The sequence below is a fragment of the Pinus tabuliformis genome, chromosome 5_2, assembly GCF_031772625.1.
Source record: "Pinus tabuliformis cultivar Carrire ecotype Pingquan chromosome 5_2, CPIR1, whole genome shotgun sequence".
In the NCBI taxonomy this organism is placed as follows: domain Eukaryota; kingdom Viridiplantae; phylum Streptophyta; class Pinopsida; order Pinales; family Pinaceae; genus Pinus; species Pinus tabuliformis.
The window spans coordinates 601,572,147-601,716,325 of record NC_142306.1 but is presented as its reverse complement, the minus strand read 5'-3'; positions in this window follow the sequence as shown (position 1 = coordinate 601,716,325).

Here is a 144,179-nt window from a genome sequence, read left to right as displayed (position 1 = left end):
TGCCATCTGACTCGTAACCCTCCCTCGCCTAGGGGGCATGGGGGCAACGCCTTATATGAGTTCTACTCTATTATTTGGCTGAGTCGATGCTTACTTGTCATGAAAACGGTAAAACTTCGGTGTTCATCTGTGTTGATTGATTACCCGAGTCCCAGCATGGACTCTCTCAAGAAGTACTATGCTTAGGTCATCTTGCATGGTTACTTGTGTACATTAGTGTGTCATTCATTTTTTGTACAATGTGGTTTGGTGTGTTAGTTTTCAAACAATTTTCCTGTTTACTATGCTTTTCTTGCTTTTCAGATGTCTGCGACTCCTCACATTGGTTTCGCTGATGGTGCTTGCCATAGTACCCGGAACCTGTCATCCACGGCATGGGCTATTTATGACCCTAACGGTGAGTTGATTGACCTTCAAGGTATATGTTTAGGTCGTACAACTAACAACATTGTTGAATATAGTCTGGTCATTGAACTGTTGTCAGAAGTCATTACTCTTGACATTAGAGAGTTGGTTGTCAGCCTGGCTTCACAGCTTGTCGTCCTTCAACTCAACGGGCAATATTCCGTTAGAAACCCTCAAATATTGAGAATGTATCTCCGTATTCATCTACTGGAAAGATATTTGGAGTAGATTACATATCATCATATTCCTAGGCGCATGAATACATTGACAGATGTATTAGTTAATTATGTGTTGGATAGACATTTACGAAACATGTGAAAAGATAAAACAAACCATTTGTACCATAGTAAGCAAGAAAATACAACATATATATATATATATATATATATATATATATATATATATATATATATATATATATATATATATATATATATATATATATATATATATATATATATATATGGTGATAATGGTTGATACATCAGAACCCAAAAAAATAATATGTGTGTCCAAAATAACATCGGCGGCTTGCAGGCCTCATATATCTGTGGCACACAGGCCTCAAAAAATGTAAGTGTTGGACCTAGGAACTAATAAGCATGGTGATCATGGTAGCATGATATAGCTCGTGCAACACAAGTCAGCAATCAACAGATCCGATCTGAGACTCCCAGTGTGTGTCTTTAGTACTGGCGAGGAATGTCTCCTACCTGAGCATACTTCGGGATACCACGAGTCAACCACTCAAGGTTCCTCGCGATCTCCTCCTCTTTGTCACTCCCCTCCTGATAAGGAGCGACAACATCAATTGGACAGGGAATGCGGCTGGCTATTGTGGACATCCCAACAGGCCACCCTAGTCCAAAGTCTACATTAACAAGAGAAATGTTATAAGCACATATATGCCAAAAACAATTAAAAAATCTCAAAATAAAAAAATTGATTTTTTACCTTCATCGTCAAAATCCTCTCCATCTAGTAAGGGCATATCCGGATCTCCATGGAAGTTAGTGCTACTGTACGGCCAATCCTCCATGATGATTTTCTGTCGTTGTAGTCATGAAAATAATGCAAGTATGTACGACATGTGCTGACCCCCAATGATCCTGGGCATCAAACGACTCCAGCGGGCCATCCGCAGATCGTGTGGCATGGGAGGATCCACCTCAGTCAGTTGATACTGGAACAGTGGCACCCATTCCAAGAAAAAGGTCACGAGCATAGATCCGAAGCAAAATTTCTTCATATTCCCTGCCTTAGATTTGGTTAGCTGGCACTTTATGTTGATCTTCATGGCCTCTACCCAATTGAAGATCATAGGTGTTGTATAGTCGATAGCATACAGGAACTTCGACTTGTTGGTCTCATGTACAGCTTGGGACCTCGCCACTTTGTTGATGGTCAACAGAAGCACTCTCAGTGTTAGATCCTGAACAGTGGAAATCTCAATCTTCCCACTCCTGGATTTCAGGGCCTCAGGGAAGTGTTCACCAAGCAATGAGGATATGCCTGCCCTAATCGGTCGTGACCTATACAAGTTGACAGGTTCCCCTCTGTTATGAAACCAGCTCACAAAAAGATAGAAAAGAGAGATCCACGCCTTAGAATTCAGCCTCTTCGAGGGGGCAACCTCCTTTACATTACATAAATGAACAATTCTTGGATGATACAAATGACAAAACCTCCTTTCTATATATAGGAGTCTAAGGAGTCACAATATAATCCAGCCGACCTAACAATAATAATATAAAGCCACAAAAATAACAATAGAGGGATTCTATGGGGCACAGAAATAACAATATGGGGGTAATAGGGGCACAACAATATAAATAAGGGGTATAACTACAATAGTAATGGGGTAATCACTAGTATTATAGGGACCCAACATGCCCCTCTCCTTCAAAAAAGTGTTGTCCTCAACGCTTGAGTAGTTCTGGATACTTCTGCATAAAATTCTCATCCTCCCATGTGGAATCTTCAGCGGATAAGTTCTTCCACTTGATAAGATACTCTGAAATTGATCGATTTCGTAGCTGTCGAGTTCTTGTTTCTGTGACTGCTTCCGGTTCCAATATAATTTTTCCTTCCTCGTCAAGTTCTGGCAATATTGTTTGAATTGGGAGCTTGTCACCTATAACCTTCTTTAAACATGAAACATGGAAAACTGGGTGCAATCGAGAAGCTGCAGGAAGCTCCAATTTGTATGCCATAGTACCAATCTTTTGCAACACCTTGTACGGACCATAATACTTTGGTGATAATTTATTATCCTTCTTAGCTTGCTTTAGGGACATTTGCTTATATGGTTGTAGCCGTAGGAATACCCAATCACCTACATCAAAACTTCTTTCACTGCGATGTTGATCTGCCTGTTGTTTCATTCTATTTTGTGCCAACACGAGGTTATCCTTTAAGAGTTGGAGGACTTGTTGTTGATGTTCGATGTGATGTTCCACTGCCTGAACCTTAGAATTTTCTCTTAAATATGATGTGATGGATGGTGGTTGATACCCATAAAGTGCCATAAATGGGGTCATTTTTGTTGCTGTATGGAAGGAAGTGTTATACCACCATTCAGCCAGAGGCAACCATTTGACCCATTGTGTCTGTTTATCAGATACAAAGCAACGAAGATATCCTTCCAAACATTTGTTTACTATCTCAGTTTGCCCATCAGATTGAGGATGATAAGATGAGCTATGAGCTAACTGAGTACCAAGACAAGAAAATAATTCTGTCCAAAAATTTCCAGTGAAAATGGGATCTCTGTCACTTACAATAATCTTTGGGTTTCCATGTAGCTTTTGAACTGTTTCCATAAATGCAGTAGAAACTGTACTGGCTTTAAATGGATGTGATAATGCACAAAAGTGTGCATACTTGGTAAGTCTGTCAACTACCACCATGATGACACTCTTTCCCTCAGACTTGGGTAAACCTGTGATAAAATCCATTGAAACCTCCTCCCAACGTTGGCTTGGAATGGATAAAGGTTGTAATAGACCCGGTGTCTTAATTGTTTCAACTTTATTTTGCTGGCAAACCAAACATTCCGCCACAAACTTTTGAATATCTGATTTAAGGCCATCCCAAAAAAATTCCTTCTTAACCCTGTGGTAAGTTTTTAAAAATCCTGAGTGCCCTCCTAAGGGAGAAGTGTGCAATTCCATAAGAATCTTTTGTTTTAGCTGGGAATTCTTACAGAGGTATAAGCGATCTTTGTACCATAACGAATCATTTTTCCAGCTAAATGTATCAGAAGTACTGGAATCTTGTTGTAGCTTTCGAATAAGTGCCCACACTTCTTCGTCATTCTTCCATTCCTCCCTTGCTTCGTTTATCCAATCTGGTTGGATAATAGAAATGGCACACAACAATGCTTCCACATCCTCATCCTTTCTTGAGAGTGCATCTGCCACCACATTTTGCTTCCCTTTTTTGTAGATGATTTCAAAGTCATAACCCAACATCTTTGTGACCCACTTTTGTTGCTCTTCAGAGGATAATCTTTGTTCTAAAAAGTATTTAAGGCTATCATGATCCGTTTTTACCTTGAAGTGTCTTCCCATTAGGTAGGGTCGCCATTTCTTAAGTGCATGGAGTATTGCCAACATTTCCTTCTCATAAATAGCTTTGCTTAAAAACTTTCCCTTGATTGGACGACTTTCAAAAGCAATGGGTCTTTCATCTTGCATTAGAACAGCACCAATTCCATTTCCTGAAGCATCACATTCCACAATAAAGGTTTTTGTGAAGTCCGGTGTAGCTAAGACCGGTGCTTGGCACATTGCCTCTTTAAGATGTTCAAAGGCCTTTGTTGCTTCCGGAGTCCATGAAAATGAATCTTTCTTCAATAATGTTGTTAGAGGTGCTGCTATTCTCCCATAATTCTTAACAAACTTGCGATAATACCCTGTCAACCCAAGAAATCCTCGCAGATGCTTTATGGATGTGGGGATTTTCCATTCCTTAATGGCTTTAATTTTGCTAGGGTCTACCTTAACTCCTTCATGAGATACAATATGACCCAAATATTCCACCTCCTGGACTCCAAAGAAACATTTGGATCTTTTTGCATATAATTGTTTCTCCTCCAATAGTTGTAGCACCCTGTCAACATGTTCAACATGATCCTTCCAAGACTTGCTGTAGATTAGTATATCATCAAAAAATACTAACACAAATTTTCTAAGGAATGGTTTGAAAATTGAATTCATCAAACCTTGAAATGTTGAAGGTGCATTGGTAAGGCCAAAAGGCATGACCAAAAATTCATAATGACCCTCATGAGTTCTAAATGCCGTTTTCGGAATGTCTTCAATCTTCATTCTGATTTGATGATATCCCGAACGAAGATCCAACTTGGTGAAGTAAATTGATCCATGCAATTCATCCAGTAATTCATCAATAACAGGAATGGGGAACTTATCTTTAATAGTGAGCTTGTTGAGCTCCCTATAATCCGGACACATGCGCCATGATCCATCCTTCTTGTGCACCAATACTACTGGAGCTGAGAAAGAACTTTGACTCGGTTGAATTATACCAGCCTCTAGCATTTCTGCAACCATACGTTCAATTTCACTTTTTTGGACATAGGGATATCTGTACGGCCTGATGTTTGGAGGAACACTTCCTGGAATCAGATGAATAGCATGATCATGATCACGCATAGGTGGGAGACCTTTGGGAGTCTCAAATACCTTGGAATGATTGTCCAGGACTTTTTGGAGATCTGGAGAAATAGATGATTCCAATGTGGAAACATCTAGCGAACATAATTGTGCAATTACACCTCTTTGCTCCTTTTTTAGAAGCTTTGTCATGCCATTAGAGCTGATTATCTTTCCTGGTTTCCCTGCAATACCCCTTAATTCAACTTCCTTTCCTTCCACAGAAAATTTCATGAAAAGTTCTTGAAAATTAAAAGCTATTGTACCCAAGGATTGTAGCCATTGGACTCCTAGTACAACATCAGCACCTCCCATTGGAATGGAAAGCATTGGGCTAGTCAATACATATTCTCCCATGGATAGCTTGATATTATGGCACTTTCCAGAACAATTTATTGTTCCTCCATTTGCAATCATCACTTGACACTCTGGTGCTGGATATAGGAAGCAATTCAATTCTTTTGCTACCCTACAATGAATAAAATTGTGGGTGCTTCCTGAATCAATCAACACTATTACCTTTTTCTTCTTGATTTGTCCTTCTATCTTGATGGTTTGAGGAGTGGTAATTCCTGCCAATGCATTACAAGATATGGTCGGATTTATTTGTTCTTCATCTAGGCTTTGTTCCTGGAATATATCCTCTTCTTTTGACCTTTCTTGCTCCTTTTCTTCTTCCTCTTCACAATCTATGTAGAATAATTTCTTCTCAGCACACTTATGACCTTTTGTGTATTTGCTATCACAATTGTAACAAAGCCCTTTTGCTCTTTTTTCTTCCAATTGTTGTGGTGTCAACCTTGTAGGTTGTGGAAGACTATGGGCAACAACACTTCCGTCTTTATAGTTGTGAACGGTATGCTTCCTAGTTGCCATAATTTTGCTTTCCATTTTTCTTGCTAACCTGAATGCCTTCTCTAATGAATCAGGTTCCCAAAGGCGCACATCATGTTGGATATTATCCTTTAAAGACCCTATGAACACATCAATCCTATGCTCCTCTGGAATATCTTTTACCCTTATGTTCAATTTTTGGAACTCCTCAATGTGCTCCATTATTGAACCCTTTTGTTTGAGACTTATCAATTGGCTAAAAAAAGTGTTGCTTTTTGTATCCTCATAATGTGCTATCAATTCTTCCGTAAAAATTGCCCAAGTGATAAATTGTTTACGAGAACAAAGCCATTGATACCATACAAACTGATTTGGTTCCAAATATAAAGTTGCCATACGTACCTTTTGTGTGTTTTGCACATTATTGAGATCGAAGAATTGCTCCATCTGTAATATCCATGTGGCGGGATCCTTGCCATCAAACTTCCTCATATCGATTTTTGGAACATGGTGAGTCTTCGATCCAACATTAGAGTCTATGGAATCATGATTAACATTTCTTTTGTTCTCATCATGAGTTTCCTTTACTACCTTTTCACCATTAGTGACCCTTTCTTGTAGCAACTTCTTCAATTCATCCATCTTATCATCCATGCCATCAATTTTAGCGTCAATCTTAGCTTCCATGCCATCCATCTTAGCTTCCATTCCCTTTATCTTAGATTCCATGCCATTTACCTTAGATTCCACGCCACTTATCTTAGCTTCTGTTAGCTTTTGTGAGCGTGACATTTGTTGCACTTGTTCTTGTAATTTTGATATATCATGTAGCATTTCTTCCTCTTCTTCATGAGTCATGCTAGAGCTTTCAGGTTCCTTACTAGGTGTTTGCATTTTCTTTCCTCGGGGCATCAGTTACCGATAATAAAGTTTTACTATGCCCTTTGAATTCCGTTAAACCAAGCTTACACAAAAATTAAAAAAAAACTACACACCTTTTTTCACTTTATAGAAGCCTGATATTGAATCTGATGTATCTCTGTAATTTCGGATCATCCAATTCTGAAATTGCTACCTGTAGTAGCCTTCTGCGTCCTCTTTCCAATGCCACAAGTCTGAGCCAAATTGGATTCTCCCAGGAAGAGTTATGTGAAATCTCCCACAGTGACTTGCTTTTAGACTGGTTCAGTAGAGCGAACTTGTACGACGTGCCACGAGTCACTGTTTCAACCTTTGAATCTAAAACACACACAAAAGAAACTACAGTCCGTCCTCTTTCTGTACCTTTTTACGAAATTTCAATCCGATCCTCAGAGAGAGAGTTATGACGATTTTCCCCAGGTCACTTGTTTTGAATGTAATTCAGGAGTCTGCAAAAAGACCAACTTCCTCAGATCATATCTCCGAAAATATCGCGCGAAAAGCTCTAAAATTCGGACCCAAGGTTCAGCGCCAATTCTTCTCAAATGGGTTTTTTTTGCGACTTCTGAAACGTCACAGAAAAAAAGTTATAGCGAAAATGCCACGATGACCTGTTTGGAGCAGCGAAACCCTAGAATCCAAAGCTCTGATACCAAATGTTATGAAACCAGCTCACAAAAAGATAGAAAAGAGAGATCCACGCCTTAGAATTCAGCCTCTTCGAGGGGGAAACCTCCTTTACATTACATAAATGAACAATTCTTGGATGATACAAATGACAAAACCTCCTTTCTATATATAGGAGTCTAGGGAGTCACAATATAATCCAGCCGACCTAACAATAATAATATAAAGCCACAAAAATAACAATAGAGGGATTCTATGGGGCACAGAAATAACAATATGGGGGTAATAGGGGCACAACAATATAAATAAGGGGTATAACTACAATAGTAATGGGGTAATCACTAGTATTATAGGGACCCAACACCCTCTTCGGGACAGTCTAGTGATGAACTATACATTTGAAGTCTCCAACTGCAGCTCCTGGTCACCAATGACAAATATTTCTCGATTTATGTCCCAAAGACTAATCAGGTATTGAAGCAACTTGGGTTCAGCCCGCATCCCTGGCGTAAGAAAGAATTTGAGGAGTCCACAAGCCCTCAAAGCTTCCAAGCAATTTGTATCATTCAGTGCCTGGGTGTCCACATCCTCATGTTCTCGTTCTTTCCAGTCCACCATTTTCAGTGATTCTTTCTTGCAAAAGCCATTAATTTGAGTCAACAATCATGCTTGGCCCTATTCATGATGCCGATGCACCTGTTTTAAAAATAGTTGCACAAATGGTGTGACAGGATTTGTTAATCACCCACGGTTGCTGTGATTCCGTGCCCGAAAGTGGCACCGACCGAGGGCGAAAAACTTTTTACAAAACCTCCCTCAAAAAACCAAAAAAATGGTTAAAAACAGGAATAAAAGGCATGAAAATGGAGCTCAGGGCTTTGGCTCTTACTTGTAACTGGCGGCTCGACGAATAACCTCTCGGATCTCCCGCAATATGCTCCAGAAAAATTATGGAAAAAGTGAGTAAAAAGTCTTCACAACAAGGTAAAATGGTAAATGGTAAAAACATATTTACTTTTCTCCTTTTTATTCATCCTTTCATGAAAATGTTAGGTTTTTGTAAATATTTTAACCTATTTTGCCTCAAGAATTGGATAATACACTTTACCTTTTTGTGCAGCGACAGGTGATGGATGTTCGACGATGATGATGAGTCACATTTCAGCTCTTTTCTCGACTCGTTAAACTCATATGAAAAGATTGCTAAGTATTTTTCCCTTTTGACTCGTAAAAGAGAATAAAATGGGGGGTCTGCTTTCAAGCTCTTTTTTGACCCTTTAAAAGTGAAAATATGGTTGAGCCCTTGTCATTTCGAACTCGTTAACAGATGCAAAATGGTATGCACCCAATATAAGTTTACCCTTTTTCCGGGCTAGGAGGCACTATTTATGAAAAAGGTACTCCTTGACTGAAATGGTCAAGGAGTTCTCTCAAGTATCATTTTCTACCTTTTCGGGCTCGAGAAACACAAATGTATGAAAAGGGACCATGTGGAGTTTCCTTTCATGTGTCTTTTTCAAACTCTCTAAACATGAAAAAGATAACGAGTTACGCCTTTGTCGAACTCGTTAAAATATTGAACGACATTGGATTTGTCACGATGACAAACATGAGCTTCTCCTTCCTAGGGCTCATTAAACTTACTAGGTCAGATTCGTTCGAAGGATGAACCTACAGTGAAAGCATATGTTATCACCTTCAACCATGCGATTAAAAAATAATTGGGGTACCTGCCAAAACTGGTGGGGGAAAATTTGGAAATCTAATCAGTTGTGTCGGCAGCTCGCTCTTGAACATGACACTTTCTGCTTCGTGTCGGGTTGGGATATCCTCCTTTGTATCGTTTACCTTCCTGGGTTGGGCCGTTCATTCTTTCCTTCCATTTGATCTCTGCCACATCATCATGACCATCGATCCTATGGATCCAAACGCTGCCAAACTTCTAGTTGTGTCGCTGATATGTTCAAGAGTTGTCCTTCTGCAGTTACACTTACCTCTAATTCTCTGTATCATCCACAATCATTTTGCATCCTTTTGTCTCATGTTGATGATGTGGGAAAAATTATGGCCCTCCTTTGACATGGTCGTTTCTCGTCAATTTCAGCTCATTATCCAGGAAATTGACCGAGAGACTCCCTTCAAGTACCTTAGAGTTTACATGCCCTAATGGCAAGTTCTTCGCACTCAACAACAAGTTCACATCATTGGCTTTCGATTGAGTGATTTCACGGGTGTTCAACTTCAGTTCCTCTATTTTAATTCTGTGAATTGTGCTGATAGTACCTTGAGAAACATTGTAATTATTGGTGGTTTCTCTCGCGCTTATTAACATTTTCCATCAATGACTAGTAATCAAGTGACTTTCTAGCATGTTCGACGTCAGCGCATCTATTCACATGTTAGAATTTGTACTTTGATCGGGTCATGTTGGAGCACGAGACCCTGGGCTCAGATCACAAAATTCCAGGTTGCGAAGTGATGTGACATGGTTATGTTGATATACATGTCTCTTTCAGATGGATGGCTACGACCATACCATGAGTTATCATATGTGATCCTTCTCATTTTTGGATGGCTATGACCATACCTTGGTTTCATTATGATCCTCTTTGATGGATGACTGCGCCCATACCTGGATCCATTTACATGATCATTCTATGGATGGCTCCATCCATGCCAGGATTCATGTATCATTTGATAGAGTTATCAGTTATGTATATGTATATGCACATGCTTGCAGGTTTTCTGACGACAAACTATGGTTCCCCACAATGATTCATAAAGAATTTCATCCCTCACTCTAGTTTGACCTTCACACTTTAGGGGGAATCTGTTACACATCATTTTGTCACTGTCCCTGTACTCCTCGTTCCTTGATCCTGGAAGACCTCTACAGTGAACCCTACATGCTTTCCCTTCATGAAGAAAATCCCATTGTGTCCCTCTTCATGAGTAGATCAATTCCCTTTTGCACCATTTCCCCTGAAACTTCTATTTTGCCCAGTTTCCAAGACCGGCGCTAATGGCCCTTGTCTTCCTCGCACTGATATGCAGGGATTTGCACTGTCCCTAGCACCAACCGAAGCAACTGATATTTTTTCCAGTCGCGTCGGTCCTCTTATGGAATTTTTTTTTAAATTAAGAGCCGAAGCTTCCAGCTCTAGAAGCTTCGTAACGGAAGTCTGGTAAATGGTTTGGCCGGATGGGGTTGAGGATGTTAGTTTGGGCTCCTTTACTCTATAATGATGGATCTACCTCAAGAGATAAGACCTTCTCCCATGAGAAGAGGATCCATCTCCCATCCATTCATCCTATATAAGCCTCCCTTTTTCCCAAGCACAAGCTAGTGTTAATGTTGGTGTGCTAATGCTAATTAAGTTTGGAGTAAACAAAAAGCTATTCATAGTTGTAGCTCTCTAGTTGTGTGAGGGAGAAGTGTGGATTTGGTTTGGAGTGAAGCCTAAAGGGAAGAGACTTAAAACTATTGTTGTTGAGGCCATCATGGAATGCTAGCAGAAGTGTGTGGGAAACTAGTCTTGTCAGAGGAGAATGGCAACGTCAAGACAATGGTTGTAATCTCATCTTGATTCAATATATATATATATATATATATATATATATATATATATATATATATATATATATATGCAACTATTGATTGATCTCCTACATGATTTGTCATCTTACATATTCATGGCTTAATGTTTCCTAAATTGTTAAGTAGGTTGAATTACAATTTGTCTATTATCACAGTTGTTGTTTGTTGTTGTTGACTTGTTTCAGGTGTTTGAAGAAGGAGGAGAGAGATAGTTGGAGTGAGCAAGCAATGACATCATCAAACTAGATAAGCATACTAAGAGGTAGGCCCTCTTAATTGGTTCTAACCTAAGGAAATATTCCATAGAATGTATCAGTTGTGGCTAGACCCATTATCAGGCTAGAGGAATTTGTTTGTGTCTGCACTTATAATTTTACTTCACCACACTTCCAGTGACTAGAGACTAAATTTATTAGTGCTATGCCAATGACCCCGGGATTTGAGCCACTTTTTTAGGCCTAGAGCCTAAGTCACTGCGCAAAATTTCATGACACCTTCATAACAATAAAATAACATGGAAATGATAGTACTAAAGCAAATGCTTGTTTAAGACCTTGACTGGACCCCTACTAGCCATGGCAAACATTTCACCCAACATATCACGAATGTGTAAACTAGAGGTGTAAATAACAGTATTGAGCATAGGGGTCTCATACTTAGTTGAGAATTGTTAATAACTATTGATGCTTCAACACATCAACTTCCATTCCATCCATTAGGTCATAGATACATTGATCATTCAATTGCAAGTAAAAACATGGTGAAAGCCATACATAACTATTGTCATAAAACACATACATAACCAACATAATAGCAACAAAAATACTCATGAAAGTAAAACCATGTAGACCACATATAATACATCAAAATTCTCATAGAAATACAAAGAGAAATAACCTTTCATTAACATTGAAAAATCCAAACCCGGGATGGGAATTCCACGTTCCACCCAACCGTAGAATGGTTGAGCCAAATCTCTCTTCATCCATTGACCGTCGTGCCATATTCCAAGCATGAATGTGGGATCTCATAGAACACATCAATAAAAAAACATTTAGGGCTTCTAGAGGCCATCCACCTCAACCCATCAACTAGTGATTCCACCTCATGGTGGGACATCACAAAACCATCATCAGATCAGTCTCTATCCCGGCCATCTAGGGCTCTAGAGTGTTTGTTCCAACTAAGGCTCCAGGACTAGTAACTCAACCCACAACTACCGTCGGATCCAGAGCATTTGTCCAACCAAGGCTATGGGACTAGTAACTCAACCCAAGTTGTTACAGGGCTCTAGAGTGTTTCTCCAACCAAGGCTCCAAGAACTAGTAACTCAACCCAAGCTAAGGAAACATGAGAACCAACCAAAAAAATCAACAATGAAATAAACCCACAATCACCATGGCTATCAAGGAAATGGAAAGGCTAGAAAATCCATTGTCAATCATGCATGCAAAAACTAGTGAAGGAAACATACAAGCAACTCATTACTTGCAAGAAAATTTGATGTAGCTTCTGATCGTGATGCCTTCTTGTGCTTTCCTACTCTTCCCTTACCTTCTAGCTCCAAGAATCCAAGTATTTCAGACCCACCAAGAGTTCTCCAAGAAAACTCTAAGTCTCCAAGAGTATGAGAGAGAGAGAGAGAGAGAGAGAGAGAGAGAGAGAATAATGAGAGAGCTCCAAAACAGAATTGAAAAAGGTTACCAACTGATCCTCGAAAACCTTTTTATGAATGAGGCCTTTATTTTCTTCATTTTCCTTCGTTTTCCTCCTGACATGCAACCTGTGACCTTTCACCTCCCTTTTCTCCTAATTGACATTATTTTCATAAATAAATGTGCCAAAAATTCAATTTTTCCTTTCCAAAGACTTAGCCATTTCCTTTTCAATAAACAATCACAAGTGATCCCCATCACTAGGATTTTTCCCAACATTCAGCTTGGAATAAGTGTCCCATCATCTATGGTTATTATTTTGCCTTTGTTTACTTTTATTACATGGAATTTTCACTAGGGTTGTTACAGAACCCTCCGCCTTGGGGGAACACTGTCCTTGGTGTTCAACAACACCTATAACCACAAAATTTTTGTAAGCAAAATATACCGCCAATGGAGTTTTATAACTTTGCTCGATGCAGTATTTACAATGATCAACCTACTGAGAAGAAAACCAACATGAAAACATAACAACATAACATCATAATGACATGACACCATTACTGCTTATTGTAGCTTTATAACATAGCTCATGATGATATTTACATTCATATACATATGTACATAAACCAACATCACCAAACATATATCGAAACATATACCAAAGCATATACCAAAATCACACTGAACACCAAGCCAAAACTTCTTTGCCTCAACCAGCAAGCAAGGAAGGATACATAGCCCACATCTGATCCGCCATCTCCCATGTAGCTTCATCGGGCCCAAAGAGCTTCCACTACACTTTAACTTGCTCGATTTCTCGATTCCAGAGCAGGTGCACCGTTTTCTACAATATACAAATTCTCCATCTGGTTCCACTTGCAATACAAACCATTCAATCACATGATCAACATCTTTAACATACTTCTTAAGTAATGACACATGGAAAACATCATGGACTTTCACTGTCATAATCAGTGCAAGTCAAAAGGCTACTACCCCAATCCTCTCAACAATGTTGAAGGGTCCACAAAACTGTGGTGCCAGCTTGGCACATGATCCAATCCACAAATAACTCTTCTTGAGCTTGATTCACAAGTACACTTGTTCCCCAACCTAGAACTCCTTGCACAACATGTTCCAATCTGCATATCTCTTCTGCCTATCTTGTGTTGCCTTTAGATTCCTCTTTGTAACCTGCATTTCCTGTTCCATGTCTGCCACCATATCTGGTCCAATCAATACCCTGTTAACCAGATCACTCCAACTGATAGGAGTGTTGCAACTTTGCCCATACAATTCCTCAAAAGGACTCATCCTAAATGATTCCTGATACTCATTGTTGTACATGAACTTTACCAGTTGAAGTTACTCTTCCCACTTTCATTGTTGATGCATCACATACATCCTCAACATGTCCTCCAATATCCTATTGACCCTTTATGTCTGTCCATTTTTCTATGGATGATAAGTTGTACTCAAGGCCAAATCTATGCCCAAACTTGCAAACAAATCCTTCCAAAACTTGGAAGTGAACTTTGTATCCCTGTCTGACACAATCTTCTTTGGAACACTGTTATAGCTCCAAATCTCACTCTTATGGTTTGTGATGTTGCACCCATGGCCTAGGGCAACCCCTCCTTCCAGACCTGGTCCAAAATCTAAAAAACAGTGTTTTATTCCCTATACGCGACATTGCCCTGAGCTAAATGCGTGTATACGCGGGTCTGTGTATACCCAACCCGCATATATGTCTTAGAACACTTAAAAAATTTTAAATCTCCTTAATTTCGGGTGGAGATCGAAGGTTTTACCTGCTGATCACATGTTAGTGCCCGTGGCCCAACTGTTCCCAACAAATTCCCAACTAAAAAACTACTTTGGGAGAAGTATAAAAAGGCTTCAATGGGAAGGCCTAAGGGAGGAGAGAAGAGAGAGAAAGGTTATTATGCTGAGATTTCCCTGACCAGGTCTGAAGATACTTGTGCCTCCTGCACTTCCCCCGTTTTTACAAGAAACCCTTGTTTCCTTGTGTGATGATGTCCATTTACTACTTGTGATATCATGGAGTAAATCATGGAAGGAGTTTGTTAAAGGCTTGAGACTAGACGAATCCGGAGGATGGTTCCGCTTGGAGCCTTCGAAAGGACGACTCAGGTGAAATTATTTTTTTCTGTACTTTATTTGTCTATAATAAAAGAAACACATGTCTTTGTTTCTGATATAAATCTTCTTCGTGTTTATGATATTCATGTTAGATTTCATATGTGAATGGTTGTTTAATTGAATAACTAACTACCTTTCTTTATAACATGAAGATGCTTTCTTTATAATGTTTAGTCCATATACTGTTGTACTTTCTTGAATTGGTTGTTTTGCAGGTCAAAGGAGCAAAAGGAACTCCAAGAAGGGTTTAGACGTTGGAAGGACCTTCTCAAACGTAGGACCTCAGGTACACCCCTTATCATAGAGTTTGCTTATATTAGCATTATGGCTGTATGGAATGTGTGTTTCTCTGTATAGACAACTTTCAGTCTGCTAGGGTATCAGCCCAAGACCCTAGGGTAACTTTTCCCTTAACAGAATTGGCAACTCCACTGGGGACAACATCATTGTTGTTCCTAGTTTGGGTGTGTTCAAGCCAATTAGGGCTCAGCTGTCTGTTTGCTTGCTGTTGCTGTGTAGTCTGTTCCTGTAGGAACTTGAGTTGTAAGTTTGGTCAGTTTCTTCAAACTGTTTTTTATTTTTTTCTTGAAATATTTTATATACACTGTTTTTCTTTCTTACAGAGGTGTATATACGCATGTTTCCTTAAGTTAACTCGCGTATACGCAGGTTTCCTTTGGCACAGTCGTGTATAGGGCCCACGTGTATGCGGGTTTCATATTACCAACCTGCGTATACACCGCGGTGAAATTTTTGGCAAAGAATTCAATGGTAAAACATTAACTAAAAATTTTAAAACTAGTCACAATGGATTGCAAGACAAGTATAAGAGTTACCTGGGGATTTTGGAAGAATCTGAACGGTTGAATTTGGCGTATGGAAAGTTTGCTCCTTTTGCTCCACTTCTTTGCTCTCAAACTCAAATGGTGAAAATGGTGAGTCCAAAAGCTCTTTTATAGGTTTTGAAAATGCAAAATTTTTTCAAAATTTTATTTTGTTTGGCCTCATGTGACTTTTAACTTGGGAGCTTGGAATGTTGAGAATGGTTTGATTTTCAGGACATTTTGGACATTTTTTTGACAGTTTCGAGACGGTTCCATGACTGCTGACCCGTCATGGCAGGTATCGTTTTCTCACTGGCATATAGGTTAGGGAAGCCATTTTTCCATTGCATTATGCATACTAGCCTCCATTTGTCGATACATCTGCCAGAGGGTCGATCACATCGTGTTATGGTTCGTAAGCCATCTTCACTCGCTAATTTTTTTAAATCATGACACGATGGTAGAGCCATCCTTTACATGGGCATCGTAGTTAGCACCTCACTGACATTTGTTGCCCATGTTGCTCCGATTTGAGTAGGCTCGGGAGTCCTCTGTAGTCCCGCCATGACTTATGTGATGAAGACTCATTCCTCTTTGCTTCTTCGCTTCGTTCTAGCCTTATACCCTAGAGGCTCCTTTGTGTTGAGTTGTACTACTACATTGCATGTTGACTACTTGCACCTTTTGGCCTAGAGCCGGCTTCACTTGGACTCGTGTTTAAGCCAACTTTTGACCATGATGACTGCAAAATCAACCTTGCATATCTTTGACCTCTGCAGCTTGACACACCTTGACCCGTGGAAGGAACACACCTTTGAGTGTCATTGACCAGTTTTCACCTCCCTGCATTGAGCATAGGAACATTCCAATCCTAGGAACTAGATCATTTGTTTCACCGACACTCGTTCCTTCCACTCTACCATAGCATTCTTTTATTCGTTTTCCAGCTTAAAAGAAAAAGACAAAAAAATTATATATTCCAAAAAGAGCGGGAACGGGACAATATTTCCATTTATTGTTGGCAGCTAGAGTCAGTCGTGTCGCCCTTGAACAAAGCACTCAAAACAAAGTCTCCTCCGTTTGGGCGGGATTTAGTTTGACGTAGGTACACCTTAATCTTGTTATTGAGTCAGTTCTCCCCCGATTGGTTATCTCTTCCAATCATATGGAGAGTTCGTTCGTGCCTCCTGCATGACGAACTTATACAGAGTCATCATATGCTGCCACATAGTCACATTGAGTCGTGCTTTTGTTCAAGGGAAGTTAGCCTGAGTCGGCCTCTTTGCGGTGTCTCTTGACTCATTTTTTAGTCGGCCATCCCTGGTTGTAAGTATCATGTCTATCATCACATCAGTTATATTGGTCCTTTACTCGTGCTGGTTTGAGAAGGTCTCCATTGACTTCTTGCTGGCGGGTCTTTTCCTTATCAACGACGACATCTTGCTCTGAGGACAGGCCTAGAGCTGCACCCTGGCCCTATTTTCATTATTGATGGGTCACCTTGTGCTTAGCATCGATCAGTATCATGGGTCTTTGACTGAGTGGTTTCCCTTGTGTTCGACATCAGCTTACATTATCACACATTGGGATTCGTACAGTACCTTGGTTTCCATTTGGCCCTATTGGTGGATACATCGCCTCTGTGTCAGCTTCCATTATTGGTTGGTTCAAAGGGTTTCTGTCGTGCGCTAGCCACATCTTGTGTACACCGAAAACATACTTCGGTTGGGTTACTACATCTCTTTCATCTGATTCCTTCCACATTATTGGCCTACGGGTTACACTCGCGCTAGATTGATGAAGGATGCCTTAATGCCTTCCTTCTAGTGGATCTTTCCCTATCAACTCCGACTCATTGCTCTGGGGCAAAGATCTAGAGTCCATTTGGCAGTACCTTGGGGTTTGCAGTCATTAGTGGCAGATCCTTCGCTATCGATAGTGGGAAACCATCATTGTCTCCTGATCGATAGATTCTTACAAGTGTTCGACTCCAGTTCATCTATTCACACTTGTCAGATTGTACTGGGTACCTTGACGCTCATTATCATTATCGATGAGTAGTCTCGCGTTTGTTAACGGTATACATCAATGACCGGTAATCAAATGATTTCTCACATGGTCAACTTCAAATCATTTATTCCCATGGTGTAGAAATGTACCATGGCGGTCGGTGAAGACCTCAGGTTGTATCAGCATTCATTGGTTCACTTGACAGTTTCTCCTGTTGCTGCTAGTTGATACCATTCCACCTTATATGTTGCAGTTAGTCATGGTGACATTCTATATGCTAGAACCTGAGTTTGCAGTGTAGTACCATCCTATTCCATCATGTTCAATTGACACCTTTTGTGATCAGTTTTTCAATATCAGTGATCCGGTTCATCCTTCAGCATCATTGACATTCTTATATGTGATATTCAGACATGTACTTGTTCGATCATGATCAGATGATCCATTATGTTTTTCCAGTTCTTTATACTTGTATACTTAGTGGATCGCTTGTATTTGATATGCGGACATGCTTTACTTTTTCTGAGCATGGGTATGTCCGCCTCAGACAGTGTTTCTTTCTGATCTCCTTTTGTGGCTTGGCAGGCTGAACTCTGGTGAAGTCCTTCTCGATTTTTGACAAATTTCCTTTCCATGTACTTGCTTAATACATTTCGGCCATCATGTACCCCTTCTGACCTCATATATTAAGGGGCATCTGTTATAGCTCCAAATCTCACTCTTATGGTTTGTGATGCTGCACCCATGGCCTAGGGCAACCCCTCCTTCCAGACCTGGTCCAAAATCTAGAAAACAGTGTTTTATTCCCTATACCCGACATTGCCCTGAGCTAAATGCGTGTATACGCGGGTGTGTGTATACCCAACCCACGTATATGCATTAAAAAACTTAAAAAAATTTAAATCTCCTTAATTTTGGGCAGAGATCGCAGGTTTTACCTGCTGATCACCTGTTAGTGCCTATGGCCCAACTGTTCCCAACGAATTCCCAACTAAAAAACTACTTTGGGAGAAGTATAAAAAGGCTTCAATGGGAAGGCCTAAGGGAGGAGAGAAGAGAGAGAAAGGTTATTATGCTGAGATTTCCCTGACCAGGTCTGAAGATCCTTGTGCCTCCTGCACTTCCCCCATTTTTACAGGAAACCCTTGTTTCCTTGTGTGATGATGTCCATTTACTACTTGTGATATCATGGAGTAAGTCATGGAAGGAGTTTGTTAAAGGCTTGAGACTGGACGAATCTGGAGGATGGTTCCACTTGGAGCCTGCGAAAGGACGACTCAGGTGAAATTATTCCTTTCTGTACTTTATTTGTCTATAATAAAAGAAACACATGTCTTTGTTCCTGATATAAATCTTCTTCATGTTTACGATATTCATGTTAGAATTCATATGTGAATGGTTGTTTAATTGCATAACTAACTACCTTTCTTTATAACATGAAGATGGTTTCTTTATAATTTTTAGTCCATATACTGTTGTACTTTCTTGAAATGGTTGTTTTGCAGGTCAAAGGAGCAAAAGGAACTCCAAGAAGGGTTTGGACCCTAGAAGGACCTTCTCAAACGTAGGACCTCAGGTACGCCCCTTATCATAGAGTTTGCTTATATTAGCATTATGGCTGTATGGAATGTGTTTTTCTCTATATAGACAACTTTCAATCTACTAGGGTATCAACCCAAGACCCTAGGGGAACTTTTCCCTTAACAAACACCATGAAGTCTGACCACATCTCTAATGTGAACACATGTGTGACATCGCTAGCTGAGAATGCATATTTCACTGGAATGAAATGTGAAACCTTTGTCAATCTGTCCACAATAACCATGATGGAATCATTTTGTCTCACTATCTTTAGAAAAAATATAAAGAAGTCTAAGGAAATGACTTCCCATTTCCATTCTGGAATCATGAGCGGCTGTAGTAGTCCACTTGGATGTTTACATTCTTCTTTCACTCACTAATAATCAAAATCTAGCCACAAGCTCTGCTACATCGCTCTTCAAATTCAACCAATAGTAAAATATCTTCATTGTTGTTAGTGTCTTTTGGTAGCCTGGGTGGCCTGAATAAGGTTTCACATGAAAATCCCTCAAGATCACCTTCTTGAGCTCACTTCTATCTGACACATATATCCTGTCTCAGAACCTGACCAATTCATCCGTTGTAAGACAATAATCCATATCTTGTGCACCTACACCTGTACCTGTACTTGTTCATGTACCTGAACTTGAACATATACATTTATTATCACTTGTACCTATACCTATGCTCTGCAACAACCTGTGCACAATATCCATATATTTGACATCCTACTGACTTGCCCACAAGATCTTATCCTGTATATCTATCCCATAGGAGCTCATAGTTGCTAAGTGATTTACCTATATCTGCCTACTAAGAAAATATGCCACTATGTTATCTTTACCTTTGATATATCTCATCTCGAAATAAAAGTCACTGATCATATCCAACCATTGAGCCTACCTACAATTCAGATTCGGTTGGTCAAATAGATATCGCAAACCACTGTGATCACTCATCAATGTAAATCTCCTACCCAGAAGATAGTGTCTCCACATCTTCAACGCATGTATAATGGTTGCTAGCTCAAGATTATGTGTGGGATAGTTATGCTCGTGCTCATTCAGTTTCCATGACTCATAGCATACCACCTTTCCATCCTACATAAGGAATCCACCAAGTCCCTTCTTGCAAGAATTTGTGCATACTACAAATTCTTTGTCTGGATCTGCAAGCTTTAGCACTGGTGCATGTGTCAACAACTTCTTAAGCTGCTAAGAACTAGCCTCACACTCCTCTATCCATTCGAACTTCTTACCTTTCCTCTATAATGATGTGATAGGATAAGTGATCTGTGAGAAGTTCTTGATGAACCTCCTATAATAACTTGCCAACCCCATGAAATATCTCACTTCATCCACATTCTTAGAACCACTCCATGATGGCTCTTATCTTTTTTGGATCTATTGCAATGCCTTCCTTGGAGACTGTTGTAGCCTTTTCTAGCACTAGGAGCACAAGTACTTCAAGAGATAGAAAAGATTCCTAGAGACAACCTTTGGGTTGATTGTAGACTAGTGCCTAGGTAATATTAAGGGGGTCCTTGACAAATTTCAGAGTAGAGGCTTGCAACACTTTAGTTATGTCACACAAATACAAATGAATTTGATCCAAAACCATTCATAAAGATACCAAATGGAATGCAGTTGATATACATGAGTACTTAGGAAATAATCTTTGATTTAAGGTGGCCAAATAAGGTCCAGATCTTGCAGCGATTTAGTGGTTAAAATATATGTAAATGGAGGGAGGTAATAGAGGAGGAATCCATCATATAGGGCTTAATACATAAGAATTCTATATATCAAGACTCAGAGAGAAACGAGAAAGAGGGGATGCTATTAATTGTTGAGATGCATGGAGCACTTTTTAAAGACTTGATTTCCACCTTGAAACAAGCATTATCCACCAATGTTTTTGATTTAAATGAATTTGTATCTAAATGGAAACAAAACTCGTTGCTACTATGACATGCAATCTGGGAAGAATTAAAAAAATATATGAAAAACAAAGAGAGAATAACATACTGCAATCCAAATCATTTGGAATCACCATAAAAATTTTATTAATCTCTTCAAGAAAACTAGAATACAACAAGCTTCAAGAAGGCCTTTATGAAAACCGGAAAGGTCCTATAGAAGAGTTGTCTTTCCCAAAATTATGAACCTTTGTTAAGTGTTTCTTCCTTCCTTTTATAAGGATAGGGAGAACTAGGAAATTAGTTACAAAAATATCTCAGGCCTGAACATCCAGTTGTCTGCATGACTAGTTGTCTCGGTGTTCAGGCTCTATCGCCTTTAATTATTACAATAGAAAGATGTTGTTTGTTAAAATAAAACAGACTAACAAAACACCTGAATAACAAAACATGTGAAACTGAAATGATGGTTTGTGAAAATATCTCCTTGCCACTTCCTCGGATGGCCTCTGGTCTAGCCACATTTTTTCCACATCATGCCTCACATGCTCCAAGTCAGTTCCCTGTCGCTTTCGGTCTCAAACAAAATTCAATTATTTACTTACAAGAACCTAGAAGTGGTTCCGCATAGTGGCCATGATATATCCTAAACATTTCCGCCAACTCATCTGCCCCTCTAGCCTTCATGTAGAACACTATTGGGGCCATGAAATGCATTGTTATACTGTCATAAGGTAATATCGGGGATTCTCTAGTATAATCCCTTTATACTATAAATGTTGCAATACAACGGATTATGATCACTTTAGGCCCCTTTGGTTTTGAGCCCTTTCAGTAATTTATGCTTTAAATACTGTGACCTATGCCACTTTATATTGTGTTGGGTGTGTGAATGGTCAGGACGGGGATCGATTCTTTGGAATACAATGTCACTGATGGTCCCCATGTTTAACACATGGGACCACATTCTTGAGCGCCTGGGGATTTTGTAATATCACAATCAGTGATTTCATAACAATGCCTTTGGTGTCCACCCTCTATAATTTTTTATCATCGAATGCCTATCATCCTTTGTTGTTCAACTCTTGGTTCTTCTGCTTTTCCCACAACCATGGGCCAACCCTTATGTCAGAGCCCCTTTATTGGCAGATCCAAATCAGAGGTTTCATTAGGAGTGGCAATGCTCATCCTCCAATTGCGAATTGGGCCCACTTGGAATATCGCAATCGACACTTTTTGACCCGTGCCATTGGTATGACCTCCAAAAACTTGCGATCATCGATTGTTGATTGGGCCCACTTGGAATATTGCAATTGACACGTTTTGACCCGTGCCATTGGTATGACCTCCAAAAACTTGCGGTCACGGATTATCGATCACCTCTTCTACTTAGCCCTTGATTCATTGCTCTTCTTGTGACCATGGGTTAGCTCCCATATCGAAGCCTCCTAATTAGAGGTTTGCTATCGGCGAATTCCTTTTGATGCATAATACGCTGCTACCATCGATCGCCGATTGGTGACATCATCATTGCCATGTGTCACTTTCTATTTGGTGACATAGGTCACCCACATATGCCCCCATAGGGCCCTGAAAATGCCATATCATCATGCCATGTCTCCTTCATATTACCATGTGTCACCTATCAAAGCTAATCTTATGTAGCCATGTGTCAACTTTGAGGAGAGAGAAAAGGCCCATTTGCCCTTGGTTTTGCATTAAATTCCTTTATCATATTTTTCGAGGAAACTCTCGACATTTTACCATGTAAGCCCATTTTCCCTCGCAATTTTCTTATAGTGGTCGATTCATGTGCTACCGAGACTTCTGATATTCGATTGCGGGATTTTCCCTTAAGGGATTTTATCCATGGCTTCCAATTTTCAAGGGCAACTTTTATCTGCTATAACTTCTAACTCTAGGGTCCATTTGAGGAGTTCCATATACCGTTGGAAATGTAGTTCCAAGAATCATCCATTGGAGGGGGTCTGATTTAGGTTTGAGTGCTTCTATGGCTTGGAGTATGGCTGCAAACCTATTTGCTCTTTTTCATCCTTTAGACATCAAAAAATGAATAACACATGACAACATTGGCTCCACTTGGAGACAATGCCTTGGTACAAGGTGTTGAGAACGTATAGACCAGTAGCCTTCACCATTGGGCATGGAGTAAAAAATTATAACGCACTTATACAATCAGCCAATCTCTATGGAACTTTATTTGTAGGGAGTCCTTTCCTCATCAAACTAAAATGTAGAAAAGTAAATTCTAACAACTAAAAATAAATTCTCAGCTAGTGAACTTATTTATGTATAACTCCTACTTATGTACTGGGCATCAATTCACCCAAGTTAGGTCCACCTTCCAATGACACCAGCCCAACATCCAAGTACCGAACCTTACGCCTCCATGCTGCTGGAGTTCAAAAATCAAAATAAGTATGCACCCAAAAAAATATTCTGACAAAAATTTTGATATGTGCCCCCAACTTGATTGTTGATACTGAACTCTTTTAATATCCTCCATGAAACTTCTAATTGGACTTGGAATTGAGGAATATTTTTGAAGACCAAAGAAAGATGCCATGCATTCAACTATTGGATCATAGACGTAATGAGAGAAAATTGCAGCTACCTCATTTTTTTGAGTAGTTTGTTGACCAATATCTTCTTGGTTCTGGTAGCCACTTACATTACTTGCCTCCTTTTCTTTATCCCAAATAGGTCTAGAGGGGGAGGGAGACTTCTCTTCTTTGAGGGATTTAGGCTTAAGGCAGTAGGGATCTAAAGGCCCCTTTCCCTTATCATTTAGCTTAGGAGGCTCTGGGGAAGGAGGTCCTTCATTTTGATCTTGCCCTCTTGATCTCTTTTTGGATGACCTCAGATAGTATTTATTGTGCAGTTGATCCTGCATGAGATCAATGAATTGTTTATAGTAATCATTGATCTCATCATAGTTTAACATTGCATCAATATCCTCCTCCTCTTCTTTATATGCTCTAATTTCTTTTTCTTTATCAGAGAAAAAGGAATTACATAAGTTCTCTTGAACTTTATTTGCATATGGTGTTTGTTTCTTTGGATCATCTTCTATATATAGTGGAGGATAAGTGTGATTTTGTTATTCTTTCTTCTTCGCTTGTAATATATGTAGGGGAGGCCTTCTGTATATTGATATTTAAACATGGATTAGAAGCCTGGAAGTTATGTCAGTTTATACTTTCTAACTCCCATTTTTCCAGTCTATAAAAGGAGTTATTTATTAATCTCTCCATCTGTTCTATCTTCTCCTCCATGTATTGAAAGTGGAGTCGTCAAAGTGTTTACAATTAAGATTCATACAGTGTATTCGCCAGGGTGTTTATAATTATATTCAAACAGTGGAGTCACCAAGGTAAGCGATCTTCAACCCACACTTCCCTTTCTCACATGACAAAGGGAATGTAAGGATTTGTCATACCTAGGGAAAAATATTTCAGTTTCATTCCCCGACAATAGCACCAAAAATATGTTGTTGCTATTGGACTATCACACAATGGGTATTTAGGAAGTGGAGTTGCCAAGGTGAGAGATCTTCAACCTACACTTCCCTTTCTCACGCAAAAGAGGGAATGTAAATATTTTTCGTACCCAAAGAAAAATATTTCATTTTCATTCCCCGGAAACGACCCCAAAAAGATATTGTATCTTTTTCTAGCACTAGGAGCACAACTACTTCATAAGATAGAAAAGATTCCTAGAGACAACCTCTAGGTTGATTTTGCACCAGTGCCTACCTATCATTCAGATTCGGTTGGTCAAATAGATATCGTAAACCACTGTTATCACTCATCAATGTAAATCTCCTACCCAGAAGATAGTGTCTCCACATCTTCAACACATGTATAATCACTGCTAGCTCAAGATCATGTGTGGGATAGTTATGCCCGTGCTCATTTAGTTTCTGTGACTCATAGCATACCACCTATCCATCCTACATAAGGACTCCACCAAGTCCCTTCTTGCAAGCATTTGTGCATCTTACAAATTCTTTGTCTAGATCTACAAGCTTTAGCATTGGTGCATGTGTCAACAACTACTTAAGCTTCTAACAACTAGCCTCACACTCCTATGTCCATTCAAACTTCATACCTTTCCTCTGCAATGATGTGAGAGGATAAGCGATATATGAGAAGTTCCTGATAAAATTCCAATAATAGCCTACCAACCCCATGAAATATCTCACCTCATTCACATTCTTAGAAGCTACCCACTCCATGATGGCTCTTATCTTTTCTGGATCTACTACAATTCCTTCCTTGGAGACTATTGTAGATTTTTCTAGTATTAGGAGCATAAGTACTTCAGGAGATAGAAAATCTTCTTATAGACAACCTCTGGTTTGATTGTAGACCATTACCTAGGTAATCTTAAGAGAGTGCTTGACAGATTTCAGAGTAGAGGCTTGCAACACTTCAGTTATGTCACATAAATACAAATGAATTTGATTTAGAACCATTCATAAAGATACCAAATGGAATGCAGTTTATATGCAAGAGTACTTAGGAAATAATCTTTTATTTAAGGTGGCCAGATAAGGTCTAGAGCTTGCAGCGATTTAGTGGTTAAAACATATGTAAATGGAGGGAGATAACAGAGGAGGAATCCGTCATATAGGGCTTAAGACATAAGAATCCTATATATCAAGGGTCAGAGTGAAAAGGGAAAGATGGGATGCTATCAAATGCTGAGATGCATGGAACACTTTTTAAAGACTTGATTTCCACCTTGAAACATCAATTATCCACCAACGTTTCTAATTTAAATGAATCTGTATCTAAGGGGAAATAAAACTAGTTTCTACTATGATGTGCAATCTATGAGGAATTAAAAACATATATGAAAAACAAAGATAGAAAAGCATACTACAATCCAAATCAGTTGGAATCACCATAAACTTTGTATTAATCTCTTCAGGAAAACTAGAATACAACAAGATTCAAGGAGGCCTTTATGAAAACAGGAAAGGTCCCATAGAAGAGCCATCCTTCCCAAAATTTTGAACCCCTGTTAAGTGTTTTTTCCTTCTTTTTACAAGGAGAGGGAGAACTAGGAAATTAGTTACGAAAATATATTAGGACTTAGCATCTAGCTGTCTGCATGACTAGCTTTCTCGGCATGCAGGCTCTATCACCTTCAATTATTACAATAGAAAGATGTTGTTTGTTAAAATAAAATAGGCTAAGAAAACAACTGAATAACAAAACATGTGAAACTGAAATGATGGTTTGTAAAAATATCTCCTTTCCACTTCCTCAGATGGCCTCTGGTCTAGCCATGTTTTTCCCCATCATGCCTCACATGCTCCAGGCCGGTTCCCTGTCGCTTTCGGTCTCAAACAAAATTCAATTATTTAATTACAATAACCCGGAAGCGGTTCCACATAGTGGCCATGATATATCTTGAACATTGCCGCCAACTCATCTGTCCCTCTAGCATTCATGTAGAACACTATTGGGGCAATGAAATGCACTATTATTCTGTCATAAGGTGATATCAGGGATTCTCCAGTATAATCCATTTATAATATAAATGTTTCAATACAACGAATTCTGATCCCTTTAGGTCCCTTTAGCTTTGGTCCCTTTCAGTACATTACATTTTAAAGATCGTGAAGTTATCCCACTTTATATTGTGCTGGGTGTGCAAATAATCAGGATGGGAGCCAATTCTTTGGAATAAAAAATCATTGATGGTCCCCATGTTTAACACATGGGACCAAATGCTTGAGTGCCTAGGGATTTTGTAATATCACAATTGGCAATTGCATGACACTACCTTTGGTGGCCACGCTCTAGAATTTGTGATCATCGAACGCCGATCACCCTTTGTTGTTCAGCTCTTGATTCTTCTTCTTTTCCCGTGACCATGAGCCAACCCCTGTGTCAGAGCCCCTTTATCAGTGGATTGTAATTAGAGGTTTCACTAGGAGCAACAATGCTCATCCTCTGATCATCGATTGGGCTCACTTCGAATATCGCAATCGACACTTTCTGACCTGTGTCATTGGTATGACCTCCAAAAACTTGCGATCGTCGATTGTCGATCACCTCTTCTGCTTAGCCCTTGATTCCTTTCTCTTCTTATCATCTATCACATCGGAGCCCCCCAATCAGAGGTTTGCTATCGGTGAATTCCTTTTGATGCACAATACACTGCTACTATCGATCGCCAATTGGTGACGTCATCACTGCCATGTGTCGCTTCCTGAGTGGTGACATGTGTCACCTAGATATACCCCCATAGGACCCTAAAAATTCCATATCTTCATGCCACATGTCCTCTATACCGCCGTGTGTCACCTATCGCTACTAATCCTATGAAGCCACGTGTCTAGTTTGAGGAGAGAGAAAAGTCCCATCCACCCTTGGTTTTGCATTGAATTCCTTTGTCACATTTTTCAAGGCAACTCCCAATGTTTTACCTTGTCGACCCATTTTCCCCCGCAATTTATTTGGAGTGGCCGATTCACGTACCATCAAGACCTCCGATCTCCGATTACGGGATTTTCCCTTAAGGCATTTTCTCCATGGCTTCTGATTTTTTATGGCAACTTCAATCTGCTATAATTTCTGACTCTAAGGTCCATTTCAGGAGTTCAATATACCATTGGAAAGCTAGTTCCGAGCATCATCCATTAGAGGGCGTCTAATTTAGCTTTGAGTTCTTCTGTGGCTTGGAAGATGGCTACAAACCTCTCTTCTCTTCGCATCCTTTAGACAACAAAAAATAAATAATGCAGAGGGTGACAACAGAGACAACATGCCCCAAGTAGTGTACCTTAATCTAAAAGAAACTACTCTCATTGAGCTTAACATACAATTTATGCTCTCGCAACAACCTCAACACTGCTGCTAAATGTTCGACATGCTCTTCCTCATTTTTAGAATATACCAATATATCATCAATGAACACAATAACAAACTTATCCAAGTACAGATGCAACACACTATTCATCAAACATAAAAATATAGTTGGAGCATTGGTTAAACCAAATGGAACTACAAAAAATTCATAATGACCATACCTGGTTCTGAATGAAGTCTTGTAAATGTCCTCTTCTTTGATGCATACCTAATGATATCCAGATCTCAAATCAATCTTTGAGAACACGGCTACTCCCTTCAACCGATTGAACAAGTCATCAATCCTCGACAAAAAATACATGTTCTTGATGGTCACTTTGTTCAACTAACTATAGTCAATGCATAATATGAGAGTATGATCTTTATTCTTCACAAACAATATTCATGCACCCCAAGGTGATACACTTGGCCTAATGTATTCCTTGTCCAACATTTCCTTCAACTGTAGCTTTAACTCAACAACCTCATGTGTGCTCATCCTAGAAGGTGATTTTGATGTTGGAGTTGCCCTTGGCACTAACTTAATAGAAAATTCTACCTCCCTATGAGGTGGAAATTCTGAAATGTCCTCAGGAAATACATCCTTAAACTTCTATAAAACTGGGTACCTTCTCAACACATCCGCATCCTCAACTTCCTTACCTTTATCACTAGACAGGTGCATGGCAAATAGCTTACACCCTTTCTTGTGGCTACACTTTTCTTGCATAGCTTTTAACATCCTAACTGATGTAGCTTTCTTCTTTCCCTGCATGACTTTTGGTTCCCCATTGTCATCAACACATTCAATGGATTTGTCATAACAATTTACCTTGGTTCTATATAGATACAACCAATCCATTCCCAACAACATACTGTATGAACCCAACAATAATGCATTCAAATTTGTTGTGGTAGGCATACCATTCAAATCAAATGCACAAGCTTTTACCCAATGATGAACTTGCTTCTTCGTACCTATAGTGAACTGCACTAACCAAGACTCTACATGAAACTCCTTACACAAACCATACTTATCCACCAAGTCAGGACTAACATAGTTATAATTAGATCCAGGGTCAATCAAAATAGAAATTACTTGATTACAAAGCTTACCATTCATCTCAATAAAAGATTCCTGATGCTCTGCCTGTTTGTTATCCAATGCTGCATAGATATGTAGAATACTCTGACCAACATCTCCAACAGTCTGTGCCTCCTCTGCACTGTATATATCAGGCATACCACTCTGGTACTGTGGCTGTGATTATCTCCTCCACAAGTCTAACCCCGCATGAGCTCCTTATTCTGCTCCTCAGATCTATGTCCCTATCCTCTATCTGATGCATTGAACCTTGTAGGTGGTGCAACATTCTCCTTGTTACCTGAATCATGTGGCCTTACTCACTTCTTGTCCCATTTTCCCTTGTTCTTTGTATTGCCTCTCCACTCTGGCTTTGTCTTGGTTTTGCGCTTCAATTATTCATAACAATGCTTTAGCTTTCGAATGGCATCATTGAATGATCTAGGCTCATCGAACTCGATCCTATCTTTGAATGCAATTGGTAATCCACTAACGAATCTTTGAATCCTAGCCTTCTCCTTTGTGAGATAAGGCACATACTTCAGTAACTCCAAGAACCTGTTAGTGTACTCATCATCTTTCATGGATCCCATCTTTAACTCATAAAATTCCTTCGCCCTGTCATCAAAGTATCTTTTGCACAAATATTTCTTCTTGAATAGTCGCTCAAACTCATTCTAAGTCAAATCCTCCTCATGAATACATCTACCATTCTTCACATCTTCCCACCAAATGTTTGCTTTACCTTTGAGACTAAATGTAGCCACTATAGCTTTCATGTTGTCTAAATAGTCATGCAACCTGAAGAATTTCCTCATGCCAAGCAACCGTGCTTGTGCATCATGTGGTTTCTTCATCTCTCCACCAAATGTTATGGTTTTTCTTTCTTAAATTCATCCAGAAAGAATCACCTATCACTCCTCCTGTAAGGATGATGACAATGACGATCAAGATTCCTATTTGAATCAGAACTAGAATCATACTTGTGTCTATCCCCTCTCCTATCCGGAGTGCCCAACAATATGGAATCTCTGACTGTTTCATCTCTATCTGACTAGTGACCACCATGCGAATGACTACCATATGCCCCATTAGTTCTATCCTCCTGCTCATAGATTATCTGATGTGGTCCCTATTGCTGCAAATGTGACAAACTCTAAAGTATTACTTCATTTACCTCTGCTTGTTTCTTCTGTGCTTGTATGATTCTGTCATTATCTACCTTACAACTCCTTATCTCTTCCTTTAAGCTTCTCAGTGTAACTACCAAATCAGAAGAGTTCCCAACACCATACTACTTTTCTGATTCTAGGTAGAGTCTTTGTAGTCAACCATCTTGCTAGCCATTTGATATTTCTTCCTGCAAGGTATATCATGTTAGCTAAACCAAATCACAATAAACCAATGTACCTTATTATAGCTCGGGGAGGATACCTTGTCTGCAAGATAGAAAAAAATAGCGTGATACATGTATAACATAATAATGACATCATATAGAAACATAAAACATAAAAATATGACCATGCAACCATCATTCTAGCTAGGGTCCAGTCATCAATGCATGACCTCAACAACAATACACACCATGACCTCATGCATGACAACCACCATGATTACGTCACTATAAACTTGACCACATGAAAACATGAGCATGCATAAGTGATGCATAACCATCCACACATATGCATAAAAACATATGATCGAGCATGAGTGAACGATACTTGAAATCAAACCCACAAGAATGTAACCGAACATTCAAGATTATAACCAAACATACTACGACGATATGTGTAAGCGACATAAGTCGACATGTAACCATTCAAACACACATGACATCACATTCCACAACAACAACCTCAAGTTTCACATGACGACATCACTACAACCATGAAAAACTCATGCAAATGCAACAAGCACGTGGAATGCAAGTGTGAGAGACACACATGCATGACCAACACATAGCCCATCCAATCCATGGGGTGAACCATGTTCTCATACCATTGTGTAACACTCTCCTTCCACATCTACCCAAGCAACTGGCCAATCGGGGTAAACATGTGACAAGGGGCCAATATGATATGATTCAACCTCCTAAGTCACGTTAAGGAAGTGGAACCGACGGAAACACACCATACAAACATTCAACATCAACTATAGGACCCTCAGGAACCAATCCAATACTTTAGATAACTTGCCCTTGGGTCCCATTGAACTTTTGGACAACTTAAGCCTCAATCGCTCTCATGCTATAGGCATGAAAGCATTCAGAAACCCAAAGTCGCTCTCACAGGCTTGCCTGACAACGACCAGAGACCAAATTTTTCAGTGTTATGCCAATGACCCCAGGATTTGAGCCACTTTTTCAGGCCCAAAGCCCAAGTCGTTGCCCATAATTTCATGACACCTTCAGAATAGTAAAATAGCATGGAAATGACAATACTAAAGAAAATGTTTATTTAAGACCTTGAATGGACCCCTACTGGCCATGATAGACATTTCGTCAAACATATCATGAATGTGTAAACTATAGGTGTAAATAACAGTTTTGAGCATAAGGGTCTCATACTTAGCTGAGAATCGCAAAGAAACATTGATGCCTCAACACATCAACTACCATTCCATCCATTAGGAAATAGATACATTGATCATTCAATTACAAAGTAAAAATACAGTGAAATCCATACATAGCTGGTGTCATAAAACACATACATAACCAACATAATAGAAACGAAAATACTCATGAAAGTACAACCATGTAGACCACATATAATCCATCAAAATTCTCATATAAATACAAGGAGAAATAAACTTTCATTAATGATGCAAAATCCAAACCCGAGATGGGACTTCCATGTTCCACTCGACCATAGAATGGCTAAGCCAAATATCTCTTTAGCCATTCACCCCCGTGCCATATTCTAAGCATGAATGTGGGATCTCATAGAACACATCAATAAAAAAACCATCAAGGGCTTCCAGAGGGCATCCTCCTCAACCCATCAAATAGTGATTCTACCTCACGCTCGGACATCACAAAACCATCATCAGATTGGTCTCTATCCCAGCCATCCACGACTCCAAAGCATTTGTTCCAACCAAGGCTCTAGGACTAGTAACTCAACCCACAAATTTTGCTGGGCTCCAGAATGTTTGTCCAATTGTAAAGTCTCAAAAATGTTTTCAAAATATCATCCACTTTCACCTTTATCGCCACCATTTCACTCACATGTCGCAACTCCATAGACATATAATCTTTCATTAGCCTCCATTTTCATGATTACATTGGGTTACCTTTGTGTTTTCCAAAAGTTAATGATTTCTAGTATTATAAGTGAATTAAATGGTTAAAACTTAGAAAAATGACATATACTTGCTAATACTTAAAAATGGCTTGAGTTTCATGACATGTGTAGGTCATTTGGAAGCTTCCAAGGCACCCTTATGTGGCCTCCAATGCTCAAATTCGAATTCCCTTCAAGATATGGAAGAAGATTTGGATAAATGTCAAAGAGGATATGTGTCTCATCATTACCTATTTGAGTTGTAACTCTATGAGATTTTCTATAGATCTAGGGAGAGAATAATGGACCTCCATTAATGAGGTTGCTTCTTATGTTTTTGTATAAATAGGAGATCCTTCTCCTTTTAAAGACATGTGTAAAGTTGGGGAAATGCTCATGTTTCGAATATAGAATTTAGATTTGGCACCATGCTCATGAGTGATGTTCACTTTGATTTGGTAATGCTTGCATTTGGAGCCTCTCAACTTTCCATCTCTCATACTTTTGGATTGGCCACCTACAATGTGTGAGATTTATTGTTTTTCATAGATTAAGATTTATTGCTTTCATAGATTAAGATTTATTTCTTTCATATCTTTTGTGAGAGGTTAAGAGTGATTTTTTCTATTTTCTTTCTACCTAGAAGTTAGGAGCAATTGCTTTTATTTGCTGTCATATCTTTTCCTGTGTGAGAGGTTAAGAGTGATTGTTTTTTATTTGCTTTCTACCTAGAGGTTAAGAGTGATTGTTTTTATTTGCTTTCTACCTAGAAGTTAAGAGAAATTGTTTTTATTTGCTTTCATATCTTTTATTGTGTGAGAGGTTAAGAATGATTGTTTTTTCTTTCATTTCATGTAATTTTGATTCCACGCACTGTACTATAATTGTACTATAATTTATTTTGAGTTGATTGTTGAATTAGAATAGGTGAATTTGGTTTGTCATTATTTGGTTTCGTAGTTAGATTGATCTAAATTGAAAGTTAATTTCTAGCATATACAGTGCACGCATGCTTCGCAAGTTTTACGAAACCCCCGGGTTGACAATTAAATGATAGGTAATTAATTTTCCTCAACATTTTGGCGCCGTTGCTAGGGAAGTGTGCATAGGAACTAGCTTTCATTCTAAATTTCATATTCTTTTTCAATTTTTTCTTAGGTGCATGATTAAAGCATGTAGATGCATAAATCATAGCTGCATATCATTTTTATAAGAAAAAAAAAATAAAATAAAATAAAAAAAAAAAAAAAAAAATATATATATATATATATATATATATATATATAAGAAAAAAAAAAAAAAAAGAATTGATATTAACCATTTATGGACAAAGGATCTAGAATGCAGATCAAACATTCTTTGGAGCACAAGGACCACATTGAGGAATGGTATTGAAACGCGACTGCACCATGACATTCATCCGTTTTCCAAGAGATCTTTACGACAAATCTAAAGGTCAAAATAACTTCTCATGCCCTCATACACAATCAGGTACATTTTGCAAATTTGGATATGAACGTTCTAGAAAGTCTAATCCGTAAATGGCTCCATTGGAAACATTCATATACTTAAAAAAAAATAAAAAATCTTTCAAGTAGATAAAATAGGAAAAATAAAATCAAGCTTGATTACATTTTTTTAAAGTTTTTAGACTTTAAAATCTTTAGATTTTTATTTATTTTCTTACATTTTCACTAACTCACAAAAATATTTTCAATAAAAAAAACCATGTTTTCATTTTAGATAATAAACAAATCATGTTAGATTTAACGAAAAAAAAATAAAAAAATAAAATAAAATCTTCATGTTTTTGAATAAGGGTAATGTAAATCTTTAAATAAAAATTATCAATTTTTTTTAAAGAGAATTGAGAAATGACAAATTGATAACTGGCTCTGATGTGACCTGTAAAGAAAAAAAATTGCGCTTGCTTGGAATCCAAAATTAAAAAATCCGTCATAATAAAAAATAAAAAATCTTGCTCGAAGAGGTTGCAAAACAGGAGAGGGCAAGATTTGTTGGCGATTTGTAGTCACTGTCATGGTTGCTATTGCTGTGCCATTCACTTCCCAGAGATTTATTAATATCTTCAATGCAATCCCTTTCAACCTTTGGCCTCAAATTCTTGAAGGACCACTCTATTGTGCCAGACTTATGCAAAGAATTGGAGCTAGCTTTTTGATTCCTGCCCTCATTTAAGCTTGGATGTTCAAATTGATTAGATGCAATTGTAAGAGGTTCACCTTTAGTATGGGCTAGGTTCCCCTGATGAACACCTTCAATGAAGTTTTATTTTAACCCAAAATTAGCATGTGGATTTTCTATTTTGGCATCCACCTTCTCAATCTCACTGGCTAAGCATTCTAATCCCCCAGTCTCCCTGGCAGATATGTCATGGTCGATGTGCCAAATCATTTACAAGATATTGTGGTCGATAATACTTGAGCAGGCTATTACTTGAGTCAATATTGACAGCATCATGATGATCAAATTCGTTTCCAGGAATAGTACCTTGCTCTTTTTATTTAGTTCTATCAAAAACTGTGAAAATCGAGATTCTACTAAATAAATTGATGCTTCACTCGCATGTGCTAAAGCTTGAACTTTGGACAGTTTCAGCCTAACAATCTTCCAAATCCTCAATGTACTGCTTCCCAACAGAGGCAGCCGAGCTTTGTGCTTCAGAGCAGCTTGAGATTGGCAATTTTCTCACAGGAGAAGAAACAAACATTATTTAATTTCAAGACCCAGAAGTTACCTCCAGAAATGCATAGCAGTTTTCGACACGTCATTTTAAAACACTATTTCTGGCCCACTGAAAACGAATTTCAAAAAAATAAAACGTGGGTTTTCTTCAGAATGGGGTTATTTATAATGCCAATGAGCTATTTTCTCAGATTCGTAACAGATTGGGAGATATACGGGATTCTCTGGAGCCTTATTTGGCCAATTGCTTGAGAAAAACGGTTTTTAATTAATGCACAAAGACAGTTGCGGCCATTCGGTTTTCTCCTACAAACAATCCGCCAAGAATCCGTCTCCCTGATCTATAGGAGGTGGTAGGCATAGATTGAATGAGAAAGATGATGATAAGCATCTTCTAACTTCAAGCATAGACAGTGGATCAGTTAATCATTCTTGTAGTGAATTGAATGTGTTAAAATACACTGGAAACTCACATAAAGTATCTTCTTCAGAAATAGGGAGAGTTGAAGGATCTCCTTCAACTCACGTAATTGCAGCTCCACGTCTTTATGCACCATTCAAAATATGTATACATCTGCATCTAAAAGAGACATCTCTTTGACGCGACCATCCCTCGAGGTTTTGCAAATACCTTCAACATTTGAACATATTGCTCGGCCTCTGCATAAATAATTATACATCTTGAACCTTGAACACTTCTTTGTTCAGACTTTTATTGATGCTATTTACGAGAATGCAGAGGAAATTTTGAGTATTTTCATGTTCCAGGTCAAGTCATGCTGCATGCTGGTCGCCATCATCATGGAGCAAAGGAAATTATTTCTGATCATAGAATGAATTTGATTCTTTGGTGTAGAAGTGTTGTATTCAGGGAGCTTAAGAAGCACCAATGTGATTTCTTTAGCTGTTGTGGGGAATGCCTTCACCAGAAAAAAGAACACCGCTAGTAGCTCTTGGATGCAAGATATCAATTTTTTTTTTCAAACATGAGGATGATCATCGTTGTTCTACAAGTTGGCTTCATGATCAACAAATTTTCAAGTGTCAACAGTTTCCCTGCAGCCACCTTTCTGTGTGTCAGTTTGTTTAATGGATTCTGTTATATTTTATTTGTGTATTAAATAATAATAATAATAATAATAAAAATAAAAACAAAAAATTAAATATAAATTAAATATATAAAATTAAATAAATAAATATAAAAATAAATAAATAAATAATAATAATAAAAAGGAAATTGTTATATTTGCTAATTTTACTGGAAGTGGTATTGATCAATTTGAAGATTGGATTGGTTGTTTCTTCGTAACAAAATAAAAAATAAAAATAAACATGCATAGTTGTGTGTACTTAATTCTCTGTTCAAGATTTTAGCTACAAAAACTGCACAATTCTGCAGCTGAAAAACAATTATGCAACTATTTATTTAACTCAATGATCTACTTGTCGACAATGCATTCTAATCGGAAAATCATGATCAAAGTTTATTGGTTTTTTCTAATGATTATGTTTCCAAGCATGATGCATGAAAGAAGAATAACTATGAAGGCGCTTTATCTGTAGGATCGATTGTTGAATTTTTTATTGAGGATTGTTTTGCAGGAATCATTAAGCATTCACGAATAATATTTCTTTATCCTTATGAATGATTCAAACATAAATTGAGGAAATTGTTTTCCTGTATAAATTGGAATTATTATTGTGATTGTGAAATTGGACTTACCATTTGAAACGAAAACACATCATGAACCTGTCAATTATGCAATTTTTTCGTATGTACCTAGAGAAATTGATCACTTCTCTTTGAACACACTTACGTTTGTTTCCATATTAGTGCCATGTTTGTTTTCAGGTTCCAGGACAATCAGAGAATTGAAGGAAGCCAATTATGCATGATTAGTTTTCTACAACCAATTTCAAGAAACATGAACCAATTGAATCCATTTCTATCATCCATAAATGCCATCACTTTTTCTCTCCAAACTCATAAGCTATCCAAGCATTTTTCGCTAAACATCGTCGTTGTTATAGCACCATTTATCACCCTTGGTATTTGTGATGCTTGGTTTATGGCCTAGGGCAACCCCTCCTTCTAGACTTGGTCCAAACATATTAAAAACAATATTTTATTCCCTGTACGCTACTTTTCCCTGAGATAAAAGCATGTACACACGGGTTAGTCAATACCCAACCCACGTATATGTGTTAAAACACTTAAAAAAATTAAATATCCTTAATTATGGACAGAGTTCACGGTTTTTACCTGTTGATTACTTCCTATTATCCATGGCCCAACTATTTCCCAACTGAAAAACAAATTGGGAGAGGTATAAATAGACTTCTACGGGAAGGCCTTAAGGAGGAGAAGAGATAGAGTTATTATATTGAGATTATCCTTGATTTAGTCTGATGTATCCCTGTGCCTCATGCACTTCCCCAAGCTTTAGGGAACCCTTGTCTCCTTGATTATAGATATTCTCCTTCTTGCTTGAGATATCATGGTGTTGGTTATGGAAGAAGATTGTTGAAGGCTGGGATAGGACAAATCTGGAGGATGGTTCCACTTAGAGCTGGAAGAAGAAGACTCAAGTGAATTCTCTCCATGTTTATAGCTTACTGCAATAAAGGAAATGTTGTCTTGTTTCCGAAAATAACTTTGTTTATACATCAAATCATGTTGTAATTCATGTATGAATGTTATTTTGATGTATAACTGATCATTAGTTTATATGATATAAAGTTAAATTTCGTGAATATGTTTTACCTCTATACTGTTATGTATGTTCGAATTGAATGATTTTTAGGTCTGAAGAATAGAATTGGTGACTCCGTTGGGGATAACAATCTTGTTATTCCTAGTTTGGGATGTTCAGTGTCAATCAAGGCTCAGTCTTTGGTTTGCTTGCTATTACAGTCTTATTTGGTCTACTAGAGTCTCAGACCTTAATTCTGATCTTTTTGTTCTCGCTTTTTTTTTTCTTGCAAAGCTTTGTATACGCACTTTACTCTATTTACAATAGCATACACATGCTTGTTTCTGTGAAATGAACCCACATATATTCGAGTTTCCTTTATCAGAAGCACGTGTACACGTCTCTATGCTTGAACACAGTCGCGTATACCATTTTTTGCATTGTTTTCTCAAATCTCTCTGCCCAGAAAGATTTGTTCCCTGGTCTGCTTAGTTTCTAAGTGGTCAATTTTTGTCTCAAGAATTTAATTACTCTGCAAGCTTACTGTTTCGGCATCTCTTCCTCATTGAAAAGATTTGGCCTAGGTTTGCTTTTTGAGCCAGTTTGTAATTGGTGTTTCGGCACACAAGGCTTCGTTCAGAAGTTCTTGATTGTTCTGGTCCTCCAGAACGAGAGATTGTTTTCAATCTCAGTGTCAAGCTTGGTTTTTGATCTACTTGCTTTGCTTTCCGTCATTTTTTGGCCTTATAGCTTTTCTTGTTTTTTGAAAGTATTTTTTGACGAATTTGAAAGTATTTATTTCCTGGCTTCTTGGTCAGTTTGTCAAGCTCTTTGCTGTTGTTTGGGTCGTTTAGTACAAGTTGAAGCCTTTTTGCTCAAGTTTTCATTCATTTTCGAGTTTGTAACTTGCAAGGATTCCTTGTGCTCTTCTTTCGATCTTTGAGTTTTAGTGGCATTTAGAGTGATTTCAAAAAGTTGTTTTAGTTATTTCTTGAAAAAGAAAAGATCTCAAAAAACATTGTTTTTATTTTTCCAAGTTTGCTTTTGGTTTCTTTTGATTTTTTGAGAGTGAATTGTGATCTTTTGCAATTTGTCCTTCTTGTTTGGAGAGAATTTTGTATTCAGAATTTATATTCTCTTCAATACTTAAGTTGGCTTATTAATAGTTATAAACAATTGCTCTCGTTTTTTTTAGAGTGATTTAGGATTTTGCATCTTCATTACACCTTGCATTAGGGTAGTTTGCATTATTAAAGCATCAATAGTCTTTTTAGTTTTTGCATGTGTGAAGTGTGTTTCAAGAAAAGAAAAGAAAAAGTATTTTGCTTTATAGAAGTTTCGTAGAACCCACGTAGAGATCTCTTTTCATCAAAGAACAAATGATTGCATTCATGTAGTTAGTTTTTCATTGATTTCTTTTGCGTCATACAAACACCATTGGTTTCACTTCCATCTATGCCCTTGACTTAAAAGAACAACCATTAAAATCAAGCGCTTAATTAAAATAAACTAGAACTTTTGTATTGTCATCAAAATACACCAACAAGTTTAGGATTATTAGGGCCTTGGATTATGCGAGAGGAGAGTTAATTCTCCAAGGCCACTCTAAATTGTAAAACATAGAAGTTTGATTAATAAGCGAAATCCAATAGCGTTAGGGAGACTGGGAAAGCTCCGTGACTGGGAGTAAAGCATGATGGTTATTGAAGACAAGGACAAGAGATACCCCCTCTCTTACTTGTCAGATCGTACCTCACTGTTCCGCTCGGATTTTGATACGAGTTGGTGACCATAGTTTCCTATCCTAGGAACCACACAGGTGGCTACGGAGGGGAATCCCATGGCACCTCAGGTTGACGTTGTATCACGTTCAGCAGTACTTTTGGAGGGCACCATTGCGAAATTTGGGGGCTTGCACCTGCAAAGGCTATTGTCCAGAGGTCAGCGTAACTACCTCTGATACCTTCGCTAGTAGGCCTGGGGCATAATTACCCTAGTCTATTTTTGGAAGGCCCTTGTTATTTAATTTCTTGTATTTTGGTGTTCGGTCCTAATCACCCGAAGTGGAAATACTTTAGAGTTGTTTGATTGTTGATATCTTTAGGGACATTTTAATCAGTGTTCTGTGCTCCTAGTCGGCCTAGCTTTATAATTTTTTAGTCTTTGAGTAGATCTTTTAAATAATTCAAAGTGGCTGACTGACCATCTTGACGGTTTAGGAAACTTCGTGGGCTTTCACCTACGAGTCTGGAGCCTTCTCATAGAAGGTGTAGAGGCAATTATGCCAGTGGTTTCCAACTAGTGGCAGTAGGCGCATCGGAGATTGATCCTCTGCTTGCGGGCATTAGTTCACAAGATAGACCTGGTACCAGTACAAAGTTAGAGAGGAACACACTAGTTCTTTCTCGAGTACTCTTCTAGTCGGAAGATAGTATTGAAGTAGAAGAGCCTTCAGAGTCGGTTGTGGCTCCGAATTCTCCTCTCCTAGCTAACCATCTAGACATTTTGTTATATGTTGGAACTCTGACTCACAGGCCTTCAAGCCTAGGTTTACATACATCTATCCCTTCGATGACCACTACAGGAAGCATGGCATCTATGACAAGTGTTGTGAGCATGTAGACTCCCATATCTGTACAAGGGGGAGGAACTATTTCCATCCCTTCTAATACTCCCAACATGACTATATTTGGGTCCACTTCCATTCCATCAACGAGTGGAAGTTCTCAAGCTACTGCATCCAGTTTTGGATTCTTCCCTTTTGGAATGTCGTCTCAAGGTATTCCTTCAGTTCCTTTGAACATACCATCGACCGCCTCTACATCCATGATGAGTGGATCAGCTTATTTTTAGGGTTTCCCATTTGAAAGTGGTCATATACCACATTCCAATCCCACAGTAGGGTCAATGCCTCTTCCCTTTACAAGTCAAGGTAATAACCCCTTCCAGAGTTGGAAAACCCTCCGGTTAGTGGGATAGGAGCTGGGAATCAATTTTTTGGCCAACAAGGGAATGTACCATATTCTTCGGTTAATTTGTTTCAAAGTTTTTCACCCTTTGCTAACACATGGAATCCTTATCAGTGGCTGTCAGCTTCTTTCAATACTTCATTAGGGGGTAACTTCACTAGTTACGGAGGATTTTCAGTAGGAGTTGGTCAAACTCCAAATTTTCCTGGACCACAAGGATCACCTTTTAGTTCAATAGGCTCTATGAGTTACTTTGGGCAACCCAGTGCCTTTCAAAATCCAAGTCATTCTTTTCAAACCTTTGGGAACCCCGCCCGCTTTGGATGGAATTCCCAAGGTCCCCCACGACTTCCTTTTCTGGCCACGCTTAATTTGCTAGAGTTAACTAAATTGACGAATGATCCAATTAGGTACAATCTGGCTTGGCCTTCGGTCCCAACTAAGCTTCCCTTGGATATTCCAAAGTTCGAAGGGAAGAATGGTGAAGACTCGGGAGACCATGTGACCACATTTCACTTATGGTGCTCATCTAACTCCCTAATAGATGATTCAATCAGGTTGAGGTTATTTTAGCACACCCTAACCAGAAATGTAGCCAAATGGTATATAGAGTTTCCAGGGGGCACCTATACTTCTTTTGCTGATTTGGATAATATTTTCTTGAACCATTTTCAGTTTCATGTCCACTATGAAGCCGGAATTGAACTTCTGGCCAACTTTCAGCAAGACATAGCAACTCACATTTCAGATCACATCCAGGAATGGAGAAGGAGAAAATGACTTATCAAAGCTAAAATCCCTCCAATGTTCCTTCTCAAATGGTTTCTCAAATCATTACAAGCTAAAATCTCAAAGGATGTTTCTCTTTCTGGTGTTTATTTGGAAGAGCGGGCTATTTTTCGAGCCCAACAATTAGAACTGATATATTCTCAGTCTGGGACTCTTTAGAAAATCCTACCTAATGCTCCTAGATCCAAGGTTGATTTAGCCAAACCGAAGCGAATCCCTCACGCCGATGGTATATTTGGATCAATTGACATAAATACGGTGAACCTTTTGAACCAATTGTAACAGTTGCCTCTACAAACTGCTTCTTCTAACCAGGAAGCACCGTCTACACCTTCACCTTCCCAACCTACCTCTATAAATGCCATCCAAGCTTCTAACCCCAAAGGAAATCAATAATCTGATGGGAAGAGGAAGGGATGAGGTAAGAAGAAGAACCAGGAAGGGAAAGGCAATGCAAACAAACCTGACAACGGTGTCGGTGAGGGTAGAAAAGAGTCCAAGAAAAAGGTTAAGTTTCCATGCAAGTTATGCAATGGAGATCATTTGACTCACCTCTGCCCTAAGATACAAGATGCTCAATGCTTGTTAGTGCAGCAAGGGTCCTCTAGCTCCCAAGCTATTTTAACTAACCCTTTTCCCCAAGGGCAGCAATTACTTGTTGGCGTGAACTCGAACACTGGTACCTTCGCAAGGGGCAACCAGGAAGGGGAAAATTCCTCAAATGTTTATATGATGAACTCTCATGTCGACGTTGCTACACGAGCACGCGATTATGGTGAAACGGAAACATCTAAGGCTAAATCTGTTCCTGAAACCACAAACCCACTTCATATTGAGCGACCCTCTACTGAGTCTATACCTCGGATACCGAAAGGTTCCACAAAGTGCTCGACTATTAACCCTAATGCTAGGGCAGCCCAGAACTACTCGATTGTAGAAGATCTGGCTCAAAGTCCTTGTGCTATGTCTGCTTTGGAGGTACTCTAGTCGTGTCCTGTTCAGCAAGGATAATTTTAGGGGCGAATGTTCGCCCTTTGGCGAAATTAAGGGGTTTTAAATTTTTAGTGGGCGAATATTTTGTATCATAGTACATTTTTACAAATCACCTCAAATAGCCCACCTTATTTTAAGGGAGAGGGTAAAAAAGGTAAATTTAGCCCTTGAAATTAGGACTTACAACCTTCCATTCGCCCGTTTTCAAGAATAGGTTTTATTTAAGTGAATCCATTCGCCCATTTTCAAGAATAGGTTTTATTTAAGTGAATCCTATGGGCCAAATACCATATTTATAAAAGAAGTATGGTAAATTAATAAAAATATAAATAAATGAGAGATATGGTAAATAAATAAAACGTTTTTTATATTTACTCCATAAGTCACCTTATATATATGTAAGGGTGTAAACAAATAAAAATATAAGTAAAGTGGAGGTATGGTAAATAAATAAAATGTCTTTTTATACTTACTCAAAAGGTATGGTAAATAAATATAAATATAAATAAACTAGACGTATCGTAAATAAATAAAACCTCTTTTTATATTTAGTCAATAACCCTCGTTCTATTTATGAAGGCTCAAGAAAGAGATTTTATTTAAGTGAATCCTATGGGCCAAATACCATATTTGTAAAAGAGGTATGGTAAATTAATAAAAATATAAATAAACGAGAGGTATGGTAAACAAATAAAACATTTTTTTATATTTACTCCATAAGTCACCTTATATTTACGAACACTCAAAAAATGGGTTATATTTAGGTGAAACCTATGGCCAAAATACTATGGGACAAATACCATGGACTAGATTGTTATTAATACCATGCAAAAAACCATTATTAACCCTAATATTAGAATTAATAAAAATAAAAATGGCACATGGTATTGACCCATGGTATTCACCAAAATGGCACATGGTATTGACCCATGGTATTCACCTGGAATGTAGCCTATTTAAATGGGGTAATTAAACCAGCATGTAGCCTATGCTAAGATTCACTAGGACTTTACAAAGTTTTATTATTTAGTGAAAGACTCGCCAAGATCTTACAAGATTTTATAATTGAGTAAAATATTCGCCATGTCTGGTGAGAGATTCGCCAAAAAATTATATATACATATTATATTATTGATAAAATCGCCTTCCATTTTTCCTATATACCATGGAGATTCGCCCATTTATTATATTTATAAATTTAGGGGGGGCTCTTAAAATTTTCCCTGCTGTTCAGAGAAGTGCTTGTTTTCGGCAATCGGTGAAGTAGATCCAAAGAATTATTTAGTGCTCACTTTTGATATGCTGAATGTCAAAAAGAGACTTCCTCACCATATGGCTTTCCAGATAAAGTCCACTTACTAAAAAACCAATATTTTTCGGACAGTTATAGATGAGGGAGCTTCCACATGCGTAATTTCTATGTCATGTTGGAAGGCCATTGGATCACCTTCAGTTGTTCCTTCACCGACTCTCTTGACAACATTTGATGGACATTCTCATAGACCACATGGAATTATCCCGACCTTTCCTATATGTGTTGGGGGAAAGGTCGTAAATATTGAGGTGGAAATCGTTGATGCCAACCTGGATTATAACCTCCTCTTACGAAGGAATTGGATTTACAAGATGGATGCCATAGTTTCATCTTTATTCTGCATCCTCTGTTTTCCTCATGAGGGGAGAATTGTTAAAATTGATCAGTTAGATTATTCTCCAGGTGACTCCCACGCAACTTTGGATTCTACCATTCCATTGGTGGATAATCCCCGTCAACCTATTGAGAATTTAGGAGTTGGGATGTACTCTTCATTAATGGGTATATTTGATCTTCCTCCTCCTACAGCTAGAATCAATGCAATTTCATCCTCCAGGGGCCCTTCACGGAAAAATTTCTTTCGAACTCATTATTTTTTAGACCCTTGGACCTTACCTTCGTCTATCACCACATTAGATGGAGGGTAGGTTGGTGGAATGGCATTTCCCATGTCTACAGTAGAACTTAGCTATCAATCTATCGTTAACTCCACAAACAACCATCCCACTCCTCACAAGAGGAGTTAGATGGTGATGTGGCTCCAGCTTGGAACCTTGACTCTACTTCTGCTCTGGATTGCTTGGATACAGTTTTACCATCTAAAGAATCAATTTTGGAGGCAATGATGGGTGTAGATCGACAATGGGAAGACTTACATCATCATTCATATTTTCTTCCTCCATTGCATGAAGTTGAATCCAGGTTCTCCAATCTTCTTACTAGTGATGTTTGTACAATTTCAAACCCTTTGGCTCCCGCACAATTATGTGCCGAAGGTAATATATCGGTTATCTCAAGAACTGTACCTATAAACATCTCTAGGAATCCTAACGTTATAGAAAATGTCTTCATCGGAGCTGATTGTTCCCCTGAAGAAATTCAAATTTACACCGACCTCTTTAAAGAGTTTTGAGATGTGTTCGCTTGGTCTTATGAGGAAATGCCTAGAATTGATCCATCTATAGTCCAACATGAGATCAAGATGTATGAAAATGCCAAACCTATTCGTCAGAAGCTTCAACCGGTCAATCCTCGAAAAGCAACAGCTATTAAAGCTGAAGTTGAAAAGCTGCTTAAGGCGGGTTTCATATACCCCGTTCCTCTAATGGAGTGGGTTTCCAATCTAGTCCCGGTAGATAAAAAGCAAGGAATGATCTGAGTATGTATCGACTTTAGGGATTTGAATAAAGCTTGTCCAAAAGATAATTAGCCCATGCATTTTATTGATCAAATTGTTAATGAATGTGTGGGTAATGAAATATTTTCGTTCATGGATGGATTCTCTGGTTACAATAAAATCACTATCCGTTCAGAGGACCAGCACAAGACAACCTTTATATGTCCCTGGGGCATGTTTACATATAAGAAGATGCCTTTTGGTCTTAAAAATGTCGGAGCTAATTTTCAGCGGGCCATGTCTTTCAAAGCATACTTGGATGACTTAGTTGCTCGTTCTCGAAAGACAATTGATCATCCCAACCACCTTCAGTTAATTTTTGAGAGATGTTGTTTTTATAAAATCCGGTTAAATCCGAATAAGTGTGTTTTTGCAGTCACATCTGGTCAGTTGTTAGGATTCATTGTATCGACTAAAGGGATTCGAGTTGATACTTTCAAGGTTGAGGCAATAATTCAATTTCCTCCCACGTCTTCCATTCGTCAACTTCAAAGTCTCCAAGGAAAGGCAAATTTCTTGAGAATATTTATAGAAAATTACACCAAGGTTACCAAAGGATTTATGCGTTTTCTTAAGAAAGGAGTTCCATTTTTATGGGACGACTTTGCACAATGATCTTTTGATGCTTTGAAACAGGCATTAATCTTTGCTCCATTGTTGAGTCCACCAGATTATGGTAGAGATTTCCTTTTGTATCTCGCTGCGGCAGAATCAACCATAGGTATGGTTTTGGTTTAGGAGGATGATGCTGTCAGTGAGCATGTAATCTACTACTTGATTTAAGGCTTAGTAGGTCCTGAGCTACGCTATTCTCCTATCGAGAAATTGGCCTTGGCAGCTGTCGATGCTATCTAGCGGCTTCGTCATTATATTCTGCTACGCAAAACGTTCGTCTTAGTGGTTGTCAATCCTTTTCAGTTTGTCCTCAGTAGGCAAGTGATTAGGGGCAAATATAATCGATGGATTGTTATTTTGCAAGAATTTGATCTTGAGTTATTGTCAGCCAAATATAAGAAGTCATTGGTTTTTACGAAATTAATTTCCGAGCTGCATTGTGAGGAAGCCATTGTTTATGAGGAAAATTTCGCCGACAAACATTTATTCCTCATTTATTCACAAGATCCCTGGTATGGAGATATCATTATATATCTCCAGACTTCGAAGTTCCCACCTGCTTCCTCCAAGGATGAGCGTCAAAAGTTACGTCACCTTGCCAAAAACTATGTTATCATTGGTGATACATTATATCGCAGAGGGGTTGATTCAATCCTTAGGCGTTGCTTAACTTTGGAAGAAGCAGAGTCTGTACTTAATGATTGCCACAATGGAGCTTGTGGTAGTCATCTATCAGGGCTTGCAACAGCCTAGAAAATTTTGCGTGCTAGCTAATTTTGGCCTTCAAGTTTCAAAGATTATATTGAAGTGGTCAAACGTTGCCGCCCTTGTCAAATTTATACTTGAAAAATGCACACGCATCCAGCTCCACTTTTTCTTATTATCAATGTCGGTCCATTTACGAAGTGGGGCATTGAATTTCCTACTTGTAATCTGCCTTTGGTAGCGAATCACAAGTACATTATTATGGCCATAGACTACTTTACGAAGTGGGTTGAGGCCATGCCTACTTACAAAAACGATAGTGAAACAACAACCTTGTTTCTCTTCAATCAGGTTATTTCTTGATTTGGTATCCCAAGAGAGATTGTCATCGACCATGGCAGTCACTTGCAAAATCAATTGATGACTGAATTGGCTCTCAAGTTGGGCTTCTAGTAGGAGCATTCATCTCTGTATTATCCTCAAGCCAATGGGCAAGTCGAAGCTGTGAATAAGTCCCTCAAGACTATCCTGCAAAGGAAAATTGATAAAAATCGCTCCAATTGGCATATCATGTTGTACTCGGCACTCTCGGCATACCAAACCTTGGTGAAGATTTCCACCAGTTTTACTCCTTTTCAATTAGTTTACGGGCTAGAATCTATTTTTCCTATCGAATGTGAAATTCCGTCCCTCAAGATAGTTGTAGAACTTCTTCCAGAGACATCTAGTCTCGAAGAATACCTCATTCATTTGGAACATCTCGATGAACAGCGTCAAGATGCCACCATAATAAATGAGGCCCATAATAAGAGGGTTAAAACTCAGTATGATAAAGTTGTCTGTCCTCGGCTTTTTTCTGAAGGCGACCTTGTCTTAGTCTATGCCCAAGACAAAGATGCCCTAGGGGTAGGAAAATTCAAGTCTATGTGGTACGGTCCCTTTGTAGTCAAGTGATTTTTGGGGAAAGGGGCGTAGGAATTAATTGATTTTGAAGGGAACAAGCTGGCGGAGCCCTGAAATGGGCTCTACCTTAAAAAGTATTTTGCTTAGGTTTCGGCCGAGCAATTGCTTGTTTGTATATATTGTATTTTTGTACATATTTGTCTAGCATTTTGTGATATCGACATTTTTTTTATCTGCTTCGGTAGGTGTTGATGGATGATTTGATATATTTCAGATTTGCTGATGGTGCTAGTCGACACACTTGGAATCTTGCTTCTGCAGCTTGGGTGATTTATTATCCATCTGGCCAGTTGATGGTGTCGAGGGGAGTATGTATTGGTCCTGCTTCGAATAACATTGTCGAATATACTGCCATTATTAATTTACTATCCGAATCAATTTCTTATGGGATTGATTCATTGGTAGTTTACTTAGACTCACAGCTAGTGGTGTCACAATTAAATAACATTTATCAGGTTCGTGATCCTTATTTATATCGCTAATTTTTGAGGGTGAGAATGTTGCAATGATCATTTATTTATATTACATATGTTCACATTCCACATTCTGAGAATTCATTAGCAGACTCTATTGCTAATCAAACATTAGATTGACATATTAATCTTTCATCAAATTAAACAAACATGAAAAAATTTGAATTTGTATATATATCATAAAGTTTCCTATGTATAGATAAAGTGTTCAAAAAATAATATACAAAATTGGGACGAAATGCCCATAATCATGTCTAATCTGTCTATCGACTCGGCTCAGGATGAGTGGCTAAAAAGTTAACTACTGCATTGGCTACATGTCGAAGTATGCGGACCCAATCCCGTGGTACCCCTACCACACGGCACTGCATCTCCTCAGGTAGATCCTCTATGGCTATCATTGGTACCTGGTGAGTCAGTCTCGCCAAGTTTCTCTGCATATAGGACTCTCTCTGTCTTAGCTCCTGCCTCTTCGGCACCTCTTCTGTGACACCCGTGCCTTAGAAATCCATCTGGTCTCACTAGACCCATATCTGGAACATGGTCATTTTGTCAGTGTTTTGTTTCATAAAAAATATTTCTAAGTTCATTTCATATTTAAAAAAGAAAATAAATCTTTAAAATTTACAAAAGCTTAAATTTTTTTTACCTATGTCTCCCCATGTTGCATTTGGTGCCAACACCAAGTCTGGATCTCCTTGGAAATCCATACCAGCATACGGGTAGTCGTCGACTGCGATGATCTGTTGGTCCCACTAGGCAAAAAAATCATCATCGAAAGTCATCCTAGGCACATCCCCACCTCCAAGGTGTTTCATCAAGTTAGCCTATCTACCCATTCGAGGATCTCGAGGGCTGCTGATGGAGATAGATACTTTGGGACGTAGCCCAGGTACCTTCTTGAAGAAGAATGAGCATAAGATAGTCCCATATCCAAAGTTCTTTGTCTGACCCTTCTGAATAGAGGTCAATTGGCTCTTCATGTTAGTAAGAAGATGCATGCACTAGTCGAAAACCATGGTAATGCATTCCACTGCCAGGCTCATGGACACTCCTGAAGCTTGGTGCAATGAAGCTGATCCATTTACCCTCGCAATGGTAAATAGCAGAATCCTCAGAGATAAACTCTCCACGTGTTTGATTGGAATCGGACTTCCAATATTTTATGGGTGTCCAGGAAAGTATATATGTACATAGTGTTCTATTGAAAGACTACTTCTTGTCCTGCCAGTCGAATGAATGACTTCCCCTATTTGGGAGAGACCTGTAATAAAGTAGATGTCTTGAACCTCAATCCATAGAGGCATCTGATCTATCATGAAGGCATCATGCTCTACACCCCAGTAGTGGATTAGCAGTTCGAGCAGGTGTGTGTTGGCTTTCATGTTTGTCATTTTGAAGAATTTCAATAAGCCACAGCCTCTCAATGCATCTAGTGCATTTTGGTCATTCATTACCTCATTGTCAATTGTGGTATGCTCTCTTTCTCTCCATGTGATGGTCATCCTGAAAAAATTTGAGTTTCAACCGTTAGTTTTTGTGTTTAAACTTTAACTCGCGTACATGCGGGTTCCCTTTACACATAGTCACGTGTAGGGCCATCGTATATGTGGGTTGATCACATCCAACCTGCGTGTACACAGAGTTGGATTTTTGGGCATAAATTCCCATGGTCAAATCTTTATGAAAACTTATAAAAACTATCACAAAACATTGCAAGCATGATTTGAGGGTTACCTGATAACTTTGGTGCGATTTGAATGGTCCAATTGTTCAGAGGCAAGTTTGCTCCTTTTTGATCCACAGCTCTTTGCTCCAAACAGAAATAAAAAACTATGAGTCCAAAAGTCATTATATAACTTTGAAATTGCAAAATATTTTTTCAAAAATTGATTTTTGTCTCATGGATTTTTTTACCTGTGGGCTTGGATTATCAAGAATGGGTTATTTTTCAGGATATTTTGGAGACTTCTTCGAGATGTTATTTCGGTCCCATTACCACTGACCCGTCATGCCAAGTATCGTTCACTCACTAGCATATAGGTTAGGGAAAACCATTTTTTCCATTGCATCTTGCATACTAGCCTCCGTTCAGCAATACATTAGCCATAGGGTCGACCCCATCATATCTTGGTTAGCAAACCATGTTCACTTGCCGATTTTTAAATCATGATTCAATTGTACAACCATCCTTTACATGGGAATCTTAGTTAGAACCTCGCTGACATTGGTTGCCCATGCTGCTATACTAAGTAGGCTTGGGAGTCCTCTTTAGTACCGCCATGACTTGTGCATTGAAGAAACATTCTCTTTTCTTCTGTGCTAATTTCTGGCCCTATACCCTAGAGGATCCTTTATGTTGAGTTGTACTGTTGCATTGCATTTTGACCATTTGCACCTTTTGGCCTTGAGCCGGCTTCACTTGGACTCATGTTTAAGCCACTTATTTGACCATGTCTTTTGCCTAATCAATCACGCAATCACCTAGCTTCTGCAACTTGACGCATCCTTTGACCCATGGAAAGAACATCCCTTTGAGTGTCCTTGACCAGTTTTGCCTCCCTGCATTGAGCATAGGAATGTTCCCATCCCAGGAACTAGATCATCTGTTTCTCTGGCACTCGTTATTTCCAATGTACTATAGCATTCTTTTATTCTTTTTCCAGCTTAAAGAAAAAGACAAAAAAATATATATATTCCAAAAAGAGCGGGAACGGGACAACATTTCCATATTTTTTTGGCAGCTAGAGTCAGTTGTTTCGCCCTTGAACAAAGCACTCAAAAGAAAGTCTCTCCCCCATTTTGGGCGGGATTTAGTTTGGCTTAGGTACGCCTTAACCTTGTTATTGAGTCAATACTCCTCTGATTGGTTACCTCTTCCAATCATATGGAGAGTTTTCTCATGCCTCCTGCATGATGAAATTATACAGAGTTATCATATGCTGTCATATAGTCATCATTGAGTTGTGATTTTGTTCAAGGGAAGTAAGCCTGAGTCGACCTCTCTACAGTGTCTCTTGTCTTATTTTTCAGTCGGCCATCCCTGTTTGTCAATGTCATGTTTTTCATCACATCAGTTATATTGGTCCTTTGCTCGTGTCGGTTTGAGAAGGTCTCCATTAATTTCTTGTTAGTGGGTCTTGTCCTTATCGACGACGACGTATTGCTCTGAGGGCAGGCCTAGAGCCGCACCTTGGCCCTATTTTCATTATTGATAGGTCACCTTATGCTCAGCATCGATCAGTATCATGGGTCTTTGACTGAGTGGTTTCCCTTGTGTTTAACATCAACTTTCATTATCACACATTGGGATTCATGCAGTGCCTTGGTTTCCATTTGACCCTATTGGTGGATTCCTCGCCTCTGTGTCAGCTTTCATTATTGGTTGGTTTAGATGGTTTCTATCGTGTGCTAGCTACATCTTGTGTACATTGGAAATGTGCTTTGGTTGGGTTACTACATCTTTTTCGTCTGATTCCTTCCACATTATTGGCCTACAGGTTACACTCACGCTAGATTGATGAAGGATGCCTTAATGCCTTCCTTCTAGCAGATCTTTTCCTATCGATTACAACTCATTTGCTCTGGGACAAAGATCTAGAGTTCATTTGGCAGTACCTTGGGGTTTGCAGTCATCAGTGGTAGATTCCTTCGCTAACAACATTTGGAAACCATCATTGTCCCTTGATTGATAGATTCTTCCAAGTGTTCGACTTCAACTCATTTATTCGCACTTGTTAGATTGTACTGGGTACCTTGACTCTCATTTTCATTATCGGTGAGTAGTCTCGCATTTGTTAACGGTATATGTCAGTGACTGGTAATCAAACGACCTCTCACATGGTTGATGTCAGATCATTTATTCCCATTGTGTAAAAATGTACCACGGCGGTCGGTGAAGACCTTAGGTTGCTTCAGCATGTCTTGGTTCACTTGTTAGTTGCTCCTGTTGCTGCTAATTGACACTATCCACCATATATGTTGCAGTTCTTCACAGCGACATCTTATATGCTGGCATCCGAGTTGCGATGTAGTATCATTTCATTCCATCATGTTCATTTGGTACTATCGGGATCAGTTTTTGACATCAGTGATGAGCTTCATCCTTCAGCTTCATTGATCGTCTTCTTATATGTGATATCGAGACATGTACTTTTTTGATCACGATCAAATGATCCATTATGTACTTTCAATTCTTTGTACTTGTATACATATTGGATCCACTTGTACTTGATATGTGGACATGCTTTACTTTCTTTGAGCATGGGTATGCCCGCCGCAGACAACATTTTCTTTCTGATCTCTTTTTGATGGCTTGGCAGACTGAATTCTGGTGAAGTCCTTCTCAGTTTCGACAAGATTCTTTCGATACACTTAATACATTTCGGCCATCATGTACCCCTTTTGACTTCATATATTAGGGGGCATCTGTTATAGTACCATTTATCACCATTTATCACCATTGGTATTTGTGATGCTTGGTTTATGGCCTAGGGCAACCCCTCCTTCCAGACTTGGTTCAAATATATTAAAAACAGTGTTTTATTCCCTGTACGCTACTTTGCCTTGAGATAAAAGCGTGTACATGCGGGTTAGTTAATACCCAACCCATGTATATGTGTTAAAACACTTAAAAAAAATAAATTTCCTTAATTATGGGCGGAGTTCACAGTTTTTACCTGTTGATTATCTCCTATTTCCCGTGGCCCAACTGTTTCCCAAGTAAAAAACTAATTGGGAGAAGTATAAATAGACTTCTATGGGAAGGCCTTAAGGAGGAGAAGAGATAGAGTTATTCTACTGAGATTATCCCTGACTGAGTCTGATGTATCCCTATGCCTCATGCACTTCCCTAAGCTTCAGGAAACCCTTGTTTCCTTGATTATAGATATTCTCCTTCTTGCTTGAGATATCATGGTGTTGGTTATGGAAGAAGATTGTTGAAGGCTAGGATAGGACGAATTCGGAGGACGGTTCCGCTTGGAGCCAGAAGAAGAAGACTCAGGTGAATTCTTTCCATGTTTATAGCTTACTGCAATAAAATAAATGTTGTCTTGTTTCCAAAAATAACTTTGTTTATACATCAAATCGTGTTGTAATTCATGTATGAATGTTATTTTGATGTATAACTGATCATTAGTTTATATGATATAAAGTTAAATTTCATGAATATGCTTTACCTATATACTGCTATGTATGTTCAAATTAAATCATTTTCAGGTCAGAAGAACATCGGGAGTTGCAAAGGGTCTGAACCCTGCGGGACCTACTCCAACGAAGGAAATCTGGTATGGTTGCTCTTGCATAGTTTGTTTATATAAGAATTTTTCCTGAGTTGTATAAGTGTTTCTTGTTGTAGTTTGCTTCTGCTCTGTTGGGGTTCGAACCCAAAGCCCTAGGGTACTTATTCTCGTAACAGTCATTACAATTTTCCTTCTAAGAGTCGCATGTTTCCTTCACATTTTCCATTTACATTTTCCTTTCACATTTTTCATAATTTCCATTCATAGAGACATTAAGCTCGCTTACATGCTGATTTGTCCTTTTTCTTTCTGTTCGCTTGTTTACACTCTTGTCATTTTCCTTTCCATTAAAGAAACCTTGGTCCACTGCAAAAAATTTCATCTATAGTCCTTCCAAAATCATCATTTCATACTCGCATTAGATGATGGGGGATTCATAATGCTTCCCTTCTAACAAGTCTTGGCCTATTGACATCATCACATTATCTAGGTTTAGGGCTAGAGTCCTTATTAGTACCTTGAGGCTCGTATGCATCAATGACAAGTTCTCTCGCTGATAATCATGGGAATACATTAATTTCACTTGATCGTTGGATCTTGCAAGAGGCTCAACATCAACTCATCTATTCGCACTTTGCAATATGTACTTAGGTACCTTGGCCCTCGTTGACATTAATGGCAAGTTTGCCTCACATTGGTTAATGACATTCATGAATGGCTAGTAATCCAATGACTTCTCTTCATGCTTGACAACAACACATTTATTCGCATGACTAGAATTGTACCATCAGGTTTTATAGCAGGTGAATACTATATCATTTCAACATTTTGCAACAGATACAACAGATTTAGCATTAGAAATAAAGAATCCACTTTCACCACCTCATCCACTATTTATGCAACCAAGAAGTAGATAAAATTCTACATTCTATTCCATGATCCAGCAGCAGTTACAACTCTACATATGCACAGTCTGTCCACTTCCTAGGTAAGTAAAGGTATGTTCTTTTCTAGATTTTAATCATAGAATTTCTTGAATATTGAAATTATACTTTTTGGAAAATACTTCACCGTATTTCCTTTCTCATTTGAAAAAAACTATAAACACCTTTAGTTGGGGGGGAAGGGACATCCATTTATGATCACTCTTCATAATCACTTCATTTCATCCTAACATACTTTTCGTAATCACTATGATTGCATTGTGGTTCAAAAGTTATGTGATTTGCAAATAAATACTAAATGATGAGCATATTATATGGCTGATTCAAAGATGCATTCTTAAATATGTTCAATGAATCTCGCTGCAACAAAAAGAAACAAGGTATTGAAACACAAGAACCAATACCAATTAAGATTTGGTTGTCACACAAGAACCAGCCAAACATATTGCAATTTAATGTATGACAAGGAATAATTTGCAAAAAGAAATTAAATTGTCAAATGCAAAGTTTAAGGACAATTGATATAAGCCAAGCTCATTCAAAACAAAATCATGACTAAGCAATGCAATATATTTCATGAGGATATGCAATAACATCAGTTGGGGGGTATGTAGAGTCTCCAAAATGTATTCAAAATATCATCCACTTTCACCTTTATCGCCACCATTTCACTCACATGTCACAACTCCATAGCCATATAATCTTTCATTAGCCTCCATTTTCATGATTACATGGGGTTACCTTTGTGTTTTCCAAAAGTTAATGATTTCTAGTATTATAAGTGAATTAAATGGTTAAAACTTAGAAAAATGACATATACTTGCTAATACTTAAAAGTGGATTGAGTCTCATGACATGTGTAGGTAATTTGGAAGCTTCCAAGGCACCCTTATGTGGCCTCCAATGCTCAAATTCGAATTCCCTTCAAGATATGGAAGAAGATTTGGATAAAGGTCAAATAGGATATGTGTCTCATCATTACCTATTTGAGTTGTAACTCTATGAGATTTTATTCGGATCTAGGGAGAGAATAATGGACCTCCATTAATGAGGTAGATTCTTATGTTTTTGTATAGATAGGAGATCCTTCTCCTTTCAGAGGCATGTGTAAAGTTGGGGAAATGCTCATGTTTTGAATGTAGAATTTAGATTTGGCACCATGCTCATGAGTGATGTTCACTTTGATTTGGTTATGCTTGAATTTGGAGCCTCTCAACTTTCCATCTCTCATGCTTTTGGATTGGCCACCTACAATGTGTGAGATTTATTGTTTTTCATAGATTAAGATTTATTTCTTTCATAGATTAAGATTTATTTCTTTCATATCTTTTCCTATGTGAGAGGTTAAGAGTGATTGTTTCTATTTTCTTTCTACCTAGAAGTTAAGAGCAATTGTTTTTATCTGCTTTCATATATTTTCATGTGTGAGAGGTTAAGAGTGAATCTTATTTTTTATTTGCTTTCTACCTAGAGGTTAAGAGTGATTGTTTTTATTTTATTTCTACCTAGAAGTTAAGAGAAATTGTTTTTATTTTCTTTCATATCTTTTCCTATGTGAGAGGTTAAGAATGATTGTTTTTGATTTCATTTCATGTAATTTCAATTCTGCACGCTGTATTATAATTGTACTATAATTTCTTATGAGTTGATTGTTGAATTAGAATAGGTGAATTTGGTTTGTCATTATTTGGTTTTGTAGTTAGATTGATATAAATTGAAAGTTAATTTCTAGCATATACAGTGCACGCATGCTTCGCACGTTTTACAAAACGCCTGGGTTGACAATTAAATGATAGGTAATTAATTTTCCTCAACACCAACCAAGTCTCCAGGACTAGTAAATCAACCCACCAAGGGATCCAGAGTGTTTGTCCAACCACGACTCTAGGAACTAGTAACTCAACCCAGGCTATGAAACCATGAGAACCAACAAAAAAAATCAACAATGAAATAAATCCACAATCACCATGGTTATCTAGGAAATGGAAAGGGTAGGCAATCCATTGTCAATCCTGGCCATCCTCCATTTCAATGATAGATCACAGCCAATAAACCTCATGCATATACCATGCATGCCAAAATTAGTGAAGGAAACATACACGCAACTCGGTACCTACAAGAAAATATGATGTAGCTACCGATCCTGATGCATTCTTGTGGTTTTCTACTCTTCCCTTGCCTTCTTCCTCCAATAATTTAAGTATGCCACACCCACCAAGAGTGCCCCAAGAAAATTCTAATCTCCAAGAGTATGAGAGAGAGAGAGAGAGACAAAATTGTTAACACCCAGGTTGTTCCCTATGACTCCCAAGGGAATATGGCCGGGGTAACCACTAACCAATCTTTGGGTTACATTTCCTAGCCTAACTGCAACCAGAGAGGGCTCTCTCTTTGTGATTTGTCTCTGTTATAATAGTGTTTTAGGCTAGCTATTATGCTCAGGTTTTGGTTTATGTTTTTGGTTGAAGGATCTCTTTCAGGTCTTATGATATAGTGTTTAGATAGTATAATGCCATTGGGCAATGGAGTCTGGAGTCGTGAAATGATTTGATACGCTGGATTGGTGGTGTTCAAACTGCAGGGCCTATTGTGTATTTAGACAGACAAAATAAGATCAAATGGTGATGTATGTCAACCAACAGAAAGCAATTAAGAATTTTCTATTAAGTTGGTGGGGTGAAGGTGAGCACACTGCACAGGAGCAAAAAACTTGAATCCCTGTGACAAAGGTCACTATGAAAGATGTATTTTGAAAGTGCAGCAATTAAGAATTACACTTATCTAGATTACAGCTGAAGAAAACATTCATAAACAACAACAGATTGAACTCAGGGTACTCAGTGAATAAATCCTGAAGCTATTCTTTTTCCTTGTTGCTTAGTATTGAAATCAGATAACATATATGGATTTTAACAAAACAACTATTTAACGGAGAGAGATACAGAGACTTATTGTATGGTGAAATACACAGGGATCCAGCAGTTATCAACAGACACCAGAACGCATCCAACACCTCATAAATCCGAGAAATTCCATTGCTTTCTCTTATTAACTTCTGAAAGGATTACAGCATAAGAACTTCTTCAGGAGAAATCAACAACAACCCTTGCAATCTTATGCGAAGGGGACTTTATAGAAATGCGTATACAAAATATCTCAGGCATTGAGTCATCCGAGAAAGAAAATATCTTCATTACTACGTACAGAAAGTAGGCAAGGAGTTATTACAATTTTGAATGCAGCGTAAATGCTCTTTATGTCTGTCAGGGGATTGTTTTGACTTTTGAGAGTTACTGAGTCGGTTGCATCACTCTGTTTTGATTGTAGAAATACGCATTTACTTTTGGCTGGGTAGTGCATTCTCGGGTTTGCCAGCTGTGGTCTTCTATTTCTGCTTTGTTGGCCGCTACATCCGCTGAGTTGGCTCAGCTTTAATTTATGCTGCATGCTGACTTTGCTGAACTGTGCTTTTTTATATAAAAAAAATGTAAAAAACAGAAACTGGTGAATGCCTTACTGCTTATAAAATTCTCTGTATTGCATCTGTCCACCATTCCTGTGTAGGGAGCTGATGCCTGAGGATGGCCTCCATTGTCTCTTCTGCTTCTGTATATTTGAAAAAATTTGGGGCCACATCAAACAAGTGATTAATTTCATTCATTATAAAAAATAGATTTTCTATCTTACTATAGAAATCCTGCCCTGTAATAGGTCCTGTGTCTTCTGAAGTGCTGGCCCTCTCATTGATTTGTGCTAAGGCAAAAACATTTACTCTTTTAGCATACTGTTCATGGGTGAATAATTTCCCTCCGCTGTTCAGTAAGCTAGGGAGTCCTCTACTCTATAATACCTGAAATTTCTCCATGAACCTGTTCACCTCTGTCTGCATGTCCTGGGTTCTTCTGTCCAATATCTGTACCAGATTTCTAAGAGTAAGAACCCTCTTGATCATTTGAATAGTCTCAGTTCTATTTGTGATTCCAAAGGTGGCTAACTGAGAACTTGTTTTGTGGTTAAGCACATTGATCATTCTTGTAGCAATCTCAGGCATATTTCCTAATAAGGCTCTTGATGTTCGGATTTCCTTCTGTGCCTTTGGGATGAGCTCTAGTTGCTCATGGATTGTCTCAATATATGGCCATTGGTTGGTGATGGATTGGCCAATATTGGACCATAGCATTGCTCTGACCTCAGATATGATTTTATCTAGCTTGAGCTCATTCTCAAGCTCCTTGATCTTATCTTTAAGGGCTTTGATTTCCTTGCCCTTTTCTGCCACCTCTCTTTTTGTCTTATCATGCCTTTCATTGACCTTGGCCAGCTTTTCTCTGGTTTCATGCAGCTCTGTCATCTGAGCTTCCAAGATTTGTATTTCATTCTTTAATTTCTGCATGTCTAGGCTCTGTGCCTGTTCTGTACTTGTAGGTGCTGCTGAAGTGGATGTAGCTGTTTGTTCAGTTTGTTGAGGTGGAGGCACAATGGTAGGAGCAGCGTCCTCAAGATTGATGACTTGAGGAGGAGGCTAAGAAGTCTGACCCTCTTGTCTTTGCTTTAGTGCTGCTTGTAAGGCCGCTTGAGTAGCCTCGGACTCTCCTAATTTTTCTTGTGTCTGCAGGAGCTGCTTATATATAGATATTAGCAGATCTGTGGCATCCTTTTCCATCCTTTGTTGGGCTACCTCATCTGTTTGGGGGTGAATGGTAGCTGGGAGTTTGACTTTCTTCCTTAATGCAGCCATGTCATCATCCCTTAGTTTCAAGATCTCCTGTATCCCTTTGATGTCATTGGGGTTATGCCCAATTTCCACGATGATGTCCTCTAGGGATCTTATCCTGTTGTCTTTGGCCTGAGATGAAGCCCTCTCCAATTCTAGTTGGGAGGCTGTAGCATTGAGGCTGCTTGTTAATTTGTAATTCTCCAACGTTTTGTCTGCCAAGGAGGCATACACCATTTCACCAGTTTGCTTGTGCAGCTCAATTTTATCCATTGGGTGGATGTCCTTGGCCAGGACCTCTAGATTAGTCCTGAGATAATCTGCAGTAGATTGTGGCTGGAGCGCGGTGGGTATGAAGTGACTCATAGTCAACTTGCCTTCGTCCACATCAAAGGCAGCCATTAATCTTTGTTGGTTGGAGGGAGCCATTATCAACAAATGGCTATATAATTTGACTTTCATGGGTTCACTCCTTCTTTTGATGTCTATAAACTGTTGTTTGATGCCTACCTCTCCTTCCCTCTGCTGGCTGGAGGAAGTGACCTCCCCTCCCATGGTTCTGTCTTGTTCTTGGTGGAAGGAACTGACCGAGGCTTCCCTGCTGGGTGGGCCCATACCCATTGCTTGTCTAATTGCTGCATCATCCTCTGAGAAGTCATTTAACCTCTGTCTCTTCTCCTCTTGGTTGATGGATGAAGTCATGGGTGTTTCTCTGTCCCTTTTTCTACTTAGGTCCTCCTTCTGTGGAGTTTGAAGGACCGAGGCATCAGTAATGTTTTCAGGCCTTGAGTGTTCTACATTTTGGGCCTGCTGCTCAGTGGTAGTTGGGGTATCTACCACTCTTTCTTGGTGTAAGGGCTGTTGTGCTTCAGGTTGCCCTTCTCCTTGCTGCTGTTGCTATTTTTGTTGTTGTTGCTGCTGCTGCTGCTGCTCTGCCTGTTCTTTCTCTCGCTGCTCTGGCTCTATCTCCATCACCTGTTCTTTTCCCTTCTCTGATATATTTCCAGCAACTCTTGTAGCTTGTTGTTGGGCGGTTGAAGAGGATGCTGCTGCTCCAATTTGTATGCTTGGCAGTGAGCTGACCTGTGAATAAAACTCAAGGTCAGCCATTTTCTTTATGTTTCTTAGAGCTCTTTGGTTAAGCTCTTCTTGAGTAACAGCCTCTTCTAAGGTCCCTCTCCTCCATTTACTTTGATTGGCATGTTTTTCTATGTGAGGAAGGCTGCAATGATCATAAGCAGACAATTTGTATTTAAGCCTCCTCATGGTAATGAAGTTATTAGGGTCGTAAGGTTTCCATAGGAAGCTGTATTTGAGACCAAGGCCCCCAAGCATTCTATCTGCTTCCCTCCACCCTTCTTCCCTTTCGTTATAGAGGAAATGGCCAAGTTGACTTTTGACCTTAAGCTGTGCCTTCTTACCTTTGCCTGAAAAGTGGAACATATCCACAAAGCCAAACTGCCTGAAATATTCTAAGGCAAGTAATCTCATGGGCACAAATCTGGGTAGTCTAAATGGGGGCAACTCACACCCATATATTCTGATGACGGTGTGGTGTTGGTAGAAGTACCAATCCCCAATACTGTATGCTTTTGATAAATGCAGGAGTCTTTGCATCTCATCAGTCAATCTGGGAGGAGGTGAGCCCAAAAGTAGAGACATGGCTGGATGAATGAAGCGATCAATGAACTCATAGTAGGTGTATGGAGAATAGAAATTGAGGTGGAAAGCAGATGTCCAGTACACCACCGATCTCAAATTTCCCTGTGCATCTTCTCTTTTCATTGGGAAGGAGAAATTCTCATGTTGGAAGTATAGAAGCAAATGATATATGTAAGAAGTGTATTTAAATACCCTATCTCTTGATAGGTTCATCAACTGCTCATGCATCTTGTCTGAGATGTATGTGGCATAGTCATAGCAGACTGGTTTTCTTCCTGGAGAAAACATGAGCATTATGTGCATAACCGTTTCATCCACATATTCCACTGAATCATATCCCAGGATGGGACTGATCATGTCAACAAGGTCCAGGCCCAATTGGTTGAGGTAGACATAGTTGATGGGAGGAATTTGTACAGTGTCAGCTTTGATGAATAACTGGTTAAGCTTTGTAATCTGGGCCTCTGTCATTCTGGCTCCCTCCATTATCAAATCAGCTAGTGATAGAGGGACCAACTTCTTATCTGTTTTGAACTGCAGCATCTCCCTGATGGCTTCAGGGGTAATGAGAAACAGAATTGCGCCTGAAGAGTCAAGCACTGCCCTCTGGGATGCATCATAATACTCAACACATAGGTGGATGAGTTCTGGGAATTGGTTGACCTGAGGTAGCTTGAAGATTGGGAGAGAGGAGTCCCAAATTCCCAAGATGTCTGTCCCATTTTGATGTTGGATTTTAATTTCATTTAGTATTTGGAGATGAAACCTGCTCCTGCTTAGCATTTCTTCTGATATGTTATAATCTAAGTCAACTAATGCTTTCCAGCCCAATGCTCTGTGAGGGGCATTCAGAGGAGCTACATTGAGGGCTATGGGAGCCACAGGGGGATCCATGTTTTCTTTTAGGATTCTGTTCTTTTTAGGACTGGTGTTACTATGTAGAGTAACACAAACAGCGCTTTTTCTGAGGAAAATGAGAATTTCTGAGGACAAAGAGTGAATGGGAAAGGTTGTAGCGATTTAAATGCTGCTTTTGAACCAGTGGGTGAGTAGCAGAGTTGAACAACGTATGTGTTATGGTAAATTTGGTTTTTGCAGGCAACTGGTTCACGATTGCGCGAACCAGCGAGAAAATTGCGTTCAGTTTGCCCAATGTGGCCTTGTAAACATGTAATGGCAGCACTGGTATGGTATTAGTGTTGGTTCAGTGGAGTTTAATGGTGATTTTAGCATTTCAAGGTCTGTTCATAGGTTTATAAGCTGAATTGAGCGAAAATGGATTTGCAGAGTGAAAATGAGTAATACCTGTGGAATCTGGTTGGTTAAAACTCGCTAATGCTTGAAGGATGGGCACTCTGGCGGTCTGGAAGCCTTTCCAACGAGCTGGTGCAGGCTTGAACGTGAAATTACATGCAGAGCAACAATGCGGCTTTCTCCGAAAAAATAGCAAAAACGCGATTTTTTGTCTCAAATATAGATTTTGGTGATTTTGGCGCGCTTTTGTGCTGACGTCAGCATGACGTCATAGGTGGGGTCAGGGTCGGATGACGTCAGCAGGACGTCATCCAGCCAGGTGGCGGGTTCTGGTTGGTCCACAGGGATGGTGAGGTGGCAGGACAGGTGGGCCAATGGACGAGCGGAGGGATGACGCGACGGCATGATTGGCGTTGAAGGGGCGATGACGTGGGGATGATATAATGCAGGCGGAGATAAAAAACCGGAAACCGCGGCGGTTTCATATCGCACCGCCTATGGTACGGTGGCGGTAAATGTGAGTAGTACCTCCGATGGGCCGTGGAGGCGATGCGTGGCTGCCGAGTGACGTAGTCAAAATACGGCCATCGGACGATATCCTTCGTACAGCTGATGTGCTCCGATGCCGCGATGGCCGTTGGATCTGGAGGGGCATGATCTAACGGTTGTCGGAACTTTGATGTGATTGGGGGATAGGACAGATAAGGATCGGACGTCGGAAAGGGGCCCGATGCAACCAGAGCCGTCGGATGTAGATTCGTTTGATCGGACGATCATAAGGAAGGTTAAGTGATAGATGGGTACGGGGAGTGGCGGAGTTTATTTTAATAATATTTCTGGGGATCTGTGCACGGGCGGAAATTTGGTAAAGCGGGTTTTTCGCGACTTCCAGTGTAAATGAACCCGCCCATTAGACTTTGGACGAACGGGAAAAGTTGGTTTTTCACGATTTTTGGCCTTTTTGAAGCGGGTAAGGGTAGACACAAGGCTTTTAGGGGGGTTTTCATGTGCAAATGGGGTTTTAAGGTGAGAAAATGGATTTGTGAAGGGGAAAGGGGTTTTGGGCTTAGGTTTATCAAGATGACCAGGTGTCATTTGATCCCTGACACGGGACTTATTGGCTATATTGCCAAGGGGAGGGGTATTTATATAATGCTTGGGGTTTATACACCATGGTGTTAATACTAATAGGGGAAAGGTAATATAGGGGATTTACATAGTAGAATTAGAGTTAATATGGACGAGAGGGTAAGTGGAGGGAAACCATTAAGTTTATATGAAACAAACTTGGTTTTAAGAGTAGATCAAAATGAAAAGATTTTTAGACAAGAAATGTGGCTTCTAAAGATTAAGAACCACCATGAAATCATAGTCTCTTCCATGAATCTCAGCTGATGAGGAGATGTTAGAAATGAAATTGAAGGGGAATGAGGGAACTTAGTCATGCTTCCTGCTGCAATTTGATGAAGAAGAACACCATTGTCAATTAATTGACTTTGCTTTGATGCACACAGTTACCATCTCTGCAAGGGTAGGGATAACCTTTCTGCAACCCCAACTACTTACCCAGCTACTTACCTAGCATTTTTATTTCTTCTTGGAGGGTGCACTTGGACTTGCAGACCCTTACTTGCCTTTTCTTTTCTTTGGCTTTTTCTTTTTGTTTTTGCTATCTACTTCTACCCTTATTTCTTCCAAGGTCCCAGATTAAGCTGTTGGGAGCCTTTCCTTCTCTACCTGAACTAGTTGTCTGCCAAGATTAAGCAGTTTGGACAGACTCCTTTCTCTATTCTATAACTGAAAATTGAAAACATGGCATGATCCAGATTAAACTGTTGGATCATCCATCAAAATTGAAACAAGGTGATCAACATTGAAACACTTTACACACCTTTTGTTCTCTAGGAAATATGGGATCTTTGTGACATCAAAGTAGAGCATATTTGGACTTTCCCTTGCCAATCATGAAATATGAAACCTATTGGTATAGGTATCTAACAGTGGCTCCACATGGGGATGGTATTTCTTTTGAAAGACCAAGAACAGCAGGTCAGATTGCCTTGCTCCATTGCTGCCCATATCATCCTTGAAGTTTGCTGCTTTGAAGTGCCAAATTTTGTGCTTCCCTTCTTGGTAGACCTCTGATTCTATTTACCTTTTGCTGGTTAGTCAATAACTTGGAAACTGCATTTTTACAATCTAAACAGAAAATAATATGTACATCTGCATATATACAAAGGAACCTCAGGTTGCACTCATGGGAAATAGTCAAAATAATGCTTCAGCATCCTGCCATTGACAGGACCTTCATCCAAGTCAGCTTCAGTTAGACTTTTGAGAAAATATGTATTATTACCTTGTACTGCTTGGACAGCAAATGGTCCCCTCCATAAGGAATCAAATTTTCCATGCTTTCCCTTTTCTTCTCTTCTTGCATCCCACTTTAGGACTTTGTCTCCCACATTGAAATCTTTTGCTTTGGTTCTCCTGTCAAAGGCCTTCTTTAATTTTTCTTGTAACCCTTGAACTCTGCTGAAAACCTGGTCTCTTGTTTGCTGCAGACATATGATTTGATTTATCCTTCTTTGCATATCATTAGGTTCAGCTTGGTTTTCTTGAAGAAGCTTCATAACAGGCACTCCTATTGATGAAGGAAATTTGGCTTCTAGTCCATAAACCAACTCATATGGGCTGGTCCCAATTGATCTTTTGGTTGTTAGTCTATCTGCCCATAAGGCATTGACTAGTTTCTTGTGCCAATTCTTTTTGTTTTCTTCCAGCACCTTTTTTATGATGTTCACCAGGCTCTTGTTAGATGATTCAGCTAGGCCATTTCCTTGGGGATAGTATGCAGTAGAGTGACCCAAAGTAATATGATATTTGTGGCAGAAGTTTACCATTTTCTTGGATCTGAAAGCAGCAGCATTGTCTATTATTATTTTGTCAGGACAGCCAAACCTAGCCAGTATGTTGTTTTCCAAAAACTAAATGATTACTGAGTCATTTGCTTGTCTGCATGGGGCAGCTTCGATCCATTTGGTGAAGTAGTCTGTGGCTGTCAAAATCCATCTATGTTGGCCTGAAGATGAGGGATGAATTTCCCCAATGAAATCCAAGCCCCATTGTTGAAAAGGTCTCTCTGTTGCAATGGGTCTTAGGGGAAGTGGCAACAACTGTCTTTTGCCCTCAAACAGTTGGCATTTGTGGCATGAGGTAGTGAATTTCTTGACATCAGAGAACATGGTGGGCCAATAATAACCAGCCCTCAGTATTTTGTCCACAGTGGACTTCCAGTACAAATGTCCACCGCAGTGACCTGCATGAAATTCTTCCATGATTTTGTTAGTTTCATTTTCAATTAAACAGTGCAGCAATATACCTTCATGGTTTTTCCAAAGCAGATTTCCATCCATCACACAAAATCTTGATGTTTTCATTTTTAAGAACCTACACTTAGTTCTGGACAGTCCTGGGGGAGCACACAGGTTTTGTAATACATAACAGATGTCAGAGTACCAAGGGGATTGTTCAAAGGCTACATTGATCTTTGGAGTCGCCAGCTCTGTTTCACTGTCCAGCTGATTGATATCTAGGGCTTGGAAATTTGTTTCTGTCATTAATTTGGCCAAGCCTTGCCCTTTTATTAGCTTTGTAGGTTTTATTTCAATGTCAAATTCTAGTATGTTGGCAATCCATTTTCCTCTTCTGCCCTCTAAGTTTTCTTGGGTGAGAATGTCTTTGACAATAGGGCTTGGTACATAAGCCACAACATGGGAATAAAGGATGTAAATCCTAAAGTTTTTAATGGCCTTAACCAAAGCATAGGCTTGTTTCTCCATAATTTGATATTTTAGAGGTGCATCTCTAAGAGCCCTGCTGAAGAAGGCAATAGGCTTCTCATTTGCTTGGTCATCTTTCTGTAACAAAACAGCAGCAATAGTATGCTGAGAGGCAAAAGAGAAGATAATGAATTCTCTGTCAAACTGAGGATTGGTCAACACCGGGGTTTGAGTGAGGGCCAGCTTTATACCTTCAAAGGCTTGCTTTGCTTCAACTGTCCATTTCACCTTTGAATCCTTCTTTAGCATATTGTTAAGCAATCTGATCAACTCGGCTAGATTTGGGATAAACCTCCTTAAAAAGTTGATTTTTCCCAAAAATCCTTGCAATTCTTTTATATTTCTTGGGTGGGGCATTTGTAGGATAGCTTGTATCCTATCTGGATCAATTCTTATGCCATCTTTAGAGATGATGTGGCCCAATAGTTTACCTTCCTCTAAACCAAACAGGTATTTTTTGGGATTCAACGAAATTCCATATTTCCTACATGTTAGGAAGATCTGTCTCAAATGTTTCAATTGTTCTTGGTTAGACTTGGAAAAAGGTGTGAGGTCATCCAAATAAATGACAAGGAAATCATGAATCTCCTTCGCAAAAGCAATATCCATTGCTCTTTGAAATGTTGCCCCGGCATTCTTCAACCCAAAGGGCATTTTAACATACTTGAAAGTTCCCCATGGGGTTGTAAATGCAGTTTTGTTTTGATCATCAGGGTGTACTAGGATTTGATTGAAACCCGAGAATCCATCAAGTAATGAGATCCTTGAGGCCCCTACCGCTCTTTGGAGAATATGATCCATCTTAGGTAAGGGATAGTTGTCTTTGAGGGATACTTGGTTCAGATTCCTTAAGTCCACACACAGCCTAATTTCACCGGTCTTCTTTCTTGTAGGGACTAAGTTGGATATCCATTCAGAGAATCTGATTGGTGCTATGATGCCTGCCTTAAACATTTTTTGTACTTCTTGTTCCATTGCTGGGAGAAGCATAGGATTGATTCTTCTCAATTTTTGTTTAAAGGGCTTTTGATCAGGCTTGAGAGGGATGGTATGCTGGATAACAGAGGTGTCATAGGACTTTAGGTCCTCATAACTCCATGCAAAGACATCCTGGAACTCTTTAAAAAGGTCAATGTATTTTGGCTTTTGATCAGGAGGTAAAGATGCAGACAATTTAATTATTTTGGGTTTGTCAATTGTACCTATGTTGTACTCTTCTATGGCATTGTTGATGGGCTGCATTTTTGGCTTGCTGGGAACATCATTTGAATTAAAAATGTCTTCCAAAGGAGCCAAGCCAGCGGGTAAAAAGTTGTCTTTCAGCTCTATGATTTCAGCCTCAGCGCTGGTCACCTCTTCACAGTCAATTTGGTGAATTTGCTGAATGTTTTCGTTGTTGAAAATGGTTGGATTCAGTAATTGTTTTGCTGTTCTAGGTGATATTGGATGAACCATTTGTTGAAACAGTATTTGTGATTGACTTGCTCTGTCAAGCATTTGTGTTTGACTTGCTGACTCAAGTATTTGTGATTGACTTGCTTTGTCATTGTCAATATTTAGTCCTGAAAATTCTTGCTGCAAAGTCAAGAAATTGTTTATTTGCTTGTCATCATCAAACACTTGCCAATCTTTGACATTGTTTGGAATGGAGGGTCTGTACTTGACCTCGGCTGTGAAGCAGTTGTTGGGTTCCAGTGGAAATTTGAAAGTGCTGGCAAATGTTGCCAAACTGTGTGCATGGAGATTGTGGCTCCTTGAAATTTTTGTGATAAGGAACTCAGAGAAAGTGTTCAATATTTCAATTACAGCGGACCTGTAAGACCTCAACCTTTTGTCATTGGTGACAAAGCTTCCTTTCACTTGTTGAATCACTAGATCAGAATCTCCCATGATCGAAACTGTAGGAGCTTGTAATGCCTTTACTAGCTTGAGACCTAGTAACAGAGCTTCATACTCTGCCATGTTATTAGTGCATCTAAATTTTAATCTATAAGCTCTACCTTCTGCATGGGTTTTCTCTTTGTTATGTATCCAAACTCCAGCTCCTGCCCCTAACTTGTTGACAGAGCCATCAAATTCTAGGAACCACAGGATATCTTGCTTGACAGGAGATTTAAAAATCGGTTCATGGGATGGCAATGTAAGCAGGAGTTGGGGTTTTTTCTCTAGCTTGTCTTCTAGGGCAATTTCATCACTTGATTGGCTATGCTTGGGATTTAAAACAGCAGCAGTATTTAGTGTTTGTTTAGCTGCTGTTTCGTGGGTGGTGATACTTTCATTTGAGTCTTTTTCTTGTATGAATGTCTTGGTTTCAACTTCACCTTGTAAGGGAGTTGTGGTGTCATTGAAAAGAATGTATGAGTCTATGTCTGAATGGATAGCATATATGGGAAAATTTTGAGGCTTTTCCTCACTGCTGACCATGTATTTCATTAGTGTTTCTCTATACAGTCTTTTTGGTTGCCCAAAAACAGAGATGGTGGTGTATGACATGTCTAATTGTAAGGAACCTTGGAGTTTAGCTCCCCATGATCTTGATAACAGCATCCCATACTTGGGTGGGATGTCAGCAACTACCACATCCATTAGGATTGTTTTATTTGGGTATTGAACTAGAGACACACATAAATCTTTTATGAGCCCTAGACATTTGACTTGGCTGGAGTCAAAGGAAAACAGGTCCTTGTATGGTCTTGTTATGTCTAGGTTCAGTCTTTCCATGACAGCTTTTGGCATAAGATTGTGAGATGCACCTGAGTCAAACATTGCGTTGTGTAGTACTTTATCATGGATGTGTAAGCTGACATAAAAAGGTAATACTCCTGCAACTGCTGTTTTTCCATCCACTTCTGGGCCAAACAGTAATTCAGGAGTGTCATCCAGCACATTGACATCATCTTTGCTGCTGGTGAGTTGAAGGGACTTTTTAATCTGCAGTTTATAGATGTCATGCTTGGCTAGTTCCACGAGAGGAATAGCTATCTTTATTTTGCCAATTTCAGTTTCTAGATCAAAGGATTTTTCAGATTGGGTCCTGGGGTTATAGGTGACAGTCCTCTCCTTATTCATTAAATCTTCTTCTTGATTTTTATCTTGATTTTGTGACTTATCCTTTTTACTCATTTCATGAGGAACAGAGTTTAGATTAGAGCAAGAGGATGAAGCTGCCAAAGGCTGCTGTTGTGGTGGCAATGGTTCAATGACCTCATCAACCACTATTTCTTCTGCAGGAGGATTTGTTTTGTCATTAGGTTCTGTGACTATGGTTTTCTTAGGCTGCTATTTATCATTTATTTTTTGAGGCTGATTTACATTCACAGTTCTGCTCCTTAGCTTATACTGTTTGTGGACTTCATAGACAGCAGTATCATAGCCTTGTTTGAAGTCAAAGGATTCTCCTGATTTAGTTTGGAATAGTTCGATTTCCTCATCCTCTTGATCTTCTTGTGTTAGAAAAACTTGGCTTTTACCATCCAGACCTATTAAATTAATCTCAGGATCTTCATTGGGCTCAGTTGATGTTGAAGTTTCTGCATAATTTTCTTGGAAAGGGGGTCTTATGTCTTGGTCAGCACTGGCCTTGCCAATGTTTGGGTTTGGGTTTCTCCTAAAATTTGGATTCCTAGGAGGATTGTTTTGTGGTGCTTCCCATGATGCTTTTCTCTCAACCGATTCTACCCTATCACCCAATCTCTTCATACCATTAAGTATTGCATCAAGTTTTTGATCAAGGGCTGTAGGTTCTTCTTTGTACATACTTCTCTTTTCTAATCTTGCCCTGTTTCTTTTGGCAATCAGGTTTGCCTCCACTGTGACACCAGCCTTTTGAGCGTCTTCAAGGGTTTCAGGTTCTCTTTCCTTCAACTGATATGCCATGTCAGGATCAAATCCATCAGGGAATTTGTACAAGGCCAAATCAGGAGGAGGTCTCAGGTTTTGTGGTATCGCATTGTACACATTGTTGAATCTAGCACAATACTCCAGAACGGTCTCTTGCGGACCTTTCTTGATTGTTTCATATTCAGCAAGTATGTGCAGGGGATCTTTCTTCTTCTCCCATCTAGTAGTAAAGGCTTGGTACAGATCATTGGGAGTTGCAATGGAGTTTGCATTCAGGGATCTAAACCAAGTTCTTACATCCCCGGTTAGGCTTTGAACAAACATCCTCATTCTGACACTGTCATCATCTATTTCATAGGTCTCAAAATGGTCTTGCATCTTCTTGGTATGCTGGACAGCTGTTAGAGAGCCATTGGAATCAAAATATGAGATTTTGCTTTGATAATCTTGAGGTAAAGCTGCAGCATTAGCTGGTATCTGCAGAGGTGCATACCTGTTAGCCATATTTATGGGATTTAGAGGGTTGATAGGAACAAGCGGGACAACAGGGATTACTGGTATAACAGGGTTAATGGGATGAGTGGCTAGTGGGAAACTAGTTAAAGGAGTATGTGCAGTGGGTGAAGATGTGAGAGAAAGACTGTGAGAAGTGGATGATGAACTAGGAGAACTAGGAGTGGACCGGAAAAGAACCTTTATTGGAGTAGAAATGGGGTTGGGATGAACTGTACGAGGGGTTAAATCAGCAGGTTGGTCCTGCCTTTGTTGCTTCCTAATGTTTTTTCGGATGGTATTTGGATTATTAACAACGATGGGTGGATTAGGGTCAGGATTTGCCCTAGTGTGCCGAGGATTTTTCTTAGGAGCCAGTTTCTAACTGTTTTTCAGGACTTTTATAGGAAGTTTTTATATATGCAAGGATTGGATAAAGATTTTGAAATGGCTATATATGTTTCAAAGTTAAGATGAAGATTCCCTATCTAGCTCTTCCCTAAAGCTATGACTGTGGTACAGAAACAGTTCTAAGGCCTCTTGGCTGGTTTCGGGCTTGATGGTAGCTTTGGAAGATAGATAGTAATTGAAAAACCTAAAGCAGTCCCCAGCGGAGTCGCCAATTATGTTAACACCCAGGTTGTTCCCTATGACTCCCAAGGGAATACGGCCGGGGTAACCACTAACCAATCTTTGGGTTACAGTTCCTAGCCTAACTGCAACCAGAGAGGGCTCTCTCTTTGTGATTTGTCTCTGTTATAATAGTGTTTTAGGCTAGCTATTATGCTCAGGTTTTGGTTTATGTTTTTGGTTGAAGGATCTCTTTCAGGTCTTATGATATAGTGTTTAGATAGTATAATACCATTGGGCAATGGAGTCTGGAGTCGTGAAATGATCTGATACGCTGGATTGGTGGTGTTCAAACTGCAGGGCCTATTGTGTATTTAGACAGACAAAATTAGATCAAATGGTGATGTATGTCAACCAACAGAAAGCAATTAAGAATTTTCTATTAAGTTGGTGGGGTGAAGGTGAGCACACTGCACAGGAGCAAAAAACTTGAATCCCTGTGACAAAGGTCACTATGAAAGATGTATTCTGAAAGTGCAGCAATTAAGAATTACACTTATCTAGATTACAGCTGAAGAAAACATTCATAAACAACAACAGATTGAACTCAGGGTACTTAGTGAATAAATCCTGAAGCTATTCTTTTTCCTTGTTGCTTAATATTGAAATCAGATAACATATATGGATTTTAACAAAACAACTATTTAACGGAGAGAGATACAGAGACTTATTGTATGGTGAAATACACAGGGATCCAGCAGTTATCAACAGACACCAGAACGCATCCAACACCTCATAAATCCGAGAAATTCCATTGCTTTCTCTTATTAACTTCTGAAAGGATTACAGCATAAGAACTTCTTCAGGAGAAATCAACAACAACCCTTGCAATCTTATGCGAAGGGGACTTTATAGAAATGCGTATACAAAATATCTCAGGCATTGAGTCATCCGAGAAAGAAAATATCTTTATTACTACGTACAGAAAGTAGGCAAGGAGTTATTACAATTTTGAATGCAGCGTAAATGCTCTTTATGTCTGTCAGAGGATTGTTTTGACTTTTGAGAGTTACTGAGTCGGTTGCATCACTCTGTTTTGATTCTGGAAATACGCATTTACTTTTGGCTGGGCAGTGCATTCTCGGGTTTGCCAGCTGTGGTCTTCTATTTCTGCTTTGTTGGCCGCTACATCCGCTGAGTTGGCTCAGCTTTAATTTATGCTGCATGCTGACTTTGCTGAACTGTGCTTTTTTATATAAAAAAAATGTAAAAAACAGAAACTGGTGAATGCCTTACTGCTTATAAAATTCTCTGTATTGCATCTGTCCACCATTCTTGTGTAGGGAGCTGATGCCTGAGGATGGCCTCCATTGTCTCTTCTGCTTCTGTATATTTGAAAAAATTTGGGGCCACATCAAACAAGTGATTAATTTCATTCATTATAAAAAATAGATTTTCTATCTTACTATAGAAATCCTGCCCTGTAATAGGTCCTGTGTCTTCTGAAGTGATGGCCCTCTCATTGATTTGTGCTGAGGCAAAAACATTTACTCTTTTAGCATACTGTTCATGGGTGAATAATTTCCCTCCGCTGTTCAGTAAGCTAGGGAGTCCTCTACTCTGTAATACCTGAAATTTCTCCATGAACCTGTTCACCTCTGTCTGCATGTCCTGGGTTCTTCTGTCCAATGTCTGTACCAGATTTCTAAGAGTAAGAACCCTCTTGATCATTTGAATAGTCTCAGTTCTATTTGTGATTCCAATGGTAGCTAACTGAGAACTTGTTTTGTGGTTAAGCACATTGATCATTCTTGTAGCAATCTCAGGCATATTTCCTAATAAGGCTCTTGATGTTCGGATTTCCCTCTGTGCCTTTGGGATGAGCTCTAGTTGCTCATGGATTGTCTCAATATATGGCCATTGGTTGGTGATGGATTGGCCAATATTGGACCATAGCATTGCTCTGATCTCAGATATGATTTTATCTAGCTTGAGCTCATTCTCAAGCTCCTTGATCTTATCTTTAAGGGCTTTGATTTCCTTGCCCTTTTCTGCCACCTCTCTTTTTGTCTTATCATGCCTTTCATTGACCTTGGCCAGCTTTTCTCTGGTTTCATGCAGCTCTGTCATCTGAGCTTCCAAGATTTGTATTTCATTCTTTAATTTCTGCATGTCTAGGCTCTGTGCCTGTTCTGTACTTGTAGGTGCTACTGAAGTGGATGTAGCTGTTTGTTCAGTTTGTTGAGGTGGAGGCACAGTGGTAGGAGCAGCGTCCTCAAGATTGATGACTTGAGGAGGAGGCTGAGAAGTCTGACCCTCTTGTCTTTGCTTTAGTGCTGCTTGTAAGGCCGCTTGAGTAGCCTCGGACTCTCCTAATTTTTCTTGTGTCTGCAGGAGCTGCTTATATATAGATATTAGCAGATCTGTGGCATCCTTTTCCATCCTTTGTTGGGCTACCTCATCTGTTTGGGGGTGAATGGTAGCTGGGAGTTTGACTTTCTTCCTTAATGCAGCCATGTCAGCATACCTTAGTTTCAAGATCTCCTGTATCCCTTTGATGTCATTGGGGTTATGCCCAATTTCCACGATGATGTCCTCTAGGGATCTTATCCTGTTGTCTTTGGCCTGAGATGAAGCCCTCTCCAATTCTAGTTGGGAGGCTGTAGCATTGAGGCTGCTTGTTAATTTGTAATTCTCCAACGTTTTGTCTGCCAAGGAGGCATACACCATTTCACCAGTTTGCTTGTGCAGCTCAATTTTATCCATTGGGTGGATGTCCTTGGCCAGGACCTCTAGATTAGTCCTGAGATAATCTGCAGTAGATTGTGGCTGGAGCGTGGTGGGTATGAAGTGACTCATAGTCAACTTGCCTTCGTCCACATCAAAGGCAGCCATTAATCTTTGTTGGTTGGAGGGAGCCATTTTCAACAAATGGTTATATAATTTGACTTTCATGGGTTCACTCCTTCTTTTGATGTCTATAAACTGTTGTTTGATGCCTACCTCTCCTTCCCTCTGTTGGCTGGAGGAAGTGACCTCCCCTCCCATGGTTTTGTCTTGTTCTTGGTGGAAGGAACTAACCGAGGCTTCCCTGCTGGGTGGGCCCATACCCATTGCTTGTCTAATTGCTGCATCATCCTCTGAGAAGTCATTTAACCTCTGTCTCTTCTCCTCTTGGTTGATGGATGAAGTCATGGGTGTTTCTCTGTCCCTTTTTCTACTTAGGTCCTCCTTCTGTGGAGTTTGAAGGACCGAGGCATCAGTAATGTTTTCAAGCCTTGAGTGTTCTACATTTTGGGCCTGCTGCTCAGTGGTAGTTGGGGTATCTACCACTCTTTCTTGGTGTAAGGGCTGCTGTGCTTCAGGTTTCCCTTCTCCTTGCTGCTGTTGTTGTTTTTGTTGTTGTTGCTGCTGCTGCTCTTCCTGTTCTTTCTCTCGCTGCTCTGGCTCTATCTCCATCACCTGTTCTTTTCCCTTCTCTGATATATTTCCAGCAACTCTTGTAGCTTGCTGTTGGGCGGTTGAAGAGGATGTTGCTGCTCCAATTTGTATGCTTGGCAGTGAGCTGACCTGTGAATAAAACTCAAGGTCAACCATTTTCTTTATGTTTCTTAGAGCTCTTTGGTTAAGCTCTTCTTGAGTAACAACCTCTTCTAAGGTCCCTCTCCTCCATTTACTTTGATTGGCATGTTTTTCTATGTGAGGAAGGCTGCAATGATCATAAGCAGACAATTTGTATTTAAGCCTCCTCATGGTAATGAAGTTATTAGGGTCGTAAGGTTTCCATAGGAAGCTGTATTTGAGACCAAGGCCCCCAAGCATTCTATCTGCTTCCCTCCACCCTTCTTCCCTTTCGTTATAGAGGAAATGGCCAAGTTGACTTTTGACCTTAAGCTGTGCCTTCTTACCTTTGCCTGAAAAGTGGAACATATCCACAAAGCCAAACTGCCTGAAATATTCTAAGGCAAGTAATCTCATGGGCACAAATCTGGGTAGTCTAAATGGGGGCAACTCACACCCATATATTCTGATGACGGTGTGGTGTTGGTAGAAGTACCAATCCCCAATACTGTATGCTTTTGATAAATGCAGGAGTCTTTGCATCTCATCAGTCAATCTGGGAGGAGGTGAGCCCAAAAGTAGAGTCATGGCTGGATGAATGAAGTGATCAATGAACTCACAGTAGGTGTATGGAGAATAGAAATTGAGGTGGAAAGCAGATGTCCAGTACACCACCGATCTCAAATTTCCCTGTGCATCTTCTCTTTTCATTGGGAAGGAGAACTTCTCATGCTGGAAGTATAGAAGCAAATGATATATGTAAGAAGTGTATTTAAATACCCTATCTCTTGATAGGTTCATCAACTGCTCATGCATCTTGTCTGAGATGTATGTGGCATAGTCATAGCAGACTGGTTTTCTTCCTGGAGAAAACATGAGCATTATGTGCATAACCGTTTCATCCACATATTCCACTGAATCATATCCCAGGATGGGACTGATCATGTCAACAAGGTCCAGGCCCAATTGGTTGAGGTAGACATAGTTGATGGGAGGAATTTGTACAGTGTCAGCTTTGATGAATAATTGGTTAAGCTTTGTAATCTGGGCCTCTGTCATTCTGGCTCCCTCCATTATCAAATCAGCTAGTGATAGAGGGACCAACTTCTTATCTGTTTTGAACTGCAGCATCTCCCTAATGGCTTCAGGGGTAATGAGAAACAGAATTGCGCCTGAAGAGTCAAGCACTGCCCTCTGGGATGCATCATAATACTCAACACATAGGTGGATGAGTTCTGGGAATTGGTTGACCTGAGGTAGCTTGAAGATTGGGAGAGAGGAGTCCCAAATTCCCAAGATGTCTGTCCCATTTTGATGTTGGATTTTAATTTCATTTAGTATTTGGAGATGAAACCTGCTCCTGCTTAGCATTTCTTCCGATATGTTATAATCTAAGTCAGCTAATGCTTTCCAGCCCAATGCTCTGTGAGGGGCATTCAGAGGAGCTACATTGAGGGCTATGGGAGCCACAGGGGGATCCATGTTTTCTTTTAGGATTCTGTTCTTTTTAGGACTGGTGTTACTATGCAGAGTAACACAAACAACGCTTTTTCTGAGGAAAATGAGAATTTCTGAGGACAAAGAGTGAATGGGAAAGGTTGTAGCGATTTAAATGCTGCTTTTGAACCAGTGGGTGAGTAGCAGAGTTGAACAACGTATGTGTTATGGTAAATTTGGTTTTTGCAGGCAACTGGTTCACGACTGCGCGAACCAGCGAGAAAATTGCGTTCAGTTTGCCCAATGTGGCCTTGTAAACATGTAATGGCAGCACTGGTATGGTATTAGTGTTGGTTCAGTGGAGTTTAATGGTGATTTTAGCATTTCAAGGTCTGTTCATAGGTTTATAAGCTGAATTCAGCGAAAATGGATTTGCAGAGTGAAAATGAGTAATACCTGTGGAATCTGGTTGGTTAAAACTCGCTAATGCTTGAAGGATGGGCACTCTGGCGGTCTGGAAGCCTTTCCAACGGGCTGGTGCAGGCTTGAACGTGAAATTACATGCAGAGCAACAATGCGGCTTTCTCCGAAAAAATAGCAAAAACGCGATTTTTTGGCTCAAATATAGATTTTGGTGATTTTGGCGCGCTTTTGTGCTGACGTCAGCATGACGTCATAGGTGGGGTCAGGGTCGGATGACGTCAGCAGGACGTCATCCAGCCAGGTGGCGGGTTCTGTTTGGTCCACGAGGATGGTGAGGTGGTAGGACAGGTGGGCCAATGGACGAGCGGAGGGATGACGCGATGGCATGACTGGCGGTGAAGGGGCGATGACGTGGGGATGATATAATGCAGGCGGAGATAAAAAACCGGAAACCGCGGCGGTTTCATATCGCACCGCCTATGGTACGGTGGCGGTAAATGTCAGTAGTACCTCCGATGGGCCGTGGAGGCGACGCGTGGCTGCCGCGTGACGTAGTCAAAATACGGCCATCGGACGATATCCTTCGTATAGCTGATGTGCTCCGATGCCGCGATGGCCGTTGGATCTGGAGGGGCATGATCTAACGGTTGTCGGAACTTTGATGTGATTGGGGGATAGGACAGATAAGGATCAGACGTCGGAAAGGGGCCTGATGCAACCAGAGCCGTCGGATGTAGATTCGTTTGATCGGACAGTCATAAGGAAGGTTAAGTGATATCTGTGCACGGGCGGAAATTTGGTAAAACGGGTTTTTCGCGACTTCCAGTGTAAATGAACCCGCCCATTAGACTTTGGACGAACGGGAAAAATTGGTTTTTCACGATTTTTGGCCTTTTTGAAGCGGGTAAGGGTAGACACAAGGCTTTTAGGGGGGTTTTCATGTGCAAATGGGGTTTTAAGGTGAGAAAATGGATTTGTGAAGGGGAAAGGGGTTTTGGGCTTAGGTTTATCAAGATGACCAGGTGTCATTTGATCCCTGACACGGGACTTATTGGCTATATTGCCAAGGGGAGGGGTATTTATATAATGCTTGGGGTTTATACACCATGGTGTTAATACTAATAGGGGAAAGGTAATATAGGGGATTTACATAGTAGAATTAGAGTTAATATGGACGAGAGGGTAAGTGGAGGGGAAACCATTAAGTTTATATGAAACAAACTTGGTTTTAAGAGTAGATCAAAATGAAAAGATTTTTAGACAAGAAATGTGGCTTCTAAAGATTAAGAACCACCATGAAATCATAGTCTCTTCCATGAATCTCAGCTGATGAGGAGATGTTAGAAATGAAATTGAAGGGGAATGAGGGAACTTAGTCATGCTTCCTGCTGCAATTTGATGAAGAAGAACACCATTGTCAATTAATTGACTTTGCTTTGATGCACACAGTTACCATCTCTGCAAGGGTAGGGATAACCTTTCTGCAACCCCAACTACTTACCCAGCTACTTGCCTAGCATTTTTATTTCTTCTTGGAGGGTGCACTTGGACTTGCAGACCCTTACTTGCCTTTTCTTTTCTTTGGCTTTTTCTTTTTGTTTTTGCTATCTACTTCTACCCTTATTTCTTCCAAGGTCCCAGATTAAGCTGTTGGGAGCCTTTCCTTCTCTACCTGAACTAGTTGTCTGCCAAGATTAAGCAGTTTGGACAGACTCCTTTCTCTATTCTATAACTGAAAATTGAAAACATGGCATGATCCAGATTAAACTGTTGGATCATCCATCAAAATTGAAACAAGGTGATCAACATTGAAACACTTTACACACCTTTTGTTCTCTAGGAAATATGGGATCTTTGTGACATCAAAGTAGAGCATATTTGGACTTTCCCTTGCCAATCATGAAATATGAAAACTATTGGTATAGGTATCTAACAAAAATAATGAGAGAGCTCCAAAACAGAACTGACAAAATATTACCAACTGATCCTCAGAAGCCTTTTTATGAATGAGGCCTTTATTTTCTTTCCTCCTCACATGCAACATTTTACCTTTCACCTCCCTTTTCTCCTAATTTTCATTATTTTCATAAATAAATGTGCCAAAAATTCCATTTTTCCATTCCAAATCCTTAGCCGTTGCCTTTGCCAATTTCCTTAGCCATAAACAATCACAAGTGATCCCCATCACTTGGATTTTTTCCAATATTCAGCTTGGAATAAGCATCCCATCATTCATAATTATTATTGTGCCTTTATTTACTTTTATTTACTTGATTGCCAATAAATTAATTGTCAAGTTCAAAAACTCATATCTCCATTTCTAGAGCTATGATTTCAGTGATCTTTGGAGTGTTAGAATCGACATGTGAAGCTCTATCACCTCAAATTTTCTCATGCTCAAATTCTTCATGGTTTTGGCCCAAATCCCGATGGGTGCAAAACCCCGACCTTGGGTTCTAAGCCCACAAGTGACTCTTGTGGTGCTTTGTCATCCAATACCGAAACCCTAGGGCTTGGAGTACCTCTCAAGCTACAAAAATCAACACATATATGGAACTGTGACAAAACATGTTTACAAGAAGGAAGGAATTGTGGCATGCGGGTAATTTCCAAGAGAGGGAGTTGAAATGTGCCAAAGTTTTTTCCTAAGAGCAGGGAGTTGATAACTATTATATGCTGTGTCAATGCAATTGGTGCTTCAATTCTAGTATTTTATCTATTCAAAGGTAAAAATAAACTGAAAAAAACTATGTACAAAACTGTGAATCAGGTGCATTCATGGATGACTAAAGATTTTTTTTTAAATTGGCTTTGTCACTTTGTTGCATCTGTACCTAGTGTTGTCTCACCTAAGAACAAACAACTATTGATATTAGATGGCCATGTGAGCCACATTTTTGTGTAAACAATTGAGGAAGCAAATAATTTGGGCATAGACCAGTTAACATTGCCCACTCATACCACTCATAGATTACAACCCCTTGATGTTAATGTGTTTGGCCCTTCCAAGAACTATTTCAGGTTAGAGCATGCTTCATGGATGACAAAGAATCCAGGGGTTGAGGTGAAAAGGTTTGAGCTAGCAGAGCTTGCAATTAAAGCGTCTAAAGGGCTCTGACACCATCAAATATCAAGGTTGGATTTAGGAGAACTAGAATATGACCACTGAATTATGATGCTCTTATGCATGATACTGGTTGTATCCAGGTGTTTCATGTGGATGGTCAAGAAGAATGACATGTTGAAGAAGATGTTGAAGTGAAAAAAGAAGTAGATGAACAGGATGATGTTGTTGTAACTGATAATATGATTTCCCTCTCTCAAGGAAACTTATATGGCATTGATGATGAACATGTAAGTGAAACATAGTATAATCATGAACCAATTTATAGTAACATAGAGGTCATTCTACCAATTGAAGCACATGGAACTTCTGCTGCTGATATTCTTAATGACTTTGTTGAACATTTTACTGACAATGACAATGTAGTTGAAAATGATATTGATGATATTGCACTAGGAAGCAATAATAACTATTTTAACTTTCCAAGCCATTTAACCCCACCATCATGGATGACAGAATCCATAATTAATTTGAACAAACATAGTGTCTCAAGAACCAATGAACAAAGCATGAACATGCCTTCATAGCTAGTAGAATTGAACAACGAAATTGTTCATTTTTTTTGGACAATAGATCAATGGAAGAAGATAGTGCACATAATGATGCATCAGATGAAGAGAACAATATAGTTCAATCAGTTATCCCAGATATTAAAAGGAAAGTATCAATCAATGACATGTAGGTGGTAGGGAAGGAGAAGTTACTTGGTCAGTTCCTAAAGGTACCAGTAGAAAGAGTGTTAATGAAAAAAAAAAAAACACCAGGTAGTCTTCGTTTGGGCCGAAGGTCATAGTTACTAACCTCAGAAGCCTATATAACCCTATTAGTTGAGTTGGAAAAAGAAATAAATTTGAATTTCAAGAATTAAAACAGATAAAGAAGGATTTAGCCAAGGAGAAGAAGGCAACAACAATTGTTGTAGCACAATGTCGAGCAGAGGAAAGGCTTTAAAGAGAGAAAGTAAGGCAAGAGAAGGACCATAAAAAACAAATGGCAAGACAGGAAAAGGAAGCAAGAAAGGCTCAACAAATGCTTGAAAAGGAACAATGGATGACCGATATGGTTGACAATGATGCAAACACAATTGATGAAACCAGGATGATGTCAAACACATTGGAAAATATTGAAGATAATACACCATTATTCCAAGACCTCATAAACATTCAAGTCCCTCGCTATCAAAATGGGGTTTTACCCACTTGCTTTATTCCTACCAGTGCAGGTGTCAATTCTATGTATGCTCATCAGACACCTCCACTTAATGCAGGGGTTAGTAGTGCAAGTGTGAGTTATGGGTGCTCAATTTATCCATGGTTGTGAGGGGAAAATTGGACTCAATCACATGGAAACAATCCACCACATCCTATTCAACCATTATTAGGTAGGCCAACTTAATGGCTCAAGCAGACAACTCAACAAGTTTCGGCACTAAAGGTTTTTGAGGCCATAAAGAATAGGGGTCTCATATGTTGTTTTTTGTAACCACGTTATGATGTGTATTTTGGATGGATTGCCTCTTTTTCTTCTCACGTGAATATTTTGTCTTATAACCCAGGTTGTTTTATTTCATACTATTTGCGACATTGTAACCAAAATCCATTTCAGAAGGAACATTAATAGTCTATTATAATGTAGAAATCTTACCTGAGAATGAAAATGGGATTTTTTATTATGCCTCTACACACCAAATGATTTACAACACATTTATACATGAGCTTTTAATTAAATGACAAACGAGTGAATAATGAAATATTGAACATGTCACTTCTAATAATATGAAAATTCCATAAAATAGTGAACAAAAAAAGTACTAAACCTCACACCTCATATCAAACCTCATTTACTGTAAGTAAAAGTACCAAAACCTTTCTATCCCCATTTATTGTGATAGGAAAGTAAAATCAAAAGTATCAAACCTTTCTATCCCAACAGTGATACATGTTGAAATCTGAATAGAATTACTCAAAGTAGAGAAATTGTAAAACCTCATTTACTGTGATATATTTGTAAAAATAAAAGTAAAAGTATCAAAACCTTTCTATCCCCATTTACTGTGATATGAAAGTAAAAGAAAAAGTATCAAACCTTTATATCCCAACAATGATACACTTAGAAATCTGAGTAAAATTAATCCAAGTAGCGAAATTGTAAAGATGCCTAAGGCAATTTGAAGACAACCATATGGAAATTCTCGAAAAAATCAATTATCTGCAGATTGAAATGAATACCCTACAAATGACATACAAACATCTTGTTTGAAGTCTCACTTCAACTGTGGAGATTCTTATAGGCCAAAGAACTACCATGTAGAAGACTAAAGACGAAATAGTGAGTTGAAGGCAACAATTTCAAGAGTTGTAGTAATCTCTGAAGTAGAATATCATCATATCAATGAATTTCAAACATCAATTTCAATTCAGTTGAGAAAGTTATGCCAAATATGAATAAAGGAAACTGAGAAATTGTAAACATGCCTGAGGAATTTTGAAGACAAACATATGAAAATTCTTGAGAAAATCAATTAACTGTAGATTGAAATGAATACCCTGCAATTCTAAAAATGACGGGATAGGAATGAAAATGTATATTGAGTAAGAAATAGGAGAATGTAGGGTAAAAATATTATGAATCACTTTATTTTTTAAACAAAACAAAACAAAAATGATTGGAATTTTGGTTAATATAAAATTTCTTTTTCGAAATTACATCTTATAAAACATTTTGAGGTTTTTGAATTGAGAAAATACAGTGTTAGGTTTGCTAAGAACAAAACTAAAATTGAGAAGAAAATCATGTCATTAACTAATAACATTGTAATTTGGTGTTTATATTTTTAACTGGGACTCATATAATCACTGACAAAAACTTTCGAGAGTCTGGTCATTGATTTTTCTTTGATTGTTCCACCAAATGTTTTATAGTCAAAGAATAGAGAGAGAGACATCTCCAAGTAGCATACCCCATGCAAAGTCTGGATAAACATACATATATCGTGTAAAGAATATGGAGACATAGATTTAAAATTAATGGCAATGGACCACTCAGCTGGTACACTAATGCCTACACAACGCAAACATCCTAGTGAACTGTGCGATGAAATGAGAATAGGTGGACTCTAGAAACATCTATGATATCGGAATCTCACAAGGTTGACATGATGGAATGTGCAGAAAGGCATCCGAAAAATCATAGAAGGGGAATTGGTCTGGAAAACTTAAAATAAAAACAAAGATCCATTTATGCACAAAAAAATTATGATGTTGCTCTGAAGGAAGAACAAGGAAATTTGGCCAAGCACGAGTTTATAAAAGGGTGTAAACACAATGAAAATCCAACCTATAATTAGAATTTGTGGCATACTGTAGAGAAAGCAGATAGAAAAACCCTAATTTACAAAGCAAATAACAAATTTTTTAATTGAAAGCCCTAATTTACAAGCAGATAGAAAACAATTTTTTGCAAATTTACAAAAACTTTATCAATTTTTACAAAACCCCATGTATTTTTAGAGAAACCACCATTGGACTAAAATCAAACACAAAGATAGTGGGTTGGTAGGATTAAACCGCCATATTTTGGGAATTGTAACAAAAAATAGCAAATAGTAAAACCCTAATTTACAAAGAAGATAACAAACAAGTTTATCGAAAACCCTCATTTACAAGCAGATAGCAAAAACAATTTTGCAAGTTTACAAAAACCCTTTCAATTTTTACAAAAACCCAATGAATTTTCATAGAAACCACTGAAAGGACTAAAATCAAATGCAAAGATAGTGGGATGGTAGGATTAAAACACCATATTTTGAGCATTGTAACAAAAAATAGCAGATAGAAAACATATAGCAAAACCTTAATTTACAAAGTAGATAGCAAACATATTTATCAAAAACCTTAATTTAAGATGTAGATAGCAAACATATTTATCAAAAGCCTTAATTTACAAGCACATAGCAAACATTTTTTTACAAATTTACAAAAACCCTTTCAATTTTTATAAAAACCCCATGAATTTGCAGAGAAACCATCGAAAGGACTAAAATCAAACACAGAGATAACGGGATGGTAGGATTAAACTACCATATTATGGGCACTGTAAAAAAAATTAGCAGATAACAAACAGATAGAAAAACACTAATTGACAAAGCAAATAACAAACAAATTTATCGAAACCCCTAATTTACAAGCAGATAGCAAACATTTTTTTGCAAATTTACAAAACCCCTTCCAATATTTACAAAAACCCTTCCAATATTTACAAAAACCCCATGAATTTCTAGAGAAACCATCGAATATAAATGGCAAGATACCAAAACCAGTGAAATTAATTGATACAAATTCTCAATATTCACAAAACCCTACACTAAACCCTGTCGAACCCTATCCTAAACCCTAAAACCACCGTAAAACAAGAGCTAAAATTCCCAACAAAAGTTCAAAGTGTTGAAAAAACATAGAGTTTGGGTGGTAGGATAAAGTATCAGAACCAATGAAACTCACAAAGCCCAGGACCACAAAACTAGTGAATGTAATTGACACAAATTCAAAAAGATCAAAAAACCCTAACCTAAACCTTGTCGAACCCTACCCTAAATCCTTAACCCACAGTGCAACAAGAGCTAAAATTCCTGACAGTGAGTTCAATGGGTTGAAAAACACAGAGATTGGCTAATAGGATTTAGAATCCTACTGAGAGTCACAGAAACCACCACCATGGCTAAACATCATGCCAAATATCACCATACTACTTTCATGATAGCCATAAATATTACCTGCAACTCAGACAAAAAAAAAAAATAGTAGAGGAGCACAAACCCAAAAAAAATTACATCAAAATTGGAATGAAACATGAGAAAAAATTCCACTTACAGGAATGGACCTCGAAACCTGCATGTCCACCACCGAACTAAATTAAATTTGCCACAACATCTGTTATCACTCAGAATTTTCTCTATAAGTTATCAGAAGAAAGAAAATGACTGAAGTAACCACAAACCAACTTTTAAGCATAGGCTCTAGCCAACCTATGGCTCACAGAGGGCTCTCTCTATATGATTTAGCTTTGTTTGCTGGGATTTCAGGCTAGTTCTAAATTTTCAGGGGGTTTTTTATTTGTATTGAAGATTGGATGGTGGAATCCTTAAAACAGATGGATAGAATGATGTCTTTAGACCATTAGGCTATGGAGTCAATAGAAGGGCAGCAGAACTAGAATTAACTCACTAAAGGGAATGCTCAAAGGGAAAGATAACATAGTGGAGTGCAGGTCTTTGGGCCAGAGGGGTGAAGTGGGTTGAATCAGGGTGAGAGAGCAATCAATAATTCTCAGACCGAGACTTAAACGAGGAACATAGGGTAATTGGAAACAAAGGGCAATTAAGAATCCTTTGCTATATATTATAAAGAGACAACCTAAACTAAGGAGCAATTAAGAATTCCTTAACTTATATATCAGTAAAAAACATTTATATGCCTAACTATTAAAACAAAGTGTAATTAAAAAAATTCTGAGGTAATACTCCAGTTATAGCATTCAGATTTAGATATACATTAAAGACTGTGGAAAAACTTTAAGAAAGATAACAACAACATGAGAAAATACTTGTCTGCACTTCGCTCTACACATGAATCCTGTGAAATATCTTGTCTTTATTCATCAATCCAGCTTGCTGGTCCAGTCAGTGATACAATAGCTTTACAATCTTTTGATCAAGAAGTCTATAGAAATGTCTAAGAATCCACCCTACATACTTCGAATTGTGAAGTATTTATACAAATTATTAAAAAATATCTCAAACTAACTTGAGATTTAATCTAGGAAATATAAATACCTTCTTGCAAGAAGATAGAGACAACTATTGAATTGCTTTCATGCTATCCCTTTTATTCTGGTGTTGTTTGCCTTTATAGTTTGGTTTGTAGCCCTTTATGCTCTTTGTTGTTTGAACTTTCACGCTAGAGGCTTTAGTTACTTTTGGCTTTCATCTGATACTCTTTGGCACTGATACTCTTTAACCACGCTAACCTACCTTTACCTTTTACCCTACTGAATGTACATTAACCTTTTACTACATTTTACTATAGTAAATCGGTCAATTTTTCCCATAATTCAGCATCAAGTAACTTGATTTTCAACATCCTTCTATATATCTCATCTACCTCGGTATACTTAGCAAAAGTAGGCCTAGTGATGAATAGGTGTTTCATCTCATGATGGAGGAAAAACATGTTTTCAAATGTCTGGTAAATAACTTTTCCTATTGGCAATGCCTTTATTGATGATGTGATAGCCTGTTCTTTAGCTAGCTCTCTGATTTTCTTGTCATAATCCTATTGTGTCATGAGCTTGTCATTTATGACCAAGGGATTGGGTAACCCTTTCTCTCTCAAAATTTGAAACTTGGTCTTAAATCTATCAACTACTACTTTCATATTTTGACACTTGTCCTCCAAGTTTAACATTAAGTTTCTCTTGGAAAGGACCTTTCTTACCTCCAAAATTGTTTCTGTCCTATCCTCTGTATCCAATTCCTGAAGTTCATATTTGTTTTTACTATTGAGGAAGTGGATAAGTCTAGTTGCATCTTCAGGCATGTCTCCTAGTTCTTCCTTGACTTTTTGGATAGCTTTTGTAGCTATCTTTATCAAGTCTATTTGTTCAAAAATTACTTGAATGGATGTCCAAATATCATTGAACGAGTCAATGATATTGGCCCATAATAGTTCCTTGGCTTGCCCAAGGGGTTCCTTTAGTGTTAGATCTTTCTCCATGTCGTTTAATCTTTCATTCATTCTGGTAGCTTTCTGCACTTCTTCCTTGTGCATGATCTTGGCAAGCTTGCAATTTGTTTCCAAGCTTGTCACCTTTTCTTTCAGTTTGTTGATCTCTGTAGCTTGAATAGACATTTCCTCCATGGCTCTAACCAATTTTGCTGCTTTTTCTCTTGATGCACCTACTGCTGATGTAGACTCTATTGAAACTGGTTGTGCTATAGGCATGGGAGCTGTGGGAGCCAATGAGGCTTCTAGAATTGAAGGGATTGCTGTTGAGACCATTGGGATGACATTTGCAGATGTAGTGGCAATATCACTTTGCTTCAATTGAATTAAAGTGTCTAGTTCTTTCTCTTTCTCCTTTAACTGATCATTAAGTTTTAGGACCAAGTCCATCAACTCTTCATGTCTGCTTTGGCTCTCTAAGACCTCCTGTGTTTGGGGATGTTGCAGCTGAGGTATCTTCAATTGTTTTTTCAGTGTACTAATGTCATCATTTTTTCTCTTAATCAACTATTCAGTGGCTTTGATATCTGCGGGATCATGTCCCAATTCAATCACTAAGTCTTCCAAAGAATTGATTCTAGTATCCTTGGCCTGTGAGGAGGCCTTCTCTAATTGATATTGAGCTAAGATATTGCTCAATGAATTCTGTAATTAATGAGAATCTATGGCTTTACATGTGAGGGTGGAGTATATCATCTCTCTATTATGTTTGTGCAATTCAATTGGTCTCTGGGATGAATATCCCTTGCCATCACTTCAAAATCAATTCTCTTGTAATCTGCCAATGTCCTTGGCTGTTATGCAGTTGGTTTTATGAAGGACATATGTAGTTTTCCCTCTTTGATGTCAAAAGCAAACATCAAACTGGTCTGATTATTAGGTGTGAGTTTGAGATACTGAGCATAAGTTTGAGCCTTTAGTTTCTCATTTCTCATCTTGATTTATTTATATCTATCTTTTATATCCTTATCCTTATCAGTAGGCCTACTAAATGACGATACTTCTACACTTAGCTGTCTTTCCAAAATATGGGTCTGTGATGTAGATGGCCCCTGTGTTTCCTCAGATAGAGTTGTGCCTTTGCTTCTGTCCGACTCAATATCATTTATTTCTACTGAGCCTTCTGTGTCTTCCTGCTTTGAAACAGGATTTAGCCTAGGTCTCTTGCTCTGACTGGTCCCATATTGTATATCTGATGTGCCTATTCTTGAACTTGAGGGTTCCTCCCTGGTCCTTTTGGGGTTCTTTTCCCCATTCTGAGGAGTCTACAGGATAGGAAGGGTGCTCATGGCTGGCTCTTGCTGTTTAGGTACCTGCAGAAACGAGCTCTCATCAAATTGTCTTTCTAAATCTACATCTACCTTTGTATTTTCTATGTCTACAAGAGTGTTTTCCACCCACTCAGATTGATTTGCATATCTTTCTATCCTTGGTATGGGGTGGTGAATATAAGGTCCCAACTTGGCCTTCTTTCTTAATCTGGTCATAAATTATTGAGGGTCATACCTCCACATGAAACTCTTTTGGAACTTCATTTGCTACAAAATTTGGTCTGCCTCCTTCCCTGCCTCTCTAGAATTGTAGATGAAGAGGCCTAAGTTTTTTACTTTGAATTGTGATCTTTGCTTGGCCGAGAGAAAATTTATCTCATCAGAGTTCATTATTTGTCTATAGTACTCTAGAGAAAATAACCTCATGGGAAGGTATTTGGGTAGTTTATATGGTGTAAGCTGGCAACCATAAATTCTTATCTCTGTGTGGTTTTGGTAAATGTACCAATCTCCCACTTCGATTTTTTTAGACAACTGAAGGACCCTTTTTATCTTTGGACTTATCCTGGGTGGAAGGCTTCCTTTCAGCATAATCATGACTGGATGAACAAAAGAATATATGAAATCTGAATAGGTATATGGTGACTCAAACTTATGGAACAGTAGGGTCCAAAAAATGATAAACCTGGGCTGGCCTTTGGTATCTAGCTTCTGGAGGGGAAAAGGAAACTTGTCTGGCTGATAATATAGGAACATATGGTAGAGGACAGATGAGTATTTTAACACTCTTTCATTATGCATCCTAGTGAACTGTTCATGCATTCTCTCAGCTATGAACTCAGCATAATTGTACAAAACAACAGGAGGTTGTCCTAGGGTATAGATTAACATGAAGGCCAAAAAAAGTTCATCAAAAAATTCATCAACGAAGCAGCCTAGGACACATGATATCATGGTGATGATTTGTTTGCCCATTTCAGAGAACATGGTATAAAGATATGGGGGGGAATTTTAGGAATGTGTTGCTCTTCAACAATGAAATCTTGGAACAATTGGGCCAGTCTAGAGGGACATAACTTGGAATATTGGTCTAACAAATCTCCAATTGAGAGTGGAGTCAGGTTTGGTCCCGGTTGGGGTTGCAGCATTTCATTTATAGAATCAGCTGTAATGGTGAATAGAATCTTTTGGTCAGGGGACATAATAGCTCCCAGGTTGGGAATGTAACAGGCATGGCACTGATGGACAATTTCAGGGAAAACATGTACCTGTGGGAATAGATATTTGGGCAAATTTGACTCCCAAAGGCCAATATCATCAGCATGGTTGAGGTATCTATCCCTACTTAAACAATGGATTTTAAGCAGGAGGTCATGGGTAGATGTATTCTTAATTTGGAAATCCCTATTAGCCAAGGGAAGGTGATCGAGGTCCAAATGGGGAGTTGTGATAGGTCTAACATCCAAGGCAATAGGGGCAACCATAATTTAGTTCTTTTGGATTTAAATTTGGCTTTACAGGTTTATTCAAAAGTTTCTCATGGGAACTAGGATTTTTCAGAGGGTTCGACTGTGGGTTTTTAAATTTAAAGTATTTATTCAATTAATTTCACTTAATTGAAACACTGTACAAGGCTGAGCATTTCTGAATTTGAAAGGGCAAGTGGTAATTTGTGGTGAAATACCTGGAATTGGGAGAAAAATATGCAAATTTTGCAGTTCAAAGTAGCTGCAGAGATCCGAATGAATCTGGTACGAATTGAGAGGTCGACTGGAGTCTCTACAACTTTTTCAAGGGTGAATTCAGAGTTCAAATGGTGATTTCGGCATTGGCGGGAATCACACTGGTTTGCAGAGGTTCGAGTGAAAAAAAAAGGTGAAAAAGGGCCTCTTGGCCTCTTTATGGTGCAACGATTATTTTTTGGAGGGTGATTTCGAATGAATAGTATGTGGTTTGGCGGGTTGAGTGGGGAGATGGCTTCCTAGGCCATCGCACCGCCTATGGAGGCTGAGTGGTATTTCGGAGGGGTCACCGATCTAGTCTAGAGCTTGACACATATCCTTCAGGGGGTTGGGGAAAACCACTTTATCGGTCGGGTAACATTTGTCCATCGAGCGTGGCCAATATGGCTGTGGACCATTAGATAAATGGGAAGTTTATCTAATGGTAGTCGAGTCGAAAATTTGTGCGGGGGGAAATGAACGGGAGTTTGGGGGGGGGGGGGGGGTCCAGGGGCCTTAATCACGGCGGTTTGTGATTAACATGGGGTTAATCATGAGGTTATCGGATCGGGTGGAACTTAATGACAAAATTAACTTAAGTTTACCAAGATTTGGTAATTAAGTGGGTTTTGTCGGGATATGGGGCAAACATATTAGTTTCTATTAAAACTAAGGGTTAGGGGTATTTACATAGGGATTTAGTTAATATACGGGAAAAAGGGTTTCATCGGGGAGTTTATATAATAAAGTTAAAAATTAATATGAAAAGTGATGAGCGGACTGACTATATCCTTAGCATAATGTAAAATATGCGCATTTTATTTCATACATTTGGCACTTAGGATAAAGTAATTTTTGTGGGTTTTTGAAATGAAAAGGGTTTTAACATGGAATTGTTTTTACTTTTCCTAGGCAAAAGAGTTTTAACCTTTGGAAAAGGGGTTTTATTAGGGAAATGAGGGGGGGAATGGATTTTATGAAGTGGATTCTAGCATTAGTGTCCATAAGTCATTAAGCTGAGGGTCCGGTCCCACCAAAAGTCAGAGAAATGCTCTGAGCCTCTTTGACTTGTAGGATTCAAAGTACTAGAACATAATTGTGGATAGGAAATTAGTAAGTAAAGGGGAAATATGAATGAGGAGGAGTTAATCACATGAAATTGTAAACCTTTGATTTTGCCTTCATAATTGATCATACATGTTGAAATATGCATCCAAGCATGATGCATGTGTTTTGCTCCATTTAACTTTTTAGTTCAGCAACCTTTCTTCTACTTACGTTTCTCTTATTCTAACATTTTTTCTTCATTTATTTGGGTGCATTTAGGCTAGCAAACCCTTATTCTATATTTTCTTTAATAAACCAAACTATCTATTTCTAACCTTATATCATCCAAGGGCTCAGATTAAACTCATGAGCTCCTTTTATTTTCTCTACCTATCTAATGATCTGCCAAGCTTAAACTATTTGGTCAGATTTTATTTTCTAACTATAAACATAAAATTCCAAGCATGATATAATTAAGATTAAATAGTTTGACTACCATGGATTGTGGCATGAATAACAAGTTGCACACAATCATTATTATGCATAAAAGTAAATAGTAGTGGCATTTAAATTTGTTCACTTTCATGGTCTCTTTTTGTTTTTTGGAGTTCATATATTTTCATTTTTGACCTTTTCTCATTCTTTTTGTCCTTTGATTATTTTTTTAGGACATACCTTCTTTACATTTTTTAATTTTTTAATATGGAAAACATTTGCATAAAGCAAAGGTATGTACAATATTACTAAGCTTAACCTTAGTCATTCAAAATTATGACTCCTATTGGTATAGGAACCTAACGATGGGTCCACTTGGGGATGGCATATTTTGAAAAGATGTCAAGAACTAATGAAGATCAGTAGCCTTTGAATTGTTGCTGATGTTACCTTGCAAAGTGTTCTTCTATGCAACTGCATTATTTATACTTATGAAAGTAAATATTTTAAAGCTTCGGGCCTTCTCCTCGATCTTCAACTTCGAAAATCACCATCCAATCCAAACTAGACTTTTGAAAATAGAGTACAAATGGGAAATGGAAATTAGTAACTAGGTTCCAAGTAGTGTTTAGCATTCAACCATTCACTGGCCCTCCTTCTGCATATGTACCATCAATTTCTCTCAGGAAGAAAGTGTTATTTCCTCTGTAAGCATAAATGACATAGGGGCCTTTCCATAGGAAATCAAATTTCCCATGTTTACCTTTGTCTTCCCTCCTTGAATCCCACTTGAGCACCTTGTCACCTAGGTAGAAATATTTAGCCTTGGTTCTCTTATCAAAAATATTTTTAACCCTTTCTTGCACAACTTGAGACCTGATATAGACCTCTTCTCTGGTTTGTTGTAGATCAATAGTTTTGTTGATTATTCTTTGGATACTATTTGGTTCAACCTGCAATTCTTGAAGTATCTTCAATACTAGTACTCCTAAAGAGGATGGAAAGACAACTTCCATCCCATAAACTAGTTGATAGGGAGAAGTACCAATTGATTTCTTAGTAGTCAATCTGTCTGCCCATAAGGCATTGACTAGCTTTTTATTCCAAGTTTTCTTATTATCCTCTAGTAACTTCTTGATGATGTTTACCATGCTTTTGTTTGAGGATTCTGCCAGTCCATTACCTTGAGGTAATAGGCTGTAGAATGGCCCAGGGTGATATGATATTTATTGCAAAAATCTATCATTTTTTTGGATTTAAAGGCTGCTACATTACAATAATGAGCTTAGTTTGGCATCCAAATCTTGATAGAATATTGGTTTCAAGGAAGGTTATGATAACAGTATCTGTGGCTTGCCTTGAAGGTATGGCATCTATCCATTTTGTGAAGTAGTCTGTGACTGTGAGGATCCATTTGTGTTGGGCAGAGGAGGGCGGGTGAATTTCACCAATGAAGTATAAACCCCATTGTTGAAAAGGTATTTCAGCAGAGATTGGCTTGAGGGGTAAAGGTAAAATCTTTTTCTTCCCCTCAAAAATTTGACATTTGTGACAGGAGGTCACATATTTTTTGACATTAGCAAACAAGGTAGGCCAGTAGAAACCAGCTCTAAGGATTTTATCTGCAGTGGTCTTCCAGTAAAGGTGTCCTCCACAGTCACCTGCATGAAACTCTTGCAAAACTTTGTCAAATTCTTCTTTTAATAAGCAATTAAGAAGAATACCTTCATGATCTCTCCAAAACAGAGCATTGTCTAATATACAAAATTTCAAGGATTTCATCTTCAAAAACCTGCTTTTAGTCCTAGATAATTTAAGAGGAACTTGTAAGTTCAGTAAAACACAAATAATATCAGCATACCAAGGTGATTCAATAAAGGCCTGGCAGATTAGTGGAGTCTCCATCTCCTCTTCATTATCTATTGTTGCAATAAAGTTTATATCCAAGGCCTAACAGTTTGATTCAGCCATGAGCTTGGCTAAACCTTGGCCCTTGATTAACTAAGTATATTTGATTTCTATATCATACTCTTAAATAGTAGCAATCCACTTTCCCCTCTTTCCATCAAGACCATCCTGAGCTAGGATGTCTTTGACTACTAAATTTGGAACGTAGGCTACTATATGAGAATATAAGATGTATACCTTAAAGTCCTTAATGGCTTTGACTAAAGCCAATGCTTGTTTTTCCATTATATTGTATTTCAAGGGGGCATCTCTTAGGGCTTTGCTAAAGAAGGAAATGGGTTGTTCATAGCCCTGGTCATTCTTCTACAAAAGAACTGCAGCAATTGTGTGCTCAGAAGCAAAGGAAAACAAGATGAAATCTCTGTCAAATTTAGGACTGATTAACACAGGTGTTTTAGTTAAGGCTAGTTTAATATCTTCAAAGGATTTTTTAGCCTCAACAGTCCATTTTATGGTGGAATCTTTTTTCAGCATGTTGTTTAGTGATCTAATTAACTCTGCTAGATTAGATATAAATCTTCTAAGAAAATTAATTTTCCCTAAGAAAGCTTGTAACTCTCTAATGTTCCTAGGGTGTTGTATTTGCAAGATGGCTTCTATTCTCACAGGGTCTATTCTTATACCATCTTTTGAAATTATGTGACCTAACAACTTTCCTTCTTCTAACCCAAACAAGGAAATTTTGGGGTTCAGGGAGATTCCAAATTTCCTACATTTAATAAAAACTTGTCTTAGATGATCCAACTGTTGATTGTCAGATTTTGAATATACGGTAATATCATCTAGATATATCACAAGGAAATCATGAATTTCTTTTGCAAAGGCTATATCCATATCCCTCTGGAAAGTGGCTCGTACATTCATTAGTCCAAAAGGCATTTTCACATACATAAATGTGCCCCAAGGAGTAGTAAAAGCAATTTTGGGTTGGCCATCAGGATGAACCAAGATTTGATTGTAACCAGAAAACCCATCCAACAATGAGATTCTGGTTGATCCAACTACTCTCTATAAAATGTGGTCCATTTTGGGGAGAGGGTAGTTGTCTTTCAGTGACACTTTGTTGAGCTTCCTGAGATCCACACAGAGTTTGATCTCACCAATTTTCTTTCTAGTTGGCACCAAGTTCGAGACCTAATCAGATGATCTGATTGGTGCAATTATTTTGGCATCATACATCCTTTGAATTTCTTTCTCAATTGTAGGTAACAAGATAGGATTAATCCTTCTAAGTGTTTTTTTGAAAGGATTTGAGGTCCTCATAACTCCAAGCAAAGACATCTTGAAATTCTTTCAATAACTCAATGTACTTCACCTTTTCAGTTGGGGGTAATGATTTTGAAAGTTTGATTAATTTAGGATTTTCATCGGTGCCTATATTACATTCCTCTATATCAGACCTTAATGGTTCCATTTTAGGTTTCCTAGGAACATCATTTGAATCAAATAAATCTTCCAAAGGGGTTAATCCCTTTGGTAAGAAGTTATCCTTGAGATTAATTACTTCGGTTTCTTCACTGATTATTTCATCAATCTCAATTTTCTCTAAGTTATCTACATCTGATTTAGTAAATTTAGTTGGGTTGACTCTATCTAGTTCATCCCCTTCTATCTCATTTATTTCTATCTCATCCTTAGTGTCAGGATATATGGATGTATCAGTATCTATATTGTTATTTATAAACTCTTCTTCTGAAAGTAAAAATTTATTTATCTGTTTGTCATCAGAAAATATTTGCCAATTCTTCAAATTATTTGGAATTGCAGGTCTCTGCTCACCAGTGTACTGATGATTAGATTGGAAGGGTAATTTTCAGATGTTGGCAAACAGTGCTAAACTATGGGCCTGCATATTGTGTTTTTTAGGAATTACTGCAAGCTTTGTTTCTAGGAAAGTATTAAGTATTTCTATGATAGTTCCTCTATAACAACTTAATCTAGGGTCCTTTGTCATATATACATCATCAATCTATTTTATAATAAGTTCAGAGTCTTCCATGATAGAAACTCTCTTAGCTCCTAGGTTCATAACTAACTTAAGACCTAAAACTAATGCTTCATACTCAGCCATATTATTGGTACATTTAAAATTCAATCTATATGCATGGCCTTCTGAGTGATTATTTTCCAAATTATATATCCACACTCCTGCTCCTGCTCCTAACTTATTGACTAATCCATCAAATTGTAAATGCCATAATATCTCATGCTCATAATTTTCACTATCTAGTGCAAAAAACTTTTCATCATTTATAGTAGTTTGGCCATCTTGTTCATTGAAAAGTTATGTAGTCTGGTTAGTTTCATTTTGTGTAGAAACTGCAATTTTTTTTGGTTCTGTATTAATACTGTCTAAGATTTCTTCTTGTGTTTGATCAGCATTATACAGGATAAAAGAATTGATATCTTAGTGTATGGAGTAGATGGGAAAGTTTTGAGGCCAATCCTGGCTACTTACCATATATTTCATTAAGGTTTCTCGATATAGTTTTTTAGGTTGTCCAAAAATATAGATTGTTGCATATGACATATCTATTTGTAAGGATCCTTGAAGTTTGGCTCCCCATAATCAGGATAACAACATGCCATACTTTGGTGGGATGTCAACAACCACAATATCCATGAGGATGCTTTTGGTAGGATATTGGACTAAAGTGACACACAGGTCTTTGATCAATCCTAGACATTGTACACATTGTACCTGACTGGAGTCAAATGAGAATTTAAGTCTTTATAAGGCCTTGTAATGTCTAGGTTTAACTTCTCCATCACTGATTTCGGAATTTAGTTGTGAGAGGCCCCGGAATTCAACATTGCATTGTGTATAATTTTATCATGGATACTAAGGCTGATATAAAAAGGTGGAACTCCTCCTTCTAATAGTTTTCCATTAACATCTGGACCAAATATGAGTTCTGGTTGGTCATCAAACAAGTTGATGGAATCCTCATTTTCAGCAATGTTTAAGGTTTGGTTTATCTGTGATTTGTAAGTTTCATTCTTGATTAGTTCTGTTAAAAAAACTGAAATCTTTAGCTTTGCTATCTCTGCTCCCAGATTGAACGGCAGAGAGACTTTTTCTGTTTGAAGGTTTTAAATTTTTTCAGCAGGGACTTGAGTAGGCTTATCTTCTTTTCCTTTATTGGGGACCTCCTTAGATGATTTTTCAAATCTGATGTTTTGAGCTTTGTCCACTGGTTCCTTAGGTGGAATTGAAGTGGATGGCAAATCAACAGAAGGTTGATCAGAGGTTATATCTACAATTGTGGGGCCAGAAGGATTTGGGTTCTGCCTAGGGAGAATTTGGAGGATCTTTGAAACAAGGGCTTCTTTTATTCTCTTGGATTGATTTTGTATTGCTTTCTTGGTTTGGTCAAGGACATCAACATTATTTTTGCTTCTTATATTATACTGTTTATGTACTTCAAAAATGGCAGAATCATTTCCTTGTTTGTAATCAAATGATTCTCCAGACTGTATCTATAATTGTTGCAGCATATGCAGTTCCTACTCATCTTGGGTTAGAAAAACAGTGTCCTCATCATTTGTTCCCATTAGGTTAATTTGTGTATCTTGTTCTAGATCTTCAGGATGGGATGTCTCTGCATAATTTTCTTGAAAAGGAGGCCTAATGTTCTGATACGGTCCATTTTTCCCAATGTTTTAGTTTTGGTTTTTTCTAAAATTTGGGTTTCTAACTGGAGGTGCTTGTAGGTTATCCCATTGGGGTTTCCTTTCTATGTTCTCTATTCTATCCATTAGTCTTTCCATACTTTTGGCTAAACTATCTATTTTAATGTCAGATGGTGAAGTTTCATCCTTAACTGTTATGAAACCAGCTCAAGAAAAAGATAGAAAAGATAGATCAATGCCTTAGAATTCAGCCTCTTCAAGGGGGAAACCTCCTTTACATTACATAAATGAGCAATTCTTCAATGATTCAAATGACAAAACCTCCTTTCTATATATAGAAAAAGATAGAAAAGATAGATCAATGCCTTAGAATTCAGCCTCTTCAAGGGGGAAACCTCCTTTACATTACATAAATGAGCAATTCTTCAATGATTCAAATGACAAAACCTCCTTTCTATATATAGGAATCTAAGGAGTCACAATATAACCCAGTCGACCTAACAATAATAATATAAAGCCACAAAAATAACAATAGAGGGATTCTATGGGGCACAGTAATAAAAATATGGGGACAATAGGGGCACAACAATATTAATAAGGGATACAACTACAATAGTAATGGGGTAATCACTAGTATTATAGGGTCCTATCATGCCCCTCTCCTTCAAAAAAAGTGTTGTCCTCAACGCTTGAATAGTTCTAGATGCTTCTGTATAAAATTCTCATCCTCCCATGTGGAATCTTCAGCGGATAAGTTCTTCCACTTGATGAGATACTCTGAGATTGATCGATTTCGTTGCTGTCGAGTTCTTGTTTCTGTGACTGCTTCTGGTTCCAATATAATTTTTCCTTTCTCATCAAGTTCTGGAAATATTGTTTGAACTGGGAGCTTGTCGCCTATAACCTTCTTTAAACATGAAACATGGAAAACTGGGTGCACTCGAGACGCTGCAGGAAGCTCCAATTTGTATGCCATAGTACCAATCTTTTGCAACACCTTGTACGGACCATAATACTTTGGTGATAATTTATTATCCTTCTTAGCTTGCTTGAGGTACATTTGTTTATATGGTTGTAGCCGTAGGAATACCCAATCACCTACATCAAAACTTCTTTCGCTGCGATGTTGATCTGCCTGTTGTTTCATTCTATTCTGTGCCAACACGAGGTTATCCTTTAAGAGTTGGAGGACTTGTTGTTGATGTTCAATGTGATGTTCCACTGCTTGAACCTTAGAATTTTCTCTTAAATATGATGTGATGGATGGCGGCTGATATCCATAAAGTGCCATAAATGGGGTCATTTTTGTTGCTGTATGGAAGGAAGTGTTATACCACCATTCAGCCAGAGGCAACCATTTGACCCATTGTGTTTGTTTATCAAATACAAAGCAATGAAGATATCCTTCCAAACATTTGTTTACTATCTCAGTTTGCCCATCAGATTGAGGATGATAAGATGAGCTATGAGCTAACTGAGTACCAAGACAAGAAAATAATTATGTCCAAAAATTTCCAGTGAAAATGGGATCTCTGTCACTTACAATAATCTTTGGGTTTCCATGTAGCTTTTGAATTGTTTCCATAAATGTCGTAAAAATTGTAATGGCTTTCAATGGATGTGATAAAGCACAAAAGTGTGCATACTTGGTAAGTCTGTCAACTACCACCATGATGACACTCTTTCCCTCAGACTTGGGTAAACATGTGATAAAATCCATTGAAACCTCCTCCCAACGTTGGCTTGGAATGGATAAAGGTTGTAATAGACCCAGCGTCTTAATTGTTTCAACTTTATTTTGTTTGCAAACCAAACATTCCGCCACAAGCTTTTGAATATCTGATTTAAGGCCATCCCAAAAAAATTCCTTCTTAACCCTGTGGTAAGTTTTTAAAAATCCTGAGTGCCCTCCTAAGGGAGAAGTGTGCAATTTCATATGGGTAATCACTAGTATTATAGGGTCCTATCATTAGCAGTTCCTCTTTTTTCATTTCTGACTCTAGCCCTTTTAGCTAACAAATTAGCTTCAATACTAACAGCTAAACTTTTCATTTTTTCTAACGTTGGGGGGTTTCTTTCCCTAATTTTGTATGCCATATCTATGTCAAAACCATCAGGGAACTTTATTAATGCTAAGTCAGGTGGGGGTCTAAGATTAACTGGGATAGTGTTATATATATTATTAAATCTAGTGCAGTAATTTTGAACAGTTTCATTAGGTCATCTTCTAATATTCTCATATTTTGAAAGGATTTATAGGGGATTCTTTTTATTTTCCCATCTATTCAAAAATTGTTGATGAAATGCATCTAAACTATCAATACTATTAGCAGGCAATTCTCTAAACCATTTCCTAACATCACCAGCTAAAGTCTGGGAAAAGAGTCTCATTTGAACATTATCTGTGTCAATCTCGTGCAACTCAAAATAATTTGTTATCTTGTTGACATGTTGTTGTGCAGTGTAATGTTATGTGCCATTAAATTGAACAATTTTACTTTGATATTCTGCTGGCATAGCACCAAGTTGGGCAGGTAAAACAAGAGGAGCATATCTATTTGCCATTGCTCTAAGTTGGGAAGGGCTAAGATGTGGGGTTGAGGTACTTGGAGATGATGCAGTAGTGGATGAAGAACCAGGACTAGTAGGTGATGAATGGTAATGATAGGTTGGTGAGGGAGAGTAGGTATAAATGGTGGTGAAGAATGGACTTCAGAAGGTATTATCGATGAAGTTGAAGGGAATAAAGGTGAACTCAAAGTAATGGACGATTGTTCAGAAAGCTCAGGGGCTGTGGCAATATTAATGGATGATTGTGGAGATTTCAGAATGTATTCATCAATGGATTTGTTGGCTTGTTGAACTTCAAGGTCTGCAATAAAATCAGGATCTAGAACAGTTTCACTGAGTGCATTTTCGGATTTTGTTCTAAATAATGAAAGATCAAATGGCACATCAAAGGGAAGTTCTTCTAAAAATAACCACTCATCAGGACATGAATTAGCTTTAACTAATGGTATCTAGCTAACTGAACTTTCTTCTTTTTTGGATTTTCTTGAAATTAGGTTGGGATTATCAACTACCGGGGCAGGGTTTGGGTCTGGATTAGCCCTAGTAAAATGAGTCTTCCTGGAAGCCACTATGTTATCACTTAGAATTTCCTCTAGAAGTTATGAGAAGAAAGAAAGTGACCGAGGTAACCACAAAACAACTTTTAAGCATAGGCTCTAGCCAACCTATGGCTTAGAAAGGGCTCTCTCTATATGATTTAGCTTTGTTTGCTGGGATTTCAGGCTAGTTCTGAATGTTCAGGGGGTTTTTTATTTGTATTGAAGATTGGATGGTGGAATCCTTAAAAAAGATGGATAGAATGGTGTCTTTAGACCATTGGGCTATGGAGTCAACAGAAGGGCAGCAGAACTGGAATTAACTCACTAAGGGTAATGTTCAAAGGGAAAGATATCAGAGTAGAGTGCAGGTCTTTGGACCAGAGGGGTGAAGTGGTTTGAATCAGGGTGAGAGAGCAATCAAGAATTCTCAGACCGGGACTTAAATGAGGAACAGAGGGTAATCGGAAACAAAGGGCAATTAAGAATCCTTTGCTATAGATTATAAAGAGACAACCTAAACTAAGGAGAAATTAATAATTCCTTAACTTAGATATCAGTAGAAAACATTTATATGCCTAACTATTAAAACAGAGTGTAATTAAACAAATTCTGAGATAATACTCTAGTTATAGCATTCAGATTTAGATATACATTAAAGACTGTGGAAAAACTTAAAAAAAGATAACAAGAACATGAGAAAATACTTGTCTACATTTCGCTCTACACATGAATCTTGTGAAATATCTTGTCTTTATTCATCAATCCAGCTTTATGGTCCAGTTAGTGATACAATAGCTTTACAGTCTTTTGATCAATAAGTCTATAGAAATGTCTAAGAAGCCACCCTACATACTTCAAATTGTTAAGTATTTATAAAATGATTATTACAAAATATCTCAAACTAGCTTGAGATTTAATCTAGGAAATACAAATACCTTCTTGCAAGAAGATAGAGACAGATTTTGAACTGCTTTCATGTTGTCCCTTTTATTGTGGTGCTACTGGCCTTTATAGTTTGGTTTGTAGCCCTTTATGCTCTTTGCTGTTTGAACTTTCACGCTAAAGGCTTTAGTTACTTTTGGCTTTCATCTAATATTCTTTGACACTGATACTCTTTAACCATTCTGACCTGCTTTTACCTTTTACCCTGCTGACTGTACATTAACCTCTTACTACATTTTACTATAGTAAATCAGTCAATTTTTCCCATAATTCAGCATCAGGTAACTTGATTTTCAACATCCTTCTATATATCTCATCTTCCTCGGTATACTTAGCAAAAGTATGCCTAGTGAAGAATAGGTGTTTCACCTCATGCTGGAGGAAAAATAGGTTTTCAAATGTCTGGTAAAGAACTTTTCCTGTTGGCAATGCCTTTATTCATGATGTACTAGCCTATTCTTTAGCTAGCTCTCTGATTTTGTTGTCATAATCTTGTTGTGTCATGAGCTTGTCATTTATGACCAAGGGACTGGGTAACTCTTTCTCTCTCAAAATTTGAAACTTGGTCCTAAATCTATCAACTACTACCAGCATATTTTGACACTTGTCCTCCAAGTTTAACATTAAGTTTCTCTTGGAAAGGACCTTTCTTACCTCCAAAATTGTTTATGTCCTATCCTCTATATCCAATTCCTGAAGTTCATATTCGTTTTTACTGTTGAGGGAGTGGATAAGTGTGGTTTCATCTTCAGGCATGTCTCCTAGTTCTTCCTTGACTTTTTGGATAGCTTCTATATCTATCTTTATCAGGTCTATCTGTTCAAAAATTACTTGAATGGATGGCCAAATATCATTGATAGAGTCAATGATATTGGCCCATAATAGTTCCTTGGCTTTCCCAAGGGGTTCCTTTAGTGTTAGATCTTTCTCCATGGCCTTTAATATTTCATTCATTCTGGCAGCTTTCTGCACTTCTTCCTTGTGCATGATCTTGGCAAGCTTGTAATCTGTTTCCAAGCTTGTCATCTTTTCTTTCAGTTTGTTCATTTCTGTAGCCTGAATAGACATTTCCTCCATGGCTCTGACCAATTCTGCTGCTTTTTCTCCTGATGCACCTGCTGCTGATGTAGACTTTGTTGAAACTGGTTGTGCTGTAGGCATGGGAGTTGTGGGAGCCAATGAGGCTGCCAGCATTGAAGGGACTGTTGTTGAGACCGTTGGGATGACATTTGGAGATGTAGTGGCAATATCAATTTGCTTCAATTGAATTAAAGTGTCTAGTTCTTTATCTGTCTCATTTAACTGATCATTAACTTTTAGGACCAAGTCCATCAACTCTTCATGTCTGCTTTGGCTCTCTATGACCTCCTGTGTTTGGGGATGTTGCAGTTGAGGTATCTTCAATATTTTTTTCAGTGCAGCAATGTCATCATTTTTCCTCTTAATCAGCTATTCAATGGCTTTGATATATTTGGGATCATGTCCCAATTCAATCGCTAAGTCTTCCAAAGACTTGATTCTAGTATCCTTGGCCTGTGAGGAGGCCTTCTCTAATTGATATTGAGCTAAGATATTGCTCAATGAATTTTGTAACTGATGAGCAGCTATGGCTTTACCTGTGAGGGTGGAGTATATCATCTCTCCAGCCTATTTGTGCAATTCAATTTGGTTTATGGGATGAATATCCCTTGCCATCACTTCAAAATCAATTCTCTTGTAATCTGTCGATGTCCTTGGCTATTGTACAGTTGGTTTTATGAAGGACATATGTAGTTTTCCCTCTTTGATGTCGAAAGCAGACATTAACCTGGTCTGATTAGTAGGTGTGAGTTTGAGATACTGAGCATAAGTTTGAGCCTTTAGTTTCTCATTTCTCATCTTGATTTATTTATATATATCTTTTATATCCTTATCCTTATCAGTAGACTTATTGAATGACGATACTTATACACTTAGCTGTCTTTCCAAAATCTAGGTCTGTGATGTAGATGGCCCCTGTGTTTCCTCAGATAGAGTTGTGCCTTTACTTTTGTCCGAATCAGTATCAGTTATTTCTATTGAGCCTTCTACGTCTTCCTGCTCTGAAATAGGATTTAGCCTAGGTATTTTGCTCTGATTGGTCCCATACTGTATATTTGATGTGCCCATCCTTGAACTTGGGGGTTCCTCCCTGGTCCTTTGGGGTTCTTTTCCTCATTTTGAGGAGTCTGCATGATGGGAAGGGTGCTCATGGCTAGATCTTGTTGTTCAGCTACCTGCAGAAACGAGCTCTCATCAAACTGTCTTTCTACGTCACATAAGGCATTCTCTACATCTACCTTTGTACTGTCTCTATCTACAAGAGTGTTTTCCACCCACCCAAATTGATTTTCATATATTTCTATCTCTAGTATGGGGTGGTGAATATAAGGTCCCAACTTGGCCTTCTTTCTCAATCTGGTCATAAATTCTTGAGGGTCATACCTCTACATGAAACTCTTTTGGAACTTCATTTGCTGCAAAATTTGGTCTGCCTCCTTCCCTACCTCTCTAGAATTGCAGATGAAGGGGCCTAACTGGTTTTTTACTTTGAATTGTGATCTTTTCTTGGCCGAGAAAAAATTTATCTCATCAGAGTTCATTATTTGTCTATAGTACTCTAGAGAAAATAACCTCATGGGGAGGTATTTGGGTAGTTTATATGGTGCAAGCTGGCAACCATAAATTCTTATCTCTGTGTGGTTTTGGTAAAGGTACTAATCTCCCACTTTGCTTTGTTTAGACAACTGAAGGACCCTTTTGATCTCTGGACTTATCCTAGGTGGAGGGTTTCCTTTCAGCATAGTCATGACTGGATGAACAAAAGAATCTATGAAACTTGAATAGGTATATGGTGACTCAAAATTATGGAATAGTGGGGTCCACAAAATGACAGACGTGGTCTGGCCTTTGGTATCCAGCTTCTGGAGGGGAAAAGGAAATCTTTCTGGCTGATAATATAAGAACATATGGTATAGGACAGATGAGTATTTGAACACTCTTTCATTATGCGTCCTGGTGAACTATTCATGCATTCTCTCAGCTATAAACTCAGCATAATTGTACAAAACAACAGGAGGTTGTCCTGGGGTATAGATTGACATGAAGGCTAGGACAAGTTCATCAACAAATTCATCAACGGAGCAGCCTAGGACACATGATATCATGGTGATGATTTGTTTGCCCATTTTAGAGAACATGGCATAAAGATATGGGGGGCGGGGGGGGGGAATTTTAGGAATGTGCTGCTCTTCAACAATGAAATATTGGAACAATTGGGCCAGTATAGAGGGACTTAACTTGGAATATTGGTCTGAAAAATCTCCAATTGAGAATGGAGTCAGGTTTGGTCCTGGTTGGAGTTGTAGCATTTCATTTATGGAATCTGCTGTAATAGAAAATAGAATTTTTTTGTCAGGGGACATAATAGCTCTCAGGCTGGGAATGTAACAGGCATGGCATTGGTGGACAATTTCAAGGAAAACATGTACCTGTGGGAACTGGTATTTGGGAAAATTTGACTCCCAAAGGCCAATATCATCAGCATGTTTGAGGAATTTGTCCCTACTTAAACAATGGATTTTAAGCAGGAGGTCTTGGATAGATGTATCCTTAATTTGGAAATCCCTGTAAGCCAAGGGAAGGTGGTCGAGGTCCAAATGGGGAGTTGTGATAGGTCTAATGTCCAAGGCAATAGGGGCAGCCATAATTTAGTTCTTGTGGATTTAAATTTGGCTTTACAGGTTTATTCAGAAGTTTCTCACGGGAACTGGGATTTTTCAGAGGGTTCGGTAGTGGGTTTTTAAAATTAAATTATTTATTCAATTAATTTTACTTAATTGAAACACTGTACAAGGCTGAGCATTTCTAAATTTGAAAGGGCGAGTGGTAATTTGTGGTGAAATACCTGGAATTGGGAGAAAAATCTGCAAATTTTGGAGTTCAAAGCAGCTGTAGAGGTCCGAATGAATCTGGTACGAATTGAGAGGTCGACTGGGGTCTCTGCAACTATTATTCAGGGGTGAATTCGGAGTTCAAATGGTGACTTTGGCATTTGTAGGAATCACACTGGTTCGCAAAGGTTTGAGTGAAAAAAAGGTGAAATAGAGCCTCTCGACCTCTTTATGGGATAATGGTTATTTTTTGGCGGGTGATTTCGAATGAACAATAGGTGGTTTGGTGGGTTGACCGGGGAGGCAGTTTCCTAGGCCATCGCACTGCTTATGGAGTCTGGGCAGTATTTCAGAGGTCACCCAATCTAGTCTAGAGCTTGACACATAGCCTTCGGGGGGTCGGGGAAAACCACTCTATCGGGTGGGTAACGTTCATCCATCGGGCACGGTCGATATGGCTGTGAACCATTGGATGAGTGGGAAGTTGATCTAACGGTAGTCGGGTGGCAAACTTGTGCGGGGGAAATGAACGGGAGTTTAGGGGGGCGCCCAGGGGCCTTAATCACAGTGATTTGTGATTAACATGGGGTTAATCATGAGGTTAGGGGATCTGGTGGAACTTAATGATGGAATTGACTTAATTTTACCGAGATTTGGTAAATTAAGTGGGTTTTGTCTGGATATGGGGAAAACATATTAGTTTCTACTAAAACTAAGGGTTGGGGGTATTTACATAGGGATTTAGTTAATATACGGGAAAAAGGGTTTCATCGGGGAGTTTATATAATAAAGTTAAAAATTAATATGAAAAGTGATGAGTAGAGTGACTATATCCTTAGCATAATGTAAAATATGTGCATTTTATTTCATACATTTGGCACTTAGGATAAAGTACTTTTTGTGGGTTTTTGAAATGAAAATGGTTTTAACATGGAATTGTTTTTACTTTTCCTAGGCAAAAGAGTTTTAACCTTAGGAAAAGGAGTTTTATTAGGGAAATGACGGGGGGAATGGATTTTATGAAGGGGATCCTAGCACTAGTGTCCATAAGTCATTAAGCTGAGGGTCTGGTCCCACCAAAAGTCAGAGAAATTCTCTAAGCCTCTTTGACTTGTAGGATTCAAAGTACTAGAACATAATTGTGGATAGGAAATTAGTAAGTAAAGGGGAAATATGAATGAGGGGGAGTTAATCACATGAAATTGTAAACCTTTGCTTTTTCCTTCATAATTGATCACACATTTTGAAATATGTATCCAAGCATGATGCATGTATTTCGATCCAATTAACTTTGTAGTTCAGCAACCTTTCTTCTACTTACCCTTCTCTTATTCTAACATTTTTTCTTCATTTATTTGGGTGCATTTAGGCTAGCAAACTCTTATTCTATCTTTTCTTTAATAAACCAAACTATCTATTTATAACCTTATATCATCCAAGGGCTTAGATTAAACTCATGGGCTCCTTTTATTTTCTCTACCTATCTAATGATCTACCAAGATTAACCTGTTTGGTCAGATTTTATTTTCTAACTATAACCATAAAATTCAAAGCATGATATAATCAAGATTAAACAGTTTGATTACCATGGATTGTGGCATGAATAACAAGTTTCACACAATCATTATTATGCATAAAAGTAAATAGTAGTGACATTTAGACTTGCTCACTTTCATGGTCTCTTTTTTTTTTTTGGAGTTCATATATTTTCATTTTTTGACCTTTTCTCATTCTTTTTGTCCTTTGATTATTCTTTTAGGACATACCCTCTTTACATTTTTTATTTTTTTAATATGGAAAACATTTGCAGAAAGAAAAGGTATGTACAATATTACTAGTATTAACCTTAGTCATTCAAAATTATGACTCCTATTTGTATAGGAACCTAACAGGATCCATCACAAACAACAAGCCATGCAATCGAAATAACAACAACTGTATTAGCACACCCCCCATGAACCAGAACAAACAACCTCAAGCACAATGGTATACCCTTGACAAATCAAGTAAAACAACCACAGGCACAAACTTAAACCATCCACAAACCTATACAAACAACAATGCTCAGTGAGCAGCGCAAATTTGCAAGAACAGGTGAACCAGTATTGGAGCGTAGGCAAACAATAGTCGGGGGATATGAGTGCCCACACACTGGGCTCGAACAAGAATGCACAAGGTGATGAAGTCACGACAGAAAACAAGTCCATTGAAACCCTAGACACAACGTTAAAGACCGAATTTAATGCTCTCACCAAACTAGACAGATGGTATGACAAGTTGGACAAGTGTCATATGGAATATAAGGAGCATAACACGTAATTCTCCATCATGCTAGGGAAGGTGCAAAACAATTGGCATCCCTCCACTAGTGTTAAAAATTGTGGTTTCACATAGCAATCCACTTAGCTGAAAGGGAAGTTTGTCAGTTCAAGAGAAAGGATCCTACTTAAAGTGAAAGCATGACATGCCACCTAAGGAACCTGCCATCAACCTTACACATGTATAGAAATAACTTTATTAAATAGGACGATCAAGAAAGACTGTACAAATGTTATACGGGAGGAAATTTATCAAATAAAGAGCCCACATCTGGTGAAGATAGATAATTTAAATTTTATAGGGGAGGAAATTCATCAAATAGGGCCTCAAATCTATGAATTGTATCATAATCACATAATAATGATTAAAAGTCATATAATGAAGAAAAAACTGTCCCAACATTTGTTCCACAAGGATACCTTGTTTTTAGATAAGTGCCCTGTCTATTTGGTTTACAAAAGTTACTTTGTTGAGGCACATGCAAATCCTTTAGGCGGTGTGGGTGGATTGTGTTGATAATTAAGATAACGTAGAGCCACTCTCGAATGGTGTGTGGGGATTGTGTGTTGATCATTAATAAATTGAACTACAGAATCACAAGTTACAGAATCATGTATCTTATGTTCAGCTCTATCCTTGTGTGAATTCTCATGTCTTAAATAATGCAGAAGACTAGAGTGAATGATCAACTTCACTTATTAGAGAAGCTCAGACTTTGGGTATGGAAAAATACGTGAATGCAATTATTGAATTGTTATTGAAGGAAGATGAACCTCAAGTTATTATAGTCATGGGCATGGGATGACAAGGAAATATACTCTTTTAGCCCAAAGGTTGGGCTTGTTGTATCACAAAACTTTTTTGTTAAACAAATATTACTTGATGTTGTGGTTCTTAATCGATCTTTAAAAACCTTTATGTTTCCAAAGCAAGCCAACAATCACAAATCGATAAACAAGAAATGTCTGGAGGTCAAAATCACTTAACATGGACTCTATTTTATTTTCCAAAGCCACATTGTTCATGGAAAGTTTGTATGTAAATATCAAATTTGTATGAAGAATATTTTGCTAGAACAAATAAGTTTAGTCGATCCAAGAATGATACAGAAAAATATCAATTTCGAATTCTGGTTAACGAATTCAAAACCTGAAGTTTCATATTGTGGTTAACTAATTTAATATCCTACATTTCCATAAGTCCAATTAAAAAACAATATTTCCATGTAAGTCCAAATTAAAAAACAACTGGTACTAGGGAATGGGATCATACCATTACAGATTGCCAATAACATATATGCTTCCAACTTTCTATTAGTGAACCTAACGGGCTTTTCATGGATCTCTACTATTTTCTCACTTCTGCATAAACCTTAAGTTTCATATTCTGGTTAATGAATTCAAAAACTTAAGTTTCATATTCTGGTTAATGAATTTCAAACCCTACATTTTCAGAAGTCCAATTAAAAAAGAATATTTCCATGTAAGTCCAAATTAAAAAACAATTGGTAGTAGGGAATGGGATCATACCATTACAGATTTCCAATAACATATATGCTTCCAACTTTCTATTAGTGAACCTAATGGGCTTTTCATGGATCTCTACTATTTTCTCACTTTTGCGTGTGTATAAACTAATACCTAGCACCCAATGTCATACAGGTCAATGGAACTACCTAGCACACTTCCAATCTAGATTGATGTCTGGTGGCTTACAGAGAGAGAAGGCCCCAGAAGTTAAAATTCCGGTCCAGATTGATGATAGGTGGTTGGTTGAGAGTGAGAGAGCTTAACCTATTGAAGTTTGGAGTTCTTGACAATTTAACTTTAAGTGAGGGCTTTAGCAGTTCAACTTCAGGGTGCCTAAAAATTTAACTGCAAGCACAATGAGGAAAGATACAGTTAGATATTCATGAAATGCAAGGAAATATATAAGTAGATACACATGAAGCTCTTATTGAAACTCAATCCATGCCATGGTCACTTTATCTATTCACTACGTACAGTGTATGGGCATGGCAGAGCACGTACATAGATTTTTTTGGATGAAAAAAATGCTAAATTTTATATGTAAAAGAGAGTAAATGTTAGATAGTTCTCTTTCTGATCAGATCATGTTGTCCCAAGTAGATACATGAAAATCTAGAAACATATAAAAAAACTGCAGATATATGCCTTGAAAATAAAATAGCTTATCATATCAAAAAGCTAATCCTTCAGCAGATATGGATCAACCATAGATAGTGTATATGAAACTGTAAATGAGGAATAGAGGACCAAAAATATCGATGTCTGTTCAAAAACTGAAGTAAAAAAATCAAAGAGAGCAGATTCTAGGAAGCAAGTATACTGCCAGAATCAGTCCTGAAATCATGATTGAAGGCAACATAGTGAATGACCCCTGGAGCTGAATCAACTCCTCTTTTCGAAAGCATATCCGCGATGAGGTTCTGTTCCTTTTAGATGTGATTGAAGGAGATGTGCTGAAAGGTTCACTCCACTATGTGAATGCGCTTCATCCAATTTTCCAACAAGGGAGGGTGGAAACAGGAGAGCCCCTTGACCTGATTGATGGAGCAGTTAGAATTCCCATATACTTGGAGATCATTGATGTTGAGCCAGTTTGCAGTGAAGATAACTCCCCATAATGCAACTATTTCCACCATATTGTTGGTACCCCTAACTCCCTCCCTCCATAAATGATAATAGTAGCCAAGGTCGATGGCTATGAGAATGCCACAACCGCATTGTCTACTAGAGCAGGCACAATAAAAAAAACCAACTAGAAACTTATGCAACATGTCATGTCTTTTAATCTTCCTCGATTTTTGGACAGTTTTCTTGGGACCAATTTTTGAGAAGTATGCCACAATCGCCAACACTGTATGATATAAAAAGGTAATGTACAAAACTCATTATGTGTCTCAAACCAAAGTTTGAGACATGTCTCTAGTGAATCATTATTCCAATCCACCTCAATCTCCGAGGTATGTAAGACTGTGTTCCATACTTCGGTAGAAATTGGGCACCTCAATAAAAGGTGTATCACATCCTCCAAATGTTGCATACAAAGGGGGCATATACTAGGACTAATAAATCCTCTTCGAGAGAGGTTCTCCTAAGTGAGGATTTTATTATGCAAGGTTGGGCAACCAAAACATTTAAGATTGAGTGGAAACTCTCATTTCCAATACTTTTGTAGCCAAATATGATCCTGAGATGAAGGTGAAGGTTTGGAAATATACTTATATAATTCACTGACAGCGATCTAAATCTTATGCGTTTGTCCAACCCAACACATCCTATCCATCTCATCTAATATCAAAATCCCTACAGCCTTAACCTGCATAATATATTGTTCCCACTCCATGGCTAGATAGCTAGACAATCCAATATCTTTTGACCTAATCCAAGACTGTAAATTAGGAGAATGAGCCTGAAAAAAGACAATATGAGAGAAAAGAATGATACCTCTTTTGTGTAGATGTTGTAGGAGAGGAACAGATAATGTATGTTCGACCCCTAATAGCATCCAATCTAAAGTCGGTTCTAGTGCCATTTCCAACCTCCCAACAAAGGCCCCAAAAGAAACAATGTTTGTTCCCCATCATACTACGCCAAATGTATGAAAAGGAGAGGACATATCTCGTGCCTTCTTTGATAGAAAAATCATATTCCTTATAGTCCAAATACTTACCTCTGATAATCTGTGACCATATGCCCTTGCCAAATAGACCTCTCCATAAACTCTTGCAAATGAGAACCTGGTTGAATGAGAGTGTGTCGAAAACCCCCCCACCCCCTCATCAACAGATTTGGAAATAAGGGGAAGGCGAACCATATGGAATTTCCTAGAGCAATTGTTTCCTATCCATAGGAATCTGGCTAGAATAACATATATCTTGTCAGTGATTTCCATCGGAAACATATATAAGTGCATCCAGTAGACTGATAGGGAATGTAAGACAAATATGATAAAAATAAGTCTAGCTCCTATGGAAATCCACCTGAACGACCAATGCCCTACTTTGTGTTCAAATTTCTTAATAATCCAACTCCAGACCACATTCAAGTAGTTGTTCAGCTTAATGCTAAAACCCAAGTACACAAATCCTAATTCCAAAGGAAAAGTAGAGATCCCAAAATGTCCACATATCTACACAGTCACTTCATCTTCCAAGTGAGCATAAATCAGATCATATTTCCTCATGTTCATGTTGATTCCAAAAGTAGAACTGAAGGATTTAAGGATGTGATGAAAATGAGTCCATTCGGAAATAGATGACGCTCCACCAAATAGGAGATCATTGACAAACATCAAGATAGTATTATGCAGAATTCGAGTCACTTGGTGAGATAGTGAATAGGGAAAGCAAGATTGAGTTCATTATCTCTCGCTACAAGTGAATCCATCTATTCCTTGAGGTGAGTTCCTTTAAATTTCGATGAGGTGAGTCCAGTCCCTTTGGACTTTGAGGAGACAAGTCCCATTGGAGTCGGAGAATTAGCTGACTGAATGGTGCAGAGCATAGACTACATTGACTTTACATCAATTGAAATAATTTTCCTTCTGCATCTCTCATGTATCCACACCTATGTTAGGAGAATAGATATCTATTGATTTATAGTTCCAGAGCAATCATTTATCTTCTATACCTATCCCAAAAGAATAAATATCTATGTAAATGGTGTTGGACCCTAGATATAACAAAGAGTAACACATCTAATTCATGTCACTAAGGGAATTTTTCTTTCGTATGGATATATAGAAGTTGTAGATGCATTAGAACTGGTTCTACTTATTCTCCCTCCCGATAAGATTGATGGAAGACTGGATTACCCATCTTTCATCCCCTCAAAGAGCACTTAAATCCCTCTTTTAGATTTTGAATATGGATTCGACCAGATTATTTAAGAAACAAAATGGATCTTTTCCATTCATGAATTAGATGTGTGTTATACTAGAGCGATTCCTTCTATACCTGTGCCAATAGAATACATTGTAAAACACATGAAACTGGAAACCAAATCAAATTTATATCAATCAATCTCAAACAATGATGTACAATGTGTACATATTAATACGTATAGGAAACAACTGAATTAGTTTCCGGGAGTTATTAGACTCCAATAACTACCTAAACTGACCCAAGGTTAATCCAGAGGATTAGATATCTAACATTCCTCCTTAATCCGAAGGGATGTACAAAAGTCCATGAATGAGAGCTCAAAATGCAGAAATGCATCTCAGCCAAGAGTTGAATATCTCATAAAAATGGGTTTTAAGGATAACAACAAACCAATATGGGAGAACTTAAGGTCTCAACCAACACTAACTCTGGAACCTTCATAGCAGTTCTTAGAAAAACAAAAAAGTGTGGTTTTAAGGTGGCTACAAACTTTGGAACTATCACAGTAGTTCCTCGAACAATTCTAAACATGGAAGTGCTCAATCAACTCAAATATGACTTAGGCTCGCTTGACATCTCGAACTCGAACCTGTAGCAGACCATCAACTATTCCCCCCTTGTCAGATACAAGGTGAGAAGTACTCTTCATCACTGCAAGGCTGGTCATCACTCTCGAACATATCCTTCAGTATGCCCTATAAATATTCTTGGTTGTTTTCGTCCAATCCCAAGAAGCAATCCATCCAAAATTTACCTTCTCTCTTGCAGTAGTCTTCTTTTTGGAACATCTATTTGTATGATGATTTCGCTTTCCACAATTCTCACATGGGTGAAGATCAAAACACCGATCCTTCACATGTCCAACTCTATTACACTGTTGGCATCTATCAATTTGTTCTGGAACAACACCATCCAAAAATCTATCACTTCAGAATTGTATAGGTTTAGAAAAATCTAGAATGTGAAAATATGCATCCATAATATCCTTGTTGTAACCCAAACTAGTTCTATGTTTATTATGTGTAATCTCTTCCCATGGTCTTATGAAATTTTTGGGAATAACAGGCTTCTCATAAGAACTTTCAACTAAATCCAAATTTGCTTTTGAAACCATTGCATTACTCTGATCATTTTCTAACTAATGATTAGGCTCAAGCAAAATGTTATTCTAAACAAGAACAAGTTCAGAATTATTCTTTTGTAGTTCTTCTCACTGAAACTGCATCTCTAGCTCCAATAATTCAATTTTTTCTTTTTGCATTTTGCAAATATCTTTGGATGTAAAAGAGCATGTCCTTGCTGACTTGGACATTGTTATGAACACTGGATGGCATTAAAATGCGTAATAACTACAACAAATCATTGACTTTATCCATTTTATTGAGCAATAACTTTGAAAAAGGGGTGTCGGCTACCACTGAAAATGCACCCAATACAAACAAATTTACAATCAACCAAAAATGCACATGTTTACAACATAATAATTCAACAAAAAAATTTATCAGATTTCTGCAAACAAAATGTTGTCTTCTTGTTTCCCAACCACTGTAATGAGTATTACAACATCCAAAATTAACTTCCCTTTTACAACATAATTTGACAAGTAACAGTGGTCGGTATAATAAGATAACAGTGGTTGGTATAATACGAGATGAAGAGTAAGTCTTCAAGCACACAGAACTTAAGGCAACGATACTACTTGCTTCCTCCTAAACCACTTCTCAAATACTTTCACCAAAAATATGCCAGCATTTCTTGCTGCCAATGTCACCATTTCAATCTAAAACTTTAGCCGCATCTCAAAAAACACCTCCTATCCGTGGCATATTTAAGAAACTTCCAAAAAACATATTTAAGCAACTTCCAAAAGGTGACTCCACAAGGATTTGAACTTATAACCTTGTAATCTTTGAAATACCAAATTAGTACTTCTAACCACAATTCCCTTCTCCTTTTCTTGATTTCATACTCATAAATTTTATAATTTAAATTTCACCACACAAAATTGAGACTCAATAAAAAGTAAAAACTATGCAAGGAGAAATGGCTTTCAAAGGAATTTTTTCAGCCTCTGTGATCGTCCAAATATGCTCAGTCAGGAAAGCGAAGGGAACAAGAATATTATGATGTTAGACAAATTATGCAACCATCCAATGAATAGTGAGCTCAATAGTATCAGAAGAAATTAATCTCTCAACTCAATACAACAATTTGGTATTTGACAAAAGAATATAAAAAGTTCGTACTTACTCAATTCTACAACTGATCTCAAGGCTAGCAGAGGCATGCTCAGTGCATCTTGAAAATAATCAACAAACTTCACTCCAGAAATTTAACCCAAAGAAAAACAGTTTGTTCTTTGTTGTTCAAAAGTCTATGCAGCGGCTTAAAATAAATTATATACCAACAGTGGACCAAATTTGGAATCTCAAATATTGGAGCTATACTCTTATAATAAATGAATCAACAATGATTGAAAATGACACACTAACTCACTTTTTGTCATTAGACTAATTTCCACTCTTAGATCGGTTGAAATGTGCATACCATCAGGACTTCCCACAACATTGACAATGCTACAGCTGCCAGTAATCCACATGGAAAAAAACCGAAAAATATGAGTGCGCTTAAAAAAAAAAAAAACTCCACAAATTCAAACCTCGCCTTGAAATGGCTCGAAAGAGCCACCATTACTTACATGCATCGAATGCTGCAAGCATATATGAATCATCGCATCCACTACACATTATGTTGTATATGTGTTCATTATCACTCTCAGACGTGAGGTAGGTGACCAATAATAAAAACTGGTTTAATAAATGAGACAGTCGGCCAACATTTGACACGGATTTCATTAAATTACTCCCACTCTCAATAACCCGAGTATACGTTAAACACATACACCCTGATAACTGATAATTGATTGATATTTACCATTCGTGTCTTGGTAACGAATGAATGGATAGTACCCAAACCAAAATAAAATGCTCTTACCAACACGTAAATGCGATTTCTTTGACTCTTAAATAACACTGAAGAACTGGCTCACACAACCTTCAACAATCCGATGAAGGTTGTTTTTCTTCGGTGTAGGGAGCTCACTAAAACAAAATCCGTAAATCCAACACTACACCATCCAGATTCGGCTTCGCCACACACAAACTACTATTTGTTTCTTTTAAATTTCAAAAACCATTGTAAACAAAAAAAACTCTGTTTAACCATTTTCCTCTCACTCAAACTTGGAATCTTAAACATAAATATATTTTAACCCAAATGTAATTTTCCCTTCACTTAATTCTTTCATATATTTATTTCTTTTATTGCATTTCAAGAAATTCAATGTTTTACCATCAAAGTTTTACTCTTATTGCACTGAATCATTCTCATCAAGCTACTAATTTCTTGTATCTTTGTTCGTCTTTAATGGTAACACAATATAAATAGTATATTATATTTAATGGTTTAGGTTTTTGTTCTTACCTCCATGTATACACCTTTAGGTTATTATCGCTGAGTTTCCATAAACCATCAGCATTGGATTTTCGTATAAAAAATTACGTTTACACAGACTCCTCTATTTTTGATCGAGAGACGTGGGTCACATTTAAATCAATATCCATGCTCCATCATATATAATCCATGTGCAAGCCTTTTTTACAAAATTCAAACGACAGTCAGTAAATGTTGCAATCATCCAAAGCTCTAGATCGTCACAGAATTAGTGGCTCATCAATCAATAGGCGGATGAACTACCCAATTTGATACCAATGTAAAACACACTAGACTGGAAACCAAATCAAATGTCTATTAATCAATCTCAAATAATGATGTACAATGTATACATATCAACACATACAGAAAACAATTGAATTAGTTTCTAGGAGTTTTTGGACTCCAATAACTACCCAAACTGACCCAAGGTTAATCTTGACACTACTACACCAAGGGCACTTTTGAGACATTTTTTTGAGACAAAACAAATCTTTTCTCTCAAAAAAAGTCTTTTGTCACAAAAACTCATTTTTTATTTTACATTAAAAAATAATATCAATTGATTTGTCTCAAATATAAGGTTTAAGACAAAAATAGGTTGAAACAAAAATATTTTAAGACAAAACGTTATGTTTAAGACAAAAGTAGTTTGAGACAAAAATATTTTAAGACAAAAATATTTTAAGACAAAACTTTATATTTTGAGACAAAAATATTTAAGACAAAAGTATTTTGAGACAAAAATTATTTTAAGACAAAATTAGTTTAAGACAAAAATTATTTTAAGACAAAAACAATTTAAGACAAAATTAGTTTAAGACAAAACTTTATATTTAAGACAAAAGCATTTTGAGACAAAAATATTTTAAGACAAAACTTTATATTTAATACAATGACCACTTTAGATCAAACCTATGTTTATGCTTTTATCTTTACATAGAATGTGTCATCTTTGGGCATGGGGGTAATCGCTTGTCATGCAAAGGGAGGTTTGTTTTGCTTCAAGGGGAAATATTTATGAGAATGATACATGTTTAACACTCATTTCACACACTCTTACACAAGTGTCACCTTTATCCTCCTGAAGTCTATAATCGAAGCCGCAATTGCCGTAAGCTGCCACAAAGGTTGTTGCATTAAGTGAAGTATGTGTTATATGTTCTAGATGGTCTATGTTGTATCGATAAGTTTTCAAGTGTGTGATCGTAGTGAAGTTTTATCACTATTCACATAAGTTCCACTGATCCCACACTTAGCTAAATTTCGGAGTTTCCTTAGCAACCTAGCCTCATCCAACTTTCCTAAACTACATACTTCACATATGTAACCCTCAAGCTTTTCCGTTGCTTGTTCGAACCGTGCAATGCGCAGAAATCCCAACCTCCCTTACCATTCAAAAATGCACGGTGGTTTCCTCCAGTGTCCTTCCCTCAGCCGGAACCCACTGTCTCCAAAAACTGTATAGTTTTGTCCCTTGACTACCCAGTCTGCCTTGCATCCTAAAATTGCATAGATGTTTCCTCCCAGGGCCTCGTCCCAAGTAGTGCCTTACATCCTAAAACTGTGTAAATGTGTCCTCCCAAGGCCTCATCCCGCAACAGTCACTGCCCATTGAAACTACACAATTATGTCTCTCACGGGCCACGAAGAAAGATGACATGATAGATGACTCTCAAGGAGCTGAGGAGAAAAATAAGTAGACCAAGAAACCCAAGGTATGATAGAATATTAGGACCGCATGAAGACTCCATCTGATGCATAACCCTTTGGAGGCTAGGTATGGAAAACAAAGCACGTCTTTTGAAATACACCTCTTAATGTAGCTTAAAAGTTTGCTTATCATTGTCGTATCATTCCGTCTTCAATGACATTCATGGTTGTAAGAACTGAAAGTCATTCCATGTGTTTGATCTACGTGTCTTGCTCCCTTTCACTTGTTTATTACATAGCTTAGAAGATGAAGAGTATTACCACTTGTTTATTTAAGCTACTGAGGTTGTGACCAACATGATCTTATGACTAACCAGGCACGATGCAAGGCATCCTAAGTGGGATGAAAGATGTTTGATGATATGTATGTAGTTAGTACACTCCTCTGCATTACTCCTTTGCATTAATCCTTGCTTTGTATCTTGCATGTACCCTCACCGCTTGTCAGATTTGGCTACCTGCTGCCAATAGTCTCTTAGCTCTTTCCTGACAAAGCAGGTGAAGGAATTTCCTTCAACCTGATTTCATTGAGGCTCTTCATAGAAATTATAGAGCTAAGAGAAGGAGATGTGGAATCTCACTATCAAACTCTTGAAAATACTTTGCATGTTCGAATATATCCAAACAATTAAGCTACCACTCAACAACATTGTCAATCTTGGAAGACTCAAGAAAGATCACATCTCTAGATATTATAAACTTCTTATTCACTTCATCATAGAGATGGTATGCTTTGGAGGTATGAGTACCCAAAGAAGATACATTTGTGACTCCTTGCACTGAGTTTTTTTATCTATTCCTTAGGTATGAAGGCATAACATGAGGAACCAAAAACCCTGAGATGCCTCACCTAAGGAATGTGGCCATACCACATTTCATAGGGAGTCTTCTTTCTAATAGCAAGAGTTGGACACCTATTATTTATATACACAACACATAGAACCACATCAGCCCAAAACCTTATGAACTTAACATGTGAACTATGCCAAGTTCATAGTGAAAGTAATACATTCCAATGAACTATGTTTTGAAAAATGCAGCAAGAAATTCTCAATTTGATTTTTCCTTGATTAAATTGAAAAAATTCAAATTTCCACATCAATAGACAACTTGGATGATGTTAACTTGTGTGACATGGCTTGTGTCACCTAGTTTACTCAATAAATTCGAGTTGGAGGAGTTAGAGTTCAGTTCTGCATATCAATTGCTAACTTGTGGCAATAAAGGTCAATTATCTCAGGTTGTTGTCAGTTAAACTAGTTCTAACTTTTGGAGGAACTAGTGGAAGGACAGTGGGACTTCAGTCAAACTCGGTGATCATCTAGTTAACTGATCAATCAACCCAAAATAGTTGGCGCATGAAGAGAAGTCAAGTCCCCTAAAATTGGTGGAGATTCGAAGGTAGTTTTAATTTCTTGTAGCTCACACAGTTGCAAGAACTTGCTATAACCATAGTGGAGGAGGTAGCTTGATTAGGAGATTCTTGTGAAATTAGAGAGCGAATGATTGTTGGTAGCATTAATAGCCTACCATCAATTTGTTTTGCACTACACTTCAATGTTTTGGGCATGGATTTTGAGGGTTGATATTTTTTTATTATGCTTTTTGGTCATGCACGTCCTCACTAAGTATCTTGGGATGTCTGTAATAGTTCCTTGCATGCACATCCTCACTAAATATCTTTTGGGATGTCTATACTAGGTCCTTGTAAATTTCTGTTTTCCAAGGCTTAACTACTTATGATCTTAGGTGCTCACAACAATTCGACAGTTTATGGCACTTTCCAAATCACCATTCCTGAAAGGATCCAACAAAATGACTTCAGAGGAAGATGAGAAGGGAAAACTCTTATTGGAACTAGCCTAGAACTAGTGGAATTGGTTGGTCCCAATGGTTTTAGAGTTGTACTAGTCTAGTTTGACAGTTCAGATTGGCTAAGGTTGGTCTTGTATTGAACTGACCTTAAAACACCAAATTCACTAGTTCTCTAATAAACTGACCAATTCTAAAGAATGTAGTGCAACATAGCTAATGACCACCAAATAATAATTTTTTAATAAAAAATACTGAAAAGGAAAAAAAATTATTAACTCGAGGGCCCTACAAAACCTAACCCTAGTAATTAATGGTAATATTTAATTTTTAAAGTTAAAGTAAAAGTTGACATTCTCCTTATCTTTCATTTTTGAGAAGGAAAGATAAGGATAATGTCAGCTTTTACTTAAATTTTTAATATTAACATTAATTGTTTCGAGTTGTTTCAGAGTGGTTCCAACTTCATTCAATTTTGAGAAAGTCAAATTTTAGATCCCATTCAAAACTTAGTGGTTATTGATTGAACCGCTTCTTTATAATGAGTCCTAGACTTTGACTTCCAATTTTTTAGGTGTAGTTATTGCATAATCATATTCCTCATGAGACTTTGCAGCAGAAGTTGATCTTTAATCCATTGCAAGCACTTGACCTAGCTTAGGGAACCATCAGCTACCCCTCCCAAGTTGCACCTCAACATTGAAATTTTCTTTTTCAGTAGACATTCATTTTATCCATTAGATCATTTCTTCCACTGTGACAGTCCAACAACACCCCTGCCAGCATATGCTTGACAATCCATCTCATCTTTATTGCTATCTTATAAGCACTCTTAAATCTTGTGTCTCCAATATAAAAGAGGAAGAACCAGAAAGGGCCTTCTTGGCCCTCTTCACAACCCACAATATGTTTAGCTTCTCTCTTGTGCTTACACTCTAGTCTTCTCGCAGCTTCAGAATGGTGAATCTTAAACACAGTCTCATGATGTCCATTCAAGGAAGCATAATTCACCCTTTGTTTGAATCAAATTACCCCCCTAGCATTCCCTTTACCTTTACATGCAGGCATATATTTTCCTTCTAAATGACTGTTAAGCTTCCCATCTCTATTTCGCCTCCCTCTCCTACCCTCATGAACCCGATAAGCTGAATTTAACCAATCTAAATGTATCTGAGATAAACAATCCATCAAACTTAGGAAAGGGCCTTCCGGAAGCAATCAATATCAAAGTGGACCAATGGACCCATATTCAGCAGCTGGACTACGAACAAATCTTGTTCAAATGTAAGGTATGCCATGAATATGGTCATTTTGCTAATAGGTGTAGTAAACTAAAAGAAAATGAAATGAATGAAAATGTTGAAGCCAGTGAAGACACATGGGAACAAGTCAAAAAAAAGAAAGCAAACCCCAAATAGTCTGGCCCAAAACCAAAGCCTCCCCCAGAAACCCAAGCTGTATCCTTCTCCTCCCCTCCCATCTTGAATCAGCCATTACCCTCTACATCAAACCCCTTCGAATCTTTGGAGGAAGAAGACCCCTCATCCCCCCACTCTCCTCCTGATCCCCAGGAGCCCCCTCTCCCTGAAAGCCAACGCCAAGACACTATCGAATCCTCATTGCCTCTTACTATTTCCTCTCAGCCTCTTCTTGATCCTCCCCTCAACAAAATCACCAGAAGCTCATCTAAAGATCACGGGGGTTCTAGTGAACCCTCCAAGAAACCTAGCCCAGGCAAGAAATCTGCTAAGCAGCACGGGGATGAGAACGCACAAAAGGACATAGCAATGGGAATGCAGACACCCATAGAAACTTATATCCTGGGGTATCATGACAAAAAAGCAATCAGCAAGGACCAAGGGGGGCAAGCACCTCCCCGCATACCGCATATCCAATGATGAAAATATTATCTTAGAACATCAGGGGACTTGGGCACCCCTCTAAGGTAGCATCCCTAAGGGATCTTATCATTTCTGAGACGCCAGGAATTATTATGTTACAAGAAACAAAACAAACCCACAAGGAAATGAATAAAGTCATTGAGCAGCAGAGACAGTATAGAGGAAGCATTAGTGAGGCAAGAGGAGCCTCAGGAGGAATAGCAACAATTTGGAATCAAGGTATATGGAACTGTATTTCGGAAACAATAAATCAACACTGGATCAAAACAACTCTGGAAAATAAAGCAGATCAGCAAGCCATTATCATCTACAACATCTATGTTCTGAATCACTGCAGAGATAAGGATAGTTGTTGGCATGATCTAAAATATAGTCTGGACGCAGAAGAGAACACTAACATTATTCTAGGAGGTGACTTTAATTTAATCCTCCATGCCAATGAGAAAAGGGGAGGCAGTTTTATGCCTGATCCATATAGAATACAGTTGGAAAATATCATGCAGGAGCATGATCTTATGGATGTCCCTCCAAAAAACCGTAGATACACCTGGAACAACCATAGGATGGGTGTTGGTAACATCATGGAGCGGTTGGACAGAATTCTCATCAATATTACACTTCTCTCTGCTTTCTCCATAAGATATGCTAACATTCTAACGTGCTCTGCCTCTGACCACTTCCCAATAACTCTAATGCTGGAAAATCATAGGCCACTTGGGCCCATTCCATTCAGATACAGTTCTCTCTAGAATGATATACCAGCAGTTGCAGGAATTGTTTACAGCTCTTAGATCCAACACGTGGAAGGCTCTCCCGGTTTCATTTGGGAAACAAAAATACAGAAAACAAAACAAGCCATCAGAGAATGGGATAAAACAAAGTATCAACAACCAGAGAAGGTAAAAAAAGAAATTAAGAACAATCTGGAGAGTATCCAAAGACCAATAGAGGATAATGGCCTTTCCCAAGAGAACAAACAACAGGAAAATGAACTCTACTTACAGCTATACCGAGTTAACGGAGAAGAGGAAATAAAATGGAGGCTCAAGTCGAGACAATTATGGTTACAAGGGGGTGACAAGAACTCAATTTTTTTTCACAAGCAAACAACAGCCAAAAAGATAAGGAATAATGTTAGCTCCATCCTAGATGCAAAAGGTGATAGACAAAGGACTCAGGAAGCCATTCGAAGAGCTGTTACAGATCACTGTCAGGACTTGCTATAGATAGGCTTAGGATTTCTTTCATTTTGCTTGCATTTAGATTTAATTCTACATTCCTAGAAGTCCTCTTATCAAATGGGAAAAATTTAGTTGTGGCTTGGCTGAGCCCCAAATCAGCTTAAGGATCACTTTCTTGTGTGATCAGTAAGAGCATTGATCTGACATCTCTTCTCTATTGGTAAGTAAAAGGCATACTTTAAGCCATTAGTGATAGAAAGAAGGTAACTGGACCTAGTTTAACCAGTTAGAACCACCATTTCAATGGAAAATGAGCTGCTTTAAGTTCCCGGCTAGGTGGTCTCCCTTATAATGTTGAGGCAGAGAATTTCGAGCCTTCAACAGGTACACAGACACAACTCACAACTATCGTGTGTACTCTCCTTGGGTTGGAAGTATGGAAAGGAGATGGGGAACTATTTGTCTCTCAGGGCAAGTTGCATTTCCTTAGATAAATCTCTGTGTATGTGTGTTGAATCTTGATGCATGTTGATGATATGAGTTCTCGACCCTGAATTTACTTCTGCAGATCAGTAGAGTAGCTTATAGTCTTGTGATTTAGAAAATTTCATGAGCAGTTAGTATTTGCACATTAATTTCTACAATCCCCACTTTTAAAAATAGGTACAATAAAGCTTTGAGTCCAGGGTTTAGGGAAGTCTTGCTTGATTGTTAAATAAAAAAGGACATGCAAAGCAATTTTTAAGATTTTTGTTTGGTAGCTTTTGATGTTCTTAAATTTTCCCTTTACAAGTTTTTTAACCTCAAACTGTATGTTTTCTAAAGAAAAAAAACTTATTTCTTTATAGAAAAGGTTTGAATATTCCTCAGATTAAGGGAAGTGAGAATTGACTTCTTTAGCAATGGGGGCAAAAAGAGATTTAAGGTACCAATCCATATAGACACAGTCTTAGAATTCAGGAGCTTTACATATGCTCCTCCTTCTATGTCATTCTTGAACATGATCAGATAGGCCAATGGAAAAAGTTTGACAAAAAGAAGTGAAAATTTTGTTACTAGTGTCATAACAGAAAGGTAACTTGAAATAGGCTATAAAATCTTTGGCAAGAGTCACAAAAGTGGAATGAGTGGATCTGGTTTGATCGACATACCACTTAGCAGTAGCTCCAATAAGAGTGCAGTAGAAAAGGAAAAGACAAATGGAGTCTTATATGATAGAATTGGATGAACACCACATATGGAATGAGTGAACATGATTTGTGGGATCTTCTCTAGGATTACCTTCAAAATTGGGGATGTCGGAAGGAATCTTGGTAGGCATAACTGGCCAACTTGGGTCATGAAGAAGGGGGTCGTTGATGAGTTGGCTGAATTAGGGAGACTCAAACTAGCCACAAAAGGAGGCAATGGAGTAGGAGTGCCCATATTAGTGAAGGTTACGCTCATGGGGTTACCCTAGTTAGTACTTGGGTTACCACCTTGGTTTCCCACACCCGCATTGGTGCTTGACATGGTGATGGTTTAACATTGAGAAGATGCGGAATGAAAGGAAGAATTGGAAGAATCAGTAGAACTAGAGTCAAAATGAGGACTCAATGGAGGACTCAGAAGATGTACTTTAACTTGACGAGGAGGAGTAATATGTCCTAATAGAAACTGAGGGTGAAGGCCTCAAATTCTCTATGACAAATGCCTAATGGGCACAATGATGTCAAGACAATGATGACCTTAAGGACTAAACAATGATGATAGGAGAAAAATAGCAAAAAATAGCAAGCAAACACCTAGTGCAGTGGTGCCAAGTGTAAACCAACTATATTAATGATGCTACTCCCGCAACAGTCATTGCTCGCTGAAACTACACAATTATGTCTCTCAGGGGCCATGAAGAATGATGACATGATAGATGACTCTCAAGGAGCTAAGGAGAAAAATAAGAAGACCGAGAAACCAAAGGTATGAGAGAATATCAGTACAGCATGAAGAATCCATCTAATGCATAACCCTTTGGAGGCTAGGTATGGAAAACAAAGCACATCTTTTGAAATACACCTCTTAGTGTAGCTTAAAATGTTTCTTATCATTGTCGAATCATTCTGTCTTCAATGACATGCATGGTTGAAAGAACTGAAAGTCATTCCATGTGTTTCCTCTTAATGTCTTGCTCCCTTTCACTTGTTTATTACATAACTTAGAAGATGAAGAGTATTACCATTTGTTTATTTAAGCTACAGAGGTTGTGACCAACATGATCTTATGACTAACCAGGCATGATGCAAGGAATCCTAAGTGGGATGAAATATGTTTGATGATATGTATATAGTCAGTACACTCCTTTGCATTAATCCTTGCTTTGTATCTTACATGTACCCTCACTACTTGTCAGATTTGTCTACCTGTTGCCAGCAGTCTCTTAGCTCTTTCCTAACAAAGCAGGGGAAGGAATTTCCTTCAACCTGATTTATTCAAGTCTCTTCATAGAAATTATAGAGCTAAGAGAAGGAGATGTAGAATCTCACTATAAAACTCTTGAAAATACTTTGCATGTTCAAATCTATCCAAACGATTACGCTGCCACTCAACAACATTGTCAATCTTGGAAGACTCAAGAAAGATCACATCTCTAGATATTATAAACTTCTTATTCACTTTATCATAGAGATGGTATTCTTTGGAGGTATGAGTATCCAAAGAAGATACATTTGTGACTCCTTGCACTAAGTTTTTTTATCTGTTCCTTAGGTATCAAGGCATAACAGGAGGAACCAAAAACCTTGAGATGCCTCACTGAAGGAATGTGGCCATACCACATTTCATAGGGAGCCTTGTTTCTGATAGCATGAGATGGACACCTATTCTTGGAGATCAGCCCTTGAATCAGATGGCAGAACTGGAAAATATCAGAGCTTGGCTTCAGGCCAGCAATCTGGAAACCCTTTGGGACATCTCCAATTGGACAAATGATGCAGAAAGTCTATGGGATTGTTTGAATTTGGGGGAGGTCCCTCATTGGCTGGATGGTGAAGCCAATTTATTGTTGGATTTTCTCCAAGGAAAATCTCCCTTAAAGGCCTCTTCTAAGGACAAAAGAGGGTGGGGTTCTCTTTCAGGTTCTTACTCAGCAGCAGAAGGTTACAAAAGTATGATGGTTGTCCCTAGCGTCCCCCCAGAGCCAACTCAATGGAAATTTATTTGGTCTTTTCCTGCTCTCCCCAAAATTGACTTCTTTTGCTGGACTCTGGCACATAAAAGTATCCTCACTAGAGATAACCTGAGGAAGCGTGGAATGGAAGGTCCCTCCAGGTGCCCTCTTTGTGCATTGGATGAAGAAATCGCTAACCACCTGTTCTTATTGTGCCCCTTTGCTCAAGAAGTTTGGAAGGGTGTCCTAATGTTAGGACCTGACAAAATAGAGCTTCCATAAAAATTTCAGGACTTGCTAAGAAACTAGGCCAAGTTATCCCCGTTCTGTCTCTCCAAAAAAGATCCCTTCTCAGGTGCAGTTAGCCCCCATCCTCAAAAAAATCAGACTACTGTTGCCCAAGTTCCACAAAATCTCCTTCTATCATGTTCTGAGGAAGTTAAACTCACAGGCGGACTTGGCAGCCAACCTAGGCTCTCTCAGGAGCAGGAGATCTCTGTTAGTAAATTATGTTGAATCAGACTGCAGCATTCCTTAATTTTGGAGTTGTCTGGGCCTCTGCTCCATTGAGCATTTCATTGATTCAAATTCTCTAGACATCAGGACCATACCATTTTGAGCTGGCTGCTGTTAGGAAACGCGGACTCATCCACAAGGGAAAATTCAGAATGCAATTGTGGCATTTTCGATCTCTGTTCATCGTTGGAACTCACTGCTGCATCTGGGTAGGTGCTGGGGAGTTCACAAGGGCCTCTTCAAGGCCAATTTACCGCTCTTGGCATTCTTGAACACTATATAACACTCTGACAGATATTTCAAAAAGAAAACGCAGTGATTCTTGGGATGATCCGGCGCATTGGATCTTCTCTCTGCAAGCTAGGAAGCAGAGCTACGTCACGGAAAGCAAAAGCAGTAGAATTTCAAGGCACCATTCTAAAACCAATTCAAGTTCTTTTTCAAGCCTCTATCTGCATTCACAGTGTAACTCATTCAGTGGACTATTCAAAAGCAAAATCTTCTTTCCCCGCCGACTGTAACAAGGAAATACAGGGCTTCAGTGTTAAAGTCCTCGGCAGTTGATTTGCCGAATTTTAAATAAAAACTAATTGTTTATGTCAAAAAAAAAGAAAATGGAGAGCAGAGCGCTTAGGGTTTGATGCTGCTCTGGAACTGGCAGACCTTCACAAACTACGTTATTCTGCCATTAACCTTCAGCCATAAGGCAGCTACAACACAATAAGGAACAACTATTGCGCAATGGAACCCCCTCAAGGGGAGGACATGATGCCTCCCCCCGCTGATACGGAAAACGGCCTGCGACAGACTGAAAATGTCAGGATGGACCATCCAGAAGATACAGCAACATAGAATGAAAATACGCCAACGAATAACAACACAAATGAAGAACCACGAGTGACGTCAAACACCTACAAGCCGGTAGCAGTTGACAGACCCAAAATCGATCTCCCAAGTCAGCGCATCAACACTCAGATCCAGTTTATGAGGGATCATGATTTGATAGGAAAGTTCATAGGCCTTTGGCCAACGGAGAAAGCTTTGCATGGCTGGATCGTAGCCAAATGGAAGCCAAAAGGTCACATAACACTGCAGTTAGGGCCTAAGGGCTTCTTTACTGCCATTTTCAATTGTCTAGAGGACCGAAACAGGGTATTGGATGGAGGACCATATTTCCTCAACGCAACAGGGCTATACCTAAGAGGATGGATCAAGCGCTTTAACCCGGACATCTCCTAAACTCATGTCTATTAGCAAGCCAACTTTGGGAGAAGGTTAGCTTCAGATGTCAAAGAGATGGATGAAATAAGGAGAATTTAGCCAGCACTATTCATTCTTGGGCACCTCACCCTTATAAAAGAAAAATCTTAAACGCCTTATGGAAGCTAATACCAGGTTTCCTCATGTGGACAATCTGGAAAGAGAGAAATAGGCGCATCATCAAAGACCATTCCTGTCCCATAGAAGTTCTATGGATTAATATATGTCAAAACATATGAGAAACCTTGATGCCCCAAACGTGGCTTGATGATGATTTCCCATCCATACCACAGGAACAAAATGTATGGCTAAACTGGAACCTTCAGTGGAACCATGAGCAGGTACACCTAAGGAAAATCCCTCCCTCTGGAGATACACCTGAAAAATGGACTCCACCCCCACCACACATGGTACTGCTCAACTTTGATGGAGCATCAAAGGGAAATCTAGGTAAAGCAGGATTTGGGGGAATATTTAGAAATCACAAGGGCAATGTTCTCCAAACATTCATGGGGTCAATAGGTTGGGATACAAACAACTCAGTCGAATTAGAAGGAATTTGGCAAGGACTTCTCCTGGCTCAGAACAATAGATTCTTCCCACTCATAATTGAAGGGGACTCTCAGATCTTAATTAACATGATCAACCAGATCTTACAGGGAACTCCAGCACATAAAGTGTGTAGCAGCACTTAAGCAATAGGATATATATAAAGGAGCACTTAAGCAATAGGATATATGCAAAGTATGTACATTACAAAAGTACATAAAATCCACATTCCATGATGAGGACAACAAAGCACATGCAGTCCTAGAAAGGATCCACTATGATGTTTATGGACCTTTCTCGACAATCTACATTGTTAGACACAAATATTTTGTCATTTTTATTGATGACTTCTCATGTAAGTGTTGGATATTTTTAATGTGGAAGAAAGATGAGACATTCTCCAAGTTCGTAGAACTCAAGGCACTGGTTGAAAAAGAAGCTACCAAGAAGGTGAAGTCTCAATTGTAGCGGCTGCAAAACCCTCGAAAATTTTGGCCTGCACTTAAATTTTGGAGCCTAATATGGATATTGTGATCAATCGTTCCTTAGTCACTTATTTGTAAGTTGATCATGATCTCAATCTCCCCTTTTCGATCTTAAGAGTCATTCATGCTTTTATTTTTACATAGAATCTGTCATCTTTGGGCATGTGGGTTATCACTTGTCATTCAAAGGGAGGTTTGTTTTGATTCAAGCAGAAATATTTATGAGAATGGGTTGTCCTCACCACATAGACATGTTTCAAACTCATTTCACACAATCTATCATTATCCCAAAGTCTATCATCAGAGCCACACTTGTCGTAAGATGCCACAAACGTTGTTTCATTAAGCGAAGTATGTGTTATATGTTCTAGATGGTTTATGTTGTATCGCTAAGTTTTCAAGTGTGTGATCGTAGTCAAGTTTTATCATTGTTCACATCAGTTCCACTGCTCCCACACTTAGCCAAATTTTGGAGTATCCTTATCAACCTAGCCTCAACCAACTTTCCTGAACTGCGCACTTCACATACGTAACCCTCAAGATTCTCCCTTGCCTATTGGAATTGTGCAACACACACAAATCCCAACCTCCCTTAGCATTCAAAACTGTGGAGTGGTTTCCTCCAATGTCCTTCCCTCAACCCGAACCCAATGTCTCCAGAAACTGTGCAGTTTTTTCCCTTGACTACCCAGTCTACCTTGCATCCTGAAATTGCATAGATGTGTCCTCCCACGACCTCATCCAATAGTAGTGCCTTTCATCCAGCTAAAAAATTTTAAATGTTTCCTCCCAGGGCCTTATTCCGCAACGGTCGCTTCTCGCTGAAAATACACAATTATGTCTCTCAGGGGCCACGAAGAAAGATGACATGATAGATGACTCTCAAGGAGCTGAGGATAAAAATAAGTAGACCATGGAACCCAAGGTATGATAGAATATCAGGACCGCATGAAGACTCCATCTGATGCATAACCCTTTGGAGGCTAGGTATGGAAAACAAAGCACATATTTTGAAATACACCTCTTATTGTAGCTTAAAAGTTTGCTTATCGTTGTTGTATCATTCTGTCTTCAATGAAATGCATGGTTGCAAGAACTGAAAGTCATTCCATTGTTTCCTGTACGTGTCTTGCTCCCTTTCACTTGTTTATTACATAGCTTAGAAGATGAAGAGAAATACCACTTGTTTATTTAAGCTACAGAGGTTGTGACCAACATGATCTTACGACTAACCAGGCACGATGCAAGGCATCTTATGTGGGATGAAATATGTTTAATGATATGTATATAGTTAGTACACTCCTTTGCATTAATCCTTGCTTTGTATCTGGCATGTACCCTCACTAATTATCAAATTTGGCTACCTACTGCTAGTAGTCTCTTAGCTCTTTCCTGACAAAGCAAGGGTAGGAATTTCCTTCAACCTGATTTCTTTAGGGCTCTCCATAGAAAGTATAGAGCTAAGAGAAGGAGATGTGGAATATCACTATCAAACTCTTGAAAATACTTTTCATGTTTGAACCTATTCAAACAATTAAGTTGCCACTCAACAACATTGTCAATATTGGAAAACTCAAGAAAGATCACATCTCTAGATATTATAAACTTCTCATTCACTTCATCAAAAATATACATATAGTAAAGGACAACAAAAGTCATATATATATATATATATATATATATATATATATATATATATATATATATATATATACATAAACTTTGTGCAAAGTAAAAAAACATATAACTTAATAATCCTCACATGTCAAAAAGCCTTCTTTCCTTTGCAACTTGCCAAATCTCATAAATTTGTTCCCATTTCACCTCTTTCGTGTTAGGACCTATTAATGATATATGTATCAATGCATCAAGCGTGTTAATTGATAGTCTTATTATCCTTATATCTTTGATCATATTTTTCTTAGAGAACCCTCATTCACATGCGACAGTGCTCATTGGTATGACAAGCATTGCTTGCCATAATTTTAGCATATTTGGATACCTAAAGTGCAAATCTTTGTTTGAGAAAATACTTTCCATGCATCTTCCATTAAGAATCTTTCTCTATTCAAATAAACCACGTCAATAAATTGATATAATTCTCTTTTACAAGTTGTAATATCAAACATTAGTACATTTTCACCTTCATTACATGTTTTATGTTGCAAATGTGAAAAAAGTATTTCAAGCCAATGCTTTACACTATTTTCTCTGACATAAATATCTGACGGGTAATGACAAGGACTAAACAAACTTGTTGGATTAAAAAGTTGAAGATCTGGAAACCTTGAATCAAAACTCTCAATCAATGCTTGGACATAATTTCTTGTAAGTTGTATGCAACTCTGAAGGGAGCCCTCAATGCAAGCTACCATTGGTTGTGACAATTGTTCATCATGGATTGAAATATACAAAAAATTCATGTCTATGGGTATTTCCCTCTTTGTCAACATTTTCAAGGAAACCATCTTTGGAGTCTTTCAAAAATTTAGTAAGATGTAAAACACCTTCTACAAAAGAATTTAGTATACAAAAATATATTTTAAGAGTATTTAGTGCATGGTTAATAGGTATTCCAAGAAATGTGACATCCACATTATCTTCTTGAAATTTTTCGTTTAGATTATTCAACTCATTCAAAACATCAACAAGCATTTTTAAACAAAATTGAATTAAAAAAATCCTTGCCTTATGATACAATGAATTCTTTCTTTCTCTCTTCTACACGCTCAAAATAGAGAGCCATAGAATCCCATGGATTTGAAGAACCTGCAAGGATTCTAATTCCATTATCTCTAATAAGGAAATGAGCTTATTATTTCTCTTTGCTAAATTTCCAACCCATGAGTATACCTTGTTTGTTATTGTCTCAACATACAAATACTCAGGTATCTTTTTCAAAGCATATGATGCTACAAGTGCTTCAATATGTGAAATGCAATGAGTGCCAATCAAATTTGCTAAATCATTCTTTAGCAGTGTGACAAATCCATTTTCACATCCAACCATAGATGAAGCACCATCAGTCGAAACCGCTATTAGTTTCTCATTTTCCAACTACCTTGTTTCCTTTAAATTAACGATGGTATCATATATAGTCTTTCCTTTTCCACTAGGAACAATAATCATTTTCATAAATTGTGTGACTGGAGGGCCCAAACCTTTTAAATCTAGATATGAAGAATACACAACAAGGTGTTGTTCCAAACCATTGTCTATATGTTCATCTAACATTATAGAGAAAAAGGGATTTTCTAACACTTTTCTAGTTTGCACCTCTTCTAGATAATTTGATATAGAGTGAATGAATTTAGTAGCTTCTTTTCTATTTATGTGGGAAGAATACTCCACTCGAGAAGGCATATTAGGCGTCTGTAGATGCATTTGAATATGACAAAGATCTTCATAAGTAAAAATTGAAATATCTTTTTTTGCAATAAAATATGCTAACTAAATGGTAGTTCTGACCATTTCCTTATTAGCCTCACTTATAGCCACTATGTGTTCTTTAATGGGATTTTCAAACCTTTCAGTTTCATACAAATTTCTCTGAGTTGATGTTTGATGAATAATGGATTTTGCATGAGTTCTCACAACATCATATTGAATCGTATTAAATCCATCTCCAATACCCCATGGACCTTGAGCCTTGTATTTCTCACAATTTTACACTTCATATGAGTCTTGTGATATTCAACATTGATACTATACACCCAAGGATGTTTTATCATCCACTCTTCTCAGAATTCACGTTTTGAGAAGGCCTTCCTCCTTGAACTACTAGATCCACCATCATGTCCTTCCTTTTTATTGCCAAGAATTTCTATATCAACAAAATACTCTTCATTCATATCTTCATTAGCATCATCATTCAAATGAGGTATATATGGAATATATTTAACATTATAAGTCTTTGATGTTTTAAAACATACATAAAAAAAATTTAGTTGATTGACCCTTCCTTTTTGGAGGCATTTCTATTTAAATAATTTACCTACATGCAAAACAATTACAATAAATCACAATAAGCAAATAAAGAGTGAAGGATTGATAGTCATTACATAAGCAAATATGTCAAGGCTTAACTACTTATGATCTTAGGTGCTCAGAACAGTGCGACAGTTTATGGCACTCTCCAAATCACCATTCTTGGAAGGATCCAACAAAACGACCTGAGAGGAATATGAGAAGGGCACACTCTTATTGGAACTAACCTAGAACTAGTGGAATTGGTTGGTCCCAATGGTTTTAGAGTTGTACTGGTCTAATTTGGTGGTTCAGATTTGCTAAGGTTGGTCTTGTATTGAACTGACCTTAAAACACCAAAGTGACTAGTTCTCTACTAAACTGACCGATTCTAAAGAATGTAGTGCAACATAGATTGTAGTTGTGCATATTAATCCAAAGTTCTTATGAACTTTACCATGTTCATAAAATGATTGTTGTTCTCAACCTATCAATTTATCAGTTTAACTTTGAGGACCAATAAGATAATTGATGGTCTTATTTGGCCTCTTCCCAAGGTAGATAAACCATATCTTTGATATTATTCATACAATATCTTTTTTCCATTCATTTATTTGATTCATATTTCCAAGATTTGAAACTAATGCTAGCATTAGTTTATAAACATTAAATGTTACCTATAACCATGAAAACACTAACCATAACCATGGAAACACTGAAGAGGGCCAGATGGTTGTGTGCATGTTGGTGTGGTGTATAAGGAACAAGACACTTGTTAGTCTTCTTATTCTTCTCCTGAGAAAAATCAGCGACTACCTTCAGATTTAGTTGCAACTTCAGACTTCTTTGCAGGGTGCACAACCTCTCCTCTACTTTAGCTTGACAACCCAACTTCAACCAAGTATGCTGAGAAAATGTCATATTTTGATTCTTGTAACACTTATCCATTAAGTAGAGCACTTACTGGAACAAAATACCATTATGGGGATATTCCATTCTAGTTCAACAAGTTATATGATGTGGAACTATCCAAATAGAGAAAACAAAAGCTTTTTCACACTTATCAACTCTCCATTTTTATTAACCCTTCAATCTTGTCTTCATGCAATCAAGCTTTAAAACAAAGCTAGACCTAATCCACTCCCATAAGGCATCATAGCCTATATGGGAATCTCTAAACCCACCCCATTGGAGGTGTAAATCCTGATTTCATGCATCTATTGGACTCAAGACTAGCTCACATATTGATTAGTCCACTGATATATCGAACTTATCCTCATGCAAGTGAATTGGAATAGACTAGAGCTCATGCAAATGTTGAAATTAAGGTGTCTTGGATGGTGGATTCCATGCACCAATCCTATTTCATGTTGTTGTTTTTGGTACTTGCAGTATCATTTTAGTTAAATGAAACACTAATCTTCAAATAATCAAAATAACCATTTTCGATGTCAACCTTGTCAATATTATAACTTCATTTGTACTCTTATCACATGCTTATGTCTTTTCTTCATTGTTGTAATGCAATCAATTTAGTGTTTAGTTACAAGTCATCACCATAACAAAAACCATAGCAACTTTTAACCTTTAAGCCTAATTATTTCCAACACTAGGATAATGTTGTAATTTTCTCTAATATCATCTGTAACAAACCCAACACCTTGAGTGTTATCCAAGCGATGGGGTCAACTTCTTTGGAAACACACAAAGGGAGAGAGAGATATTATCACTTTAAAAGTTAACTTCCTTATGATAATGGCTATGGGTATCACTTGAGATGAACCCAACACCTTGAGTGTTATCGAAGCGATACGATCAACTTATCTCAAAACACACAAAGAGAGAGAGATATTATCACTTTAAAAGTTAACTTCCCTGCAATAATGGCTACAGGTATCACTTGAAGTGTCATTTATGTAGTGATGTAGGGTATAGTGTCACATAGACCAAGTGATGTAGGATAGGGTTGAAAGGCTAGGTTAACTCAAGGGTTGGGCGCCGAGATTAGTGGATTGGTTCCTGGGGGTCTTGTAGCACCTGAGGGAGGTCTATAAAGAGTTGGTTAGTTGGTTCCACTTCCTTAACTGCACTTAGGGAGTTTAATCATATCATAGTAACTCTTCATCACATGTTTACCCCGGTGGACCGATTATCTCGGGTAAATGTGGGAGGAGGGCGTTACATAATATAAATCCTTTATTCAAGTAGAAGCTTGTGTATTTATTTGTCTTATATTTGCATGCTTATAATTTCCTCTAACTAATAAGAACTTATCTCCACTTCGTCATGTAAGAAAATTGTGTCCTGATTTGTGCAATGACCCACTCAATCATGCTAGACATTGGGTCATGACTTGTCTTACAGATGCTTGTTTACAAAGGGAGACCCCTCTCGACTCCTTTAATGCAATTTCTACTCACAAGTCTATGAAATGTATTGGATGACTATATGGATGACTATCAAATTATCACAGTAGATTAACTTGATTGTGTGGATATTTGTCTTCCACACTATGTTATTTCTCTTTACTAGACATATTATTTATATGCAAGATGGATATTTTATTTCCCCATGGTATGTTGGTTTCTCTTGGATGTACTTTCAATGGTAGTTTTGGTGCCATTGACAAAAAGTGTGGTCCTTGGTGCTCCTCCAATTGACCAATGTACTTCACTGGTTCCTTCTTTCAGACTTCAACCAAAAGACCCAATTACCAGGTTGTCGAACGATGTTGGTATTGGTACTATATTGTTTGCTAAAATAGCCTTTATTGCTACTATATCGTGGCAATTTTTTTACTCTTGGCTAATTCAATTTCTTTATTTCCTCTTGCCCCAACTTAGATACATATGTGTCACATTTTCTTGTGAGATTTCAGTTATGAGATGAAGTAATAAACATACATATTTGTGAACACTAGGAAATCTATTGCATCCTCACTTATTCAAAGTGTGACAACACAGCTCTCCTCTTCGATCTTTACCCCGACTGTCCCATGGGAATAATCCTCTTTGCGAAGTTGTTTAATGGGCAATACAGACGTGTCTGTCTTCCTCGGGATCCTCTCACTCATCGACGGTGAGGAACCATGCCCTTCCATTGAATGGCTGGAGGCGCTCTTGGTGGGTTATCAATCTCCTAGGCAAGGAATGAGGGTTCATTTGTCGCGCCTTGACGTCAGAGCTCGGTTTGGGATTCCTGTTCTGGATGTGGGTTACTCGGGTCGAAGCTTGGAGGCCTACCGCTGTCTGCAAATACTGAGGAAGTCAGGTGCTGCCTCAAACTTGGATTTTGGTCTACTTTGCTCGCTTTCAGGTGGATAAAATTTACCCTGTCTATTTTCTGGCACTTCTTCTTTGAAGTTCGTTTTCCTTTCTTGCTATGGAATTGGCCGCATAACTTTGGTAAATGGTTCACGTAGGTTTTGGAAGCGGTGAGACCGGAAAGCGCTATCGATTGTATAGGTGGGGCAGCATTCCAGTCGCATATGGAGCGAGGAGTCTCTCCGGGTATGTTTTCCCCTGTACAGACTGAGCTGTGGAGAGATATTTGGGTTTGCTTGTTAACAGTACTTTTGGCTTGCCCTGCCTTTTAAGAGGGTTTCTTTAGTTTTGGACTTGGAGGGTTTCGTTTTTATTTATTTTTTTCCTCTTCCTAGTTAGCTTCTCCAAGCTTGTTCACTACCGGTGGGGGTTACCTTTAATTTTTGTAATACAGTTGTAAAAGAACATCAATTAGTTCCGTTTTACCTCTTGGGTTCTCTTGGCTCGCTCATTTATATGGGCAGGCTCCTCGAACTACTATATCCACCATCGTGTCCTTCCTTTTTATTGCCAAGAATTTCTATATCAACAAAATACTCTTCATTCATATATTCATTAGCATCATCATTCAAATGAGGTATATATGGAATATCTTTAACATTATAAGTCTTTGATGTTTTAAAATATACATAAAAAGAATTTAGTTGATTGACCCTTCCTTTTTGGAGGCATTTCTATTTAAATAATTTACCTACATGCAAAACAATTACAATAAATCACAATAATCAAATAAAGAGTGAAGGATTGATAGTCATTACATAAGTAAAGATGTCAAGATAATAAGCTGTAATTACTAAAGAATAGCACATTCCACCTTGAAGTGTTTATGAATGTGGAATGAATTTTTTTTATCTATTTGTAATAGTAGAATTTTATTAGTCACTCAAATTACATTTTGGTAATTTATGATGATAAAATCCCTTCAATAAATATGATATTTATTATGGTTCATTAGATTTCTTTGTTTTGATGAATGCTCCTTAAAAAATTACTAGACACTACCTATAGTACAATGATTACTTACTATAAAATAGATACAGTACCTATAGTACAACAATTAGTAGATCAATAATAAGTCAATTCAAAAAAGCAACTTCAAACGGAACCTTAACCTATGTAAAATAACATAACATTTTAAAATTCTTATGGAATTTAACATTCTTAAACCTATAAGAAATCAAATTAAGTTAAATATATGTTTGTTATTAATAAATTTAACATAAAAGATTTAAATTAAAATATATTTAGTATTAAGAGCCCTGGGTTATCCATGGTTTGACTGCCAAGGAGCCTCCAGTTGGTACCCTGGTTGTCGTATGCCTAGGGTTATGCATGGTTCAACTGCCTGCAAGGAGCCTCCAGTTGGAATCATTCCGTGGGAATATGGATCGGTTCTATGGCGCAGATGCCTCTTCCAAATGCAATGGTCGTGGTGTTAGATCCTGGTACATTATGTGCCTTGAGGTGATCTCCCAGGGTTGTCGAGCCGGGAGGGTTAGTCTGTCGAGTCCTCAAATGGTTCACTTCTGTCTTTCTCTGTTATGGTTCTCTACCCGCTGCTTTACCTCGCCACAGTTTGCCTTTGATCAAGTTGCCCACTTCTGGTTGCCTTCAAAATTGGTTCTTTTCAGTGGTACAACACGATGTGCATTGAGACACAGTCTCTGTATTCAAAAAGGGTTTCCAGCTTGGATAGTCTCTTCAGGTAAGCGCATATTCGTCTTAGGTGTTAAACTTAAATAGTTTCTGAGTTTTATAGCTTTTCTCTTGTTTTGTCATCACATACTCATCTTGTTTTCTACTTGAATGTGCAGCCCTGGTTGGCTATGGTGTGGGTCTTCGGAGTCATGCCGAATTGCGGTTGGGTCTACCAGTTTCTTGGCGCCCACTACCAGGTATGTGTTTGTTTGTCGAACTAGGCTAGGGATATTAGTTAACATCCTTCATCTGTGAACTGGATGGAATACTATCCCTGTAATGTATTTTTAAAAGGTTTCTCTAGCCTAAGGCTAGGGGTTTTGCTATAATAACTCAGAGGGACTGGGCCGAACTCAGTGGAATAATTCCTCGTTTTCAGACTTTTGGTTTTGGTTATGAAATTGCAGTATTGTTGCCAAGAATGCACTTGTGTTAAGTTATTGATCTATTAAAGCCACGAGACTAGGGTTTCTGTGATGGGAATTAAGGGCACGAGGCCCAACGGCCGCAGATTACATACTCATTTATTCGTTTGTGGGTGGCGGGAGATAGATATTAAGACCCTCATTCTTATGAAAAGTGGGAGACATACGCGGGAAATAGCAGGAAACAGCAGGCTAGGCCATCTTAAAATGGAAACAAGACCACTGAAACCACCAAAACTTGTTTGGTGTAGAGGCCGAAAATCTTTTTGGCGCTAAATTGTTTTAGTTTTTATATGTTGGGGCTTTCACTGTTATTTTGCAAAGGAACTCGAAGCTGAGCTAGAAGTTTCAAGGAAGACAGCAAAGGGTTTATTTTCCATAGGTATTTTCCGTTCAATTTGATGTATTTCCCTTGCAAAGATGTTGGCCTTAAGAAGTATTCTCTGCCACAAATTTAAAGATTTTTTAGCTGCACTACCTCTAACTTCAAATAAAAAGCAGGATCTGTGATAATCTGATTTCTTCATATTGAAGAAATGTTTTGCAAAAGTTGTCTTTCCTACACCACCTAACCCCACTATCCCCAATATCTGAGATTTCCCCCTTTGCTGTTGCTGCAACAGGATTGTCTCTTCAAAATCTTGAAGCTTAAAATTCAAGCCTGTTGGATAGTCGGCCACGGGCAACTCTGGCTTTTTCACTATTTCCGACAGACATTTAACCCTTTCGTCCTGAATTTGAGTGTAAATTTAGGGCAATAATGTTTATTAGGGCATAATGTTGTTTCTATTTGTAAATTTATTAAATAACCTAGTGTTATATGGAATCTCGTTACACATAACATAGTTTTGAGCACTCATTGTTAAGTTGGACATGGAAGCCTGGTTTGATATGCTGAAAACCATCTACGAGGTTGAGATGACACTGAGTACATTGACTTTTAATCATTTAATGATGGCCCATTTTACGCTCAATAGGTATAAAGAGATCATGAGGATTTTCAAGTAAATGTTAGAGAAATTCCACGGCTTTGATCCACCTAATAAGTATGAGGAGGTCATGAAACGTTTCAGGGAAATGAGAAAAATGTCACGAGGTTGATCCTCCTACATATGATACTACAGACTAGCAGCACCCCCCAGAATCCTGTGTGTCCTCTTGAAAGGTTTCGATGGAGTTGGTTGTTTTTGGATGTGTTTTGTTCATCTTACCTTATTGTTGAGTCAACAAGTTCTTTCTCGTGTTTCCAGTAGTACTCGATTTATTTCCATGGAAAAAACTTATAATTTGCTACAGTTGAATCGTGGATTACGAGACAAATTTGTGATAATCCAATTTACTATCTCAATCTAAATTTTTGGTGGCTTTTCTAAATTATTATTAGCCCCTCGAAGGGTATTGAGGTTTCATTTTGTTTATCAATGGGAACCTTGTATTCTGGGGACCTTTATACTTACATAACTACTCATTCTCAATCTGTTGTGGGTTTTTCTGTAGTTTGCTCATAAACCCATTTTAAAAATTTAGGTTGCACCAATTTTGTGGCCTCTCGGTCTTCCATGAGTTCAACACAAAATGGGCAGAATTGAAGTTGGTAGTACATGGAAGGTATATTCCCATCTTTATTGTCGTCTCTCAGGATGGTTATGTATAGATGGAAAAAATGGTTTATGAAGTTTTCTGGACAATGGAAAGGAGGAGAGCTTCAAAGATGCAACAATCTGCACGCAGTGGTTTCTGAGAAAAGAATTGTTTTAAACGATGCCATATTTCCCTCTTTCAAACCTCTTCCCACACTTCTCATGCAAGATATGCTTGTAAGTTCCTTTATATGTTCAAACTAAACAACATAGCATTTTATATTTAAGTATTGTAACCATGATTTGGGTTTTCAATTTTATGTCATCAGCCCCTCTCTAGGCACTTAGGTTTTCTTTGAAGTACATTTCTATAAATTAACATATACATTAGCCAAATCTATTTAAATTTAGGTTGGATATTTAGAGTTACAATAATACATACATCGACCATTTGTGTGAACTCAAGATAGATATTCATCCTCGAGTTTCCTATGTCTAGGTGCATTCTAGATCTTGATTTACATGAGATTGTGTTGGTTTCCTTATTTAATGTGCCATGAAAGAGATGATGGCTCATCTCATTTCCATGAATGTTGTAGAAGGAACCTAGGCTCTTTTGGTGCAAATGTCATACTGGTTAGATGTATCTAAGTTTACAAATTTTCTAACATGGATCTGAAATTTCACTTGGGAATTGGAAAAATGTAAATTTATTTCAACCTGAAGATAGTGTTAACCCCAAAATACAAGGAAGGAATTGGATTGTCTTTTTTATTCTTAGGACTATTGGATTTTGTCTCTTGAAATTGATTTCTGAAACTAGTTCTGATCTCAAAACTTTTTATTAAATTTCTTGGAATATTATGGAGGATATTTATAAAAACATTTGAGTACAATCGGAGCTAAATTTATTAGTGACATTCATACTGGGAGATTACCAACACTAATTCTACTACAAGTTTCCCTATCTTATTTTTCTAACATATGGGTTCACAATATTCTCCATACTTTTACCCATGTTATCATCTAGTTTTTTCTTAAAACATTTGGCCTCAAAGTACCTATTTCTCTATCTATCACAGGGTAGTGAATTTAGGTCATCTAGTCTAGATTTGGGGGACATATATTTCAATAGTATGGAAATATTGATTGAGTTAGGTGCTTGTCTTTTCATTGTATCTATTTTCAATGTTTAGAACTTAGTTACATCAACATTATCATTTTGGTACTAGTTGTTTTGTATGTAATAGTCTTGATATATACTCTTTTCCATTCCTAGTAGAGTAGTGCAAAGGTTTCATCATGTTTACACCAAATATATTTTTCAATTTTAAAAGGTATGGGGCCACATGAAAAACAGGGTTAAAATCTCATCTTTTTTCAATGTTTTGCAAAAGTTGTCTTTCCTATGCCACCTAACCCCACTAACCCCAATATCTGATATTTCCCCCTTTGCTGTTGCTGCAATAGGACTGTCTCTTAAAAATATTGAAGCTTAAAATTCAAGCCTATTGGATAGTCGGCCATGGGCAACTTTGGCTTTTTCACTATTTCCAACAGACATTTAACCACCTTATCTAGCAGCTCCCTCTCCAGCTCCTTGCTAGTTATTCAGAAGAAAATAAATATAACAGGGAGAAACAAACATCTATGTCTATTTATCAAACATAAAATACTATCACTGATAGTGAAGGTTGAGTTTTCACCCAGTATTGCATGCCTCCAGCTCAAAACCACTAATGTCTGCAACACGAAAAAGTGAATTTCTCCAATCTTCAATAGTCTTGGAGTCAAATCGTGGCTTCTCTTCATTAGTTTTAGTCACTTGATATCCACCATTCTAGGAGATGCACCGGGATGATCTTTTGCTTGGATATGTGATCATGTGTTTGGCACTAGACTCTAATTTGTTAGCATGAAATAGGTTCGAGAGGGGTGTTATGGAAATATGATTGAATCTCCTCTGAACATCTCAAATCTACATAAATCTGCGCATAGGTATAATACCAAGCCATGATATTTGTAGCTTGAGTCTTTGAGAAGTATGAGGCATGAAATTGGCATTATTTGGTTTAATCCCACACCAACATTTACTCATGAATTGATGAAACCAGAGCTCATGGTCATTCACTGCATTGTCATTCATTTGAATTCACTTATTCCATGTGTGGTTAACTATATTGGAGGGTTAAACATAATTCTGAGTTTTTATACCCTCTCTGCCACCAGTGCTCTACATTATTTTATGTCTTTTCATTTTCCAAGCATATTTCAGGGTTCTTTATTGCATATTGGTGCTCTTCTAAGGCAACACACCATATCGCTTCATCTACCATAATAATTCTTTGGACTTCGATTAGTAGTTTCCATGCATGCTTAATATGCTTCATATGCATTGCTTTTCAAATGTTGATTTCACAGATTGTTTGTGGCAACAAATCACCCCTAAGGTTTTTATGTGGCAGCAAATCATCTCGAGGTATGGTCTGGGGTTTTGAGGCAAGCAAGGTCTGGTTTGGAGTTGATTGTGACTGCAATGAGATAGTGAAGTAATGTTTATAGGCAGCAAGGAGATATTCTACAGAGATTACTTTGCATTATGCGACAACAATTTAAGACAGTTCATTACCCTTTGTAATATAATCCAGAGAACTCCTCAATGAAATTAGTATTACATGCATAGAAGTTTAAACCGACATATTTTAGAATAATTTTATGGTTTTACACGTTGTCATATATTTCAACATTTATTTATGTAATGATCCTAATGAGTGTCCACAAACTTTTCTTCGTAGATTTCTATTACATTATTCTATACAAAATGGCAGACCAGGTATTTATTTTGCTTATGTTGCTTTTGGTATTTGTATTATTTATGTTGTTGATTTAGTTAGAGGTTGGATTTGTTTTTAGAAATTAACTTTAAAATGATACTTCAAAAGTTTGTTTGTGACTAGTTAAATGCTTGTCACAACACTCTGATAAACTTGCCTCAAAGTGTTGGACAGATCTTCAATGCTCACTCAACACATATTTGGTGTTACCGATTCTATTTTCTTATCAGTTTTTTGATCAAGGTTTTCTTTTTTTTATGTTATTATGTGTTTTTTTAAGAATGTACCCATGGGTGTTACTGATGCTACCATGGGGGGTTCAATGATATTCACTACTTTCATGGAAATGTTAACAAATGCACAAGGGCAAGACACCGCTATGATGATGCATGAGGTAAGCTTGAATATTGTCTTTTATATTTTCAATTATCTTATATTCCTTACTATGTTATGCTAATTTATGTTTGTGGAATGCAGGCAATTGCTAAAGTCATTCCAACCCCTATAACACCTTATAAAACATCTAAGGTAATGATAGTGGTGAAACTTGTTCAATATTTTTGTGCATTTAGTTAACTTATTTCACTATATATATTTATTAATATTTGTGTTTTTACTAAGCGTGCATTTTGTTGGCATGCAGGATTCATTTATGCCCCTCAATACAACCAATGTTGGCATGCAGGGATCGTTAATGCCCCCATATACATCTAATGTTATGCAAGATGTAAGATTCAACCATTTATTTATGTGAGTTTGATTATGTTATTTGTTGAGAAATCTAGGGCATATATTTAATAAAGTTTTTGCACAACGACTCCATTATTTATGAGGTGTTACGAAGAGCTACATCATGCCTTCAAATGGATCACCCCATCTGTTTTTTTCTTCTTGTACATACAATACTATTTTAACAAGTAACCCAAGCAATATGTTATTCCAAAACATGATGTCAACTTACCTTTTTAGGGTTTTTATGTAATCACGAGGCCTTTTTAGGGTTTCTTAAATTCAAACATTAGATCATACTCTTTTCCCTTTATGTCATTCTAGAGTTTATCCCATGCCCTAGAAATCAAATCATAGGGAACAAATACCTTAAGATTAAGGTTTCTAAATACTAGGGTATTTCTTAAAATATAAACCCATAAATTCAACCCTACTACATCTTATGATGGACCCTTTAAAAGAAATTTATTATACATACCTCATGGACACCTATCTGTACTGATTAGTATTTTGGTTGCCATGATTATTTGCAACTTTACACTACATTTCATTGATCATTTGCCACCTTCATGACCTTCTTTTAATGAGTCTTCCGAGATATTGTCATTCTATAGTGGGACTTTCTTCTTCATGTGTTCATGAAACCCATGCCTCAGTCATAACAAAAATAATCTTCTTTTTCCTTTTTTTACATAAATTACATAGAATTGTGATTAGATATGTCATTATGAAGACCGAACCTAGTTACATATTTCAAAATTATTCATCTGTTATTCCATCTTATTGTTTATATTTGTGCCTTGCAGGATGTTTCTAGGGTGACTCCAACAAGTATACAATCTGTTGGTATAGAGGGTCATGTTATGCCATCTACACCTAAACCAGAACCCCATAACTTGCCCTTTACACAATCTGTTGGTATAGAGGGTCATGTTATGCCATCTACACCTAGACCAGAACCCCATAACATGCCCTTTACACAATCTGTTGGTATAGAGGGTCATGTTATGCCATCTACACCTAGACCAGAACCCCATAGCATTCCCTCTACATCAAATGTGGTTCTAGTCAGCATTCTTCCACCAGGACCAGAACAAGCTTCTTTGAGGAGTCTTATAGACTCACAAACAAGAATGTTAAGGCTCCTACCAGATATTCCTGCAAATGTTCAAATCAGACAAGAAATAATTGAACAAATTCAGTTATGGGAAATGTCATTGTTGGAGAGTGTAGCTCCTGCAACATATCAACAAGTAAAAATATTTTATTTTTTTTCTAATTTCATTTGTTATGTTTAGTATCATTAGTTTAGATATGAAAAATAGTTTCATATTTTGGTTGGGTTCTTAATAGTTCCACAATTTCATTGTAAATGCAGGAAGTAAGTGACACAATGCCTAATGTATCTATAAGGGAACCTTCCTCAATCCCCAAGACTAAAACAATATCATCGGTGACCACAAAAGGAATGCAAGAAGTTACAATCTTGCTCACTTCAGAAGGAAATGTCTTGAAGGATGAAAAAGGGCTGAAATTTTATCACTTTATTTTTCGTCGTGCAGAAGAATTATTTGGAAATACCATCCAAATGGATTGGAGGAAACAAGCCAATGCCAAAAAGGAGGAACTATTTAAAGATGTAGTAATAGCATTTGGTAATCCTGGATTTGATAAGGAACTTATTTTACAGATTGCAAGTAAATACATGCACTCAAAGATGTCCAATTTAAGGACAAAGTTGACAAAAAACTTGATGTATCCACGTCCAGCTTGGATCAGAGACCAAGTGACGTGGGATGAACTTATGAAAGATGCCAAGTTTAAGAGGAAAGTCCTCAGAAATCCAAACTATACGCCATCTGCACAAGGAGGAGCTAAGAGACGCCTACGAGATACAAGAAAAGCAACCCAAGATAGGGTGTCAAAAATTGGATCTCACAAATTAGGCTCTAGTGGATATAATAGTATTCGTGGTGGTATGGTAAGTGATATTTCCATCTATTATATTTTCTATTTTAGGCAAAGTAACCATGGTCACGTTGAGTTAATTGTATCTTATTAGTTATTTTACCTTATAGATATGATTATCTTGCTAATGTAGGTTCACCAGTTTCAAAAGGAAGCTTCAGAGGAAGACCTAAAATATGCTATATTACATGGTTCCCAAGGTCTTCACCAACACATGATAAATCGAGGTGTTACCGGGAATAGTGTCTATGAAGAGCTGCTAATCCCACTAAGGCTGGTAGCTACCTTAGAAACAAACAAACTAAAACTACTTTTGTTTTCCTTTATGAGAGATAGATGAGAGAAGAATAAAGGAGACCAACCTCTGTCTTGCGCT